Source organism: Anarhichas minor, unplaced genomic scaffold (assembly GCF_050575085.1).
Source record: "Anarhichas minor isolate MPS153535 unplaced genomic scaffold, ASM5057508v1 ptg000010l, whole genome shotgun sequence".
NCBI lineage: Eukaryota > Metazoa > Chordata > Actinopteri > Perciformes > Anarhichadidae > Anarhichas > Anarhichas minor.
The window spans coordinates 2779220-2888630 of NW_027466456.1; the positions used below are offsets into that span (position 1 = coordinate 2779220).

Consider the following 109411-nt stretch of genomic DNA (forward strand, 5'->3'; position numbering starts at 1 on the left):
CATAAAATATAAAAGTAGTTATGATGACAGGCCTGAACTGGACTTTGTGTTTAATCTCAGACTTTTTAACATATCTGGGACTTTCATACTTCACATGCGAGCCATTAACTCTACCTGAGAGTTACCAGATTCACATAAGTTAAGGTGCACATTGTTATGATGTCACAACTGCACCACGCTGTTACATAAACACTCTTTACTCCGTCATCTGTTTCAGCAAATCTCTTCATTCCGGTCCTCAAAAAGTAAAAAAACATAACCGCGTTTTATACAAACCACTAAACAAACACACCAAACCACAGATTTATAACTCGCTGCGCTAACATGGCGACGTGCCGCTCGTGTTTATCATTTCTCACACATTTTCTTTTTTCAAAGAACAAACTAAATCAGAGCGCGGGCCGGTCGTGGACTATATATCAGAGCGCAGGAGACGCCTGCTGAACGGGTAAAGCCAGCTGCTCTAGTCAGAGACTACTCTTGTCATCAAGCAATAACAACAGTTTGGAATTTGTTTCAAACACTGGAGTAGAATATGAAGTCACACAACCAGTACAGGGCAGTGACACGTCTGAGGCATAGAAGACATCTACAACTCATTGAAACAAACACCTAAAAGGGGCCGAAATGTCGAAATATGATCCCCACAAGAATCTCAAACTGTCTGGTGGAGGGAACCACCAGCAGAGGTGAACAGTGTGTGACCTGTGAACAGTGGGACGTTTGTTTGACCTTGTTAATCATAAACCTGAGGGCGGAAGAAAATACACAGCAAGTGACCTGATGGCTGAAATAAAAAGCTGGCTGTGGATCGTCTTCATGTACACGGAGAGTGAAACCTGCGGGTTTAATGTTTGATGTTGTAGTTTCAGTGCAGGTCGTAAAAGACAGCAAAGCAAGAGACAGAGCTACAACTGAGTGTGGACGAGGGCTGCACAATTAAATGAAGTTTTATCAAAAATCGCAATATGACCAACTGCAATTTTCTCAAAAGTCAGAATGTGTGTCAAAATACCATTTTAACTAGATATTGTGCTGCTGCAGCGATGTCCTGTCCTCCACATCAGAGTCTACAGGAGTAAGGAAACATCTTTGTTTGGTAACATCACACCATAATCATTTTAATATGTTTTTCAATTGAAATGAGAATAATGATGTAAAAATGATCATTCCCTCTAATATCGCAAATGGCAATAACAGTCAAAGATGACGCATGGCCATCAGTGAAGATAATCACAGCTAGACATGTTCTCAAAAGTGTTAACGAGAAAAACAAATATGTCAATTTAAAATCACAAATGAGTGGAAGACTAAATCAGTCAAGCAGCAGCTCGTTCATACAGTCGATGAAACCAGAATTTGCAGATTTAATAACTGAATCAAATTTTGGAGTAAACATGTCAGCAGAACAATAAAGAAAACTTATGAGGTCATCTTTGACTAAACCCTGTTGCTATTACTGTGCATTCAATACTCATATTGCTAATATGCAAATAGCGGTCATGCTATCAGTCCTCGGACTGATAGCATGACCTTTTGAGCATGAGCATGAGCTTTTGAACAAAAGGACAGCGATGTCTGTCTGCATCCGTCACTAAGATCAATGAATCACACCGTCACAAACTAAGTCCTCACACTGTAAATAACGGATTTTTATCAAATTGAGCCAAAACCGTCAGAAAGATCTTGACAGATGAAGGTTTACTGTCTGCTGATGTGAGCCTGGTTAAAGTCCCCCCCCCCCCCTGCACCTTTAGGTGCTCACAGCTGTAAGGAACATTGAGCTGGGAGTTTGTAGTAATAATCTATCTGTAATCTTTCTGAACAGCAGCGGTTTACGGTCAGACCGTTAATGCTCTGTGCTCTTCCTTCTCCACTTACCACCTGGTCTTTGAACCGTACTTCCATTTCCCACTGGGATCTCTCCGCTGAACAAAACACCTGTGACCTTCCGGTGCTCAGTGAACAGCCGGCTCTTTATATTCCTTATAGAAACGCCGAAAACAAAACAATCACAGATCTCCGCCCTCCCTCCCTCTCCAAGCTATCCAACACCAGGATGGTGGCTGCTGTCCAGAGGAAACCTGACCTCCTGCTGCTGAAGTTATTTGTAATACGACCGACCGTGGTGTTTCTCTCTCAGCAGACGAAAGAGGAAAGAAACGTCGAGGAGAAACCTCACCTGGAGCGCTCCTCCCCCACCCAACCTTTGCCCACTCTCACAGCGCCAGTGCCCTGTGGTGAGCATGAAGGTGGAGCTGCACCGCCTCCTTAAGAAAGCCCCAACGCAGAAAGATCACAACGGAGTCTGGAGTGATGATTATTAGCCAATTACTGGCATTTAAAACATGATGTTGGAAATTCAAAAAGGTGCAGACAAAGAAATACAAACTCAATCCGTCATCGAACCACTGAACCTCTAAGGGAAAAGACAAAAAGACTTCTTTATTCTTCTGCCGCTGCTTATTCAAACCATCACCTGAACTTAGACCGAGTTTTGCTTTGCAATGCAAAGTTCATCATGTCTGATGCAAAACCTTATAAAATACCTTTCCTTGTATTTCAACATATTGTTCGAGCTGCAAACTATTTATATTTAACTAATTTTAAATTCATTATATTTGTTTTCTTTTAATCGACTGCGATATTATTTTTTTGTTAATTAAAAGAGTGTATCAGCAGAAGCAAACTTAAAATGTAACTTTAGTTCTTTTTCTGCCTTTTGTGTTCAGTTCAATTTGTTCAATAAAATAATGTTTGAAATAATTTCCTTTCATTTTATTAAAATTCAACAAGCGTTTTGTCTTATTTTAGCAGTTTATTGAATCCAGCATAAAGGCACAACTGTACACTTTAACATCTGTATATTTATCGCAAATAGTATCTTTATCGCGATATTAAACTACATTATCCTCATTTCGATCATCCCTACAGTACATAAATGCATATTTGATCTTTTTTAAGTTGAATCTTCTGGTTAATATTAAAACATTTATATCTAAATTAAATACCGATGGATACATCATCTTCAGATTCTTTGATAACTCATAACAATCTGAGCATTTCTGAAGATGTAAACAACAAAGATTTGGTAGTTTGACTTATAAATACTTTTTATATTTAAGCTATTTGTCTCATCAACTAATTGTTTCTTGAGTACATGAATGGAAACTTTGGAATCTATCTTGGGTTTGACCAAAGCTTTGTTTGTAATGATGCACCTGCTAAAGGATCTGTAGTGGAGATGCAGTTTGAAACACGTTGGCTTTGATATCACTGTTACTGTTACTACAAACATAATGCATAATGCATACTTATCAAGTAAAATGCTCATGAATTAAGATGCACAAACATGGATTATAACAATACTAATCCTGCATAATTAATGGCCAATAGATATATTCCTTAAATGTTTCAGCCCTGAACAACAAAGAGATAAAGAGTACAGCTTGTTGCCGTCGTCCACTTACAGGCACCACCAGCAGTGGTGGCGGAGGCTCCGGGGGCAGAGAGCCAAAGTGCTTCAGCAATTTCATTCTCTGCGTCAGATTCATGACGTTGTAGAGTTTCTTCTTCTTCTGCTGCTAAACAAAGCTCAGTCACTGAAGTCTGAACATGAAGTCTGTGTCTCTCCCTCACACACGTCTGAAAGTCCACAAAAACACCAATAATCCACAGAAAGAGGCCAAAGTCACTTAAACGTGTTCAACCTCACATCTAGAAAACAAAAAAAGACATTCCTCTGCTTCCAGCACACAAGTCAAGCATCCAGTGACGTGACTCCTCAGTTACTCCCCTTTGTGACGGCTTCATAAAGTCAAACAGGTCCACTTGCTCCCACTGTGGGAGGTATGTGCGTGTGTTGGTGGACTTGCAGTCTTTCCCACACGGCACCAGCAGCAGGTCGCTGTTGGCTGAGTTTCAGTCTGCTTGGTGCCATGGTTACTGGGGGGAATGAGAGCAGCGGGCCGTTAATAATTGACGCGGTGTTTGCTGCACTCTGGCTCTGCTTGCCCCGAGTAAAGGTTCCAGGGTTCCTACACAGAGGGAACGCTGTGTTTTTAGGATCAGGAAGTGACACCGTGACAACACGCAGCTCTGATGGCATCTCTCCTTCATGGTTCAACTTCTGCAGCACGCCCTGAAGCATGGGTGTGCTGCAATCTTTATTCTCTCCCAGTCTGACTCTGACTATCAGGGCCCTGCCTAGTGAAGAGTCAGTGACTCGTACCAGACTTGTTTACCAGGAGGAGCAGTCACGTATACCTGAAGGAATTCAGAGGTAATGATATCAAATCCTGAAGTAGAGAATGTGTATCATCATGTGAAGTATATAAGACTTCAGCGACAGTTTGGAAACAGGTGGTAGAACAAGAACTTGGGCTCAGTCGGGTGGAACAGCTGGCCTCTGGTCAGTCAGAATGTCAGTGTTGAAATATTAATCGCTCCGAAGAAAACAGAGAACGGCAAGCAACCTCTGCCGTTCCTAAAGCAACCTCTGCCGTTCCTAAAGCAACCACTGCCGTTCCTAAAGCAACCACTGCCGTTCCTAAAGCAACCACTGCCGTTCCTAAAGCAACCTCTGCCGTTCCTAAAGCAACCTCCGCCGTTCCTAAAGCAACCTCTGCCGTTCCTAAAGCAACCACCGCCGTTCCTAAAGCAACCTCTGCCGTTCCTAAAGCAACCTCTGCCGTTCCTAAAGCAACCACTACCGTTCCTAAAGCAACCTCTACTGTTCCTAAAGCAACCACTACTGTTCCTAAAGCAACCTCTACTGTTCCTAAAGCAACCTCTACTGTTCCTAAAGCAACCTCTACTGTTCCTAAAGCAACCACTGCCGTTCCTAAAGCAACCACCGCCGTTCCTAAAGCAACCACCGCCGTTCCTAAAGCAACCTCTGCCATTCCTAAAGCAACCACTACTGTTCCTAAAGCAACCTCTACTGTTCCTAAAGCAACCACCGCCGTTCCTAAAGCAACCTCTGCCATTCCTAAAGCAACCACCGCCGTTCCTAAAGCAACCTCTGCCGTTCCTAAAGCAACCTCTGCCGTTCCTAAAGCAACCACTACTGTTCCTAAAGCAACCTCTACTGTTCCTAAAGCAACCTCTACTGTTCCTAAAGCAACCACTACTGTTCCTAAAGCAACCTCTACTGTTCCTAAAGCAACCTCTACTGTTCCTAAAGCAACCACTGCCGTTCCTAAAGCAACCACCGCCGTTCCTAAAGCAACCTCTGCCATTCCTAAAGCAACCACTACTGTTCCTAAAGCAACCTCTACTGTTCCTAAAGCAACCTCTGCCGTTCCTAAAGCAACCACCGCCGTTCCTAAAGCAACCTCTGCCATTCCTAAAGCAACCACTTCTGTTCCTAAAGCAACCACTACTGTTCCTAAAGCAAACACTCAGCGAAAGGTGTGCCCCCTCCGGCAGGTAATCACTCACTCCTGAGTCAAGTTTCTCCAGCAGCAGTAGTAGTAGTTCTGTGTCACCTTCATTCCAAGGTAATGACACGCCTTTTATTATTTAAAGTTTATGTAAAAAGAGTCAACGTTTCGGTCTCTCGAGACATATCAGAAGAAGCATAAAGTGAGGGCTTAATGCAGATTTAACAGCTGTGTTGGATGTGTGTCAAGATCAACTAGAGCTGCATCGATTAATCGATAAGTCTTTAACTTTTATATTAATCAGCAACTAATCGGTTTGAGTCATTTCTTAATGAAAGAAAGTCTAAATTATCCGATTCCAGCTTCTTAAATATGTATGTTTTGTGGTTTATTTACTCTGTGACAGTAAACTGAATATCTTTGAGTTGGGGACGAAACGAGAGAGTTGAGGGCGTCATCTTGGGCTTTAATGGGTATTTTTCACCATTGTCAGACCCAACAACCTGTCGATAAATCCAGAATAAATCAGCAGATTAATCGACAAAAGGAATAATCGTCAGCAGCAGCCCCTCAACTATCAGAACAAACAACAATCCCATTTTCTCCTTGTTAATGGCAGTTGGCCAACCTGTTGTTACCAACATGCAAACTTCCAACTCTGACCTCCAGAGTACCTTGTTCCACATATAAATGAAAACAGGAAGTCTACTTCCACGCTGCCACATAACTGGAATTCTTCAATTCCAGTTATGTTTGAACCTCCCTTTGGTGTCAATGAGAACGACTACTTTACAGCAATATTACATTTTTTACATGGCAACAATTTCTCAATTTATAATATAAAAGGCCGACACCACAATAGAACATTTTATCCACAACACCAGCAAAAACACACAACTCTCTTCAGGGAGAGAACAATTTAACTAGAGACAAAACCAGGGTCAGAAGTCTTGAAACACCGCTTAATTAAACTTTCCACAACAAGCAAGAAATCAGTCCAAATGCGTTTGATCATCAACCTTAATCACACAGAGCATCAGTAAACACACTGATTGGGGTCAAGGGAGAGGAAGATGAAACTATTTGGGAATGTGGAAAAGTCGAAACTACTGTGAAACTCTCAGGCAGGTAGAAACTTGCATGTGTGGCAGAACCAGAAAGGTGAGGATGAGGAAAGTGGGGCTTACAGCTGACAGTCACACACACACACACACACACACACGCACAAACACACACCACATCACAGATACACACGCACACACACACCAACCCGCCATCACAGATAAACACACACACGCACAAACATCACAGATAAACACACACACGCACAAACATCACAGACACACACAAACACAAACATCACAGACACACACACACAAACACAAACATCACAGACACACACCAACCGACCATCACAGATACACACACACACACCAATGTTACAGCATGAAACAGAATGAAAACCTCAGACCAAAGTGTGTTATTTAACAAACCACAGCTGACATTTAGGCCTGTACTTGTCCTCGTGCTGAAGGAATAATGAATGAAGCTATCAGGCCTTTAGCACTGTAAATATCATTTTAAAAACTATATTATTTATTCAGCTTTACCTTTAACTGTCATTCTTCCTTTGTTATATTTATATATTTTACGTATTCTGTTTCTATTAGCATATCTTTTGTTATATATTTGATGACTCGGTTTTCTATCATGCAGCATTTATTATTATTATCTTATTTATTCTCTCGCTTCTTCACGTTATTGTAAATAACGTTGAGCTACACCCCCTGTATGAAAGGTGCTTTATAAATAAAGTTGTGTTACCATTTAAGTTAGTTCAGTAAAATGTTTGACTTCCACTTCCTCACAAGGGAACATTTAACAGCAGTGACGCTAACTTACCTGTAAAGCTGTAAACTTCCGCTTTGTAGATTAAATTGTTTGTCCGTCCAAGTTCTATAAAATTAAAAACCTAAACTCTCGAAGTCTTCTTTAACGTTTCACTCGCTCGCGTTGACTGGTTTCAGGTGTTTGGAGACTTCCTCCTAAATCTCCCTGAAGACAGGTGAGGACTGGAGGAGTGGCGTCCACGCCGCTCAACGTGCAGGTGAGTTTCGAGACGTCATCACGCAAAGTATAGCGTCAAAGACCGGAAGTTGGTCCTCCGCTTAAATAAATTCTCCACCCGGTTTTGGTTGAGATAAGAGACGCTATTGTTCTCTTTTTCTCTCTCTCACTTCTTCATTTAGGAAAACATGGTAGTTTTACACAATGTGCTCACAAAACTGTCCATAGCAGGCGAGCATTAAAAGTGTATTATTATTACTGCTAATATTATTATGTGTGTATATTGTGTATATTGAACACACACCTAGTTTTAGTGCCTTCTTTAGGTTGTTTTTTATCGTGGTGCCATACTGATGCAGTTCTTGATAAAAATGTCAAAAATATGGTTTGGAGTCTGTCTCTTCTTGTAAATGTGTAATTTTCCCCAAAACAAATTGACTGGAATAAAATAATTACCTTCAAAACAAATAAACATACTTTTATCCTGAAATGAAATAGTTTGCCCGCTTTTCCTTCTTAAATAATGTTGAACATCCACCCAAAATGTTTTGGTATTCATTCAGGGATTAAAACACATTTTGGATGATTGTCAAAGTCTTAATTTTGGTTTGTTTTGCTTTGAAAACAAAACAATGGACAGCTACAACTTTACAAAAGATTTTGTAACACTGCTACACTTTATTTGATCTGTTTGCACAGATTTCTAGACGATGGGCACAGAGAGTAACTACATTTACTCAAGTAATTCTTTGGGTACTTGTAGTAAACTTAAGTATTTTAATTTGTGCTACTTTACACGTCTAGTCCGATACAATTCAGAGGGTTTGAGTTCAGAGTGTATTTGATAATTCCTCCATGACTATGTGGCATTAATACAATGATGTCCAGGTGTAATGTGAAGCTGCAGAACATCACTAGCAGAAACTAGTTATGTCCATATTTAGTGTGAACGTAAACATTCTCCCTTCACTTTTTAATGTCATCTCTTTATTTACTATGTAACTTGTTTAAATACATGAGACGTAATGTTAAACATGCTGCCGTAACCTCCAGCAGTGAGATCAAAGGCCGTTCCCTAAACGGGGGCCGCTCAACAAAACACTCGGTTTCAGCAATCTTCAAGTTTTTATTTGTTTACAAAGTTAAGATTGCAATTTCATATAGTCCTTCCTTTAATGAGTAGAAAACCTTTTTAAAGAATTAGTCGAAAGGCACAAATTTTACAATATATACATTTGGATCTAAATTATAAATATATAGAAAACAAAAGCACAACCCAGAATAAAAGTGCTGAACACAGTTTCTTTTTTTTTTCTTTTTTTTTACAGAAAAAATAGGCTTTGTTTAAAAATACATACAATCAGTAGCATGTTTTTTGTTTCATTTTTTTTTGTTAGCAATAAATTATTTTTGAGAGTGATAACATGTAATATGGTGAAGAAACAAGGAAGATGGTTACAGTATACACAGAGCTATCCATCAAAGATCAGAAGAACAACAAGCTTGCAATGCTCAATCATAACCCACAAGAGAACAGTAACTTGATTATGCCATTCTTAGTGCAAAATGATAATAAAACGATGAACTACACTGATACTACGGATCTTTAAAAATAAGCTTTTTCTTCCTAAAAATGCGGTCCATATCCCTCAAATGCATAAAGCTTTATGTGTGTGACTTAAACACAAAATCGAAGGCAAATCTTTTGCAAACTGATGTCTCGGAATGTGCCTGATGAGGAATAATAAAAGCGACATAATTGAGGGTACCAGGAACACATGACGTATAATAAGAAGCTGCAAATAAACAAAGAAAGAAGAAGAATCTGTGATCCTGCGATCTAAACACGTGTTACACTGAGGCTCGGACAGATCAATTGCACAGATCAGTATAACCCAGCGTGCCCATCGACTCGGAAAAAACAAAAATCTGCCGGCTTTAACGTGAATTAAATGTCCAACACAGACGGAAATAAAACAGAGAAATAATGTTTCTTGAAAAAAGAAACAGCCGTTGATCTTTGCCCTAAGAAGGCATAAACATTTAGAATCACTGACATGTTCACGAAGGACAAACAACAAACCCATCACATTAAAGTCTAGAACATAAATACAGCAAGAGTCACAGCACAGAGTTACGAAGAGAAGAGCACATGTACTGGTTAGTTTCACCACCGTCACGAGGGGACACGATAGAGATGTCTGCTAACGCCCCGCCGCCACACCTCTCGTAGGGTTCTTCCTGAGATTGACAAAAGGTCTGATATCTTCGAGCCAGTAACTTTAGGGGAGTCTGTGGAATACTTTGGTATCTCTCTGCGAACTGGAGGCCCGACAAAAGGTCTGCGAGCTGGAGAAACAATTCTACTTGAGGAAAGCAAAACTGAAATGAGCAGAAATTAAAAACAACCCAGACACTGTACAGCAGTACAGAACAGTGCAATCTTATTTGGTGGCAGATTATAATAGAATTTGTTTTATAGTAATCTTGAAAACTAGAAACTTCCCTGACCAAACATTTTTTCCGTTAACTATTCTAATAAGCAGGATAACATATCTAAAATCTAAATATCCCTTAAATATAAATAACAATAACTTTTATAATAACGATGACTAAAACATCAAGAGCGCATTGCGCTCGTCCCGTGAAAACGTACTTTACAAAAAGGTCGTATGCATTTCAGAATAAAGAAACAGGAGCATGAAGCACAACGGAGGAGATTCAGACCATGCAGACGGAACCACAAAGCGTTGCCTGTTGAGCGTAAACAGTACTTCGGCATTTCTATTTCACAACAAATGTAGAAGATGGTTTTATTGCTTTTTGATCACTTGAACTTATCCCGGCGTTTTCATGTCATGAACCAACTACAGTGCACGGTTGTCACACAAAGATGGCCAGATCTCACAGGTTTGTTTTCTTTGAATATCATGCACAGCGAGCGTCTCGAGTCTGCACACGTTTCAAATCGGTTTGTGTTTTTTAAGTCTTGGCGCCGGAAAATGGAAAAACATTTCATGAGAACTTTTTTGTTTTTGTGTCTCAGACGACGTGTTTTGTTTTCTGCCCTCAAGGCAATAAAACCTTGAAACTCTTTGTCATCCGCCGTATTTAAAAAGACTGAAAAAAACTAATTTTCATACGCTTGGTGGACGACAACAACAACAACAACAAAAAGCACTCGAGACTTTCCTGAGATATTCAAAAAATCCGATCAAACCAGGAGTCACATCACTAAATGTTATTGTCGGATAAAAATTTTTGGACACATTTTGTTTTTTATCCATGCTGCTCAGTAATCCGTACTGACCCACGTAGCATATTGTCGCATCAACAGGGACAGAAGGACACAGACAATCATACGAGCACATACAGGCGTAATGGAGGCTTCTTCCTGAAGCTCACCACCAGCATAGTGTAACACAAACGACGACCGAGGGGGCTAAACGTTAAATACAAATATACCATGTTTAAATTAAAATGAAAACCAAGAGTACAAATCTATACATTAGGCTACATGGACTTTTTAAAGACTGCATTTATAGATTTCTCCAAAGGCACTGTTTGCAACAGCAGACTGCTCTTCCTCTCCCTTTTTCCTCACACTAGTGTTCATACAAGCAGGGAGAGAAACAAGAGGGAGCATGAAGAAGAACAACAAAAGAAGAAGAAGAAGAGAAGTGAGGCATTTCATGGCTTATCAGCTAAAAGATTTCATATCTGTTTTGTTTTTTTGTGTTTTTTTTCCTCCTCATCTTCCAGTTCAATGCTATCTTTTGTTTCACTCAAACCCAAGCCTTGCATACAGCCTTGTTCTAGTCAAGACAAACGGCCATGAAGCAGAAGTAACAGTAAAGCAAAGTCTAAAAGATGCGGGGGTTTAAAAGACTGGTGAAAGGCATTTAGAGCTTCCAGCAACTTCACCAATCATACCTCGTAAAATCAGCAGCGGGAGGTTCGTTAAAGATTTCCACACCTCGATGAACGAGCTTTTGTTTTGACAGCTCGTGCGTTCGGTAAAATACAGTTATCACGTGTTTATGTTTGTTTGTTTGTTGTTTGTTTTACAGCTGCCTTTCACTATGGAGCACACGCTTTGGTGCAGAAATCTGATATTGATGGAGCCCGCTGTCGCCTAAACAGCCTCAAGCAGGTGAACGCTACAGGTGGGTAAAGAGAAGGGTGAGCCGAGCGCAGGACAGGCAGTGACGTGACTATAGGCCCTGAGGGGGGGGCGGGAGGGAGTAGGTCCGAGGTTGCGATCATAAGACAGCAGCAAACAAGACAAAATCTGCTTTAAAAAGACAACAAAAAAAACAAAAAAAATTACCTAAAAAGGAAAAACAAAGTCCAGACGAGCTGCTGCTGCTCTTACTGCTCTTCTGGTGGCCGGTACTTAATGACGGACGTGCGGTCCGGTCCCTGCAGCATGCTGTTCAGGGCCTCGCGGACGTCGAGGTCGCCGGGCAAAGATAGCGAGTCCGACTGGGAGAGGAGATAGTTGGAGGAGAAGCGAGGGGAAGAGTTGGAGAACAGGGAGGAGGACGAGGACGGGCTGGAGAAGAGAGACGAGGAGGACGATGTCGGGATGAGGCCGGACGCGGGCAGGAGGCCGGCGGGGACGTGTGGAACCAGGTTGTTCGAGGTGGAGGACGTGGAGGACGAGCAGGAGGAGGTAGAGGACGAAGGGCTGGCTTTCTGTGTGGGCATCTGGGGGGACAGGGGCAAGTCAAATAAATCTAACAAGTCTTGGTGGTGGTTATTGGCCAGCAGGCTGTGGTTCTGCTGCGGTGTTGCCTGCAGATGCTGCTGCTGCAACAAAAGAGGCTGCTGTAACAGTGCGGCGTGCTGGGCGCTGGGTGCAGTCTCAGAGATCAGAGACTCCAGGTTAAAGTTTTCCACGAACGCTGCCGAGTGTCCCGCCAGACCGCCCAGAGTCAGTCCGACCTCCGTGCTGTCCGGGGACGGGGACGGCGAGCTCACGGTCAGGTCCAAGATCTCATCCAGGGGGTTCTTGGAAGACACGCCGGGAGAATGCGTGGTCGGATGGAGTGGAAGTGACGGGCTCTTCAGCTGGTGAAAGGGGGACACGAAGGACTGGGGGTAAAACTGGGAGAAGTTGGAGCGGATGCTGGCCGTGTTAGGGATGGAGCCCTGGTTGATGGTGGGGGAATTGTTGGGCCAGCTGTTATGGGTCCGTGGCTGCGTTTGACTGAGGCTTCTCAGGGGTAAGTTCTGCTGTAAAGCGGACTGGCTGTGGGCCTGCAGTCTCTGCAGCTGAGAGATGCTCCCAGTTTGTGTCCTCTGCAGAGCGCTTTGGTTCAGTTTCTGTTTGTGGATCTGGCTCTGGGCGAGCGACTGCGCCAGCGCCAGCGACTGGTTGAGCATCGGCTTCTGGTTGAACAGATTGGCCAGGAGGTGTTTGTTCTCCTGCTCCATCTTGCGGGCGTGCTCGTCAGCCAGCCGCTGGTCCGCGGCCTGCTGCTCCCTCTCCTTCCGTCTCCTCTTCACCTCCTCGTCCATTTGCAGCAGCTCCTCGCGCACACGGGCCACGCAGTTCTCCGGGATCTTGATACCTGGAACAGACGAGGAGTCACGTTATCGGTGAGGTAAATAATCAAAGACTTTACTAAGTTAATTGTTAAAACACTTTTTAATGGAGAAGTTCTGAGTTCCTTTGTAAAACATGAACAAATACATACAGAGAATGAATGCCATAGAACTCTCTTTCATTATCTAGTTTGACAGATTTTCCAGTGTGAAATATTGCAAAACAGTTGACAATTTGCTAGATCTGGCTAACGTTACACTCTCCGCTAGCACAGCTAGCACAGCTAGCACAACTAGCCCCGGCCCGATCGGTACTGAGAATGTGCAACTCTCAACAGAGGTGAGAAAGAGGCGAGATGGCTCACTCGTTAGCTGCTTCCATCATCTGGTCATTCACATTTAAAAACTTCTCTTCTATGATTGTTTAGAGTATATTCCGCCCAGTGTTACGCGTCAGAGCTTCTGACCACCAGTAAAACACGTGCACGGTGTGAGTGAAGTGCATCGGACTCGTATGAGGGACGTGTACTGACCGACTTGTTTGTTGTGGTGTTTGGTTTTCAGGCGGACAATCTGCAGGATGCTGGAGCTGGTGAGGTCAGACACCACGTCGGATACGCGCTTCCACACTCGCAGCAGAGCGCCACACAACATGTGGTACTGACGGAGGCGCATGCCCTGCAGACACTCCTGACCTTCCTCTATCTTCTTACACTTCCCATTCCTAGAAAAAAGGACAGGGAAAGAAAAAGGCAAATTATTTATGCAGCAAATTAAAAAAGGCCCACAAGTTTCTTGCGTATCCTTCTTTCAGGAAGCTCGAATGGCAGGTTGAAGGACCGACTGTCGGCCGGTTAACAACATCACAGACGGCTCCATCCCAGCATTTCAAACACAGCCTGCTGGTCATCGGACGACGAGGGCACATGTGAGCCTTGCAGGTTTATTTCTTCACGACTACTTCTCAGGTGATCTGCAAATCCCTGAGAACGGCATCCGACCTTTAATCCGCCCCGGCTGGATGCTAATACGTAGCAGCCTGATTGGATGCATTGAGCCATTAATCCAGCGGGACGTCGTGGATTCCTACTTACCAGTTGGCATGGCTGCACTTCTTGAAGGAGAAGGTGAACTGGTTCTCCCAGCTGTCCTGGGCTTCCTCTGGAGTCACCTGGGAAAGGAAAACGCACCAGAAATCAGCAAAGAACTCCACAGTTTGAGGTGACACCATGACACAGCTTTCAATATCGCATATCTGCCAACACAGAAACGTTAGTGACAAAGGCGGGTCTTTCACTTTCCACCAAAAGTGAGATCATAGTTTTATCTTGTTTATTATTATTGTTACGGTGACTATTATCCCCACTTCCTGGTTTTTTTTTCTATTCTTTTTTAAAATAATAGTATTTAGTATTCTCATTTTTCTTTTTATTAATAAATATTTGTATGTTTCTATCTTCTAAATATTCATACACACTACAATTACAAGTAGCATTGATATTTTCGATACAGAGACAATGTTTTGTTGTTGTTTCTAGTTGTCGGGTGGGTGGGGGTCTCTCTTTGAGGCCCCCGGGGAAATTAATTTCACGACCAAAATGGGAAATACTTCTTCTATACTTCTGTATTCCCAATAAAAAGATTAATAATAAATTAATTGTGTGTGTTATGTGGGCTTATAGTTATCATCGCCCTGTTGTTCTTGTAGGGAAGTGAAACAGGTACAACTTAAATAGAGGAACTTCATCCCCCTCACTGTCGTGTACTTCTTATTCTTATGTTGATCATGTTTTTGTCAATGAGTTTAGTGAACTATACTGACGCATTGTTCAGCTGAACGTTGCCTGGTTCAGTTCTCCTCCATGGCCACAAGGGGGCATCCGACTCCGCATATAAACTCCAAATAGCAATGGAAGAAAAAGTCTGACCTACTACATATATTTAAATCATGTTCTTGTTATTTAGTTCTACATACAACTGGACTGGACTGAATGTAAAAAACAGATACAGTTTACAGATAATCATTTTGTCTGTAGTGACATAGTGAGAACATAGTTTTTTTTAAAGCAGGCAAAATAGTTTTGGTTATGTTTTTCTCGAAGGATATTGTTATTTAGTTTCAGTTTTACTTTATGATAACAACCCTGGTATATAGAAACCGATATGCAGATACAGCTATAGGCCTTACTGATTCATCGACAGACAGATCGAGTCTCTCACCTTCCGGTAACGGAGCTGCAGGTTCTCCAGGCTCTCCGGGTGCGTCTGCTTGCCGATGTTGGGCTTGTAGACGATGAGGTTCTTGCCTCGTCCCTGCTCTGCTAGCAGCACACACGGGTGGTTTCCTCGCAGCTGTGGAGAGTGAATTATGTACACCGTCTTGTTAAGGAGGGACTAATAACATCTTTTCAGTGGACACAACACAATGCTATTCAGTGGGTTTAGTTTGCTGAATATAACGTGGACTCACCTTCAGGGACAGGTAGAATCCCTCATCAGGACTGCTGAGCTTTAGTGACCTGTTGTAGGCCTCGTCCCACGGCATGCCTCGGTCCACACTGATCTACAGGGGCAGAAAGGATCAGAGACTTAAAGCATGTGCTGTGAAAGAGGGAACCAAGCAGCTATATGCAACCAGACACACACCGCTGTCCTGAGAGCGAGACAGCAAAGAAACCCAAAAGTACTTCTAACAGAAGCTGCGTTTGCACCAAGAAGTTCTTGGTAATTTTAGTCCTAGGACTACTTATAGAGGAACTAAAAGGTTCCTTCAGCCCATTATCTCTGTTTCCATAGCAGTGTAAGGACCTGCAAGATAAGGCAAGTTAGTCTGCTGACGTATGACAAAGCAACATGACACGGGATGAGGGCTGCATGGTGGCACTCTGCAGCCTGCAGGTCAGTGTGCCCGACCGTTCCGACTAAAAGAACGCTTTGAAATAACAAACCTTTGTTTGGTTTTGTCTCACTGCGACGACAACAATCAGAAAAATATTTTTTCTCTCATTCACAACGCTGTCTCTCTCTCTCAGCTCACTTGTGCGATCTGTCTCTTTGTTTTTCTCTCCATCTTTCTTTAAAATGAGTCAGGAAGCCTAACTTTACTTTTAATATTATGAAACAAAGAGAAATGCTCTCCCTAAGTCCGAACATGATACTGGAGTATTACCTTTGTTTTATGAATGAAGCGCTACAGGAGTTGAAACAGCGGCATTGTGTGTGTTTGACCAATTAGTGACCGTCATCCCTGCAAAACCCTCCGCGAAAGTTCCTGTATTTTCCCCCGACTAGGGCCTTTCTGGAGGGGAAAACGTGACCGGGAAATGTCCCTGGAATTTAATTTAGAGCCTGGTCCCTGTGGCTGAGTTCCTCAAAAAGTTCCTAGTCCCTTGGGAAAAAGTTTCTGTCGTCAAAAACGGGCTATACAGTGTATTTAAAAACACACACACCTACAGCCTACGACTCATTGTCTAACACAGTCGTGCATGAACCCAACGCTCTCCCTCTATACTTGCTGAACTGGTCCAAGCTCTGCCGAATGCCAAATGCAGGTTAGCCTGCAGCCGACAGCTAAAAGCAGAAGATAGCGGTAATTATCCTGTCCCCACCTGCCACCAGTGTCTGCGTGGGCCCCTCGGCCCTGGGCTAAGCCTGTACGATAACAGTCTTACTGCTGGCAAAGTGACATCAATCACCGTGAAGTGCAGAAGTAGCTACTCGAGTTACCTCTGGGACTGCAGGTCATGTGGAACAAATCTTACCGTTGTATTGGGTCTCTTTGTATGCAGAAACTGTGCACCGCGCAAACCGTGTCACGGAAATTTATAGTCATTGGTATTTGCTCCTTAATCTCTGAAGATTGCTTCGCTGTCATTAAACGTGAACTTTCTCATTGCTCTGGTCTACTGGGAGCCTACAAGCCCGACTGGATTTAACTCGGAGAGAGAACAAGATTTGCATTTTTGTTTTTAGGATTCATGGATATTCATAGGATCACTTCTGGTCGGTGACGTGTAATGCCTGGAGATCGGCCTGGGCCTGTAAATGTGACCAGACTGTGTTGCCCTTCTAATGGCATACAGGCCCACGCAGGCAACGCGAGGTTTTTTGCGAGGTGCCTACCTTATAGAGAACAACCTGTCCATCCTGAGGATTTCCAACTGTCAGGAAGGTTTCCTGCTTCTCCTCGTAGATCTCATCGTTCCCCGGGGCAAGATCTGTCAGAGACGCAAGAAGACAAGGGAGCCAAAACAATTACTTATTTAAAGATTAGTAACAATCACTTAAGGGCCAATCGTATTCTCATTTAAGGTATGTTGATAGACAATTTAAACATGACTTATGTAACTGATCAATAAGTTAAGTTTGGTATACTTTTAATCTTGTATTTTTACTTTTGGGGTTATGTTGCGTTTATATTTTGGATGTAAAACCTAAAAACCATGCCGTGTTTTGAGTAACTCTTAAAGCTTCATACCTAGGATCCCCATGTCATATTTGCCCTCCTTCTTATCCTTCTCGATTAGGTAGTCAAAGTTGTCCGTGAAGTACTGGAACAGATAGTTCTGCTTGTGGACCTCCAGGCCCAGGATGCGATTTAAGAACTTGGTAATGCTGCAGTCTGGGATAAAAAGACAACAACACAGAACAGTTCATTCAGCCACAAGAACAAAGAACACAGCTGAGATACATTTAGAAGTTGGGGGCTGGGTTGATAGTTTCGTTGTGTGAGGTACTTCTTCACAGCCAGTGTATTTATCTACAGTAGATGGCGGTTAGAACGCCCCCAGTTTGGAGAAACACACAGGAGTAAAGTTACAGGAGCAAAGAAATGTTCTGCTGTGGACGAGGGCAGCAGCAACAAGGATTTTTAGATCACTTTTAGGTGTACGCTATATTTAGGATATCCTCATCACTTTACCTTGCCGTTAGACCGACTTTCTGACAGGGAACTGAATCCAGTATATCCATCCACGCTCTCGCCAAAGCTACAAGACTCCATTGACAAAAATGTTACCGAACAGAACACAGAAGTTGTTGTTCTACCGCTGCCTCGATCGGTTAATTTGTTTGTGTTATTGTGTGACTTTGGTGTATACGAACTAACCCGTTAAAACACCAAAGTCACAAGAAAACAAAAACAAACTAACCGATCGTAGCAATAATAGACCAGCAACTCCTGTGATTCTTGAGTTAAAATGACTGTTTTCTGAGTCTTGTGGCTTTGAAGAGAGCATAGATAACGCCTTCAGTTTCCTGTCTGAAGGGCTGTCTGACGGCGAAGTAAAGAGGTGAAGACAATCCAAATATGGCGTACACATGAACTGATATTTATGTTTTTAGGTGTCTGAAATGTGTCTTGCTGCTGCCCCCGTCTACAGCAGTACATGGCTTCGCTCCTGTGCTGATCCTCATGGTTGTTTATCCAAACTGGTGCCGTGTCGATCGCCATCTACTGCGGGTAAATACACCGGTTATGGATGAGCACATCATACAACCCCACCTCAAAACAGCCAAACTATCCCTCTGGCACACAATATGCCTGCGTGCCTCTTGGGTACTCTACCTTTCTCAGTATTGATCCCAAAGCGTGACTCCTTGCAAAAGATGCCCACATCTATCATTCCATGTTTCATGTCTGAAATAAAGAGAAACAAGAGTTGTTTTTACGGATCGATCACAGTGAACTGGTGCCGGTGAAGACGTTCTCCGTGAACAGATGCTGACAGTCAACCAGAGATCTTAAACGTACCTCTAAAGAACAGGGCTTCGCCCACAGGGTAGCCTTTGGGAGGGGGCACCTTGTTTTCTATGTGGCCAAGGATTGCTTTGGTGATCTTATCTAGAGCCTTGGTACCATACTGCAAGAAAAGGGACACGCACTTGTTAAAGATAAACTCTCTCAGAAGGCTCATTCAGCAACAGCAACACTTGAAAGGTCAGAATTTGTATTTTGAAAGGTTGTTCAATTTGCCTACCTTGTTCTCAAAATTGTACTTGCTCAGGTCTCTGGATTCTGTGGCTCTTCTGTCTCCGTGGGTTAACGCACCCTGCAAAGTGGATTAGCAGCAGTGTTATTATGCGTATTAGCGGTATTAGGGTTTACAGCCTTCAGAGCGTCATCACACTAATTCAGATGGACAAAGTGACGCAGGATAAATCTGTGTACGCTTGTTGATCATCAATATCCCTACGGGCCTTCACTGCTCAGCCTCGACACGAGAGGGTGAGCACGAAGTAAGTATATCTGCGTATTAAACAGTCATTATAGGATTACTACAACCGCACAGTAGATAATAGTGCGGACTTCCGGCCCTCTCATTCATAGATCCTGCTCCTTTAAATATAAGATTTCACATGATTGTGGAGTTTTGGTTATTGCGTCAACGTTTTAATAATTTGGCTGAGAAACGTGGTTTTCACTGGGCAGGAAGGGGTTGCAAAATGTTTATCTAAGAAGTAACTAAAGCTGTCAGACAAATGTAATGGAGTAAAAAGTAAAATATATCTCTCTGAGATGACAAAGTATGAAGTTACATAAAATGGAAATACTCAATCAAAGTACCTTGAAATTGTACTTTAATACAGGACTTGAGTAAATGTACTTTGTTACATTCCACCACTGGTTGTTTAAAAACCCCAGCCTGAGAAGCTGGGATTCAACCCGTGATGTTAGTCTCTCGTGAACAGGTCAAACTCTTTCAGATGTCGGTACATTCACTCAACAAACACACCAGATAGTGCGAGTACACAGCCGGCTCTCTGCCCGAGGCATCAAGAGGAAGCAGATGAGGTTGAGGTGTGAAACAACTGCCTACTGACATCATTTTGTGTCTTGGTGGGGTGTGTCCACAGCGTTTCCACAACATAGCAGCCTATTTTAAACATAAACTACTATTTCCTGCCAATGTTATCTGATTTTGGGGAGCTCTGATAGATAGAACATTGATCAACTGTTTGTAAGGCTCTCCAGGACATTACAGCTACACTCCTTCTGTTCATTTCACAAAGAGGCAACTCAACAAAACAGCCTACAGTAGCTATCTCCAGGTAGAGGAATAGGGCGGAATGTGGAACAACCGGAGTGATGTTAACTGTGAACACTCTAACATGCAAATGAGCCTCAATGACGGAGAATGCAAATAAGGCAAATATGCTTCGACTAAGCTAGAGGAGCAAGTAACAAAACCTGCCTATTTACTCATACTTACTACCGGATGTTACACTCTGCCTTCACCACAGCACCGACATCAGGGTTTCTAGTTCAAGTTGCCGTTCTTATGGTTGTTTCTTGCTTTGGACAGTAGCTTAGCTGCTAGCGGTAGCCATGATGCTAACTGCGTTGTTGGTAGTTTCTAGGCTCTGAAGGAAACAGAAGTGATCCGGTACTTTTTGTGACAACGGCACCGATAATAACACCACCTGGAAACGCCAGGAGGGGTTAAAAGTTTGAGTAGTCTGTTGCCACTTTAAATTGTGAAGCCGGGTTTCTGTAATATCCCAGCTCGTGTTCGACTGTTTTCCATTCAATTTCAAATGAACTGAGAGGAGAGGTGAAGGGAAATTTAAAGACTTGTTGGCAGCTTCTGTCTCTGTCCACACAGAAGAATGCCTTGAGACACCAAAACAAAGGGATGTCTTAGCCAAATATGAGTTCACGGCTGATCTGGAGTCAGATGGTTGCAAAGGTATTCAGCAGTGTGTGTGTATCGGTTTCAGTCAGACAAGATGGGACCTATTCTTGATGCAGATTTACTGAACACGGCTGGCAAACACATGAATGACTTCCTGGAACCACCGCCCCCAATGCTCCGTCCGTACCGTCGCCCCAAAATAACTGTCACGCTGTGTCACTATGGAAATAAAAGACCGCTTCTACTGAAACGCATTGATAACTGTGGAAAACAAACCCTTGAGTTATAAATTATCCAAACAAAAGCTCCTTTTGCTTTTTCCGCTTAATCAGTTTTCCTTTTATTGTGCTGGAGACGGGAAAGACCCTCTTGAGGTTTGTGGGAAAAAAAAAGTTGATATAGCTTTAAGCGAACCGAGAATAAAAGAGACTCAGCCTCTAGGGTAGGGAAAACCAAAGACAACAGGAAGCGCAGAGGGTGAGGGCCGGGCGAAGAGGCGAAATGGCAAAAAGGGGGCGGAGTGTCTGGCAACCCAGAGCACAAAAATCAATAAACACAAAACACAGATCCTCTCCGCGTACAGAGGGACGCTTCATCTCACGCAAGGACAACAAGATGAAAAGGACTAGTGTCCCATGAGACAGGTTTATCTCGGTTAAAAGGGAAAAAATCTAGCAATTGTGGGACAAAAGAGGAAGAGCAATGCAACACACACACACACACACACACACACACACACACACACACACACACACACACACACACACACACACACACACACACACACACACACACACACACACACACACACACACACACTTCTATTAGTTGTGATATTTACCAGGCTCTCCAGTCTTTTAGCCACTATGGAGGCAAAACGTCTCTCCCCAGCCAACTCTGAGATGAGGAAGATGTACTCTGGGGCCGTCACCTGATTGGACCGATGGGTGCGACCTGGAGAAGACAAGGAAAAGACAGAATTTATCCATCTTGTGTCTACCATACACGAGGAGAGATTGAAATCACTTTTAACAGAATGACACCCTCCCACATCTAAAAGACAAGGTGTCATAAGTCACAGTTATGAGGTGTAATTTACTTACGATAATAAAATGTAAATCAACTTTAATTGTCACACATGTACAGAGCACAGCACACATCCTCCTATTGGGAGCAGTGGGCAGCTACTATACAGAACCCGAGGAGCAGTTTAGGGGAGGCGCTCTAGCACCTATCTAACTACCACACAGCCCGTACTTGGCTCGTGTCGGGACTTGACCCTCCGGTTCCCAAGCAAAGTCCCCACAGACTGAGCTATTGTCGGCCCATATACGATTATTTTTTTATGTTCAATAAAAGTGTATTTTCCTGAATCTTGAGACACCTCATATGTGAGCGAGACAGACATTTATCCTGTTCATTACTGTGCACATTTGGGCTGTATGTACTTAGGCATTAACAGCCCTTGTAGTGCAGGCAGACATATAAAAATCCCCCGGCAGGGCATGATTTGCGAGCGCAGAATTTTTAATTTTTTTTTGCACGCATGCAAAAACACCACCACAACCGCTACCACTCCATCCTTGGGGAAAACACTGTCGTGAGATCAGATTTCCTGACTCACCGAATTGCTGAATGGCCCTGTCCGCACTCCAAGGCAGCTCCAGGGTCATGTGGACCCTGCGTCTCTGGTTCTTCACTCGCTTGTCCGCCTGCAGGGAAATCCCAGAGCTGGCCGCCTCCGAGATGATGGCCACAAACTGCAAGGAAAGAGGTTTGGATTATTATCTTATTGGTCCGTTTATAAAGCAGATGCAGATTGTTTCCAGCCAAGTCGTGGTTCTTTATGTGCGAGTAGACGTGTCGAATCTGACCTTCTCTGCACTCATGAAGCGGTCTTTCTCCTTGATGTTTATGTGGTCGATGGTGAGACCCTGCTCGGCCCGGGACTCGTAGCGAACGCTGCCATCAGGACGCCGCACCACACGACCCTTACGACCAGTCATCTGCACAAGAAATATTGATCACACTGTCACCTTTTTGCTTATAAAATAACATGAATGTATATTTGTTTTTGTGCTGATGTGTAGACATTGATTCAAGTGAATCCATCCTGCACTATTTAAGCTGTAGAGTTTCTGGTTCAGTGTCTTGAGCTCGTACCTCTGAGACTTTATCTGGTCCTCCAAACTTATCAATGAGCTCGTCCAAGGTATTGAGAGGTAGTTCTTTTCCCAGCACGGCTATCTTGTTGAGGAGGCCCTGCTTCATGTCCTCTATCCTGGCTGTGAACAGGAAGCAGAGGGGACATTAACTTTGTAACCCTGATAGGCAAGAGTACGACGGCGTATTAAGGCCATCGTCAGTAAAAAAAAAAAATATTACAGAGCAGGGGGGACGGTGGTTGTATTCTAAAGTCTAAAATGTATGCGAAAGAACTCAGAAATAGTGCAAATTCATGGTAACGCCAGCTGCAGACTTAATTGCGTTGCGCCTATAGTGTTGTTCTTAAGGTAAAGATGGCCTCTGCTCTAAGCGAGGTGAAGGTCCCGAAAGAGATATATACGCTTGATTCTGTGTAACATTATAATGTCATCTTCATTTTTACCTACAGTGATGAATACGCTAATACGTACAAGAGTGACAAAAACAAAAACACAACAGGGCATGGAAGGTAGTTTCACTGTCTGGATCTCTCTGATTGAGACCTGACACACCCACTGAAGCTAAAATATCTTCCTACCGACAACAAACCAAAGAAAAAGACATCTCCCCACCTGTCTGGCAGCTAGTGTGGTTGACAAAGATGACATCGTCATTGTCTAGCAGGGAGTCTGGTGAGGAGTTGGAGTCCGTGTCCATGCCGTCCGAGTCACTACTGCTGTCGTCGCTGATGTTGATCACACCGCCGCTGTCCACGGTGTGCTTTGGTACTTTGGGCTGGCGACCTCGAGGCTTCCCTGATCGGACGCCACGACACGATATCAGATTAATAAACAAGAAGCGCAGCTCAACAAACACTTTTTCTAACGTGATTCAATGAACGGCCAAGAAATATAGAAGCAGACTGCAATAAAATGAGTGCAAACAACAAGATGCACACAAATATATAAGTACATTCAAACAACACTCGGTTAACTGTTGAATTAAGACTGCGGGTCAAAAGCCTGACATGTCAGTTGAGCACTGGCTACATACAATACAAGTAAAAAACGCACTATGGGAACGGTTCCAGTTCTCTTTAGGGTAGACACGCTGACTGGTGTTCACTTACGTTTTCTCTTATTCCCCGGTGCTTTCTCTCGCCTCTGTTTCTCTGAGGGGAAATGCTTCGATACGAGAGACTGGAACACTCCCCTAAAGGAAAGAGGAAGAGAGAGGGAAACTGTTATTCTGACAGTAAAGCGATCAGGACAACACACGGCAGTTGAGACATTTAGACAGTCGATACATTCCTGCTTTGATTTGATCAGCTGTGGACGCGCAGATGAATGTGTGTGTGTGTGAGATTTAATATACTCAAACAGCAGGTGTGTCTGCTGTTTGAGGTTTAGAGTCAAGAAAGTTCAGAGCACTCAGCACCTGTACCCTCGCTTTCCTGTTATACTTGCATTATAATTAAATAGCTGCTAATGACTAAAGAGATTGGTTTAATTGAGGATAAATGGTGAGGACTGGAAGTGCATGACCTGAATACCTATTATTGAAAAGAACGTGTTGTGTGTGTGTGTTCTCCTCAGTTTGATGAAGCAACTAAATGAAATGGAAGAAACCCACAGACTGCTGTGGCTTCCAGCGAACAGGCGGTAACGCTTCAAGACACGGCTAACGGTAGGTGTTCAGACTGAGCTGGAACCCAGGGAAGACATTTAGTGAATATTCTTTCAAATGAACCAGAGGCAAGCCACCTTAGGCACCTGTAGTTAAAAAAATAAGCACACTAGCAATAAGTGTGTTCAAGAGTTCTTTGAAAATGTTGAAGTGCCCTCTCATCCACATGCCAGATTACCTCTTTCACAGCCGACTGCAGCTGCTCGGCCTGTTATTTACGGTAGTTTGATTGATTTTTTTTCCCTCCCACCACCTGCCCTACTCTGCTTCTCTTTGGCTCGTAATCGTTGCCCTCTGAGCAGAAGTTTTTAAGTTTATAGCTGATGAATAAGAACGGGGAAAGAGGGTTAATGATTTCAGCTTAGATGTGGATGGCAGCCTTCTCGGAAAGTGCTCTCTATGTATAATTATAACGTCCTTTTTTAAATGTTGATATATATGGAATGAAATACAAGTTTTGATGTGGTGTCATAAAAAAACTTAATGTTAACTTTAATGTTGATTCAGCACACGGATTAACAATAATATTAAAAATGGCACTTCCTATCAAAAAGGTTGACAAACCCTGAAATAAACCTATTAACATAGAAACACACAAAACAGCAGAGAAAATATTCATTTCCACTCACTCTGCTGCGGAGACGAATCTGTCGAGTTGCCCGTCGTTCTCATCCAGGACTTCTCTGGTCCGGGACTCTCCGGTAGACTGCAGCCCGATGACGATGCACTGTGGTGGAGGGGAAACAAATACACATCAACAACCTAACAGGTCTACTGTGTTACCTGAAGTCCATTCTATCGTGGACTCATTCATGGAATCCCGATGGCACATATTATACTAAAATGCATTGACTCAACCTATGCACAGGGAAGTGCAAAATAAAGTCTTAATGACGCTTGTATATCCAACAAACAGCATGCAAAACTCTGTAGAAAAAGCTAAATATTGAGCAATAATTTGCTCCTTCCTTGCAGTTCTCTCCTCTTATGCAACATCTATAGAATTTCAGTTCCTGCTTGGATCTTCCTCTGGGTCATTTATAGTCCTCTAGATTATACAAGCTATATGACTCAGCTTTCGAGACTGTGTTGTGCTGACCTTTCCGGCCTGCAGCTCTTTTTGGGCCAGCTCCACCAGGCAGCGGATCTTGGCAGCGATGCAGAGGTATTTGAAGAAGCGCTGGTGAGACGACCAGAACTGGCCCCACAGAGACTTCCTGCTGACCAGGCCCAGCTCATCAGCCGCACGCATGAACACCTGCAACGCCTCCGCCCACTGGACACAGATTCCAGATGTGATTAGTCACTTTCAAATACACAGTGTGTGTGGGTTTCTTTCAATCTCTAACACAACACCATAAGCATGATGCTCACCAGTCTTGCAGCTTTGTTATAGACCAGTTTGAAGTCACTGTCCAGTCCGATCTCCTCGACGCGGAAAGACACCCCTGAGAAGCTCAGCTGCCGGGCGATGTACATGCCGCTCACTTTCATGTCCATCGCAACAATCTCCATGGCACCGACGCCTCTGTTTACAAACAGCATATAAATTATTCAGCACAACTCAATCGCGGATCAAGCAGCAATAACCGCAAACTGATTGTACGTTTATTTTCCGGTGAGCACACAGCGATTCGACGATATGTGCCCGCCCGCATGATTGGAAAGGCTCCTGAAAACACGTTTGAGGTCGATTCTGCAACGTGTGACCGTACGAACCTCTTCTCGATGGCGTGCAGGAAGTCTTCAAAGGCCCTGAAGGGCGTGCCCTCACCCCAGATTCCCAGGCGGCTCATGTAGATCATGTTCTTTGGCTCAGAGGCACCTGGGGCAGAGATGACAAATAAAAACATATATTCTAAAATCCTCGCTTGTGTTGCATGACGCATATTGAGTGGGTTTGTATTGGTGCGTCGGCCTACCTGTGGCACTGGCATACACCACTCTGGCCCTCGGCAGCTTGTTTTGCAGGTCAAGCACCGCCTTGCCCATCTTTGTAGATGTGGCATTCTTGGCTTTGTGGCATTCGTCAAAAATAATCTGTAGTGGGGGAAAGGTCAAGGGCAAACAACGCAGACATGGAGTAACAATTCGTGTTAGAAAACTGTTGGACGTGAGGTCGTCAAAGTGAAAAGGATACAACTCCGTCAAAGTCTGACTTGCACCAGTCTAGGATCTGTTTGATTCTCGTCCGGTGCTGCCCTCCTGCCTGGCTCTCTCCAATCAGCGCAGAGTAAGTTGCAAACAGGACTCCTTCTGAGGTAGCTGTGTCTCCATACTTAATCTACAAAAACAAGACAAACATTCAAAATTTGTTAGATACGAACATTCACAGAGCCACACTGTCGCCAAACAGCTCGTTTCCTTTTCTGCTCGGATGAACATGTGACTCACAGTTACCGAGAACAAAACTCTTTCACTCAGCTGGTCACGCTAACTCCACCTGGACTCACCTTGTTTAAGGCGTGCACAGGGATATTCGATGCATCTATGTCTTTGAGATCTCTCTCTGCATCGAATTTCAGGTCATTGGATATGCTGAACCTGAGGGCAGGAGCAGGGTGAGGGTTAGTCAGTAATTCAGTCGACTCCTGCACTAACTAGCCTCTACATGCCCAATATATCTCCCGGCACAATACTGGATACAAAACACAAACGCATAAATCAATTACTGAAACCCAATGAACTGCGGTTGTTATGAGGCTGTACCGAAAATCTTTGATCGAGGTTTTGAAATTAAGCTTTAAATGTCTGCCGTCATATTTTATCACGTCAACACCCTAAAAATCCTTGATTTGAATGAAGTGATTCATAGGATTAAATGAGTTAGTCCTTTTCTTATGAAGGCACCTTTCTTGATGGCTATTAACTCGTCAGTGCATCCCTCCTTTTTGTGTGCGGTAAGCGGTAGAGCAAACAGTTTTTTGACAGCAGTGAAAACGCCTTTTTTGAAAGGTTGAACGCCCAAAAATATGGACTAAAGCAGACTATTCCTTTAGATAATAACATGTTGTGGGTTTTGGAAATAACTACTTCTATCTTTTTGACTTTATTGTGATCTGGAGTTATTGGAAATGTTTGGATCACACGGGTCGGACACAATCCTACGCAGCCACCTCTGCAATCTAATTCTATAAACAGTATAATACTATTCACTACCGAGGCTGTTTGTAACCGGTACAGACAACTTCATCTTCACTTCAGCCATCTCCTCTCTGTTCTGTGTGTGTGTGAAGAGGCCCGCAGAGGACATTAATGACCGTTAATGATCGCGGTAGAATAAATATAGAAAATACAGAGTCTAAACATAATGAATAGACATAAAAAAAATAAAGCTACACGGCCTTTGAATGTCGATTTAAATCAGAATCCGAAATGTCAACATTATGAACAAAGCTTCGAACTGTTCGGTACAGCCCTGGGTTGTTACTTTAGGTTTCAGGAGTTGTACATCTCTCTTACCATAGTGATTTCTTCCTTCCATCAAGGTAGTTCTCCAGTATGATTCCTGCCACGGTGCGTCCCTTTCCGACCCCTGCGCCATCTCCGATCAGGAAGCCTGCCCTCTGGTTGTTCTGAAGGATCACCTCGTGTTGCTGAGGGTCCACAAAGAGCAAATGCATGAACAGAGATGCCTGTATAATCAAACCATTAATCATTCATTGCTACAAAAAGAATAAGTGCTTTGTGTACTGCGTGTGTGTGTGTGTGTGTGTGTACCTGGCAGGCGTAGATGATGGCCTCTAGCTGCAGAGCGGACAGCAGGCCACGGTTGATCGTTGGCTCAGGGATAGACAGGGTGTAAGTGATGTCAGGAGGCGGGACACTGGATAGCGTGTTGGTCTCCACCACTATGTCAGGATGAGAAATTCCTATAGTGGCTGTATAAGAGAGGGGGGGGGGGGGGGGAACAGAAGAGCAGTTTAAAAAAAGGGAACATTTTACATAATAGCAAACCTATACGAGTGTCGTGGCGTAATAAGAGAAAAAACTGGATGTTGACATTCAGTCTAGCGGCCTACATTTGGAAGGTCTGTACTCAGCATATGTGTCTACATGTCCCAGTTCCTCTGTCTCCTCTTCCTCAGCATCCTCTTCCTCCTCTGGGGGTGTCTGGGTTCTCTGAGGCTGGGAACACCAAAGAGACTTAATTCAGTATTAATTAATTAAAAATGAATGTCTCAGCTTAGGTGAGGATGAGTTAGGAAAGAGACAGTAGCTGAAAGTCAGAGGCAGGTGTGCAGTTAGTAAAAAGGTTAGCGCGGCAAATCTAGAGCTCCGTATCAGGGAAAGATAACCAGTGAAACAACAAATGCAATTAAAAGGTGGGTTAAAAACCAGCTGCAGCAGAATCAATGAGAGCTTTGAAACATGTTCGTGACTGGAGACAAAAGAGTGCTTTACATATTCAGGCAACGCCACAATGTTATCTGAGAAACTGGAAATGCAAAAAGGACCCGTTTTGACAGACAGGTTGATAATACACTGTCTTTTATTATTTTTACGGAGACGATGCAGTATAAGGAATAACCCATTCTCTCTGCAAAAATGTGCAGAACGTCCAACACGTGTAATATATAGCAATGCTTTCATCATCTGTGGTTATACAGACACGCCAAAGGAGGCGTGAGCATTACAATGTCACCAAAACACATGCTACTACCTTCATGCACTGCACTCCCAGTCTCAGATTAGTGGCATGTCGTGTTGCTATGTAAAACAATCTAAGCCTCATCCTGTTTAGCAAACACACAGGATGATCACAGCTGCAGATTAGACACATAAAGCATGAACTGAACATGTGTGCGTTACTGAGAACTGCCACGATGCGCGTCTAGTTAGAGAGAGCTGGGTTTCGCTTTAACATCAGATCGGAGAGGTTGGTGTAGCTACCTGGAATCCTCCTAAAGGTGTGGTGCTGATAATAGCAGATATATCATCCAAACTGGCCAAGCCATGAAACCTGCTGGTGCCATTCAGCTGTCAACGAAACATAAAATGAAGAAATACAAACACAGATGAAAACATTGCCAAATGTATGAGAGAAGAGAAACAAAAAAATAACATGAGAAATCATATATATATATATATATACATACATATATATATATATACATACATACATACATATATATATATACATACATATATATATATGTATGTATATATATACATATACATATATATATACATATATATATATATATATATATATGTATATATATATACATATATATATATATATATACATATACATATATATATATATATATATATATATGTATATATATATATGTATATATATATACATATATATATATATATACATATATATATATGTATATATATATATATATATATATATATATATATATGTATATATATATATATATATATATATATGTATATGTATATATATATATATATATATATACATATATATATATACATATATATATATACATATATATATATATATATATATATATATATACATATATATATACGTATATATATATGTATATATATATACATGTATATATATATACATGTATATATATATACATATATATATATATATATATATATATGTATATATATATATATATATATATATATATATATGTATGAATGTGCATGAGAGCGTGTGGGCACTTGGTGGATGTCTGATGGCTCAGCACTCAACAAAATGCAATTTGTTGTCTGGCGGTGAAAAGCAAACGACGACAACAACAAAAGGCAGATAAAGCCATGTGTATCTGGGAAACATAATGGATGAAATGAGGGCAGAATGAAAAGGAAAACATAAAAGGCTTTCAGACGGCAGAAGTAAATGAATGTTCTCTGATTCATATCAAAAAGATATCCTGAGACCCATCTAATTCAAAGAGGACTCAACAGCAGCGTGAGCAGAGAGAGAGGATTAACACTCCAGATTAAAAAAGTTGCTCCGCTCAGATCACAGACTTGGGGCCACGATATGCTGCAGTTCAGTGAGTTTCTGCGAAGGGACAGTCCGTTAAAAACAACGGTGGTTGTTATTTACGGTCTCATGCGGCTTTCTGTAGCAGAGATACTATGTTGTGTCCCAAAATACGCTTGTATAATACTGGTTGAGTGTTTACATTGTGAGAATAAGTGTCGTGTGCAATTCACAGAGTTGCGTTCCACAAGCTGATTTCTGTAACTTCGTCAGGTCTCCAATGATATTTGTTGGTGCTTTCGTGTTGTTACAGATTCCCCAAAAGTAGAAGCTCAAAAGGATGGTGGACTTGGCTTCATTATGCGATAAGCATATAATTATCTTAAACCGGTGTATGAGGGGTTAAGATGGTATGGTTACTACAGAGCTAGTTATTGTGTCAAAGACAATTAACTGTGGAGAATTCGAAATTAAATAGAGAAACACCTGCATGAAAGCCAAATAAAGACGTATTAATAGTAATAGTTGTAGTGTCAGAGAATCGTTCAAATGTCTAATAGTTAAACAGATTACTCGAGGAAGCAGAGCATTAACAATGGTCGAATTATTCAGTAACTGATCATGGAAATAAAATTAAAGTGATACAAATTGGCTTAAATCCATTACACTACAAACGGCTGACTGAAAAGGGAAAAAAAAACGCTTATTCAACCACGGTCCTGCCCTGCGTACAATCAAATTAAATATTAATAAAAGAAAACTGTTATTTTCATGTGTATGGATTGCACGGACGCCTGGGTTGAAACAGAGTTGTAGCGTGGATGCTGTTGGCCGTCAGAAGAATGAACACAAACCCATGAAAGTCCCATTTAAACAAGTGTGGTGGTTCTAGTAATGACGTATGTGTGTGTTTGTGTGGTTGAGTGCTTCCTTCTGACCTCGAGCTGGCTCTGTGCTGGTGCGGTGGTGGTGGTACTAGTGTTGACGTCCCAGAGGGTGGGCACCGTGCTCAGGTTGTCCGGGCTGATGAAGGGCTGAGCATCAGCATACTCCGACAGCGAGTCAGCCGGAGAGGAGAACAGAGAGTTTGTGGAGAGGTCATCAATGCAGGACAGGTCCTAAAGGCAGACAAAGTAGAGGAGGTGTTAAGTTCAACCTCTGAAACGAGGCCACATATTGGTCGGCGAAAGTGAGATGTAGGTTCCCAAATCAAAACCGAAGTATGCAACAACCGCCAGACGCGGGCTTCCCAAATATTTCCTTTACCATCAAGCTTTATGGGGAAGTAAAGGAGGACCATAAATCCTCATGACAGACACAACACACAGGATAGCCGCATACGTAGGAAAAGATAAAAAGGCGTATGGATGGGAGTGAACCACAGACAATAAAGGTGGCCCATTCATTCTGGATCCCAGCCAACGCTGCACTCCTTTGGGAGTAACACGAGTAGCCTAAACAAAATCTAATCACACGCAGATGTGTGAGAGTGAGCACGTAAAAAATAGAGAGCGAGGGGCCGGCATAATGGGAGTGCTTGTGTCTGTGTGTGTGTGTGTGTATCATTTCAGCTATGGCCGCCTTCCAGTCGCCCCTCTATTCATATCCCTCCTGAGCCAATAGCATGCCATGTTCTTTAACTAGCCCCTCACGAGCAACCCCTCGGGCCCCCTCGGGACTTATAAACATGGGTGCGGGGAGATAGGGGCTCACTGATTTGTGGACATGGCAGACAAGCTGAACAGAGGAGAAACTGTTTTGGAAACATTTTTTATTGTTTGCCAGCGTGTAGTCCTGAATGTGTGCGCACGTATATTTACACTCTGTGGACCATGTGTGTAGGTTCCCACACCCCCGTGATCCAACTGCACCCTCCAGAGGACCATGAAGCAGCCTTGAAAACTACCAGACTATCACACGACAGTTTAACTCACTTTTAATGGAAAGTTCCACGTTTTAGGACACATGTTTATCACTTAGATGAGAAGATTGAGGCCACGCTTGTGTCTGAGCAGTATATGTGGATCTAACGCTTACGGTAAAGCAGCAAATCATTGTTTTTGCACTTAGTGTTTTGTTAGGATTAAGCAAACTACATAAAACCTATTTATTGGGGAGTTTTATAACCTCGCTGCGTCCTCGTTTTCAATCTATGTGCTAAGCTAAGTTAGCTGGCTGCTTACGGTACCTTCTTATTTAGTGTATGGACATGAATTGTGTCAATCTTTTCATCCAACTCCAGGCAGGAGAGTGAAATAAACCTATTCCCCAAAATGTTGGGACTTCTCCTTCAAGGCCTGTTTGTCTGTGCTGTAAACAAATAAAACCCAAGCAAAGCAAAAGCTAATGTACTTAGTTTACACTGGAAGTCTCTTGCATGTAAATATAATGACATACAAGACGGAGAGCTCTCCGTGTTGACGTGACTGAATCGTGTGGTGAACAGACAAACACAGGCTCACCCCTTACAGATACAACTCTATATGTTTGCCCTCTGACGGTAACTCGCTGTGGGTGCTTTGAGTATTGGAAAGAGCTTTTTTTCAAAACGTTACAGCACTCCCTCACTCTGTATCTTTCTTCTTTCCTTCTCCCCCATGTGCGCTTCCTGAGGGCAAGACCAGGCATGAGGTCTGAAAGCAGCTGAGTGGAACAACAGCCTTTTCTATGGTGACAGAGGTTTAGATGTGGAGAGGCTCACTAACACCCCCTGACACATAACCTGTCACTTTCCTCAGCGTTTCCTTTCTCCACCTTATTTGTTTATCCTATCAGCAGTGTGTCTCGCTATCCCGTTCTTCTTACTGTCCCACCCCTCGCTCTCCACTGGCTCTACGGGCTGAGCAAAGATAAGTAAACAACAAGGCCTGGAAAAAGGACACTGTGTCACCGGAGCCGTCATTCCACAGAAGCATAACTGTGGAAACACACAGATGAGCACAGATAGACACATGGATTCCACCATGGAAAACAGTAGTTTTTCCCCCACAAAAATAGTGAAAAGAATATCGATTTAACTTAGTTTTGATATAAAACTACAGATTAACTTGGGTTACAATAAAGTCATGAGCTGACATAATAGCTTTGTGTGTACTAACGATGACTTCAATGTGCTGCCTCACACTTAAATTAATTCAAACTCCAGCTGAAACTATCCCGAAATCTGTTCTGCAGATCTGTGAGATGTATTTACACTTGCAGGTCATTGCGCTGTGTGTCACGTTTACGACGTGATCTCTAGGGTGTCCACGTCGTGCAACCGGCCATAACGTGACGCGACGCCGTCATTAAGACGACCCAAAACCCCAGTCGTCCTGACACAGAGGGATCACAGACAAACTGCAGCAGGTCGGTTTGGCGCTAACCGAGACGCGGCCGACCTCGGTGCCATGCTAATCGAGTTGTTAAGCAGAGCGTAACAGAGGCAGCAGTGTTTGTCCCCCCGGCAGGCACCGTACCGAGGGCTAGTTCATCGACTGCTGCGAAGACCGGGCCCTGCCGAGCGGAGATAAGGCTCGATTTCCAACTGCTCTGATGGTAATCTGGCTCCCTCCACAGCCACACAACCGTAAAACCACTAATCCTGCCTCTCCCTCTCTCTCATTTTCTGTGCTGCGGATAAAAAAAAACAAATAAATGAATGTGTGTTTCTTTTTAAATTGTTTTCAGGGAATTACATCCGCTTGAAATCTTGATTGCAAATTCTGAGAATACGTAGAAAGAACGTGTGTGTGTATATGTGTGAAAGCCCATGTGCACATCATTTATCCACGCTCCCGTTCGCCTTTCACGTGTTTCTTCCTTCCACTTCCATTTCTCCTCTGCTATGAATGCTAAAGCCAGCAGAGCATCCCTCCCCTTAAAACCGACCCAGTAAAGCTGACACCACGGACAAATGCCGGGCACTCCAGAGACCACTAGCCAATAACGTGGCGCAACCTTAACAGACTTACTGTGAAAATCTCCGTAAAGGAGCTTAACACACATATGCATGTGCATGTGCATCACGTTGGGTGCCCACAGAAGCGGTAAATTGTACTCGAGTGTCTGGATAATGACAGTTGTCTGCCTGGCGATGATTAATGGAGGCACACAGCAGTGAAGAACTGCAGTAAAAAAAAAAGCCCGTGTGTAGTGCAGCGCTGCAGAGCGACTTGATGGTTGTGGTTGAAGGTTGGTGGTTATCGGCTCTAAGAATCAGAACTGGAAAAAAATACACAAACCGCCCACAAACAGCTCGGCTTCATCGTCTGTTATGGTTGATGTATTTACAGTGTGATGAGCCATCTGAAAAAAAGTGTCACTAAATACTCCCCCTCCTTAAAAAAAAAACTAAATCCCACAGAATCCATTATCTAAGTACATTCAGGCTAAAACAAATATTAGCCACGGTTGCTTCGTAGCAGCCGTTCCTGATTCAACGACCACAGTGACACTGGTTATGACACCTAAGATAAGCTCAGGCGCTGCCATACAAGGAAGTCACCAGCCTGATAAAAAGAATAGATTTCCATGGCCGGTGTACTTCTCTTTGTCTGTCAATGTTGCTCCCTTACCATTAAGGGACAGATGGTTTCTAATCACAAATCCTATTAATGACGACAGACCACTTGGGTTGAAATATATGTGGCGTTTATCAGATGGGAAGCGTTCTTAAGCACATGTCCTTTTACGAATACGCTGTGGCCGTTCCTGTTTCTAACTAGAGCTGTCGTGCTTCTTTTTCCACCACATTTGGTTAAATCCTCTGTGTTGTAGTTCTTGTCTCCCAGAGGAATAAATGAACAGCCACGTGCCTCCTGTGACACACATGGTGTTGCCAGCTGCTGCTTCTCAACACAAGTTTCTTTGGCATGTTGGAAACAGTTGACATATCAACATGCTGTCGCTGGACTTGTCTCCTTACCGACTTTACACCTTTAAACACCCCACAATTAGCTTTGACGCAGAAAGAAATGACTTCTTCTGCCCTTAGTTTACATCAGTGCTACATAGTAGAGGCTAATATTCTCCCCTGCTATCAGAAGGAACTGTATACAGTCCTAGACCACTTCCTGTTAGACTGGATAAGCTGCCTCAGCACAAGGCCAGGCCGAGGCCCCAGACAAGCCGAGCAGGCCGGGCCCTGGGCTTTCCCCTCCCACTCACTGCCAGCTTTTCCAAGGCCAGAAAACAAGTCCTCCCACCTACCCCGCACACCCACGTGCATACACAAACACACACCTCGAATGAACCCGTCGTCTCACCCATACGTTGCTGTCATCTCTGGCTTATTTTTTACCCCGACCTTTTTATACTCCGCTGCCCTCGTTTCCCATCCCATCTCCATCAGCCTCTCACGGTTTGTTTATCCTCGTTTTGTTTTCCCACAGAATTATGCGACAGGAAAAGACACTTACTTTTCACTGGTATTAATCTGCATGTAGCTCAACGTCTTTTTCGGGAGATATCATCAATGTCGCATAGTTAAATGAGGGCAGAAATAACATTATGTTACAAACACCGTTGTGTGCCATATGGTGAAGGAAATGTAGACTTAAATCAAGGCCTATTATCGTACACTGTAGTGTTTGCTGACTGGGGCAAACTAAAAATGTTCACAAAAAGTTGTAAACGGCTATTGCCCCTTACAGGGTTCACCATTAGAGCAACTTTTTTTATGATGGTATCATTCTATAAAGTGCTGCAGTTTTTTTTTTTTTAGGCCAACCTGGAAGTTAGCATCGCACTGGTTCCCTCGACTAAAAGGATTTTGGATTATTGCAGAAGATCAGTAATATTCTGGCAAACACACTTTTATGATACTTCCACGTTTTATTCAGCAAGATAATCTCTTTTGAAGCGCAAACGCGAAGAAGTAAAAAGCTGACGTTAGGCTATAAACAAAACTACAGCGCAGTCGCATGACTTCACGCGACCAGTTATCTAAAGGCGGACTAGTGATCTAGTGACATTCAGAAGTCTCATTTCTTGATGGCGCACAAAAGCTTCGAAACTCACAAGAGGGATATTTACCGACGTATTTTATGTTGTAGTACAAAACATTAAAATCTCTTAAGCTTGTGTTAAACCACAGACGTTATTTCAGACATTTCAAGCATCAAAAAACAACAAACGCATTGACTTTGAAACGAAGGAATGCTAACTCATTTCCTGGTTTATGGACGAATCCCTGCAGTACTGTATTCTGTAAGGATGTAATTCCTGCCGGAGCCTGAAAATGTGGCCGTGACAATAAGATGTGAGTCCAATCACAATCAAGAACCTGAGGGCTATAAACGCTGATAAAATGTCACGGCTCTTGTTTGTAATGTAGAAATGTGCAACAATGACCAGTGTAACCTAGCTTAACCACGTCAATGAGACAAGCAGTGGCACTGAAAGCTATACGTCTTATCTGTCGGTGTGTGTGCGTGTGTGTGTGTGCGTGTGTGTAGATGAGGTGGTGGGATGGAGGGCTATTAAACCAGCCACCACCCCACACTTATCATCAGCCAACTAAAACAACCCCCATCCCAGGTTCTCCCCTCTGGGATCAGCTGTTGACCTTGTCCATGCAGTCAACAAAACCTGATTGATGGCCAGAGTGTGTGTGCGTGTGTGTGTGTGTGTGTGTGCGTGTGTGTCTTTTCATGCGGTGGGTCTGGAACTGAAAAGCCACCACCGGTGTGTCTCCCTTTCTGTCTGGATTATGTTATGCCAAGATGTCTGCGTGTCCCACATCCCTGACATATCTGTTGGGGCTTTAATAGCACAGCTCCAAGCATTTCGTTTTCTTCAAGCAGACACCGCATTTTTGGCAAACCAGCTCTGCAAAAACTCAAAGTCTTACCAAATATATTTGTCTATTTACGAGTCAAAACAGTTGATACAAGACACCTAACAAGTAACCTTTCAGTTCTAGACATTGCAAATATATTGCTATGTGAAAAAATACCACTTTTGAGCAATACAGGCGCGTTACGACACATAACACTTCCTTATACTCCTAAAATACAGCTCGAAATGAGTTTTCCCAGCCAGTTTCAAGATGTGTTTTGATCTTGAAAGGTCTAAATATTACATCTTATTTCAAGAAATCGTACCAAGCCAATTTTCACTTGTTCAATTGGCCGACTTTTGTTTAAGACAAACAAAAGTCCCCCCCCCCCCCCCCCCGTGTATTGAGAAGACGGTAGCAGTCAGACCTTTTTTGAATTCAGTATTGAATTGATTTGCTGTGGTGCGTAATAGTTGAGCACACCCGAGTCTTTTGTGGATAGTAGAAGCTTGTCTTTGTATCCAAAAACGACGCTCGAAGACATGCAGACATAAATCAGCTTATCCTGTCACAGGGCTTTGATCGAGGAGCCAATTTGTCAAAAAGCCATCGTTTCTTTATGAGAACACATGGAAAAGCTTCACAACTTGTTTTGAACCCTTTAGTCACACAGGCTCAGGCCAAAAAATACATTCAAACGAAAAGTCTCAGGTCTCAAGTCCAAACTGATGCTTTCTAGTGTAGATTAAAATCATTTAGATGTTTTCTTTTCTTAAGACCCAGGTTGACTCTCCTCGACAGCTGGGCTGAAATTAAATTAGCGAATGTTATTTTGAGGAGCTAGAGTAATAATAAGAGAGGTGATCCATTTTCATTGCATTTACATTGTGATAGCCGTGGTGTCAAAAGACCATTATTGTTAAGTCTAGCCTAACCCCGACCATCTAAACGAGGCCAATCAGAGTGGCACAGCCAGTCCAGCGACCTCCGGACAGGAAGGCCTTCATGTGGTGCCGAGTCTCAGTAAAAGCCAGCCAGGGACTGCTTGCTGCTTACAAGCCACCTGGAATTTTCCAGTGTTTCCATATGTTCTAAAATATAAAGGTTGCCATGTTAAGTGTCCCAGCTGGCAGCCCAACGACGGGGCTGGTTCAAAGAACTGCTCCGCTGTGTGTGTGTGTGTGTGTGTGTGTGTGTGTGTGTGTGTGTGTGTGTGTGTGTGTATGTGTGTAGGAGGGCCTGAAACTAATACTGAGCCAACTCCTAGAAAGTAACGAGGCTCTACGATCCACGTGGTACCGCCAGCAAAATAAATCTATCTGGCAAATTTAGATTTCTTTCTCCGGCAAAGAGGGACAAGCAGAGTTCAACGAGTGAAAAGCTGAGAAAATAATAAAAGAACAGAGGAAAGAGCCAGAAAAAGAGAGATTTCATCTGCTTTGTTTTTGGATTGGTCCCAAGAGGAAGTCGCCCACAGAAGGGTGCAATAAGGATGGGCTGGCATTCACAGAAGGTGTGTCTGAGTAGTTTAAACCTGTATCTTAAACTGACAAAAAAGAACTGACATGAATGCAAAGAAATGTGGTGGGCTTCCGGAAAAGGATTTGCGATTGTGAAATTAAAATAACACTACCAACAAAGAACTCGGAAAATGACTCACACGGTCTCAAACTACGTGTGTGTTTATGTGTGATAAACTTATTGCATGTGTGAGCCTGGGTCGTCAGTGCTGAGAAAAGTGGATGTGAGGGGAGTGTTGACGCGAGATGACGTCTCAGTTAAGCCGAAATTGCGACATACCGCAGCACTCGCACACAGGGGCAGACGCTGTCACATGCAAAAAAAAAATAAACTCCTGCAAACTTCTCTTTAACCTCTGCTCAGCTCCAATAATAGACCCTTCTCGCGTTGATATCCGTGTGTTAATTCGTAGACGCATATTACCGTTTTACTATGTCCTATTTATTCTCACTCTATGTGGGAGACCAATTGTAGATGACGAGAGGGGTTTGTAGTTGAAGTGTGTATTCACAGGTTCTCATTACCTTAAATAACCCCGCTCTCTGTTGTCACCCACCGCTTTCACACACCTGTGGTCAGTGGACTACGATCACGCTGCGACTCAGGAAGGTGGGCTCGTTGCCCGTAAGTTGCTGATAACTGAGGAGGGTATTTACTCTTTTACAACCTTGAGCTGGGACACCAGACACTTTGACTACACTTCTTTATCATCAGCATGACAGCTGCGTGCCGGCTGATTATCCTGTGAACGATCCCAAGTTAAAAGAACCCTAAAACCCTGTTACAATCAATATTTAGTGTGATCAACATGCAAATCAATATGCCAGGACATCTCTACAGCACTACAATACTATATTTATATGGTACTATATATATATATATATATGGTACACGTTTCACTTTTAACAACTGGCATGCCTCCTGCAATAGGAGGCTGTCACATCCCACCAAGAGAACAAAAAGAGATGAACAAATAAACAAAACTCCAGCTCATAACAATATTTAATTATTCTACAGTAAATGCACTACAGACCCACTGAACCTTGATTTATTTATTTCACAGTTTTGCCCTTTTTTAACAGTATAGACACAGGAACAACGACACAGAAGGACAAAGGTCTTTAGCCAAAATCAAACTGAGGACCTTTCAATCACACCGTATATGTCGTAACCATTCAGTTGCAGCGTAATAGATCTTTTTGGACACAATTTAAAATACCCATCTGATTATTTCTTGAAGTTCTAAACTCAAGACGTTAAGACAACAATGTGGACTCGAGGACTGCTGAGTGGAATATTCCCGTTTTGCCATCACTACAGGCGACCACTGATGCATGAAAACTGAAATTAATTAACGGTGAAACTAGATGAAACCTGTACTGTGACATCTTCCTGCTGATGCAGCGGCTGTCCTGTTGTCTGAATAAAGTCAGACCTGACAGATTTACTGCATGAATTGGTTTTAACAGCCGGCTACAATTAGCGAGGATTTCCCCCCCCGTTATGTCGTCTCTTCACCTCGCACCACACTGAGTTATTCCACTGCTGCAATTATAATTGGCATTGATTTGCGATATATTTACCACAACACTTATGAAATAGGTGTAATTAGTGCTGACATGGCAACATGTTGGTAAAGAGGGCATGCAAGATAAGCAAGGTGGCGGCTTTTAATTCATTTTCAGCTTAAGAAATCTGCATTTCTGGCATCCATGCTCTATTTTCTCGCTCCCCCATTCTCACCACCACCACTCATCATCATTGACTGCATCAGCCCCCCCCCCCCCCCATGCTCTCACTCATCCTCACCATCATTTTTTATTCACTTCCCGTAAGCTGCACGTCGAGGTCATGCTTGAGGGTTAGCGTAATACCAGGAAACTGACAACATGTGCCCACCAAGAGGCTGCCGTGCTGCACCCCCAGGTCTTAAAGGACGGGTTCACAGGTTTATTTAAGTCCATCTTAAAACAATAGTCAGGAAGATTGCACTAAAAAAAAAAAAAGAGTGTAGCTTTTGGAAGAAACTGCTGAAGCCTCAGATTAGCTTCAGTAAAAGTTTGGAACACATTCTTTCAATGTTTTTCAAATTGGGAAGAAAATTGTGAACCTATCCTTAAAGGCTTAAGAACAGATTTTGTTACATGAGTTGATAAGTACACACTGATGACGATGTTGACGTAGGATACTAACTACATGTTATGGACAAAAACATCAGCTTGTCGGTGAGAAACAGAAGCAAATGGTCCAATGTTACAGGATCAATGGTAGCCTGAGTTAATGTCAGACAGGACTACAAAGAAACTGACTTTCTTAGTAGAAAAAAAACTACTTGAACCACCCAGAAAATGCTGAAAATGGGTTCAGCAAGCCTCGCACTAATAAAGACATGAAACAGATTTTGAGCTTCAATTCCACGAACACCAACAATAAAGAAAAAGCAATGCAGTTCTATTTACAGTGCAGTCCAACAATGGCCGTATTTAACAGCCATCCAGTAAACAGACAAGAGTGCTGTTTAGCCTGACAACATATCAGGTTCTCGCACTTACTGGAAGAAGGCGAGGACTGAGGCAGATAATCATTTGTCATAGTTCCTGGCTGGAGTCTCAGAGGGTGACTGACTCTGGCCTGCCAGCTAAGAAAGTCACAGCCTGACATGCTGATGGAACAACTTTCAATAGTGAGCCTGGGTTACTTTCTTTGGTGTTTTTCTCTTTCAATACACAGCAAACGTGTGAGTGTTGTATGCAAATAATCAACAAGGAGACTAGAATTGTGTCGTCTGTATCAGGAATTAAGCCTAGTCCTACTTTAAAATCAAATTAAATGGATGTTGAAAAATGTTCTTTAGTTTAGGATGTGGCTCAGGAAACCAGCCTTTGTAAACAAAAATGAAAAACTAATTCAAAATCTTGACTTTTATATAGTTGAGCTCTGTAACTTGCCACTAACTTTTCATTAAAAAGTAATGTGTTATTTTAATTCCAAAGTGGGCCAAGCTCTAGACACAAGTTCCATTAGTGTTCTGATATTACGGAAGTATTTTCACAATTCATTCAAGGAAGTTAAAAATTAAAAACACAGCCATAAGTGGATAATGAAGTGCTTACTCGTCATATCTAGACGTCCCTCGATAAGGACAATACAACTCTTCACACAAGCAGCTTTCAGTTCAGCACAATTCCTTATTCAACAGATTCATTACCGACTGTGACACCTAAAACAAAAAAACAAAAAGTCCTAAAACAACAGACTTGATTTTGTGTAATACATAAAAGAAGCAAACAGTACCTTGGGAAGCGGTCGTCCCAGCTGTGAATACAATTTAGTCCAGAGCTGCATGAGAGACATGGGTCCAGACGCTGCAGTCTGTGGGGGGGGTGGGGGGGTTAAAAGAAGCATAAACTCCTGCTTCACCTTGGATCCCTGAATGCGACAGCCTCGTCCATGTGTTGGTCAAAGTGTTGGTAATTCACCTCACAGCTGGTGCACTTCCACCCAAGAGTGGACTCTCACGAGTCACAGTTCCTCTCTGGTTCAAACACACACACACACATCTGCCTCCACCTCAGGTACGCTCGAGGCAATGATCTCACAGACGGAGACACGGGCACGTCTAAAACATAGTTCCTGCTTCAGCAGGACGGTCAGGTATTTGCATAGAGGGCTCAGTAATAGTGATTGTGGACTAGTTCCTTATAGCGCAAAAAAAAAGAAAAAGAAAGGTGGTTGGAGAGTGAGTGAGAGAGAGCAGAGGAGGGGAGGGGAGAGGTGGAGAGAGGAGGGAGGGAGGAGGGAGGAGCTTTCAGGAAATGATGCTTTTGTTGGTAAGTGACTAGAGTTACTGGCAGTCGGGCCCATTTTACTGTACATGGTGTAACTCAACCGCATTTGTAGTGTAAACAGTGCTGTGCTGTGGACCCGGCCGCTCCTCACACCCCGCCGCTTACCGCTATGTTTAATGGGCCTGGACCACTGTTTAATGATTATTATATTTAGAGACAGACTGCCTGTCTTACTTCAGACTCGCTTTTTGTCGTCCTATTTGTCTGCACAGGCTCAATTTGAAATTTCTGCTCTTCTAGTCATAGTTACTGATTCATATGATGATCCATAGCTCATAAGGAGGAAGCAATGGGATGTTAATAATGAACCTGTTAACAGTGAACCAACAAGCATTTACACTGATTAAACAGTTCAACAGTTACAATTAAATTAAATGTTGTTTGTTTAATTTAGAAGAGTAGTTTGTCACTTAAAGGAGAATAACCACCTTTATTTTAATCAGCAGGTGGCTTGCATGCAAGATACGGGAACTTAGCTTGAGTCTTGATGAGTCGTATTATTTATTTACAGACAAATAAACTGTTCACACACACTGCTACGTTTAAAGCTATAACGTTACTGTTCTGAAACCCAGACCAAGTGGCCGATACCAGGCAGACACTCAGCTGACGTTTGTGTCCACAACAATGCAGTTGACATTGTAGCTGCTAACTCTCCCGTACAGGTGAACTGGGGACTCAGATGTGTGTGTTTTGCGCATACGCTGCAACAAATGATGGATTCAGCCTGTTTGTGCATCGGTTATCGTTGCAGCTCTTAAGGAACCTCAACCACAGCATCGCTGCATGGGAGGCGCTAATCCTGTCGGTTATTGATCGGTCAACAAGGGTGGGCTATCTGTCAGAGAAAGAATTAGCATCTCTAGTGTTGTCTAATTAGCTAATTGGGTCACAGACTCAAGTCGACAGTTAAACCTGTCGAAACACACAATTCAGCTTTCTTGCGTTCATCAAGATTGAAAGAGATTTGATTTCCCATGCACCCATACAAAAAAAAATCATTCTTAACAGCTTAAGTAAGAAGAAGACAGATGAAGTGGTCATGAATGCATTAACAGGTCAAGTGCAAGCTGCAAGTGTGCATGTTCAGTCTTCCAGGCGTCACACACTACTTCTATATCTGTGCACAATTACACACAAATACTTCATCATAGATGGTCAGCCCCAGTTCCAGTAACTGGGGCTGCGATTGTTGAAAAAAAATAAAATAAATAAATATATATATATATATATATATATATATATTCTGGGAATCTGTTTGGAAATGGGCTAGTTCAACAAATCAAAGATACTGATCAAAGACAGTGTCGTAACATTTGTTTTTTCTGACAGAAAAGCAATATTAACTGTTTAAGAATATATGATTCAAAAACAGAACTACTGTGATTTATCTCCTGAACAAAAGGGAATAGAGGGGTCCATTTGCACACCCAGCTTCCAGGAATACATGATATCAAGTCAGCACGGTGAAGGTACTGTAATGTCCATCTCTGCCGGACCGAAGGGGAGTCAGACTCTCAGAGACCGAGTGGCGCCTGTCCATGGTGTCATCATGGTATGAGTGGGAATCCTCTGTGTCTGTGTGTGTGTGTGTGTGTGTGTGTGTGTGTGTGTGTGTGTGTGTGCGCACGCGCCACAGAGGGTCAACAGGGAGGAATGAATCATTGATGAGCTTCTTTTAAATACTCAAACACACCTCATTGCATCCAAGCCCATAGAAGGCTGGATCCGTGCCTGTTTTCACAGACAACACACAAACACTCAGACATGTCGTCTCATCGTTTACATGCGCATATGTACTCTACTCTACTACAGTCGTAATGTGGCCGCTTGAGACCACATATGAGCAGAATTTGTCATTGTTTAGATCTTGTAATCGTTCCGATTTCATTTCCTATTCGGTTCATGATTCCAGTCATCACTGACTCCTGGTTCCAGATGTGCAAACATCAGCTGATCCTGGGCTGTTATGGTTACAACTGCGCACGTTTAAAAAGCTACATATGGTACCTTTGCCATGCTGCTGGAAATAATGCATCACTAATATATTTTTGTAAGTGCAAGCATATTGTAGACACTGTTGTTGACACAATGCGTAACTGCCAATGTAAACAAAAGGTGCAGTAGGTCTAAACTGATAGATATTATAAAAACTGCAGTTATTTGGTTAAAAAATACTTTACAGAGCTAATCTAAAACTAAAGTGGATCAGGTGGAGCACACACTCCCAGAAGAAAAGTGTGCACCTATTAACAAGCCTTCAAATGAACCTTTAACTTCCTCCTTTAAACTAGGCCACTGACAAGACGATACAAGTGTTCGAGATCCTTAAGAGGAAGTAACTGAGAAATACAGACTAATTCATTCACTGGCTTGCTGCAAGAAACAAGTCAAAGAAAACAAAATGACTGTCTAAATAATAATATAAAATCCAGAGGCAGTGTAGCTTCAGAGTGAAACAAATTGATAAATATTTCCTTGTACTTTAGCATTGCACATTTAATATCTTGAGAAGCAACTGGATTCTGAGGAGAAGTTTGATGGGTTTGATCTATGCCTGCCTGTGCAAAATAAGGATGTAATTATGGATCAGCTGTAGAGTCTGTGGAGCTGCAAAGTTTTAAAAGTCAACGCATGATTGGACCGTAAGCCTGGAATAATTGGACCATCTGCATCAGGTCTCTGTGGTTTGAGACTAACTGGGGTTTTTTCAGTGTGATTCAGGTTCTTCTTATGCCCACATGGGTGCTCTGGGATTCTCCCACTTTAAGCGGTACGTTAGCATTGCTATCACCTTTGACAAAGGCCCTGACCATTAACCTCCAGCCTGTCTATGGGCGCTGGCTAATGGCTACTTTCAGTTAGCATAGGTTAAAGGCTGAACACACGTTCAGGGTTTTGGGTAAAGAGCTGTAAAAGCAGACTTAATGTAAATCAACTCTTCCTAGAAGTGCACTGTGCACATTAGCATGTGTGTGTCTGTGTGTGTGTGTGTGTAATACTGAAAGGAACCTTATAGAGAAAGAACGTGAGTATGCAGCAAACGTGCCTGAGAGCGTGTACATGTGTACGTATGGTATACAGAGTATACAGTATGTGTGTTAATATGTGTGCTTGCAAAGTGCTGTTCAGTCTCTGAGGTTAGACAGAGTGGTTAGTGAATGAGTTTGGGTTTTCTGTCTTCCAGTAAGTCTTGTTTTCATTGTGACGCTCTGCATAGGAGGTTCACGTAATTCAGATCCACAAATGACCAAACCTGTGCACGTGTCACTGTGGAACCGTGTACAGTTAGCCTTCAAACCACACTTCTTTTAAAGCCCGGCGCTAAGGGCCTGCCATTATGTTTTGTACAGACTTCAGGTTAAAGTAGATCAGAAAATATGGCGAGGCCTCCATTTGGTTTTGTCAAAGTTTCCACTGTTTATCTTTATTCCACTGTGTTTTGATAGTGCTTTATTTTAGGGGGTCATTAGATTCTCAGTAACTCCCAAGAAAGGATTTGATGCGTAGCTGTTATTTCTGGGGAAGTTTCCTGGAGAGGACTGTACTGATATATCAGATGATCAATTACTTTATACGTTTCTTCATAAACACAAACATGTGGCTTAATCTAAAGATAAATATCCCGTCCACATGCTCCAACAATGTGCTTCCTTACAACATGAGCTCTGGTCAATACATACACAAAATGCTAACACTGCGAACCAGAAGAGATCTCACTAATGACTCTACAGCTGTAACTGAAGCAAGGAAGCAGGCTGACATAAACATAGCAGTCACCTGACAAACTAAACAATCACAGGGTGACTTCCACCCAGTCACGGATGGCTGAACGTCCTCTGTGACACCGCGGTTCAAGAGGGGCGGAGAAAACAAGAGGTCCTGCTTTATGAAGGCGGATGGGTGTCGGAAAGAATTAGGCATGGGTCAGCATGGTGGTGGTGGGAAAGAAAGTGCAAGGATGAAAAAAAAAAGGGTCTGTGTGTGAGGTTAGGATTAGTCATGATGACCTCGTGACTTACATTTTCTGCCTCACATGGTAGGAAGGAGTGTCCACAACCAGAGAGAACAGCTGAGAAAGCACAACACAAGCACACAAGCACACAACCTCTCTCTCTCTCTTTCTCTCTCTCTCTCTCTCTCTCTCTCTCTGACACCATAACATTCCACATCTCCACTGTCGGGAAACCAAACTTGCGACATCGAGGCTCATTTCAACTACACAACATAAAAATGACAACTGTGAAGTCCTGCGTTTCTAAATATGTAAACCCAACAAGTATAGCATTATCATGAACACTAGTAATTACTTGTAAGGGAAGGAAGCTACAGCCAGACAGGCTAAAACAAGCAAATGGAAAACTAGGGAAACCCCACGTGAATCACAAAATCCATCCAGGTTGACACATCACTTTCTTGTATATAAAGTACTCTTTGTTCCTGAAAACAAGCACCACAAAATAAACACATTTGAAATATTTGCTGCATTAGTGAACCAGACAAACACTAAACTCGTGTTGGTGCGTTTACTTGCGTGCGCTCCGGCATCTGTTTTAGAGACAACGGTGACGCAAATTGGTTTTGACTGTGGGGTGAAAAGTTTGCCTAACCCGACAACATCACAAACAAATGTGGATTCGGCTGAAGAGAAGCAGATGAAACGGAACGAAAAACAAAAAAGGAAATTGGTAAAGCCGAGGGAAGCAAAGTGAGCCGAGATCTTTGAGCTGGACAGAAAAATATACTGCAAAGTAACGTACACACGACATTTATACATGTCACATTGTCATTATCAGGCTGACGTGTAACTTAAATTAGGAGGTGACTAAAGATGGTTTTAACTGAAGTGCCCCTTTAAAAATGACTAAACACTACTCTCCAGAACTCGCAGGTTTTCCTGTGCCAGTCGCATTATAACGTGCACCTGTAAGGTTCTTATTGAATGTTGGCAAAACATTGCTTAGCATTAAATTGAATAAAGTGTAGAATATAACCTTAAGCTGTTATCAAACCCTCAGGCTGTGAGACTCCAGAGAGACAAAAAAACTCAACTGAGCTCCAGCACTCAGCAGTTTAGGAAGAAAAACACATCCCTCAGTGCCAAATTGGCTCATTTATAGTATTTTGTGGTTCATGTTAGGAATGGCATTCCCTCATGTTTCACAATGAATTAAATGTAAAATGATTCAGATTCAATGTATTGCATTGCAGTCTTGCGAATGCTGCAATACATTTTTTATTTAATAATATAGCAACGCAACCTTTTTTCTTCATCATTTGTCATCATGGTTTCATTATCCAGCAATGTGCATCATTGACATACTGTACATGAAGAGACAAACAGCAGTTTAAACTGGTCCTATAAAACCATTTTATATATTATTCAGTGAAAAGCCTAAAGAACGCATAATCAAGGTAAGAAATGCCTTTTCCAGCCCTCATTATTTACCCCTTTGGGGGGGGGGGGGGGGGGGGGCAGCTTGGTAACCCATGACTGCCTTTCTTTAAAACTCATCATCTTCATAGCATATTTTTTTTGTAATATGCTTCCATAACGACTCATCAGCTCAACTCGCTGGCCTGTGTCATTGCGATTGTCTCCTATTCATACGACTCTAACTATTAGGAATTGGCTGGACGGACACACGAGCGCACAGAAAATGCAAATGATGGACAGTAATCACCTGGAATGATGAGCTAAATATATGAGCGAGTTGAAGCTTCACTTCGCTAACAATGCTGCATCCTGAAATGAACGTCCTGGTCTTATAGTTGTGTCTCTACAGGTTGGGAATAATCCAAAAGACACTAAACTGATCCACTTAAATAAAAAATACCTTTACCACATCTCACTGTGTGGACTCCAAGCACGACGGAACATTACAAAGAGGTTCTGGGTTTACCTAACAGCGATCTCTGAAGATGAAGTGTGGAAGCGTAGAAGGACGTTAAATTACAGCTTCTTATTAATGACATGCCTGGACAGGAACGGGGCAGGTACCGCTGCACCCGTCTAGACAACACTAGCCTTTAATCAGGCTGCTCCTTGGTAAATTAAGCCGAGCTGAATACACAAGGAGCACATGATGAAAGAAGAGGGTGGGAGGCTAGTCCTTCCATCTGATGAGCAAGTAAGGCAGGGACAGATGGGAGGAAAATAAACTAGAACGCATCCAACAGTGTTTTCATGGTGTCGTGGGCACTACAATTTGTCAGTGTTACTTTAATGCAAACATGAACGAGCCACCATTAAAACCAACCTGGGGGAAGTCTCCATTCCTAGGGAGGTTGAGGCTGGAAAAGTCCACGTCAGGGAATCCCGAGTACATGTCCATGTGCACATCCGGAGTGGTGGCGGTAGTGCTGCTGTTCAAGTGGTATTGCCTAGGGAAGGAGGGAGGGAGGGAGGGAGAGAGGGAGAAGGGGGGAAGAAGAGCTTTAGTTTGTTCAACAGCTACTTCTCAGAGCAAAACTGCCACCTGTTCTCTTCACCTTCATGCAGTTTCACACGTTTACAGCTTACAGCTGCCAAGTTCAAGCAGAGCCTTCTATTTCTGTGCAATAAGCAGCGCCGGTAGAGGAATGAAAAGGAGGCACTGAAACACAGCTCATGTGATCGAGTGGTCAAGTGTTACAGTCAGAACAGAGGAGGAGGCTGTTTCTTGAGAAAAAACAGAGATTCCAGCGTAGCTGAGTAGCAGCCTCAACTGTCAAAGATACAAGAGGGATAATAACATTTATATCAAGTCAGACAGGCAGAAAGAGTTAGAGGCTTAAAGAAGGACAGAGGGCAAGAGGAAGACATCGACAGAAAGTCAAAGAATGGAGAACAAGAGCAGCTCCTACCCGCTTTGAAGACAATAACTCCAGCTTTCATCGGCACCAACCATTCTCCCTGAGCTCAGTCGTAAGATCAGAAGCACCTCAGTCCACCTTATTCCCAGATAGTATTCCCAACATGAGAGACAGTTTCTGTTTCTTGCTGAGTACAAGTTGTCATAAGGTAACTTTGGACTTTGCTGGCAGTGGTGGAATGTCACTCATAGCGAAAGTAAAACTAAGCCTTCCTAAAAGGTGGAACTTTAACCATACCCTCCCTTGTGCCTCTCATCCAATCATGCGCCGATGCCCTCCCACGTCCTCCTCGTCCAATCAGGCACCAGGGCTCGGGCTCAGAGGGACTGAGCTCGGGCAAAGCCAATCACAGGATTTAGCTCTGGGTCCTCGACCACGGGCCAGAGATCAGTGAGACTGATTCAAGTTCAAAAAAAGGATGAAAGGGCGGCCTGTAGCCGGTCTATGAAAACAGGACTCCTTGTTGTGTCTAAGTTCAAATGTCTGCTTTCTAAATGAACCCTCATCTTTTAGCCAACCATAAATATCACTGGGTTGTGATGAAAACAGCATTTTTATTTGTTTTTTCACTCTTAAAAAATAAGTAGTGATCACAAGTGTGCACAAATGTTTCTGAAATCATTGAGGATAGTTGCCAAGGCTCTGTTTTCTGCAGAAGTTAAATGTTAACAGCCATATTAACTGGTGTAATCATAATGAGTAAATATCTTTTTACAGGTAAAGACTCGGTCTAGTTCTCAGAAAGATCATAGCTCTAAATGTTACAATCATCCACGGTGGAAATCCCCTCGGTGGCCATTGAGCCAACAGTGGTATGACAGTGATATTATTACAGCAGAGGTTCTGGCAGGCCGGCTTTAGCTGCTTTCCAAAAACACAAAGCTGGTTTGTGGCTCTCAGCCCAAGTAGCTGATTGACTTACAGTTTGTGTTTATGGAGCCTTCACATGCTACGTAGCCCGTAGCTGTGCACGGATCATCTCTTGAACCATGTTAGTGGTTCACAATCTCTTATTTAAGGCTAAAAACATACCAGCCAGGCATGTAATAATGACATTTTTGTAGATACTTTACAAATATACCTTTTCTATTTGCTGATAAGACGGTCTGTTTTAATGTGGGCCAGTTCATCGGGAGTCCTGTTCTTCAAAACACACTTAACTAGCAACTATTAACCAACATCCTTTCAACACCTGAACTGCAGTAGAACTTGCAATAACATGGAAAATAAAGCCCAGAGTGAAAAAACTAAATCATTCTTCACACCTTAAATTAGCAGGGATAACACATAAATGTAGGACTTGAACAGGACAGAGGTTTACTTTAAGTCCTGTTCAGACAAAGACAGCTAAATTCCACCCAAAGAAACTACTTGTATGTGTTGATAAAGAGAGGAACTTCAAGAGCACAATGTCAGCTGCTTTAGTGGGTTAAGAAAAAGTGACACAGCATGTTCCACTGCATTCAAGTTCACTTTTGTCAAACAAAAGTTTGTCTTTTAGGGTGGATTTTCTGTTCAGATTCAAATTTTAAAGCAGTTTTAAGAGCCATGAAATTTAAAAGGAGCAGCAAACAAGTAAAGAAAAGTTCACCACTGGCCCCTCCTTGTGTTTATGTGCAGTATAAATATGTAACAGCTGTCTTGTGCCCGTATTCAAGTTAGCAGGAGAACTATTCAAAATGTTCCATTATTTCAAAAGAACAGTCGTCATTAAAAGACAACGTTTCCTGAAAACTCACTGTGTGTGGAAACATCAACGGTGCGATGCACGGTGTAGAAAACATGTTTATTAAACATTAAACCGAGCGCTCTGAGGCTCTACGGTCAACAGTGACACCCTATTAATAACGGTTAAGATTCCTTGGAAAGGCTCTTCCTTCCAGTCAACACAATCATGATGTCTAAATCCTAAGCAATCAACATTGTGCAAGAAGGGAACTTTGACTCATAGCACTGGGAAACACTGCAGGCAGTATCAACAACAGAAAGGCAACCAGTCAAACCAAATATTGGATTAAAGACCGTTACACACGACACGGAAATGCTAAATACTCGCCTGTGAAAATAAAACAGGGTATGTAGGGCTTTTATTGTGAAAGGTAAGAATGGAAGGAGAGGATGTGGTCCGTGCTGCCTTTGTCAAGGTTGAAAAGACTAATAAAGTTTGTCTTCTTGGTTCCGACTACGGAGCCTTGTGCTGTTATTTCATAAACACAGCAGCAACACAACCCATTTGGCACAATGTGATTGGTTGTTGCCTTAATTCGCAGTGCGAAAGCTCAGACAAATCTTTTTTTCCGTAGCGTAATATTCACGTTCTGTGTAAAAGTATTCATGAATACTTCATGAACAAATGTAGTTTATAGTAAGGAAATTATGTTCTCAAGTAATATAAAGTAATCCTATTTCACAGAGCCGTGTTAAACCTAAATACTGCCCAAAACATGAGCCTTCATGACTGATGACTGACGAGTTGGTCAGAGACAATCAGAAATAAACAAGACATAAAAATAGAAGCAGATTTATGTTCTGTTTCTGTTTCTTCTGCTGTAAACAAACACCCAGACTCTGCCTGGGACGGACTTAACCAGACCACCACAAACTGTTACTGTTGTTGGCTAAAAAGATTCAAAACAGTGGGTGTTGATTTTCCTCTTTAATTTGTATATTTAAAAGAATTGCAAATATTTCCGTGGTTATTTTGCTACAGTCTGGTGCTGCTTCCACAAAATGCAGCGCGTGATTGTGGCTTTGACGGTGCACATCATCAATTAGAGCCTGCAAGTACAGAAGAGGCCATCAGCGAGGGGACACTAACAGTTAGTGGATAACAGATGGTGGTCACGTTCACTCATCAATCTTGAGTAATTTTTCATAGTTTTTCCTGTGTTATCAGCTGGCTGAAGGACGTGGAAAGTGGAAAGACAGACAAAACATGAATTCGGGGGTTTGTGTTATTTTGCAAAGGTGTATATAGGTGGGTCACTTTATCACCAAATAAAGTGACACAATGGGCCTCATGCAGGAAGCGATATAACATAATTTACCGCTAAATTTTGTTCATATCCCATTGATTTCTGGGATTCACTAATGTTTTACTATTTTTTGCTCTTTTCTTAGGTCAGTAGTCGAGCGAAAACTTTCCAAAATAAGAATAAAACAACAGTAAGAAAGATAAAGGAACGCATAAATGTCACACAATGAAATTGACATTATTGTGTGTTTTAGAGTATTTATAATGAATGGCTAAAGGAACACTATTGGTCCATTGATGCTAATTAAGACGATAAAACCCTTTGATGATATTGTGTGCATTCAGCTTTTAAATGGCTTACATACTGCTCTTCTATGCTTTTTGATTTTCCTGTAACACCATTAATGACGTTCTGGAAAATGACATGTTTCATTTGTGAAAGTTTATTTAACAGTACCTCCATTTCATTACTGCTGAAGATATTCTTGCACTTCTTTTTGGTGACATCTCTTCAATACGTGAGCACGTGCCGGAGTATTTGTTTTTAGTGGGCGTTACCTATGCTGATGACAAACAATCAACCACTCCCCTCTAACTTATGATCACCTGGGTAAGAGCAGATTTAGATTGTTCAGAGCGTTTGGTGCATCTGGAGTTGACTTCTTACATTTTCTCTCTACAGAAAGATTTAAGAAAGTGTTGCTCCCCGAGGCTCGATGTCACAGAACACGGGCGGGTTGCTGACAGTGCAAGGCGCCGTTATACTTGGCACCGAGATTGCAGCGCGCCGCTTGATTGACAGCTGCACACCCTCTACTGTGTCTCTCCTCCCACTGTATCAGGCTGCTCTAATACTCTCCAATTGATCCAGAATGCTGCAGCAGGTGTACTTACAAAAACCTGAGAAAAGAGATCATATTTGTCCTGTATTAGCTTCTAACAGGCTCCCTGTAGAATCCTTCTCCTCACCTACAAAGCCCTAATTGGCCAGGCAGCGTCATATCTTAAGGAGCTTATAGTACCCTATTAACCCACAAGAGAGCTGCTCTCTAGTAAGTTACTTGTGGTTCCTAGAGTCTTAAAAAGTCTTCAGTCATCAAGCTCCTCTTCTGTGGAACCAGCTTCCAGTTTCAGTCCGGGAGGCAGACACACTCACCACATTTAAGAGTAGGCTTAAGACTTTCCTCTTTGATAACGCTTATAGTTAGGGCTGGCTCAGGTTTATAGATAGGGCTGGCTCAGGTTTACAGTTAGGGCTGGCTCAGGTTTATAGTTAGGGCTGGCTCAGGTTTATAGTTAGGGCTGGCTCAGGTTTATAGTTAGGGCTGGCTCAGGTTTATAGTTAGGGCTGGCTCAGGTTTGCCTTGGACCAGCCCCTCAATATGCTGCTACAGGCCTAGACTGCTTCCTAGGAAACACTGAGCTCCTCTCTCCTCTTCCTCTCCTTCTGTATGAATTCATGTCCAATTAATAACTTTGGTTCTTCCCGGAGTCTTTGTGCATTCTCTCCTCACAGGTTTCTGTGGATCGTGGTTTTATCTGGACCGTGGTCCTGCCTGACACCCACTGCTACTATCATTATTATTCTATTATATCCACTGCAGCTGTTATTATTAGTAGTCATACATTTTCTCCCCCGTTAAAGTATTATTTGGGGAGTTTTCCTGTACCGATGTGAGGGTCCTGGTACAGAGGACGTCGCATGTGTACAGATTGTAAAGCCCTCTGAGGCAAATTTGTGATTTTGGGCTATACAAAATAAATTTAATTGAAAATGACAGCTCATGAGCGCAGAGCAACACTCCTTAAAAAATAGAAAATAAACCAAAGCAAAGCCTGATGTCAGGTCCTCAAGCTTTTACAGCCCGCCCCTCCGTACTTTAAGACCCAAAAGTTGTTAAAATCATATGGAATTAGCAATATATCAGTGTTGGAACAAGAATATCAAGTGATCCCATGCGAGGTCTCAACCCCCTCGACGCCTCTCTCTCTCTCTCTCTATATATATATATATATATATAAATAAAACAGAAACTACCTTTCAGAAGGCTAGTGTGTTATGTTGTTTTTGTGACGTCTATGCTCAGTAGACTCCAGTGTTGTGACCTATAACAGACCTGTTTCTGTGACATTTGTAATCACGACTCATAGGAGAAGTTCGTGCTGTGCAGCGGTGAGTGAGCACGTCAGCCGGTGCATCAATCAGTGCAACCAGCGCACCGGCTCATTCATACTGTTTCCTTACCGGTGCCATGTGACCTATTCACTCCTCTGCTTGTTCTCAATGGGAGAAGTTCAAATCAAATGCATCATGACTGCGTAGTGCAAGTCAGTCGTACCGAGCAGCAGCCTGTAGATCATGAGAGGGTGAAAAAGAGCCCGGCTGAACAGCAGAGATACTGCTGAAATAACACCTTTTCAGACCATTGTTCTTTACGACAAAACAATGAAGCCACAAAATTATATTCCATCCCACCCATCTTATTCTGAACCGCACATCATGATGTTGATCGTGATATTTTGTACGATGGAAGACGATAAAGGGTCTTGTAAAACGAGCTTGATGTCAGAAAATTCAGCTTTGAGTCAACCTGAGAACCACAGAGCGTGCTCTCACGTCATCTGCTGCTCGAGCTTTCAAAGAAACACTGCAGACAGCGAGAACAACACAAAACACCACCAATCGAACGAACACTTCCTCAGTTGTGTTTCATACCACACGGGTTTGGTGATGACTAAACCGAGTCATTCTAGAAGTTTGACAATCTTGTCTTTAAAATAAGAGATCTTGTAGGAAATTTGGGTTTAGAACTGTGCTTTACGAAATTATAATAGAAGTGTTTAATGATTCATAATTAAGAAATCATAATTAGAAGTGTTTTGGAATACATAATTAGAAGATTCATAATTGTAGAAGTGTTTTAGAATTTGTAGTTAGAAGTGTATCTTAGTAGAATTTGTAGCACCTTTAGATCTATGCTTGTAAAACTTGTGAAGTTTTTGCCAAAAGTTGCAAATCCTTATCTTTATATAGAATCCAATGTTTATCATAGAAGTGTTAAGCCATAAAAGACAGTCATTGAATGTATTAAACTGTAAAGAATAGCATAGGGAAAGGGAGAGACTTCTAGACAGACATTTACAGGTTGTACCCGTGCGAGGGTCTTCGGCAGTCTGAAGCCAGGAGGAGGCTGTCGAAGTTAGCCAATAGGAACTAGGATAGACAATATGGGAGGGGATTTCAAATTGTGACCAGGAAGTGCCGGCCAGAGAATCAGTCTCTTTCCTCTGGTCTCAACGTGTGGGCAGCGGTGTCCCATCTGGGATGAGGGTAAAGATGCTTCTCTGCGCAGAGGATATATATCTATAGATACTGTAATTAATGTGCTTCACTCTGTATTTGTATTAGATTCAGTAGGATTAAATACTCTTTGATTGTAGACCAGTTTATGGTAGATTTTATTATCGCAGCGACTCTACTGTAGAACAGCAGTGGAGCGGAAATCAGCGGCCTTCTCTCTGTGGGGTAGAATTCAAGCCTCCACAATCTCAAATTTTCTTTTCCTTTCATTTCATTCGATGTTCAACATTCCTTTTGTTTGCATTGGTAAAAACAATACCATGCGCATGTTAACAGTGTTTAAGACACTGGTTGTTATCATGGAAGGGCTTTCTGACACAAGAAAAGAGACCTGTATTACAATTGTGTTACATGATTCACAGCTAAAACAGGCACAGTAAAAGAAAAGCTACATATGAAATTGCTATTACAGTGAATTGCTGTTCGTAGACATTGTAACTGCTACACACTAGAACTACACGACAGTAGTTGGAGTTGCTGACATGTTGCTTAAATGTCAATAACATAACATTTCCATCCCTATTAGACACAGCTTTTCACAAATGTGAAGCAACAGTCGGACCAGCATCCAAGCACACCCCCAAAAAAATGCATGTTGACCAATTGAGGTAGATGTCTCGGCTGCATTGATCTTGTAATTGTCATTCTTTGTCAAAACATACGCAAGCGCACAGCAATCCTGTAGCTCGACAAATAAAATCTAGATCTAGACCAGGACTGAAGCCGCTTCTGCTCTATCTGTGCAACATTCTCTCACACGCAAACACACCTCATGTGGCAGGAAAGAGACAAACATCTCTCATTTAGCGGTGATGTCATTAAAAACAGAGCAGGATGTTGAGATTAACCCTCAGAGTGAGGCCGTCACACCAGGCCGCTCGCTGCAGGAAATGAAGGAGGTCTGATGACGGAGAGCGTCCCCAGTGACGTGAGCCGATGTTGGCGTAGTGTCAGGTTAAAAGTGACGTATTGGCCCGATTGTGTGAGGACACTTCAGGTGTCAGGAGTGCAATGATGGGATCCAAAAATATCTAATCATTTATATTCATATACAATCTATTCAACATAAGATGCGTCTTCAAGGATGAAACATTTACCTTTAGGGGTAGCACAGATTTACAGTGCAGAGCATCACATTAATCGTTTAAAAAAACAACACAATTTACACAACTAATCACAGTTATAATTGTATTTAATAAACTGTTCTCAATTCAAATATATAGCGAGTGACTTTCACATCTTATATCACTGCTATGATAAAATACCTTCCATCTCAGAATACCCAACTCTGAATCTTTAGTACCTGTCCTGTTTAATATTATAAGAGTGAATGACTTGATTGAAATCGTTTTGACTCGAGCTGTGTGTCCTTTTTAAAAGGGTGTGTAGGTGTGTAGGATTTGGCAGCATCAAGCGGAGAGGTTGCAGGTTGCAACCAACTGAAACTTCTCCAGTGTGTCAAGTGTTTAGGAAAACTAAGGCGGCCGAAGCAAAAACGTGAAATCTGTAATCTGGATCCAGTGTTTGGTTTGTTCTTCTGGGCTACTGTAGAAACATGGCTGCCGGCTCGGATAGATATAAACGGCTCATTCTGAGGTAACAAAAACACAGCGATTCATATTGTCAGGTGATTATACACCAAAGAAATCATATTTTATAATATTATATTCCATTTCTGGCAGTAGATGCCTTTAAATGCTACACACTGTTCCTTTACAAAAGTCTATAAATTAAGGGGAAGTGTGTTTTTTTGGCAGGTAGATGTGGTCGTCTCACACAATAATGTGTTAGACGAATATACACACCACTTGCAAAATATTCATAAAACACACTGAACACTGATAACTAGTGAACAGTGTGAAAAGTCCCTCCAAACCCGTGTCTTTCCTCGTCATGTTTTCAGCTGATATACAGTCATTCCCAGCGCATGATAATGAAAGGTACTGTCAAGCGTGTTGGTAAGCTTGTATTCACTTACTGGTTTCCAGATTGCATAGGGCAGTGTATGCTGTATCCAGCCTGCTGAGAGTAGGATTCCCAGGAACCAGAGGAGGCGTATATCGAACTCTAAAAACAGAACAAAAGGAAAATCTGTCACGTTACGGAAAAGAAAGCATAGAAATATAACACTGGAGGTCTTTAAGGGGGTTGTTGAAGACGGCATAGATGGATATAATTGCTTAATTTCCTGTCAGAAAGGGCTGTCTGACGTCATGGTAAAGCAGTTAAAACATTGTAAATATAGCAAACACTTAAATTGATATTGCTTATTCTAGGTGGGCCTTTTTCTTAAGTGGCTAAAATACGTCCACAGCAGTACACTGCTTCTCTCTCGTGCCGGTAATCCTGCCTGCTTTTCCAAACTGGGGGCGTGGCGACTGTCACCTACTGTAGATAATACACCGAGACTTTGGATAAGTACCTCAAAACAATCCCAACTATCCCTTTAAGTGTTGGTTTTAAAACAAAAAGAGCAGGTTCTACGTGTTCATCATCTCAGTGACGAATGGAAAACTGCCTCTTTTGTTATCATCACAATTCAAGAGAATACTATCATCACAACTCAAGAGAATACTATCACCACCATTACAAGCGTTCATCTCGCCAAGCACCAAACCACATCTTCACAACACGAGGTCTTCGGAACTCCAAACCACATGTAGATGGTGACAGATAGTACTTTGACTTACTTTTGTTTCAGTGGAACTGTATATGCCTTTAAACGGTCAGTTTAGCCGTATGTTCACTACTTGTCCCTCGTGGTATCGAGTGAGTTTCAGTGTTATGAGACACTAAACCATTACAGTGGCGCTAAGTGACATCTTTTAAGTGGTGCTCAAAGACCATGAGGCCAATTTCTTTGGTAGATATCCCTTCCAATTAAAACTGAAACTGACTTTATTCACATGTCGTTTTTCATTATTGCGAGCACCAAAAAACCCCCGAAAAAATTCCATTCATCCAAATATTGAAGTGACAATAGAAACCTGAGAGGGCCGATAGCACTACAGATTAGTGCAACCGTGTGAGTGACATGAGCCTTTTATATTTGGCCTCATCTACATATGAGAACAAACAATTAATTTGATACCACAAGTAGGACCACTTCCTTTCTCACACACATCTAGAGATGACTGTTCTCACATCACATTCTCCAGTGTTCAGTTGTCTAACAGCAAATATTTGGTGTCTCGAGGTACAGCTGAAGTGTCTTTACTGAGCCGATGCGTTTAACTCTTTCAGTATCCAACACTCCAACAGTAAGAATGCATCGTTCTGTACTTGTAACATTCCCACACAAGATGCAGTACATACGTTTAAACACAGTCTTTTGGGATTGATCCCTAGCACTATTCAGAAAATACTGCACATATCCTGTAAGAGCAAGAGGTAAATTAAACTCAGTTTACTCAAAGGAGTTTATCTGAATCTGTAAAAGTGGGCAAACATTAAAAGGGGGATGATAAAATATGCATTTGAATACATGGCACATGGAAATGGCATGTGAGCTACTTGAATATGCATATGGCATTTAAATAAAATCCCTCAGCGTACCTCCATGTTAGGAGAGGCCACAGAAAATAAGCTGGTGTCCAGCTGAGGGCCTTCTGGATGCAGGTAGTCCTCCCCGTCCATGGCCAGCGCTGAGGGGAGGGTGGGCATCAGACCACGGCTTCACACATGACCACCAGCTGATTTTAGGCTAAGTACCCTCCGACCCGCCACCGACGCGCTGGCTGTGTCCGAGATAGTACTTCTTTCTAACAGGGGCAAATGCTTTCCATGACCTGAGGAAGACAGAATGTAATATGGATGGATGTAGAGAGAGAGAGAGAGAGAAAGAGAAAGAGAAAGAGAAAGAGAGAGAGAGAGAGAGAGAGAGAGAGAGAGAGAGAGAGAGAGAGAGAGAGAGAGAGAGAGAGAGACAGAGAGAGAGAGAGAGAGAGAGAGAGAGAGAGAGAGACATTAGAAGAGTTGCAGGGAATATGTTCCAGCACACATAGTGATCAATACCACATCAAAGTTTTGGATAAAAGCAAGTGGAAAAAGTCACTTTCACAGACAGTGAAAGAGCTGTACCATTGGCTGAAACTGGTATGAAGATAAAAGTGCACAGATCACAGAACACTTTCTATTTAACAAACAGTAATCATAGAGCAAACAAAAACATAAAAGAGTTCTTAGGAAGCTTAATGAGTCTGCAATAGAAATATGAATGACGTTGATTCAGAGATGTACACTCCTGAAGAGCTCATAGTGTATGAATATAAATAACATAACAAAATCAAAATAAATGCTTTTTGGTAAATCAATAACTTGTATAACAAGAAGCAGCATAGACAAATGACTGGTCTTCCTTCTCTATAATAACTCTAGTAGTGCCTTTGTCACCTCACAAACTGAATTCAGGACTTATTCATAATGCAGTTTGAAATTATATCTATTGATTGACAGCCCTCATTAGCCGGTTGACATCTGAGATCACTGAAGGTTCACCATTTATCAGAGGACCAATTAAAATCCCAGCAGGAGGTCCACAACAGAGGAAACAGGCTGGGAAGCAAAGGAAAGGCCTATTTTAAAGTATAGTATATATATAGTATATATACACACACACACACACGGAGTGTCAACATATGGTGGTATAGTACTGGCACAACTCACCCCTTGGTGCAGATGGTTATATTTTGCGTTAATATAGATGTTAAAAACCTACACTAAATGTCGATACGCTTAAAGACTGTAAATTCCAAATTCAGAGCATTAATATAGCAGCTTACAGCTATATTTTCCACAAAGATACAGCGGAGATATGAAGTCCTGAGCAGAGAACCGCGCCGCTGTGTTGTTATCCGAAGCTTCACCGTGCTCTGTTTAATGTTGCCGGTCGAGTCCCGGTGTGTGCGCCCCCACCGGGGTGACCACTAACCGCTATCCGCTCTGCACGAGGAGGTCAACATCGATAACGGCTGTCCGAGCCACGGTGTCGTCGTAGAAGCATAATCATGAAGTTTAGTCAGGCAGTAGATCGCTTATGTCACAAACAGCTATGGGTGTGTGTTACAGCTAACGCGGTTTGTGTAAAATGACTGGTTAGACTAGCTAGACCAGACAGTCTAGACTTAGGAAGAAGACTTCCTACAGTGTCAATAAGCTCCCCACTACATCTCTCTCTTTCTCATATACACACACACACACACATATATATATATATATCTATATCTATATATTGGAACCTAAAACCTACATAAAACATATATAATCAGGGTGCAAGTTGCACTGGTGTTTACAAATGTATTGGCAGGTTAAAACCTAATTTACTTGTGATTATGTCATACGGTCTTATATTGGGCTTAAGAGCGCTCTCTACCAGCCTTCAGCTTCACAGCCAATGCTGTGAGAAGCGACGTCGGGCAATCTGTGGAATCCGGCCTTCGGATTCACAGCCGATGTTGTAAGAAGTACAGACAGAAAAGTTAGGCCTTCAACTATTAAAGCACAACACAACAGACAAGAGGCAGAAAGAGACACTCTGGAAACTACACACAAAATATGTGCATTTAAGGACACCTGCCAAGGGTGAAAAGTATCATAATCTGATCTTCATTCAGTATCTCTCTCTCTTGCCAGCCAACTAGGAGAACCGCATTTGTAAATGTGAACCTTATTTAATGCAATAAAACTGTCAACTTTAAAAAAAGGAAAAGCTGGCTCCTTGTGAATTCATCTCTGAAGCGCCACCACAACAAATACTATCATTTTTTATAGTTTTAATGTTAATCTTGAGCTCACATTTACATTACAGATTTGCCTCTTTAATCTGTCTGACTAAATTAGACACACTCCTCTATAATTGTGAAACTGACCACGATGACCTACTTTCTTCTGCAATGGCTTCACACAGAGACCGAATGACTCTGGCAGCTTGTTCTTCTGCTGCCTGACACGAAGGTTTTATGACAATAGAAATATAGAAATTCCATGACGTAAAGCTTTATCACTACATGTGCTTAGACAATGGATCTGTTTCTCTGAGGTATATGACAACACCAAATGTAAACTGCTGTTTCCAAATGCATTATGCAGGCAAATATATATTTAAAAAACAGAAACATAAACACCTAGTAAAGAACTCAAACCCACTTCTGTGGTCGTTCCCACTACACTTGGTGTCTCCGGGACCCCATTTTTCCATGATGACACACACATAGACTCAGAGGATTGAAAACATTACCAGCTTTGCTGTCACAGCTAGTTAAAAAACTGAATTCTGTGTTACTTCCAGACTTAAAACCTCATAAATATCCCACAAATCTCACAATTCTGGCTGCCGAATCAATCCAATCTCTCAGCACTCCACAGTGCATGTCTGGGGAACGTCAGTGGCACTCCTTTGCCCCCAAACTAATCAAACTTGTTACCTTCCTTCCTCTCTCTCCTTTCCTTCATTCCTTCCTCCAGTTTGCCCCCAATCTGGAACACAGGCCAGGCGTGTTCACCGGGGACAAAGCTGAGGTAATAAATCCTAATAGAGTTCATGCCGGTCTAAATAAGAGAGCCTTTGTGTGTCTGAGTGTGTGTGTGTGTGAGAGAGCGACAGAGACCTGACCCAGCATATTCACCGCTGGCATAGCCAAAACACATAAAGGAAGGCCATTTCACCCTCAAAAGAACCAGTATGATAGCGTCTGGGTAAGGTTGAAGCAAATGTGGACAAGCCTCAACTCAAGGAACCAACGGGCAAACTTTCTAGGCAGGAGGTCTTAGGCAGACGGATATTATATACCTTCTGAATATGTATGGTCAGCCTTCCAGCCTGCGAGGTACAGATAGCAAGGCAGCTCGGGGCAGTCAGGGAGTGTGTGTGTCGAGAGCCTTGTGAGGCCCCGTTGGTGCTCAATGCAACACCCCAAGGAGGCTGACATCTTGCATGCATCAAGGGTTCTTAAGCATAAGGCCAGTAGATCTGGGTAAGAAGTCTTGATATATTTCAATACCCCTTTCAATATGCAGGTCATGGGTGAATGTTGGGTTCACAATTACAACCCTCATTCAAACCGAGTTTACTATAAGTACTATAAATAAGGAGCATTGAAAGGAAGGGGAAAAAAAGAGTGAGAGAAAGAGAAAGTGTGGTTGTACTGCAAATCGGCGAGCAAGAGAGAGGAAACTGAAACTTCATTTCGTTACTTTATCCGTGTTTTTCTATTGAATTCTGTGGTTCAGCAGTGATGTATATGAGACTACAGTTGTAGTGTCAAGTCTCTGAACCATTACATCAAGAGAGTACTCTGTGATAGCAGTCGGAACGCACATCAAGAGGAGCAAAGGTCATTTCAGCTAAATATCAGTGCACGGTCAAAGCTACAGTACATAATTGCCCAGTAATACGGTGGTGGTAGTAGTAGCAGTGGTAGTGGTAGTAGTGGTGGTAGTAGTGGTAGTATACATTCCTCAGTGGACAGAATCATTTATCAATGACTCTGACAGCTGAAAACACACCAGTTCTCCTGAGCTGTCACTCCATCCCCTGTAACCACATCACCCACCAGCACCATTCCAGTGACCGTCTCTTAGCAACAGAAAAATGTCTGCCTGTCACCGAACCCCCCCCGCTCCTCTGAGGATAATCAATACTGATCACTGCAAGAGTGGTCCCACATATCTCCTTCCTGTAAGGCCTCTCATTACCGGGAAAAACAGCAAATCCCCCCCCTACTACTACTCCAAAACCACCGCGATGAGGAAGAGGGAGGTGATGAGGAAGATATCAGTCGGGAGAAGAGATGGTTGGCGATATGGGAGGAGAAAAACAGAAGATAAAGAAGGAAACATGGCCGCTGCAGCACAAGGGAGACAAGGAGTTCATTCATCAAAAAGCGTCACACGCACATAAGTCATTTTTATAGCACTGCATGGTTATTTAAAAATGTGTCTCTCTTCTTGTCAACGTCTGGATTTATGGTCTGTATCAAGACAGCTAAGCAAAATGTGTACGTCTTATATGCTGAAGAGGATATGTCCATTTAGAGGAGAGAGAGAGAGAGAGAGAGAGAGAGAGAGAGAGAGAGAGAGAGAGAGAGAGACTCTTTTGCAGTGTAATCTGTTAATACTTCAAAGGCTACTGCTGGTTTTTGTACAACCCCCACCCATGTGTGTCTCCCTCCATCTCGCCCTCTCTCTGTGGGTGGTCTGGTGCAAAAGCTCTCTGCAGAGAGATTAGACCATTTCATGAGCAGTATTTGTAAAAATCTTTAAAAAACCTGTAACAAGGCCCATACATTATGCACCGAATATGCCAAAATACACGGACTGACTGGCGATGTGGCCAGATTCTAGCGTTTTCTAGGCTAAGTAGTTGCCTTTGGGGACACGTGAGTCACTGTTCCCGTCTGACAGCCAGACACAAGTTAACAAGAATCATGCATCCGTCGCTTCAAAAACACAATATGTGTGTTTACTACGTGTGTTGTGGATTACAGCACCCCAACATGTGTGTGGAAAAGACCTGCCTGGGTTGTGCTGCTGGTGGCCTTTAGTGAGCGTCCAGAGCACATGGGGATCATCCAGGGAAGTGTGACTTCCTTAAGCTGCTAAATCACGATTAACGCTCACGAGGAGAACAACCACCCTGCCTAGCGTGTGCAACATCTCACTCCCAGATGCACATGTGGAGTGTTGAAATATAATCATACTTCCACACACACACACACAAACAACAAAATAATTTGTGTAGGTGCACGTATGATCGATTAAAGGCTGTTTATCTTGTTGTGTACAATAATTAACAAAGAATTTGGGTGCGTAAAAAGCATGTATGCATGAATGTGTCCCTTTAAATACAGTGACAAGTGTAAGGCAAACCCTGAACACTTATTGTAAAGGTTAGCATTAGGAGTGAAACAATTCCTGGAGTAACTCGCTTAAAATCATTAATGCAAATTCTTTGTATTGAAGCTTTGTTTAAACCCGATAGCCTAACTTGATAAAGCACACTTTGCGTCTCACAAAAGATTATTACACAGCCAAAGATCTTTACGGGTCTCCTCTGAGGACAAGATGCTTTAGAGACAGGCTAAAGGAAAAAGTCCAGCGTTTCTATTGTAAAACCAAACTAGTCTACCACAGCGGCCTACATTGGCAGCATGGCGGTTTACACTTTGGGTATATTGTGTGGGTACATCTTGGTGTCTGTGAGCTCAGTCGAGTGTAGAGCAGTACTGACTGAATAAGTCCAGTACAGACACGGCTGTTGGTTTTGTGAATGAGCCGATGATAAGTCTGGAAAGTGGCAGTATGCAAGTAGGAGATGCAGTATGAAAATCACTAGCGATGAACTTTCAAAGCACAGCAGGAGTGAGTGCTTAGCACACAGAAGTTCCTCATGTGAAGGCCCTCTGCTGGCATCTGTCACCCTCCTGTTCTAGTCTACATCCGTCTTCGCGATTAACAAGCCGGCTGGCGACGATCATTCAATCCAATGCACAACACTCACTCATCACCAATCTGAGTCCATCAGCGTCGCCCAGTAATCCGGTTAGAAATGATCACGGCCCAGCTGCCTTACACCGGAGCAGCGAGGGGGCTGTTAGCTGGTTATGATTGCCTTGACTGGCTGGATTCATTAGCCACCGTGATGAAATATTCATAAAAAGGAACAAGTTACTTCCCAGGGAAACGCGGGGCTTCGTCATTCAAAACAGCATACATTTTTAATTAGCACCTTTTTCAACACAAAGGGCCTCTACTTGACACAACACACACAAACACAAACACAACATACTGTAACCGTAAGCACATAAATGAAAAGACGTAGACATTAGGTACCAATCTGTTCATGTTCCCGTCCACACAGCCACTATTTCCATTCAGTATTACAGACGTTGCCATAAAGGAGGCTGTGGACAGCCCGGTGACCGGGTAGGACACTGGGTAGAGAACAATGATTGAATGACTGTGTAACCGAATCTACCGTCTTATCAAAAGCCGGGAAATGGAAACAAATTGGGTTTTAAGAGGCTGTTATTGCATTTCGCCCATTCAAATATTTATCAAAGAGGCTCTCTTGACTGGGACGGCATACAGGAACACATCGAACAAACGGTCCGTCGTGATTGGGTCTGACTGAAAGTGAGCGTTCAAAGATTCAGTTTGTCACAAAAGGGATAACGATTTATCTTAATTAGATTCTCATCAACCCGCTACAAGCGGCAAATTCAGCACCATTTTAGCCACGATGATAAATATCTTTGTGTCCACAAACACCGGCTGAATGAGACATTAAAACTTAACAGTGATTTATCCTTCAAGTGGGGAGCTTAATCAAGCTCTCGTGTCTCAGAGGACGCCTTTGTCGTGGTAAATAAAGAAAGAGGAAACAATGGTGAGAGCCGTTTGAAGGCCGTAACGGAGCAAACTGCAGAGAAGTAGGAAAAAGATCCCAAACACTGGTTTGCACAGGCTTGATGACACTCATTTTAGGAGTAAATCCCGCTACTTCCACCAGCAGCAGCAGCCACCAGAAATAGATCAAAGGCCGACCTGATCAGAGAGAGAAGGATCCACTTAGCTGCCGCTTTGCCCTGTTTTCCTCTGACATCTAATTTCCTCAGAATAGAAGGATGATGACACATGCTAGCCGAGAGCGGCTCTCTAACCCTTTTTCTGCTCTTGTTCAACTAGCTAAGGGAACAGACAATAGCTTATTTTACCGAAACAATTACAACACTGAATACGGGAGGCTGGACGTAGCGATAAGTTAAACGAGTGATTCGTTTGATCAATTACCGTGCAAAGCCACTGAATCTGGATGTATTTTCTCACATCTTTAAATGCAAAGCACGTGTATTTTTCTGCAGGGATGATGTATTTTTGTAGGTCAACCCAGAAGTTAGCATCGCACTAATTCCCTTAATAAAAAAAACAAAAATGAAATGTTTCCATCCGATTTATTTTGGATTATTGCAGAAAATAAGCTCTGTGGCAAACACAAGTTTATGATACTTACACGTTTTGTTCGGCAATCATCACAAATTAACCACTTTCTTGTTTCATTTTTGAAGGGTGAACGCAATGGCCACAAGTAAAATATCGTAGAACAAAATGTTGAAATCTCCGAAGCTTATGTTTACAGCGGACCTTATTCCAGGCATCTAACCAAAAACCCATTACAAAAATGTTTTGCTTCAAGATGAGGGAACCGGAATGCTAACTAATTTCCTGGATTTGGGACTCATTTCTGCAGCAATCTGTACTGTCGTCATCACTGGCCACATATCTCCTCAGTGACATTTTCTACTTCTTCTCCATTTCCATCACTATCCTCCTTTCATTTTCCTTTCTGATGGCCTTTCATTTTCCTATTGCCATCACAATCCCTCTCTTGTAATGTTCAAGCAATGTCCCTATTTTCCTTGTGATAATTCTTCTTTCTTCCCCTTATCCAGCCTGACCTCCAGAAGGATTCTACTGCTGATTGGAGGCAGCTGGTTCCCCGACTAGAATCTCTACCCGTACCCACCCCTCTCAGTCCTGGCTAGTCACAGCCAGTCAAAACTCCAGGCAGAAAGCTATCAGATGCACACAACACAGGACAGGGAGGGTCTGCTGCACGAGAGTACAGGATACAAGACAGCTTCAAAAAACAGAAACTGTAAGTCTATTTGTCCAAATATCATGCTGCATAGCACTAGTAGTATGCTAGCCCCTACTTAAGCTCAGCCTGAAATGGGAGCTGGAGCAAACCTGCGTCTCAGAATCTACATAGCGCATATAAATGAAAAATGAAATCACGTTTAGTAGAAGCTGCCAATATGAGCGTTTTAGTTTTCTGAAGTTTGCCCTGCCCGCTGGTCAAATCCAGACAGTGCTTTGCTCTACACAGATTGTCCTCCCTTCTGACAGCGTCACAGAGCCCGTCTGTGTCTGTGCCACTTTGCTATGCTAACATCAGTTCAACCAGGTCATCTGTCTGGTATCGACTGAGGCCGCTATCGCACTCTTGATCAGTAAAACCACTGCGAGCCAGTAAAGCATGCAGAGAATAAGTCAGACAGGAACAAAAGTTCTAGAAAAATTATGAAAAAGTGATTAGGTTATTAAAAACATATTTTTATGAAGTTAAATTTCCAACTGTACAGTGCTCTACTAAGTTTAAAAATCGAATTTAAGTTACCTCTATAGGAACTATTTAAATGTATCGTTATTAAAAATGTACTGCATTGTTCTAGTCAAATAAAAAGTGTTAATTCCTAATTCTTCTTGTTGATTGGTAATTCTTGCCAGCAGTCATTCTCTTCTGGTTCTAATCCATTTAATATTCTCACAAGTCCCACCTCCATGAGTGTGAGGGATTGGTTGAAGTCATAGAACAAATTAACTGTTGCCTCACTTGAAAGAAATAATAAAAACACATAAATTCAATTGGACCATATCTGGTGGGAGCGAATCTTTAAGGACAAAGGTAAGTTCAGACAAGTAACTAAAGCTGAAAAGGACGAAGCGGGTTAAAATATTGGCACAATCTGTGTGTCAGAATATGATTACCAATACAGATTGACTAATGTTCATCTCCTAACAAACACACATAAATAAATATCCTGGGGATAAACTTATTGTGAGTCATGCAGTAAGCAAGAACAGTAAACACTTACTCACTCACTAAACCCTTCGGGCATCCTGTAACGTATTTGTAACGAGACAATAACATTTACAAATGCAAATGCACTTATTTTAAGTCTAAAGGACATGGTGGCTATAAACCGCCAGACACCGACAAAGACCAGAAATTCCAAATAATTTAAGAAAATAGTGATATATTTCCACAATAATAGCATGCTTTGTCACTGGTGTGTTGTGCAGTGACCATATCTGCTGACACCGAGCAGGCACCACGGTGGCTAGTGATAACATGGCCGACTGCTTCCACCCTCAACCTAACTGGTGTTACAGTAAACCGATTTGGAAACATTTGTGGTCAAGCAGTGGGCTACAGACTAGGCATCCTTTCAAAAAGGCTCAGTGTGTTCACCTTTTACTAGTGTTGAAACACCCACACATAGAGAGTTTGGTTCTTTTTTGTTCCAGTCTGATCATGACTGCTCAAAGCAGTAAGAGGGACATGTATCGTAGCTCTGCAGTTTGAGAATTTTATAACAGATTTTACTTCAAACTAAATGTAAGCATGTATTCAAAATAATGACCTACAGGTCATGTATGTAAAAGTTTTTTTGAGAATGTGGAAATCGCCAATGACCCTATCTAGAGCCTGAAGACCAACAGAGGTTCCCCGTGTTTTGTTTCCCGACCCTGGAGACCAAAACTACGGCGTCCCCCTGTGTTTTTACGACCGCAGTCAGGAAGCAGAAGCAGGTTGGTTTGTCCGCTCTGGGTCACCGTAGAAACATGGCAGCCGGCCCCATGGAGAAGAGAAAAGTATGTCGATATAAACGGCTCATTTTAAGATAACGAAAACACAACGGTCCTTATTTTCAGGTGATTATACACTAAAGAAAACATACTTATTAATGTTGTATTCCATTACTGCCAACAGATCCTCCTAGATGTTACACACGGTTCCTTTAAACAAGGATATCATGGGTCGTCAAGTCTACTTTAAGACTCCCATGCAAACCTTAGTTAAAAACAACTACTTTGGTGTTTAATGTGGCATATATGACCACTATACAACCCTTCAAACATGTCACAGTCCAGTTGTGTGTCAGCCTTGAAATTATGTTTTTTTTTTTTTACTTCCCTGTTCATCACATGGAGCTGGTTATAAATCCAAGCTGATAACTGAAACAGTGACACACAAGGTATTCAGTCATCCATCAACGTGGACACAAATATTTCTCTCATATTTCTTTCCTGGATGAGTCCCATTTTGAAAACACTGTTTGCTTTTCTAAGAGGGATGTTGACACACCTTTCGCACAGAAAACCATAAGGCGAAGCGGTGAGGAATGCCAGTGTGTTGCATGCTCTCCTGCATTTCTGTCATCTCATACAGAGCTCTGATGTGGCTTGGGAGAGATCCACATAGCCTCCAGGTCTGGATACTAGTTGGGATATGGGATACTCAAATAGCCCATTGTAAAAGACCCGTTTAACAGTAGGGCCACATATTCCCAACCACCGTCCCTTGTTCTTTCACTCTGTTCTGACCAAACATCCATGTTATGTTTAATACATGAACTATTATCTAATGAAGGCCAGATTCCGGGAAAGCAGGAACTGAATCAAACGCATTACCTAGCCCCCGATTCCCCCTCCTCCACTCCACATTTTTCACTCTCACTCTAATCAGACCACGGGCCATAAATTAGATTTATCACTGGCACCAATTGGAGAGGGGAGGAAAAAGGGCGAGCAAAACACGAAGGCAGGGAGAATGGAGGCCAATTGACAAAGAGCAGGGGGCATGAGCCAAGGTTGAGCCAAGGATCACAGATGTTTGAGCTCGCACCACCGGCGAGTGTTTCCAAAACTAACATCGCAAACAAACAAAGAGTATGCCATTTCCTGGTGATAATTATCAGAATGCATTCAAACGAAACATGAAGGAACATTTTCTGAAAATTAACATGTCATCATATTCAAAATGATCGAACCAACTTGCTGATCCTGCTTTGTGAAACACCCCCGCCATGTTCTCTGTGTATTGTCCTTACGGTTCCTGTAGGCTCTAAACACTGTTATTAACAGATCCAGTGAGTTGTGACCCTCAGAGTCCCTGCGGGGCAGGCAGCCATCAATTGTCTGACCCAGTGGTCAGAAAAGGAAAATTAGGAAAGGACGAGCTGTGCAGCACAAACAAACACTGTTCAGGCCAGGCATTTGCACATACTGTACCCATTAAATATTACACGGCATGCTGGTTGCTAAAAGTAGCCAGTATTACATGTGTGAAACATGTCAACTGTTTGATGAATTACAATTATTTTGGTGACACCAAACGCCCTAACAAAACAAAAACAGCACCATTTGATGAAGCCATTTTCTTGCAAGTAGAGTTGTCTCTGAGGACACGTTTTAGGAGTTTTGGTTGTGGACAGGTGAAACAAAAAAGGAGCAGCCAGTTGCGGTTTTTAGCTTGTATTTCTCCTTCTTTTTTTTTTATCCAGTATCTACACAGCCTGCCTGTTGCAATTAAAACCTATACTATGAAAGAGAGACAGACCTGACTGCAAGAGGGATTGGACTGCAAGCGACACCAAGGTTGTTGACTGTGTCACTGGGGTTAAGGGGCACTCGAGTAAAAGACAGGAACCTTGCATGTCATTTACTTTAGAGTTACCAAGTAGTATCCTTTGACGGGGGGGATCACGACACAATTAGAAAAATAGCCTGCCAGCCACCATAGCAACCCACTATGTCAAGGCTTGCATGAGGCCAGTCTAGCCTTGGCTGCAGGCAACAGGCACACTGGAAACTAAAGAGGGGAAAATTGCAGGAAAGAAAAAGAACCAGAGGGGACGGCTTTGTGAGGACTATTCTCATTTTCCTTGGTCACTCCCCCAGATTCCCCCTCAAATATTCCAATGTGTATGGTTTCTGTCACACATTGAGACAATGTTTTCAGGTCATATATATATATATATATATAAACTTAAAACAAAGAAGCTGTACATTTTAAGAAGACATTAGTGGTATGTTTACCCTTAACCCTTAAGTGTGTTTTAGTCACATCATGGTAATAATCAAGGGCACACTTCATTACACACAGTGAAGTCACTTCTTTATAGGCTTGAATACTTAAGCTGATGGATACACAGCTACAAAAACGTATAATTTAAGTAAAAATATCTGGGAATGTTACATTCAATGTTTGCATTTAGCTACCATTCACGTTACACCGCTGGCTGTGTAGCTGACCAAAGTAGATTACTAACGTTGGGAACAGCGTATCTGACCTATAACTAACGTCACTACGCTGATTTTAACGTTCCCTATCTCATAAATGAATGTTACGTTATGATAACACATGCCAGGCTCAAACTGGGGCTATATCTCCGAAAAGCTTTGTGAGAACTACATTAATTTCCAACTAACTCAATGTGAGCTGCTACTACAGCGTTGTTACTAAAACATAAACGTTCATTGCCTTTACTGCAATTCAACTATAGCGTTACCTAATCTTTCCAGGTGTGTATATAAGATAAGATAATATTTTATTAGTTTTTTTTAATTTACAGGATTACAACAGCATAGTGGATAGTGCAAACAAGAGACATAGTAAAAAAACAAGAACAAAACAATTATAAATAAGTAATAAAACAGTAAAGAATATTAAATAAATAAAAAGATCCACAATAACTAAAATATTATATATACAGACAGAATAATTGTAGTATTGCACAGTATTTATATTGCAGATATAATATATATATATAATATGCATGTTTACGCATCAAAGTGTGCATACATTTACGTGGACTTTGGGCAACGTTTTCACACAACTATCATCGTAGTGAGCCGAATTGTGGTTTCTTCTAATGAGGTACATTAGTCTCCGCACAGCACAAAGAAAGGCTCTACGTTACAGTGTTACTGCTGTTAGCCGTTAGCTTACTGTTAGCTTGTCGATCGACAAGCCAAACGGTACATTTAACAAGCTAACGTCGGCTACAGATCATTTCTGAAATGCCCACTTCTAATATATCGGCCAATAAACAAAGAACGTAAAAAATATATAGCAACACACGACACTAGTTTGATAATACTAGGCATACTTTTGGATAGCCAATTGTGCTATAGCTAGGTTAGCATAGCTCATAGCCCTTTTTCTGACTATGGGTATGCTCGTTTTGTACGTTGTTATTGGATTAACGTTGTTACCTAACTAACGCTAGTTAGTCTGCTGAAGAAAATCTTAAAATGACTTTCTGACACTGTCAATAAAACAGTTTGTGTATCAAGTACACACACCAGCGTGTTAGTGAATCTTAAAGTAATGTTTTGATGAGCCACATTAACGCTACTTGCTGGTTAACTAATATCGAAGCTAGCTTATTACTAGCTAGCTACGTAGTAACCAGCTAGCTTGGTTAGCCGCTGGCCTTTCTTCACGGTAATGCAGACATATTCATAACAACGCGTCTCTTGTTCATTTACAACAACTACCCCAACTTCCCTCGGTCTCAACTCATTCCTCGTTGCCTATGATAACGGTAAAACTAAAGACAACCGCTGAAGAACCGGCGTGTCCCGGCGTTAAAAGCGTGCGCGCCTAGGAGAGGCTGCTCAGAACGCATCTTATCGTAAAGGCAGCTGCCGATGTGTCGCTTTTTTGCCCCTTTTCACACAATATATCCTCGAATTACACTTACCGTTAATGTGTTTTCTTATTCTCAATCCAAAACCACAAGCACGCGTGCTGACTTTGAACGAAGGCTTCGCGTCAAAGTAACAGAAATAAGTGGATTTTATCCAACTTATTCTCCTTAGTTGTTTTCTCCACTTCCTGATTGAGTCGGTGCCATTTTGAATAGCGAGAAGAAATATTTCCGCCGCTGTCGTCACGCGCAGTTGCCGCTTGATGATCGCGAGCAGAAAACAGAGCCAGGCCATAAATAGTTCATCACAGGGATGTTTGGCACACCTAATCCGATGTGTCAATTCAGAATAAATACATTAAAACGAGGAAAGATGAGACCAGAAATTAATCAGTTACAGCTCTGTTATTAACCTTAACGTCAAGGCAGTCAATAATTATATATTTGCCTAGTAAAATACACGTTACATGTTTGTTTATCTGTAAGACTAAACTGTTCTATTCTGCAAATAACATTTAAATGTGGGCATGTTTAGGTTGGTTCACTCCATTATATAGTTGTACAATAGTACTATACATCCTTGTGTGAGAGCTATAACACTTAAATGCTTTTGAAGTCGATTGAGCCATTAAAGTCTATGATATCTGGAAATTAGGTCAGGCCTTTGCAAAAGCATTTGTTGAAGGGAAGACGTCTATAAATAAATGTTCCTCTATCAGATGTTAACTACTATTTAAATGTGTGTATAGGCTTCAACTCTTAAAATTGGCTATTTAATTTGAGAGTCCATTTATTTCACAGACCTTTCCTCCGATCGCTGCAGTAAAAACCAACAAATCCTGGTAAAACTCATATTTTGACACAAGAACCAAGTCGTTTAAGACAAATAAACTCCTTAATTTTAATAGTACATCATTTCTTTCACTAGTCATAACTGGAATTGCAATCTTTAGCCATTGTTTTCTCTCTCACTTTAAGAGGCTATGGACCTAAATTTAGCCCATGCACAATACCACTGCTGCTGCTATGGCTATTACAATCACTCACACCACTAATGATAGTAATAATCAAAGCTAATGACTTACTAAGAAAGACAAAAAGCATTACACAACTGCATAAAATAGCAACGTAATATCAATGCACAACAGAATAAAGAGAGCATGAATGGCAATTTATAAAACGGGAGAATGAAGTAGATCATCAAAACCTTTTGCACTAAAATAAACATGGATTGACTTGTGTTAAATGCTTAACATCAGTTGCTTTTGTGCAACTGAAAACAAATATGTTTTGTCACTGTTTCTTACATGGTATTTTCATTTTAGCAAATCACCTGGACTACATCCTGGCAGACAATTATTGTACATAAGCGTATTTTCCTGTTAGATGTTAAACAGAGTACATGTTCATCTTCCTCCTGCAGGTCGCTGTCTCATTTAGGCATCCAAGTTATTGAACGACAGAGCTGGAAGAGCTCCAGTTGTTTCCAGCAAACACACACACACACTGCCACTGCTTTCCGGGTATAACAGTCCCCCCTTTTCCCAACAAAGGAGGGTGGTGGGAAGCAAAGGAGGGTGTGTGTGTGTGTGTGTGTGTGTGTGTGTGTGTGTGTGTGTGTATTTGTTTGTGTTCAATTTTAAGGTACTGCTCCTGAAAGATACTGGAAGGGCTGTGCTTTGTCTTCCCTGTCTGATATTGTTGTATTGTCTTATGTCAGCCAGGTGGTGGGTAATGATACAGGATGTAAAAGCAGCATCCTGGCACATTTTAGTTCCACCTTTATAATGCATGTTCGCTCATTAATCAAGTCGGACTAAAATTGGTTCAACACAATGACAGCAGAAACCTGTGACAATGTTCAGAGACAATTTCTGATACTTTTTAAATATCTTGAATTAAAAGCATAGATGATGTGGTATCTCAAAACTAGCTGTAATTCAATAGCTAAGGAGTCTGCTATTTTACTGTGAATTTGGTGCACCCTACTGGAAACATACTGCAAACACTTGGTTTAAAGGGAACTGGATTTTAAAATTGTGACTGTTTGAGTGAATTAATTGAGGAATTTAACAGTAATTCCAGGGGTTTAGAAAAAAGCACACAAAGCAGAGACATTACACACACAGACACAATGCAGATTTTCCTCCAGAGAAACCACTGCAGGGATATTTCCCACTTCCTGTTTGTGTCTAGTTCCCACTCAGTCATTGTTTTGCCTATTTGGCAGCTGTTCGTTGTGACTCTTACGCAAGTTAGTTACTGTAAATAGTCGAAGAGGACGTCAAAGGCATTTCTTTTATTGGAATTATCTTTGCAGAAGAAGCAGAAAAAGCGGTTGTGTGACGCACCCAAACTGGTGATTCATTTCCATCATGGGAATCTATTTTAGCTTGGTGTTCACGTTTTGATGGATTCAATAAGAAATGGAGAGGGAAACATTTCTTGCATTGCAGCAGCTCCATCAACAAAGACCAAAAAATTAAGACAAGACCCAAGGCAACGATTTATTCAAAACACTTCAACACTCATGTGATCTGGGATTAGGCTCCATATTTAGCTTTAGGATTGACACAAGAAGTGTTTCGGTTTAACCTCATTATCGTGGAACCCTGTTTTTCCATTCGTGAGTTTATTATATGGACTCATGAGTCTGAAATAAAAGTTGAATTATAGAGAGCACACAATGCACACATTTCATAAAACACAGCATTAAGTGCTCAATAGAACAGGAATCACTTAATAGTGTGTTGCTGCATAAATAGGAATGTCGGCCTATTCACTAATACGACTTATGTAAATCTCTGACAAAATTAAATTGCGTAACTTTCTTCCCCCCCCCCCCCAAAAAAGCTTCTTTGTCTCCACTTCATTATTTTCCCAGTAAAGGCCATGTCTGCCTCAGGCCAGCTGTAATTTGATTAATCCACCGAAAGGATAGCCAGACGGTAAGAGCCTGCTCTACTTCTTTTCCATTCAATTCAAAATTGCAGATCTCATACGGGATTTAATTTCATGACATTCAGTTAATTTAATTGTTTAAAAGATTTATTTTATTTGTTCCAATAAATATATTGATGTATTGGCAGCATTTGAATATTGATTTGATCAAACATGAGTGTTACTATTGCTGGAGCAGATTGTATTGACTTAAAACCGTATTGTATTTTTCTCAGTGCTGTGGATATTTGAGGGAGGGAGGCTGAGCAGCTTTCAAAGAGATGGAGACCTTCGTCTTTTTGTTTTCATTGTCTGCCCTCGGCATTCTTTATGCCATGAACACCATTCCTGAGCTTCAAGAGTAAGTCAGAACATTTACTGGTTTCTTATTGCTCAGTTTATTAGTCTATTGTTAGTTATTTAGTTTAGTTCTTTATTTGTGCTCATAAAGATATAAAACAAAAGAGAAGAAATATACAGTAACATGAGAAAATACACAGGTGGGATGTAAAAAAACAAACACGAGGGCTTTAAAAGGAACCTATATGCTTGCCACCAATTTACAAACAGACATAAGTATTTTTAAAATAACTAAAAGAAAGAAAAGAAAGCAATTTCCAAACAAGGAAATTGCTTTGCAAAAAAAACAAGGATTCATTTACATAACACTGTACTCAGTTCGTTCCTCACCTTTCAGTTTTTGGGAAAAACCTGTAAATAATTCCTATACAATTCTAGAAACAACTTTTATACAACCATAACACTTACACTTATCAACTTAGAAATGCATTACTATGTAATCAAAACTGTTATAAAAGAATTACAAGAATACCAATGTATAGGTCAGGTGATCCTTCCTGTATCATGGGATGATACTATACTTTACCACCACTAGAGCACACTGTAAGCTTAAAACTCAAGGTTTGACCGTGACTGTACCTCATAAATCCCCAACCATGTTGAGCACCACTAATTCCACGATTTCCTGAGTGTATTTGCCAATTGCGTCTTAAGTTGTGTAAACTCCTAAAATGATTAAACCGTGACATTTCTTCGAGGGGCACGGAAATGAATAGGGAGCAAAAAGGAGGGAATGTGAACAGAATTTGTGGAGATAATCTGATATTAGAGATAATTCCCTTTCTTAACTGTAAGGGATCCTTTGCTTATTCAATTGTTATCTGTTTTGCCTGTTTATTGGGATACTACCTGATAGTATCGTCTATGTTGATGGCTGTGTATGGGCTGAATAAACAGAGCCCGGGGTAAAACACACATTCCACTCCCCCTTCACACTTTTTACTGCAAGATATTTCTCATATCCGACAGACTTTTACACACCTCCTGTGTGAATATCTCAGCTGGCTCTTTTGTAGAGTGTGTGGACATTGACAATCAATACAGACTGCACAGAGGAGTTTGATAAATTGCTCTTGACATACAATATGCCTCGTGCTCTTCCACTCTGCAAACAAACAGTATTGTGTGCATAAATCTTCCTGTACGGTTGAACTCGAGAGGTAGCGAGGGAGCTTCCCTTTGCTCTCACAGCATTTGTTTTCCTTCTGTGAACACACATTGTGAGTTTTCCGAGGATGTTATGTTGTTTACCAGGAGATACCTTGAGCACATTAATCTTTTCCAGTGCAAGGCAGCGGTACCTTTGACCAGTAAACATGGAGGGCAGTGCTGAACTAACATGGCCTTACCTTCCTGCTTCCCACACCTCTGTCTATGATTGATTAAACCTTTGTAAAGCTGTGCTTTTAAGCCACTGGTGGGCCACCACAGCAGCATGGGAGATATTGCAGAGTTTAACACGGGAAAGTATACTAGAGGTATACATTATGGATACACATACTCTTGAAGCATTCTGTAATTGTGTCTTTGAAAAACTTGGAAAACTCGATTAGCCTATCAAGATAATTAAAAAGTGTTTTAAATATTCTCAATTATAAAGAAGCAATCCAATGCATATATTACCATGACAGGAAAACATATTTTTGCAAGAGTTTGATCAACAACACAGAATCAGATTTGTCTTGCTTAATGTCTAGACTTTCAAACTAAAAGGCTCCTCTTTGTATTTAAAGCAACCTGAGATGACAGGAGTTTCCAGCCCTTCCAGTGGAGAAAACATGATGAAGTATCCTCTAGGAGGCCCTTCTAGTAGAGCAAATGTACCCTCTGTGTCATTCTAGTGGAGAAAATGGGATGAAGTGCCCTCTTTAGGGTACTTTCTGCGTGCTGGTGCCCCACAGCGTGCAGCAGGTTCCTTTTTTATATTTTCCGCCCCTCAGACAGGCTGAGTCCCCCACGGCTGGGTGCAGGGCATCTATCACACAGATTTCCCCTCACACTCCTGCATTATTTCGACTTACTCTAGGTTGTGTAATTATCATTCTCTCTGACTTCCCATTCATCATAATTTACTAATTTAGCGCTGCGGAGAGGTCTGGCACAACTTCCATGGGAGAAACTAATTAGTAAAGAGAATGAAGCAGAAAATCAGAGGGAGATTGGTGTCTAAAAGTGCAGAGTGTTATTTTCCTTCTGGGTAACAGTTGAATTCTTCTTCTTTCACAGGCCTTATGTGATCTTGGGGATCGGCGCTGCTGTGTTGGTGGTCGTGTTTCTGTTCTACTTCCTCATTACTCGTGGCAACCCACCTAAAGACGCCTTATTCTTTGGTATTGAACACGTACATTTCCCAACTCACAAGCAATATATTTCCAAACAAGTTTTACAAAGGTTGAATTGTGTGCGATTACATCTGATATGTGGAAAGCTGCTTAGACTGATCAGGCTCAGAGCAAATCTTAGCCACACTATTGTGAGGCATGACTGACCCCAAACCCCTTGCAAGCTGAGGACCTTCACGGCACTTGTACACACACACAACCTTTCAGCTGTTGTTTTGAGACTTGAGTCCTTGATTGACGTAGAAGCAAAGCTTTTGGAGAATGCTGTTGTTCACTGAATGTATGAATGACTTATGTATTCAGTTTGATCGTGTGACATTGGCAGCTTGTGCACCTTTCACACACTTTTAGTTAAGCTTTTCTACATTAGTTTGTGTCATATTGTTTCTCATGTGTCTAGCCTTCGGTCAAATATGTTCTAAGATTCCAGCCAAGGTTCCCCCCCCCCCGCAAACACACCCCTGCAGCTGATGCCAGGGGCTATGCTAGGTGGTGATATATATCGCTAGTTGGTGCCCGGAGCAATACTAGTGTTGTGCAGGTGAACCACAACAATGAGCACAAAAGCTGTGGCAGGCTCTTCTCAGTGATAGAGAGCCATAATCCCTCTGCTATCTCACCTGTTAGATGTCAAAGATAAACTTGATTGTCCTGAGGATTACAGAGACACTGGTGGTACACAGGAGAGACAAAATGTGTGTGTGGGGGGGGGGGGGGGGGTGCATCTGTGTGCAAAGAGTGTGTGAAGGACAGATAGGAGGGATGTGATACTGCGGTTTAAGCCGTGGTATCTGCAGAGAGATGCTCGTGTCACAACACACAATCATTCCCTTTCTGAAAAAAGGTCTGTGGGTAAAGCAAAAAATGTTAGCTCTCAAAATGTCTTGTAGAAAGCCCACAGGGAGTAGAATTGTTAACGAGTATTAGTAAGACCCATGTGCCGCTCCACACTTTAAATTCTGTTTCGTGGACATGCCCTTTCAGCTCTGCTGGGCTCTCATCCTAAAGAAGATGGCTGTTCACCATGGACTCGATATAAATATGCCTCCAGCCTACTTCACTGCTCAAGACTTAATTTTCTCCCCACGCTGTCCCATAAATCACTGACCAGCCAGTTAAAGGGAAATATCTTGAACTAAAACGCTGGAAAAAGACTGGGAATAAATGACAGAAGTTTAGGAGACGTGAGGCTCTTAGTGCTAATACATTACATGTGTACAGTGCAATCTGTTTTTCATAGGCAGACAAAGCAAATTGAGTAATTAACTGAAACTTTCAAAATCACAAAGGCTTCTGAATGACGTTTGTGTTAAAGCTGAAAAAGCTGCTTAACATTTCATGGTTTAATGAGTTCTGCACGTTTTATCTTTGGGTCTGGAGCTTATATTGTACCATGACAGTTACCCCTGCCCACCTTCCCTTATGTATACACACACACACACACACACACACACACACACACACACACACACACACGCACACACACCTGTTAAGAACATTTATTTAAAAATTAAGCATTTTTTTTCATGTTTTTATACCCTGTGTGTTTCTTGCCTTTTTCAGTTTTTGCTGTATTTTCCTTTACTTGTGTCATTGACCTGACGAGTGCCTTGGAATATGACGGCATTATCTCCGGCTTTATGGAATTCTACCAAAAGACAGTAGGTTTCCTATTCTCTCTTCTAAAATGCTGATGTTAAAAATGCAACGATACCTGGTTTCAAAACGACTGCTCCAGTTCAACCCACTGTCTGTCATGAGCACATGTCATGTCTGTGTTTTAGGGGGAGCCTTATCTGGGAACATCCTATGCCCTCATGATGTGTTACTGGGATGGAATAGCACACTTTATCATGTACCTGATGATGATCAGCAGGATAACAGACAGGTGGGTGATGCATTAACTGACTTGACAGTCAGTTAATGTTGCATCAAGTTCATACATCTTGCTCTCCATCACAGAAAGCCTGCCTTAAATGACTGCACAGAGATCTACTGTACACCCTTATAAATGAAGCTGCTAACTAGAATCATATGGCTTCAGACTTATTTTCATGTTTTTATTGTTAAAGAAGTAGAGAGTAAGATTTATGAGTTGTATTTATCACATAAAACTCACCCGATGGCCTGAATAAAACTGTTTTCAGAAGAAAACAGGGGGTTCTCTAGAGTGAGTTAGTCATAAAGTGCATTCTGTGAGTTCAGGAGTTCAGAGTGAGAGCTGCCTTGGGGCAGGTGCTATTATTGAAATGAATCCTCTTTTAAACAATGCCAACTTTTTTACCATGGGAACAACTCGTGCTGGGCATTTTTGTTTCACACAAAACGTGTGTGATATATGGGAAAGATGTTTTGACATTCTTAGACATGGTTCCAAAAGGGTTCTTTGTAAGAAGGGTTCCATTAAGAACCCTTTTTATTCATCAGGGACCCTAAATGAGTCCAGAATGGTACTTCTTGGAATATAAAAGGGTTCCCGGTAGTACCTTCTCGGGAAGCCCTAGAAGGAACTCTTGGAATATAAAATTGTTTTGGTAGAACCCTTAACCCCTATGTGGTCATTAGCAACCTTAGAAAATGGAAAAGTTCTGGATAAATCCTCTAGAGGAGGTTCTGGGTGGAACCATTTCCCCATAGAAGTGTTCTCATAGGGGGGGTTGTGATTGGAAGATTTCACATATAGTTACAGCTATAACCCTTTATGTTGGGTTTTAAGTAGAACTCTCTCAAAGGGTCCCAGGTGGAACTTTTATAAAAGGATCTACCAGGAATCAAAAAGGATTCTCCTATTTGGAAAAGTTGAAGAACCCTATATGGTTCTGGTTAGCACCTTTACTTATAAGAGTTGACTGACCTTCCTAACTTAGTGTACCTTCTGTGTTACCTGCTATCTCCACAATAGTATAATCACCCTTGTTTTTTTGGTTTCCCTCCCAGGAAAGCCTACCGTACTCTGGGCTTGTTCTGGGCTGGCTCTTTGTGCGCCAACATGAGTGTGTTCATTGCCGGTATAGTAGCAGGTGAGCCTCATCTCCTGTTCTCCTCTACCAGTCCCGCGATGACAAGCGTTAATCAAGCGAACATCTGCACTGCCGTGTACCATCAGTGTCACAGTTCGGTCTGCCAACGGAATACACAATCGCTCCATGCCTCGTCTGCCATCGTGACACGCAGAACAAAGCAGGAAACAGACTTAGAGCATCTGTTGTTGGCATTTCAAACTGCATACACGAGTGTCACAAGTTCAAACTCGTCTACAGGCATTGCCTTGTTCTCTGTTGTGTTATCATAGACGTAGGGCACTGTTTGCCTTTGTCTGAAGTGCATTGTACAGGTTTTATTTGAAAGCTTAATTACATATTTACACTGTCATGTTTATATACAGTTTGGCTTTATATGGGTGAGTAAAAAAATGATAAAAGTCTCTTTTTTCACCCCTTCTTTGTGGCAGGTAAATATGGGTCACAGATCCGTCCAGTCTTCTGGCTCAACTTTCTCTTCCTCTTGATGCCTGTATGGGCAGCCATCACACTGTTCACTCGGCCCAAGGACAGACCACTAATCGGGGGATACAATGTAAGTCTAACGCATGAATGGTTAGACCTTGGTGGAGAGGTTTAGAGCGGTAGTGTTTGCTGAATGTATTTAATCAGGGTAACTCAGCGCAGTCCAGTTGAATGTGATCCAGACTATGAAAGATGACAAAGGGCAGCCATAAAGTCATGTATATCTATGAGCTGCTGTAATTTCCAGTGGTGTAGTCAGTGTGATGGATTTTGTGATGTACACACCTGAATCTGGAGGATCAGAGCAAGTGAGGATTTGTCAATGTTGTGTTTACAGATGTTTCCTATTCCCCCAAGTGTTCAAAAACATCAGTTATTGCAGGTTTCTGAAAACCTGTAGAAACACACATTCATTCCACAGAACAGACCTTCAAACACAGGTCTCCGATAAAGTGAGCTTGAGACTATGAAACAATGACCATGACTAACCAGCTCTATATTGTACATTTTGTTGGCTTCTCCTGTCAGGCCCAGAACGCTCAGAGCATGAAGCTGATCTGGCGTCCTTTGGATCTGATCCTGGTGCTGCTCCTGTTAGCTGCCATGGCCTTCACTACCCTCAGAGGCTTGGTGAGTGTACATCAGTCCAAAATCCAATGGAAAAATCCAATTGTTTTTTTTGTCCCCGAGGCATTCAGTGTGAGGCTAACTTCCATGTTGGCGTACAAAAATCAGAAGCACCCCAGCAGACTGTTCTGCTCTGTTTAAACATTCCAACACCTCTAAAGCACACCAGTAAACATGTTTTAACTTGAAACTAAAGTGTCAAAAAGTTCAATTTAAATTGGCGTGTTTTAAAGATGGTGGCGGGCGGATTTTGCTGTCTTTGGACAGAGGCAGAATAGCTGTGCCTCTGTCTTTAAGCTGCTGGCTTTACATTTACTGTACAGACATGTGAGTTTGATCTTTTCCTCTAACTAGGATGCTTCCCAAAATGACAAACTCTTCTTTTGAACGTAGAGCTCAGTTTGTAATTCAAATTGCCAAATATAATACCAAAAAGTGTTCTATCTTAGTCAGATAGTCACAGGGAGACGTTCAAATCTTTGATAATGTGCAGTTGCGCTTTGTGTTGTTCTATATATTATATTGTGAGGTGTTCCTGTTATTTTGTCCACCCTCTGTAGGTGGCTCTGGACTCTCCTCTGGGAGCCTGTTCCATCTACCTGAGACACTATGAACCCTACCTGAAGGATCCTGTGGGCTACCCCAGAGTGATGGTGAGTGGCTGACGTCTCCACACAGCAGCAGCACCTGAACGCTCCCCTCCAGCCTGCTTTACATAACCAGCCACATAATGGACCTCTGCTTTCATGGATATCACTTCGAGTGTGCTGGAGGCTTGCCCCTTATCTCCTCCACTCTTTTAGCTCGCGGATGATTACGGAGCCGCTTTTCATCATTACAGCAACAATGAGCGAGGGTTGAGAGGCCGGCGCATCTTTGTCTCTTTCTCTTTCATTTGCTTGAGATGGATAACAGATTATTACCGTGACTGGCGGTGGGTTTGCTTTCCTTTTATTTCCCTCTCCTGACCCTGCTCGGCCGTGGGTCTTGTTGTGTTTTGTTCGGCGTACACAGCTTTGTCAATAGGTTATCCAAAGACCTTGTCGTGGCTGCAGTCCGGTCACAATTGCAAGTCATTGATCAGACGGACGAACCGCATGCTGAGAACTTGATAAGCTAATCCCTCTCCTAAAGCCCCCCATCAGCATCTCACTGGGTGGGAGGAGGGTGTGTGCAGAATGTGAAAGTATGTCTCGGGTATAGCGGCCTTTGCTAATCTGTGTTTGTGTGAGTGACCAGCACTGGCTCGTGGGTGCTTGTGTGTACGTGTGTGGGTGGAGAAACGTAATAAAGTTTGGCTTGGTACACTGGGTTGCACTGTTTCTGCGCTGACCGACCTCTTTGTTCATTGATGATGATGAACGGTATGTGACAGATTACCGTGGCAGCACTAAAAAGACATTTGAACAAAAGACTGAAGGGCATATATGATTGGCTTTCAGGCCTTGGGCTGAACTCATTAGAATTCATCTAGACCTCAGACCGAGAATGAAAAGAAACTGTTCAGTGGAATAATTTGAGTTTTTTTTTTTTTTTCTTTTTAAGTGGGTAACTGGCTTTCATGCACCAAATATTTTAAGTTGAAGGTCAGCACAGTTTCTGTAATGACCATCGTGTGGAAATAGTAATTTGTGCTGAGGGTGCAAATTTGTGTTTGAGAGAATTGAGAGAATTGTGTTTTAAGAACAATTTACAACAACTGAGACTTTATTTGAGTATTTCCATATTAAGAGAGCTCATTTTCCTTCTTTACATTTCACATTACATTTATCTGATGACTGCAGTAACGAGTCACGCTGCAGAATAAAACGAGATTAGATTAAGGTGATAAAATGATGCGGTGTTAGTTGGACGTACTTGAACCCAAGAAGATATACAACATCAAAGTAAAATTTCTCATAAAGCCTTTAATAATTTAACACTGTAGGGTACAAAGCTAAGTGCATTTACTTTTGATATTTACCTCCATTTTACTACAATACCTGTTAACTTTTACTTTACCTTTGCTGCAATTTTCTGTTATTTTTCCACACTGGTAGAGCAACTTTTATTCTGAGGATGTGAGTGTTTGTAATTCTGCATATAAAGCAGTATTCTGTATTCAGTAAGAGCAGATGGAGTGCAGTGTAGGCCAGAGGAGGAGGAGGAGGATGTACTGTATTCATTGTCTGCTGGATTGTTGGTCAGGACCCAACAACAGCATAGACTGGCAATGATGTGTGAGACACTTTTCACTGGACCCAGAATCCCTGTTCGCTGGAATATACATTATAATATACACTCCAACAATTGTGTATAACAATGGAATTTATATATGTGCCAATGAAACAGATAAAAGTCATTTATAATAAGTTAACACGCTTTTGTTTTTACAGATGCTGCACTTCTTCTTCTATGGACTACCTCTGTTGGGTGCATTCGTTTACGGTCTCCTCAAGCCCGGATGTGCGTGGATGTCAGACTGGACCGTGTTCTTCGCTGGAGCCGTGATCCAGGTAACACCACGGGGACAAACAGTCGATTCATGTGAAACTGACTCTGAATATATAGCTTAGAATGCAGGCGTTGCATACGGGAGTGGGTTGCTTCGACAGTTTGTTGCATTGCATTAAGCCAGAGGCATAATTACTGCCTCTGATTGATTAAAGTCAAATTAAAGTGAAGTTTACAAACAGAGGTCTGAAACGTGTCGCTGCAATTAAAATGAAACTCCTTGTAGTGAGCTCTCATCCGGCTAATAATCACCGGGACCGCGTTTATCCTTTGAAGCATACTTTCTGTAATAAACAAGCTGCAGGTGCTTTCTCTTCACACGAACCCGACAGAAAGATCGGAGCCATGAACCATGAGGAAGCCCTTGATTAAAGCCCTGTTTTTCCTGTTCATAAGAGGCTGCGGATAATGTGTTTTCTGAACAGCCAGCTTCTTAAGTCTGTGCATCTCCCGACGTTGGCTTTTCTTCTCTTTTACGATCCTTTTCTGAATGTTTTAACGGTGGACTAATGACTGTGGAAGAGAGACTCAAGGTAACTCATTCCCTCCAAGGTATTCCTCTGGAGTGTTTGAAACACTGGAGTTTCAAATGACCTGCCATCAGTGTAATATATAGAACAAAATAGTGGAAGTATCAGTGCTGATAGGGACAATAAGTAGCAATAGTATATGACAACACAGTCTAACTTCTGTCTTGCTGTCTGTGTCTCCTTCCAGTGCCAGTGGGCCCACATCGGGGGGTCCCTCCACCCTCGTACCACGGCTCCATTTCGTATCCCAACCGATGTTTTCTGGTCTGTGCTGGCAGCGAACTTGCTCTACGCAGTCATTCCAGTCCTGGTGGCCATGCGGGTTCACAGTAACCAGTATTTCTTCCTGAAGATCGCCCCCTTTCCCGGGCAGACGGGTTTGCCAAACAGCGAGGAGAAAGATACCAAGTACAAAGACAAATAGTCAATAGAAATCTTCTTTGACATTTGGAGTTACTTACTGATCATTCATGAATAGCTGTTTTATTTCAAATGTCAAAATACAAGATTATTTTGCTCAACATCTTTGGATTAAATGGTTATTTAAATGTTCACTTGCAATATTTTTCTTATGTCGTGCAAAAACACTACAACAGCTGATTGGTCCATGAAGTTGGTTTGTGTAGTCAGGTTGAAAAGGCAAAACTCACCTCACTGCCTATTTGTTGCCTGATGAGAGAGTGTTCTTTGCAGTTTGCTCAGCCTTTGTGTTGGTAGGCGACCAACGAATGAGTGCTGACGTTGGCTTAACACCAACCATGAACTGTACACCACCTAATAGTTAATAGTACAGTTTAAATGAATGAAAACAACTTACCCAAAGTCTCAGAGTACGGCACTAATGAGCTATTTTATGTCCAGATCAAGGTAACTTTGCTCAGTAAAGTCATATAGCTCCTTGTATCCAGCAAAAGACCCCTCACAATGAGAACAAACACACATGATGTTGAGCACTTTTCTGCTCTGAGTTCAGTGAAAACGTGAGGCGCATTGAGCTGAAAAAAGTGAGGCGCTAAGCAAAGCAAAAGCAGCACACAAAACGCTTCATTCTCATTCAAAACAATTACAAAAAGCCGCCTCAGGCTTTTATGACAAACTCTGTCTGATCACGGCCTCAGTCTTGTTTCAGGGAGAAAAAAGGAGACACGAAGGTATAAACATTAAATTTTATACCGTTATTGAAACCCTTCTATCACCTTGTGACTCAAGGACTCAAGCAAATTGCATGTTGATGGTTGAAACAGAATGCTGCTGAGGTTTAATATTCTTTGTGGTGGGAGCTTTTAAAAAGAAATACAGAAATATCATCAAGACAATTAGAAAACAGTCAAAATATCGATGATGTACACAGAACAACTAAAAGTGCACAGAGAAGACTAATAATAAAAGTAATATATTATATTATATTATATTATATTATCACACTGCTCTCTGTGCAAATCAGAGGCTTTGGTTTTCTCACTCTTTGCAGGTCAAAGTGTTGTTTCATATTGAATATTTAAGACATCTTACATGACATTGGAACCATTTCAATTTATGATTTATTATTTATACTCACTTAATCTCAGAGACACTCAGCACACATGCTTTCCCCCCAAGTGTTCCCCGTTTACACGTGTTCCTACACCTCTGTTCCATTCTGTTCCACAAAAACACAAAATAACATGGCGTGGAGTTTGCTGGGCAGCAGGGACATGAAGGTAACAGAGTAAACACCCACAAACATTTTGCATGACTGAACCAGAGGAGCTTTAAAAATGTGAACAAAACGTCTCTATTTTTCAGAGTGTGCGGTTGAGGCAGAAAGGAGACCGAAGCAGAAGAAAAGGTAGGTGTGTAACTTGAAGTCAAATATATATGTATAATATGTAGTTGTTCAACATTCAACATGTCTATTTAAAATTGATATGAATATAAATATGTAGCTTTTCCACATTCAAATGAATCAAAACAACTAGACCTATGTTATATATTTTGTTAAGTTGTGTACCTGTATTATCCAAAATATTTCTGACAATTTTCAAGCCAAAATACCTAGTTTAATAAAGGTAACGGTGGGTTTCCCTTTGCACGTGTGTCAGTTTTGTGGTTGTTTGTCAGAAGCTGTCATAGATTTACTTTTTATCCAGTTTTAAGCCACATTTTTACAGTAAATGTTTTTAGATTTTAGTCGTTTTTAAACTACATATTTAAACCGGATGAAGGATTTTAGTCATCAGACGTTTGGATCTTAAGTTATTAGAGAAACAAGCTGATTATTCAGTGTTTTTACTCACCGGGTCTGTTTGTTTTGTAAAGGAGGAGACCTCTGCGGATAATTGAGCTCCAAGTCAAAACCTCCTGCATGATGAACACTGAAGAAAAACCTAAACCAGGAGAAGCTGACAGCAATGACGGCAATGGTGGGGAAGACAACAACTCCCATGATCCCATGCTACTACACAGCATCACCAAACTCTGTCATTTTGTCATTGTTTTGAATGACAGACAGAAAGTTACATATTGTGCATTTATGGTGTTTGTGTGTGGTTGACTTATTATAAAGTTACATTCGTATTGTACTGAGTTCATGTACCTTTCAAGCCCAACCATGCTGTTTTTCCTACACTTAACTAAGTGGTTTTATTGTTTCCGCGGTTGTGGCACATCATTTTTATCACATTTCGTGCCGCATCCACATATTGAGCTTGTGGTATTTTCACGTATTTCTGTGAGATCAGCTTGTCTAAAATGCACTGCAATTGAACCTCTTAATTGGTGCAGACATCACTAAAACGTATATATAGTTGATGTCGTAGATATCCTGCAGTATGCTACATAACTGTAATATTTGGTCCCCATTAGCCCACACATGTGTGAAATAGACATTGTGGGGGTTAGAGTACGGAGGAGGGGGACTTGATGAATCCACAATATGCTTGCTATTTTTGCTGGAGCCACCACAGACCATTGCTCATAGCTGAGTGGAAAGGACGTGCCAACATGCGCTGCAGAAGGTAATGCATACTTCAACAGCAGCTCTTGTCACTCACTTACTCCGGTGAACACGCATCGCTGCTGTCTGCTGCCTTTATCTCAGTTTTTTAAAAGACAGACTTTCTTGGTTTAAGTAGGAAAAAACAAGACGTGCCATTCTGCCATTCTGCATTCTCTCTGATGCTGTATGCCCAAATTGCGTTTCATCCTTTCTCCACTTTGCATTCCTTGATCCTGTTTGCTTCTATTCCGCTGAGTGATGCTGCTGTGTGGGTGGTGCAGTAAATAGTCCGACGCCGCTTTCATCATTGTCTTTCACAAAGACATCAAGTGATTGACTTAGGTTTCTGGTTTGCACAAACAAACACACTGAAATGACCAACAGGCAGTGTGTGAGAGGTTCCTTTCACATTCGATCAGAAGAAAGACGATTGTCAGTACAGTGAGGACTATTCTCAGTATGAAAAGGCAAAAGGCTGACAAAGTAAAAGAGCAGATTATCAGCACACAATGTGATGCAGTTGACGAATACTGAATCTATCTGCCAAACCTTTTTCAGTAGCGTAATGCTTTGGATGCAGTTCAGTCATTTAAATGAACACAGAGTGTTTTCCTGACAGAGATGAAGGGGGTCATTTACGTAGTTAGATAAAGCATTTTAAAACAGCATTGTAGCCCTTGTCTCCATCCCTGACCATCAATAACAGTGGCCCTCTCATAAGTAATCATCCCTCGTACTTCGCTGAGCAATAGGCCAACCGACAGCCAGAGAGAGCCAGACTCATTTAATTCACTCTCCCTCAGCAGCTTTTTCATGCTGAAGTGTGGCATTGCTCTATACTCACACATGCTAGCGGTGCATTCTGTGTGTGTGTGTGACAGAGGCTTTAAATCAAACGAGGCCTCTCCAAACAGCTCAGTAATCCCATGATGGGAGTCACAGGGGATCTCTGCTGCAGATGTCTGGTCGGGCGATGCGGACGGGCCCCAGAGAGCTGTGGCTCTGGAAAACACAGCTAAACAATTCACACTGCGGCGATGACAGAGGTGCCGCTCTACATAACTTAATTTAAAATATTAATGCATGAAGTCATGAGGGTCCACATTAATAAATAAGTAGTATCTAGCTATCTATCGATCTATCCGTCTATCCGTCTGACTGTCCGTCAGTCCATCCATCTATCTAGTTGTATAGCTATTAGATAATGTACTGATTTCATACGTATTTCACATAAAAAAAACAAAAATATAGTGAAAAAAAGAATTGCGTTTTGATGAAAACCTCCCTAGACAAACAGGGAATTTTAGTTTTCTTCAACGTTAAAGGGTTGTATTTAGGTGTTTTGGTGATCCATGTGAAGTACGATGCAATTACACCCTTTTGTCAGTGGGTTAAATGGCCCCTTCCCCACTTCCCTCCCCTCCTACTTTCAGCACCCTTGCTCGGACCATGTCTTTTAATTCGACCTCCATTTTTACCTCAACTACACACCTGTAAAGTTTCATGACAGCATCTCTCACCATTGCGCTGCTTTACCTGACAAAGTAGTCAAAACCGTGTCATAAAATCAACTGAAGTGACAAGGGTCCTGCATTATGACTTCATCTTGAGGTCTGGTAGAAAAACTGTTTTTCCGTAATATCTTCATATATCCCTATTTGTATTTGTTGTCTTACAATCTAGTGTCGGCATTAGGCAACACAACAGCATGCACCAGTAGGCAGTAAACATGTGTTTATCACTGAACCTCTTGAAGCTGCATTCATTGATTTTTGGGCCGACATAACCAGCTCTGCATCTCCTGGGAAAAACGGAAAACACTAAATAATTGATCCCTACCTTTAGCGAACCTTCTTCTGGATTTTGTTTTTAAAACTGGGCTTTAAAATCCTGCCCACTGAACCACTGCTGATTGGAATTTCTTGCCAGTTTTTGAGCATCTCATTAAAGATAATTACCTCCCTCCGAGGTAACAGGTAATCTTAGAAAAACCTTCAGCAACAATATTAGAAGGAAGTTGCCTGGAGGGTATGTCTCCACTTGTAATAGATTTGTAGGAAGATAATCTTTCTCTGCTGAGCTCTGAGGGGCCTGAAGTGGACTTCTCTGCAGAGGCCTTGTCTAAATCAAGTAGATGCTGGGCAGAGACTAGTTCAGCTCATTTAAGAGTAACCAATGCATCATTTAAGATTAACTAACATGCTAAACCAACTGTTAGTGTCTTTGGAAGCATCCAGTTGTTGTCTAAAGCCTGAAAGCAAGCTGTCAATGTCGACCTGGAATTTCTCACTCTGACAAAGCATCGCATAATTGTCGTGAGTTTTTTCCCTCTTTTTGTCCTTCGGTGCTGCTGCATCTCCTGCTGGTAGGTCTGCGATGCATCGGGGAGAGCCCAGGCAGATGTCTCAAACTCTGGGAAACGCTCTCACGGCGATGCCGCACAGGGCTGCAGCAACGCGAGCAGCTGCACAGCAGATGACAGGTCCACTTCCTTGCTCTACAAGACGCTGCTCAAGATGAATCTCAGCGGCACAGTGTGCAATGATGAAGCCATCGACGCGGTTTCGTTTTTCTTTTTAAAGTTTAACACAAAGTGCAGCTGCCTGATGCCGAGTGTCCTGTCTCCTCTTATTGTCGGCTGGCTGCCATCATCTCAAGGGCCCCTCTTATTTCGCTGTTGTTCTCGGGGAAGGCTCTTGTGGTGTCTGCAGCACCTGCCCATATGGTGCTTGAGAGAGACTTCAGTGTCAGACGCGTCAGGGATGCTGCACTTTATTCCACTGGTGAGTGCATGAAGAGCAAAAGCATGCAGGGCTACAGAACACTCATAAACAGACTTGCGGAAATTCCATGAATGGGCTGCACAAGGACAAATGTCAAACGTCATTGACAATTTCCTGACATATTAAAAGCTTTATACTATAACCGTCCCCAACAACTGGAGAGGCCTGATCTTAGATCTGCGATCATTTCTAGCACTTACCATAGCTGGAGCCTGGAGTCTATATTGGCAAACCCAATGAAGTCAATTAAGCCACTGAATATCCTCAGCATTTTGATCAAATTTGGTTTCTCCTTTCTGATAATATTGTTGTGGTATTGTTGTAAACCAACTGCTTTTTGTAGCCAGGATAATAGACGGAACAATTGCGGGTCATTAAAGTCAAAATCTTAATTCAATGAATCCCAATTGTGATTACTAACTTATGTCTGGTAAAATCTGTGGTATTTAAACTTAAAGTGAGTGTGAGGAACTTTTAACTGGGTATGAAACAGTCTCAATGTAATACTGATGCCTCTATATGATACAGAAGTGAACGAGACCACCAGAGAGAAGACTGGCTATTTCTTTTAGTTATTCTCAAAGCTTATCATCGGTGTCACTGGGTCGGATTCTGCGCAAAATCATGCAGGTTTTTCCTCAGCTCAGACTCCAGCGGGGCCTCCTGCAGCGACCAACCCGCCGTGGAGAGACCCGGATTCAGCTTTTTTGTCGCCTTCGACCTGCAGTCCCCGCTGGGATCCGACACCACGCTGCTGGAGACCCAGGCCGTGTTTGCAGGGTCACTGGAGGGAAGGGAGGCCCGGGAGAACCAGAACCCGGACTGAGCGGGGCAGACTGTCGGACCCTGCTGCTGTAAAATGAGAGGTTTTCTAAAGGGACTCTGGTGTTTGGAAACACTACCACTATTGTCCACAGAGGCCGCCAAAATCAACACAAGATGAAAGTTCCTTGTAGTAGCTTTAATAAGAGTAACAATACTAGAATATTTAAAGACTTACATTGCAATCTATATATTATATTATTACCAAGTCATAATTCAGAACAATGGAAGCTGTGATAAAAATGTATAATATTTCCTTCTGAATTTTAGTAGAAGCAAGTTGAGTTAAGCATGTAATATTTCAATTGTGCCTTTATATACAGTTACAAGAGTAATATAGGCTACTAGCATTCCACTTCCGATTTTGTTTATTTATATAAATTACCATTATTATAAAGTAATACAATGAGAACATTTGTGCTGAAGTCTATTCTTTATCACTCTTCCTCAGCCATTAAGCTGTTAGGATGAATTTGATTCATCTATTTGACATAAACTAATCTTAATCTGCAGCCATATTCTCAACACGAACACTTCCATTATTTCAATTGATCTTTAATAGCAAGAAACGTTTCCGCCTGAAAGTTAATGAGGTTTTCCTGCATTAACTGCTACAAACTGTGTGACACTCAAACCAATAAGTGACACTCTGATGGGCTCCAATAAAGACATCCACAAACAGTAAATCAGTGCGACATCACTGCTGCTATCCACACTGCCTGCACAGGCAAAAGTCTGCTGCGTCATCGGAGGACTGCGGGACCCACAAACACCGGTGGTTCCCCTGCAGTGCTGGAGATCAGCGATGGGATGGGGAACAGACAGAGAGAGACAGGGAGGGAGAGAGGTGAGCGCTGCTGCAGAACAACATTGAGCACAGAACGACGCACAGCGGCACATCTGCTCCATCCCGGCATTAATCCTGTTGCGGTAGCCATGGTAAGTTCACTTCTGTGCTCCATTAGTACGGCTCTGCTCTGCGGTTCTCGGTGCTGCGTGGGAACTGCAGGGGTGTTAATTGGACTAACCTTGAGGAAAAAAAAAAAAAAGATGCAGCAGGGATGTTTGTATAGTGTGCAACGTGCATGTAAAGTGGCTGCTTTAGTTACTCTGCTTCACTGGGGCCTGTTCAGACGTTATGTGCTGCGGTGGATTATTCTCAGGTGACACTGACAGTGCAAAGCTCCAGCGATGCTCACAGCTGCAGCATACTGTACATATTGGCTCCTGTAATTTGTTGTTATGATGATACAATGTAGCCCAATCTATATGTGTCTGAGCATGTGTTTGAAAGTTTGTATTTTGCACAAGGGTTTGCGATCCGTCATGGGTCAAAACACACACGTCTGCAAACCGTTGTGCTCCGAGCAACCACTGCACCCTCATCCATAACCCGGAGAGAGCTTGTAGCAGTAATGAGTGCTTGACCAGAGTAAGCAGCAGTGGCTTCTAGCTTTTCAGCAAGGTGATCCCTCATTGGTCACGGCCAGGGGAGGTAGTTCACACACTCTGATGAGAGTTTCAGAATGTGCTGTAGTCTCTTATACAGTGACTGTGAGATTCACCGGCAGGCCGTTTAAAACTGCTGTGTGTAGCAGACTGCGACATGAAAGCGTAACTCAAACCAGAAGCAGTCGGCTAAACTTATTCGTCTTTATATTGTTTTGAGAAAGCTGAACAAATCAAATATCTGCTACTTTTTGTTTTGATCACTGACCAGCTAAACTAGGAGTTCTCTGCTGGGGTTTCAGCATGAATGAGAGGCAGGGGACAGCTGTAGATTTTACCCAAGTCTTCACATCGCTGGTGCCACTGTCATTAAGTTAAGCCCCTTGTTTCTGACACTGAAGATGTCAAGCTACTGTCCTTGGTACTCTTCACCTTGGTCTCGATTGTGCCCCTGGAACGCCACTGTCTGATTTCTTCGTTTTCATTTAACCTTTGATAACCACAGTTCCTCTGTTGTGTCCCTTCCTGCAGTTCTTAAACCAGCTGAGGCCTCTGGCCTTTGGGAAAATGTCCTTTGTGGTTTTCATCCTGACCTCTGCCGTCTCAGTGGCTTCCCTGCCTGCTGACATGGACAAGGGAAGGAGGAAGGTGGTGCACGTGCTCGGTAAGGAAAAGCATTATTTCTTTCCAGTTTCTCGCAGCTCACAGCAGCAAAGTCAGGAGCTCTGGATTCTGTTCTGATCTGCATCGCTGTGAAATATGAATACTGCAGAGGTTACCTTTGGAGTTACAGAGACTATGTTTCTGAAACTAGGACAGCCCTGACACCTTTTTGTCTCATAACATCATTATGGCTAATATGTTAGCAAGCAGCTACCTATTCACACATTCAGCACATGCAAAATGATCATCCGATAAGAGTTGTGACCACCTGATGAATGTAAGTCTTATATTCACTCTCCTTCTGATGAAAAAATATCCGGGTCTTTAGAAGTTGGACTTTCTCGTCAAGCTAGTCCCTTTGTTTGTCTGCTGTGTGTCTGGTGCTGGACATGTAGCATAGAGCGGTTTGATCAGATCACTAATAAACGACTGGCTGATGCTTCTGAGCTGCTATCTTACCATGACAGTGTAACGCATGTAGAGGGGCTCACTCTCCCATCTTCAGATCCCAACGCGTTTCAACACAAGCACTGGAGTCGCTCATAACATGGGGTTGTTTGTCTGAACATCAGTCGGTCGCAGAAATAATGATTCTAAAAGTTTTGATTCAACAGCACTCTGCTTTCATGGCCGCTGGTGATAAACAACTTTGCAGAGAGCCGCAGTGACATGACTAATTGCTGGCTGGCATGGATAATTGTTGGTGCCTTTATCTGGTCACAACATAGCAGAAAACCTCTTGCAGCCACTCATTAAATGTTTACACCACACTTGTTGTGTGTGTGTGTGTGTGTGTGTGTAGTTTCTGGCTGCACTGGCACACACAAACAGCATCTGAGCGAATGTCTGCAATAAATGCAAATCGGTCTTGTTATTGCCCATCAGGAGAAGAGGCCTATGGTTACCATTAGTCTTGGGTCATTTTGGTGAATTACTCTCGAGAGAGAGGTTGAGGTTAAAATTTTGAGTGGGGTAATCTGATGATAGATCTGGTGCAGAGAAGCGACCAACATCCTTTTTTTCTTCTATTGATATGCTGGACAGCACAAATACACAGCACGCGATTTATTCTATTTCGCGGGGCACCTCACTGCGTGTGGTATCCACCACTAAGAGAATCAAGCATTTTATTTTACGATTTGAACAAAAGTTACAAGTGTTGGCTGTGTCAAGGGTGATTGCAAACAGCACTACAAGGACTTGACTGCACATTATTTTATGGCAATGGAGAATTACTCATATTGGCTCGTATCCACCACTTTCACACATTTCTGGCCAAGATAGTAGCGCTGCTCGATGTCGAGCATAAAAGTTATAAAAGCCATTCAAAACCCATTCGCAAACTAGAATGCAGATCTCTGCCAGATGTGACTGCAACAACCACTGCTGTAAAGTTTGATTGAATGAATTACAAACCACAATTGCCACCTGTCTAGACCGCAAACGTGTCAGACTCGCTTTTCACTCGCAAGTCTCAAGCAACAGTTTTGCTAATCCATGGATTTTCTTGACAAACAAGCTTTATTTTGATGCTTTTTTTAATGCACTCCGGCACCTTATTTACATGCAAAGTAGCCTTCATGTCTGTAATGATTGAAACGTTTAAATGTGTACACCAAAAACTGTAGCTTACTTCCCAGATTAATTATGAATTGCGGTGTAATGAATATACACGCTCTGCCATTTCTCCTCTTCTGTAACTTGTGTTTTGGACAAATCTCACATACAAACATAAAAGTAGCGAGCTTCACTTCAGCTTACATTTATTGTGACAAAATATCAATATCTTACAAAATCATTTTCAGGGCAACACTCAGCATGTGTCACGGGAGTTCACGGATAGGACCCAAACGCAAGACCACAGGAGACAGAGTACAGCAAAACAGGTTTTATTGTGTAGGTGTGTGAAGGTGTGGAGCCCGAGGTCCGACACCAGAGAGTAGGCAGATCGACGGTGTGAGTCCCGTGGCTCGACACCGGAGGGCTGGTAGCTCGACGGTGTGATGTCCCGTGGCTCGACACCGGAGGGCTGGTAGCTTGACGGCGTGATGTCCCGTGGCTCGATACCAGAGAGTAGGCAGATCGACGGTGTGAGTCCCGTGGCTCGACACTGGAGAGCTGGCAGCGTGACGGCGTGTGTAGTCCGCTAACACAACGGAGGGCAGAGCGGCGGTGAGTAGTCCGTTAACACAGAGGGCACGGGGGATTCCCGGACCGACGGACACCGGAGGCAGGCGCTCGAGGGAGTAGCTGCAACAGGGTTGAAGCGGGTGAAAGACGGTTAAAGACGGTACGACCTGACAACCCCAGACTGCAGGACCAGAGTTTATATATTGTCAGGGGACATCGTTAGTGGGACCTGAGTCTGGTGTGTCAGGCTGCAGGAGGGAATTGGCTGGAGTGGCTGCAGCTGTGTGGCAATGGGAGGTGTCTGGTCTGACAGGGATCCTGACAGCATGTTTGTTAAGCCTCGACAAACTGAGCCGGTGACACCGACGCCTGTCACCAGAGCAGCTCACTCTTGCCTGCATGCGCGCGGGGAGAGAAGAGAGACGCTGACTGTGTTTATGCTAAGTAGCAAGTTGTTAAAACGATCTGAAAAGCTGCGAAGTCCAGCGAGAAAGTCTCCAAGTCGGCAACACTGTGTGTGCGTGTGTGTGTGTGTCCCACAATAAAACGTGATTTATAAACATAAACTTTACACATAAAAGTTGCTAGATAGTTGAATATTAAAGAAACATTTGGATAAAGCACATGGCAATAATAACTATTTTAATAGTAATAAATTACAACCCCAAAAATATATATGATAATAACAATAAAAAGAATAAGAGGAGTGCCAAATTCCGCCCACAACGTCGAGGCTGTGTAACGCTTCATGTTGACTGTTTACCACAAGAGGCCATTGAGCGTACAGGCATAAATGAGCACAAAAAAGATCAGGCTGATGGGTCCAGTAGTATGTGAGATTTGCCGTGGACAGACAGACAGACACAGAGATGCACACACATACACACACACACACAAATACATAATCTCCTGGTGTAAACATAATCTCCTGGTGTAAATAATAAAAATAAAGTATGAGCAAGCAGACCAGCAAAATTACAGTAAATGTTAAATAGTTATCATTCCCTAAATACAGTATTGTTTTTTTTCTTCCCCACAGAGGATGACACCGGAGCGGTGATTGTGCAGACAGCTCCGGGTAAAGTGGTGACACATCGCGGCGGCTCCATCACTCTGCCCTGCAGATTCCACCACGAGCCGGAGAACACCGACCCTGACCGCATTCGGATTAAATGGACCAAAGTGACCGATGCGCTGCAGTTCGAGGACGTCTTTGTGGCACTTGGAAGGTAAAACCGTCATTTGTCAGTCAATCCGTTTGTATCTGTAGGTTTTAATTACATGTGTCTGCCTCATACTATAGATGCTTAGCATACAGTCACAACGTAGTAATTCATTTTCAAATACATCACATTCACAAAGTCCACTTTAATAAAGTTTCTCATGTCAATTATTTTGCTCAAACGGCGAAAATCATAGAAATAAAATATTCCATTTCTATGATAAAAATAAATATTTTGCATTTCTAATCTCTCTCCAGGCAGCAGCGTGTGTTTGGAGCTTATAAAGGCCGTGTGTTTTTGGAGCAGGCGGGACCAGGTGACGCCTCGGTAATCATCCAGAATGTCACGCTGGAGGACTACGGACGCTTTGAGTGTGAAGTCACTAATGACATGGAAGACGATACGGGATTTGTCAACCTCGACCTAGAAGGTCAGGAATTAAAGAGGCAACTGGAAGAGATTTTGTTAAAAGGCTGACCTTTCTAAAGCTCTACTGGCTCTTGTATAAAGTGTTGGCCAGTGAGATAGACCAGTTCCTATGAGATTAAAGTGAAATTCATACACTTAAAAGTATGTTTCTGTCACCGTTAGGAGTGGTGTTCCCCTACTACCCTCGTGAGGGGCGCTATAAGCTCAACTACCACCAGGGGGAGGATGCCTGCAAACAGCAGGATGCCATTCTGGCCTCTCACTCTCAACTGCACAAGGTGAGTATACGCCATAGTCTGTATATAAGAAGTTGACGTAGTCACCACGACGTCACCCATTGGCATGTGGATTGCCGTTTTGAAGCCTCGAATTTGGCATTTTTGCCGATGCCGTCTTTGTTTTTTGCAACCAGATGTAACACGAGTGGGTGTAGCTACAACCGAGCGCTGAATAATTTTTTTGTAGAATTGTTCCAATACTGATACCAGTGCTGGAAATGCCTCTGATCCAAGCTAAGCTAGCTGCTAGCAGCTGGTGGGCAACACAGTCCTGCTTAGCTAAATAACATAGCAAACAGCTAATGTGCGGAGGTTGCATTTGATTTATATTAGGATGTGTTTAAGCAATGCGTTGGTACTCGGTATAAAACGCAAGTTCAGGTTTTGGAATCGGTACCGGGAAGGAAAAAATGGTATCGGAAAAGCCAACGAAAATGTTAATTAACTTTCATGAAAGGGTTAAAGTTCTAAGAAGACAACACGGACAACTCCCGGACCGGACAACTCCGTCGTAGCGACCTGTCAATCACAAGGTAGCCCCGCCCTAAAGCATCCCCTGCTTTATGGTCTGTTTGACTCTAAATGGACCATAATTTACTAAATGAACATCATGCTGTATTGAAGAAGACTTAAAACTACAGAGTGAGACCATAAACTCATGTTTACAATGTTTACTGAGGGAATAAATCAAGAGAGAAGTAGAGTCATTTTCTCATAGATTTCTATACAACCAGAGGAGTCGCCCCCTGATGGCCAATAGAGAGAATGCAAGTTTAAAGCACTCAAACATTGGCTTCAATTTTCAGAACCAGAGGTTGCCGGCTGTGGTACAAATGTCCGTCATGTCATGAGAGACGGTGGTGGAAGGATCAGATCACCGCCAAGGATTTATTACATATATTTGCTTTTGATCATGCCTTCCATCGCACATTAATTTATAGCCCATTTTTTTTGTTTTAATAATGCACTTACTGATTATAACCCTCAGTCATAAACTGCTTTAGAGCAGCAGTAAGTCTGATATAAGAATATGCATATCACAGTCCAGACATTTAACTGCAGGCCCATTATTAAAAAAAAAAAAACATATGCATTAAAGTCCAGAGTAATGGAGTAATGTCAGAGGCGATAAACCTCTTAATAATGTATTTAATCCTTCAGTATGACCCACTGACGTACATTATCTCCCTCCACAGGCCTGGCTGGAGGGACTAGACTGGTGTAATGCTGGATGGCTGGAGGACGGCTCGGTCCAGTACCCTATCTCTCATCCCAGAGACGAGTGCGGCCGCAAGGACAACCCCGCTGGCGTTCGGAACTATGGCTACCGGCACAAGGAGGAGGAGCGCTATGATGCCTTCTGCTTCACTTCCAAGCTCAACGGTGAGAAACAGAGAGAGCCGGCACGCGGGTTGGCGGCCATAGTCGCGTGCACAGGCACGTCCGTATCTGAAGATCAGAAACACTTTGTAGTCCATCTACATGATCGTACGACTAAATACAAACATCCAAATGAGTACGCAGCATCAGTGGCTAATGAGAACAAGACAGTGGCGGAGCTGGATTGTTGTGGTACTGTATCGAAACAGGATACATCACGAGTGTTGGACCGTGGGGAAATTATAGGCCCACGTCTCTGATCTCTCTGGCCTCAGGCCATTGGATTTAGATCAGGCCTTGTTGATTCGGCCCTGCCCGGGCCATAGTGTCCTCTGGGTGCCAGGCGTCGGCTTTCATCTCCCAGCTCTTTGATTCACATCCCATCCCCACAGAGAGTCTGCTAGTGTCTCCGTCACACACCTCCAGGTTCAGAAGCTCAGACAAACTCGGGGAAGTCGGCGGCTGGATTTGTTTTTACATCACTGACTCTGTAGTCGAACATGTATGAGGGGACAAAGGAGTAATACAAGATTGGTAACACTTTCTTTAGCTTTTGCACCGCGAGTAAAGGCATCAACCAATCATATTGTATGGAATTGGATGATTTTTGTAAATAAGAAGTAGGCGTGGTCCTTTGGTTTGTGGACTGCTGTTCTGAAGCCTCTAGGTCGCCAGTTTGGCCGTCGCCATCTTGATCTTTTCCCACCAGTGAACGGAATTGCCCGTATTTGCAATACTCTACGAGGATTGACATACACGCCATATAAGGCAACCTGTCAATCACAAATGAGCCCCGCCCTAAATCATACCCTGCTTTATGGTCTCTTTGACTCTAAATGGACCATAATTTATTAAAGGAGAGATTGAGACCATAAACTCATGTTTACAATGTTTACTGAGGTAATAAATCAAGTGAGAAGTAGAGTCATTTTTCTCATAGGCTTCTATACAATATATGTTTATGAAACAACAACATGGAAGCATTTTCATGTAGTTTGTTCGTCACGCTCCCGGTGTGTGAAGGTCTTAACTCTTGGCAAGAAAGCAAATATTTCCCAAAACCTCTCTAACAACTCCTTTTAAACATTGACCCGCTAGTGAAACATACAGTATACCGTTGGTTAAGAAATTCAGTTTGGGAAATACATGAAATGGATTCTGCCAGAGCCTCTTTGAAGCTTGAAAGAGAATCGAAACCTTCTCATGCATTATAAAAAGTGAAAGGATTTCTTTTTTATTAACTAGATAAAAGACGAGGCTCTTCAGGGAATCATAAACAATTTTGGGACAGTCTAAACTGGAGCAAAGAAGCGGTGCCAGTGCTTTTCCTTGGCGAGTATGACAGAAACCTTAAACGATTGCTCATGGCTTCCCCTGTGTGTTAATTATTGTGGACAGTCTGTTGTGGGCAGGAGGTTTCAGCAGTGGTCGTGACCGATACTGTTGCTCAGTCCAGCTGGAAGGTATTTACTGAGCGTCCCCCGGGGAAATATGAGACAATATTCTGCCTCTCTAATAGCCAGCAGTCACATAAGCAAGCATAACAATAGCTGAGCCAAGTGCAAAGCTGAGGTTGCGGACGTGATTTTCATGATAGCGGTTGTTGCTGTTTGGAGAAACAGCCAACCTCTATTTTCTTGGGTAGCTTCTTCATCCTTTGCTTCTTCCTTTGACAAAGCTTAACTCGTGATTCAGTTCAGTTGAAGCAAGTCATCCAATCAGAACACCAATTTCCTTCATACTGCCAGGCGAAAAAAGTCTCCCCGGAGGTGAGATGAAAGCAAAAATGGAAGCGTTTTAAGAGTAATTTTGAGTTAGAGCGTATTGGCTTTCGATTTTCAGAAGCTGCCCAGACGGTTGTTGGAACGGTTTTGATATTCTGAACACAGTCGGACAGAGAAGCCGGGAAACCTGTGAATATCTTCCCTCAGGCCTCGGCGTGTCTCTGGGGGCTTCACTCTCTCGTTCACTCCTCTCTCCTTCTTTCCTTTTGCCCTCGTGAACAATGCACTCGCCCTGTTTTCCTGCACCTTTTCAGTTGTTGTTACCACAAACATCCTCCACCCTCTCCCTCTATATCCCCTCAGGCAAAGTGTACTTCCTCAAACGCTTCAAGAAGGTGAACTATGCGGAGGCGCTGAAGGCCTGCGTTCGAGACGGCTCAGCGGTGGCCAAAGTGGGTCAGCTGTACGCCGCGTGGAAGTTCCAGCTCCTGGACCGCTGTGAGGCCGGCTGGTTGGAGGACGGCAGCATCCGGTACCCCATAGTCAACCCCCGCTCTCGCTGTGGGGGATCCCAGCCAGGCGTCCGACACCTGGGCTTCCCTGATAAAAAATTCCGCCTCTATGGCGTCTTCTGTTTCCGCAAGAACAAGGACGAAACAGCAGGCGGCACTGAAACGACAAAAAGCCCCGCAGAGAGTTTGACAAGGATGAAGAGCGGCAACAGCATCCCCATCAATGCCACCACGGTGATTTAAAGTGGAGAGACTGGGGGTGAGATTTAGGATTTGACAGCAACAACTGTCGCCACAGCAGCCGACTCCATTCATCGCTTTCAAAGTTAAACGCTCGCAGACATGATGCGCTCATTTGCAGATTTGTTAGAGACAGGAAGCGAGGCTGTGGTAAAAATGAAGGGTGGCATCTTTATTACCTCCAGCCAGTCAATCATCTTAAGGAGTGAGTGTGTTAGCGCATCTGTCGCTGGGAAAACCAGGAGGTTAAACAGCAGCTGTATCATCAGCCAGGCTCACATCAGATCAGAGAGTCTGCCATGAATATCCTTGTTTGTGTGTGTGTGTGTGTGTGTGTGTGTGTGTGTGTGTGTGTGTGTGTGTGGATCATATGTTGGCCGCCACGCTGTGGCTCTTGAGCTCCAGTCTGAGCCAGAAACCCAGCGCTATCTCCGGGTGAGACAGGATCATCTGCTCAACAAAAATAAAAAGTAATGTAATTGCCTGTTTCCGAGTGCCGAGCTTGGTTAGCAATCCTCTGGCACAATGCGAGTCATTTTCCTCATTAACTAAGACCTGGCAAATCTCACCATCAGAGCTGAACAAGTAGTTAATATTGCACTAGCTCTAAAATACTTGCACTTTGAACACACAGAGCTTTATTCTACGATAGCCTCTTAGCTTAGACTAAAGCATGTGTTGCTTGAGAGTAGATGCTGAGGCTGAATAAGCAGAGATGCAAAGCTACAATAATTGCTATTTACCTCACATACTGCACTTCTTCTAAGCTACCTGGGCAACAAGATGCACTATAAATGGTACACGCAGCATCCTTTATCACAGAGTATGTCTGCCACTACAGAATGGATGAATGTTCTTGAAAGCTAAATAAAAGTCTTAAAAATGGTTGTGTTTGGGTGCAGTTTTTTTTTCCCTGAATGAAAAGATCTACTGATGGTGGAGAAATAAAAAGAAACTTGATGAAATGAGCAGAGAAATACAGCAGATGCACTTCCATAATGGTCTGATGAGTTAAATAGAAATGGACTTCATTCATACGGTGCTTTTATCCAGAGAACTTTTCACACACACACTAATGGCAGCGAGGAACCATGCAATGCGCAGGCCTGACCACGGCGAGCGATCGAGGGCTCAGTGTCTCGCTGCTGCAGGACAGATCCGGGAATCGACTCGCTGACCCCCGAGTTTAAATGGACAACCCGGCTCTACCTGAACCACAGCCGCCCCGTCTGGCCTCTTTCAGTGTCTCTAAAAAGTGCATGGAGAGGATACGCGTTGAAACAAGATGCCACGCTACTGGCTCTCTGGTTCTCAAGTTGACAGTTGACGGCGGTTAACGACTGCATTGAAAATAGGACTATTGAATATAATATGTGGTTATGTCACTTGTTATAGAATGATTATTGTGGGATATAAATATTTCTAAATCTCACGTGCCCCCTAGTGGCCTTATTTGAGAAACACTGTAAGTGGTGCTTTGAGCTACATGCTAACATCAGCGTGCTAACATGCCCAAAATGACAACGCTAACGTTCGGACGTTCAGCAGATGTCATGTTTACCATTGTTTATGCCCCCGCAGTTTAGCCTGTTAGCATGCTAACTTTTGCTAACTGGGAATGTCACCAGTTTTGAAGATATTTGGTCACAAAAATAATGAACAAATGAATTCATTTCCGGCCTGATGTTGGTGCTTTCATGGCAATGGTTTTTGAGAGATTCCAGGCGCATAGCGCTAAAACAATAATCAAAAATATATACAAAGCAGCTCACTTAAGAACACAAACCAAACTATTTATGTTTTGATAAAGCAATCATTTTTATGTTGTTTTCCCATCACTCTCGCGACTTTATGCTGCACAGGACGCGAGTCTGCAAACAGCGCAGATGAAAGTAGCTGGTTCCCTCGCTGTCGCCCGCAGCTCTTCATCTATCAGCTCACTGTGGCGGCGCCTTCTTGTTCCATTACTGACAGAATTATTTCAATCAGGAGAGACAGGTAAGATGAAGAAAGATAATTGTTTATTATTAGCGGATGATGAAGTCTTGACAGAGTCTTTGGCGCTTCGACTCTACGGGGGGAAACCTATGGGTGACGTCACGGAGAGAATCGATGGTCGTCACAGACTCCCAGTTGGTAAAATATGAATATTTCAATACTTTCATCAGACACCATTGTGTTACCTCATTTGGCGATAGGCAAGGCAAGGCTTATTTGTAAAGCACATTTCAACAACAAGGCAATTCAACGTGTAAAACCATTAAAAGTTTTAAAACATAAGACAAAAGAAAAGGAGATTTAAAAACAGGAACATTGATTGAAACATTAAAAACAGTCATTTAAACACTAAAAAGCTAAAAATAAGAAATAAAATACAGTAGTAGTAAAATGCAGAAATGCAGGAAATTGATTAATATCCTTGAATCTGGTTCAATTAAAGGCAGCAGCAAACAGACAAGTCTTCATATAGAGACTAACAGAGATTTATCGAAATGAAAATCATCACGATTGCCACTTTAAGATACCTAACGAGTCTCACGACACTTTTAAACTTTGTGTTACCTGAAAGATTCAGTAGCTATAAATCAACTGTGTGAGGAAGAAACCACAGTTCATGCTGGAGAACGTGCGCCACTGAGAGGAGACCGCTGAGCGCTGAACTCTGGAGCTCTGAGTGGGAACATGTTGGAGCGGCGCCAACCCGGCAGAACAAAAACCATGTCATCGTCATAGCAACTGGCAGCATGTGATGAAAGTCGGGTTCATCGTGAGTCGAACATCACGAGATATTAGCTGTGAGTGATGAACTTAACCTCTAAAACTAAAAATAACAACAACCACAGTCACAGACGTGAGTCAGTACATGTATTAACGGCTCTTTTTCTTTCTTCTTTAAAATTTGTCGACAGATAAAAAGATTCTCTGAGACGACCTCGATGTTTTTAATGATTACACGTGCACTCTCACTCGCCCCCGTCGGTCTGTGCTGCTGTGGGAGTTTAGAGTCACAGACACTAAATTAATAAGCAAAGTCCCGCTTCGTTCATAATTCATGGAGGTTTATGTATTCCGCATTTGAAGTAATTTAGATGTTTTTTGATGCGCTCAGGATTGTGATGGTAACTCATTTAAAAATCACTTTGCATGCGAACTCCGTCTTACGTAAGAGCGAGGTCATCACAAATAACCGCCTCTCCTTCACGTTTGGACTGCTAGCACGCTTCTGATGACCAGATTTGTATGCAGCAGGCTTTTGTTCACAAGAGGAACAGTATAGCTGCATGTCGGATCCACGGAGTGCTCAAAAGAAACCCACACATCCCACAGATGGTGAGCTCAACAGGCCAGACAGTAGAAAATCCTCCTGAGGCAGAACATTAGAGAGGCACTGGCCTTGATTAAAGCTCCCTCACGCTCCCTTTATTCAATGATAAGAGAAACGCTCGACGTAAAGACGGGGAGAGAAGAGACAGACAGGTAGGAGGGCGGTGTGCAAAGACGCACCCTTTAAACTAGTCTGCTTTCATTTCAACGGGCCTCCTCGTCGCCTTTTCTTCTGAGCATGAAATGGAATTAGGTGACCCTACAACAACAGAGGGCCGCCACACATTAAACACACAGAGATGGGACGGCGCTGGCTTTCTCTGGCTTCTAATTTATCAAACTCGTGACAGAGGTCAGGGGTCAGGGCCTCCGAACAGGCCCGAGGCAAACGCAGAGAGGCGTCACAGAGAAGTGACACGAGAAAAAGAATGAAGCAGGATTCATAGCCGTCAAATATATTGATAGGAAGGAATTTAAAGGCTTCACACACACACACATGCTGCTGGTGCACCGCACAGGTGTTAACACTTAAGCCTGATTAGACCTCTGCACAGACTGACTGACTGGCATCACCCTGATTCTCCTGGTGTGTGTGTTTTTTATTTCACCTATCTGGGAGGGTCAAATTACACCTTTGTCGTTCTTTGAGCTCTTTCACAGCAGATGTTTTAACTTGTCAGAGCAGGAGAATTACAGGTGGAACTAGTAGCATTAATGACGACTGCTCTCTGTTTGAGCGTGCAGGAAAACCAGCACCCTGAATGCAGCCATCGTTAATGTGATTAGTCACACGCAGTCAGACAGGAAGTGAAAACACCCGTTTGGTTGTGCACGGCTTTCAATATCATAAAAACATTTAGTAGTTAAAACCTTTTAAAAACACTAGCCCTATTTTTAGGCTTCTGCTCGAAAATTGCATACCCATACTAAAGAGAGTGTAGATCTCTAACTACAAGGTCTATTTTAATCATTTTGATGGTATAATACAGGTAAAACTCGTGATACACTTGTTCAGCTGTGTAAATATTGTGTATATGTTACTGGTTAATAGTGAATGAAGATGGAACACAGCTCAAATTGAAAAGTTTCAGGTTCGCCTGAAAAAAAAGCACTTGTATTGAAGATATTTATTTGAAATAATGCAGATACCAGCCTAAAAATACGCCACAGTCATAGCACATGTTTACAGTCTCCACAAACAGATTTGACTTCGATTGAGTGAAGCAGGCCAGCATAATAGAGGTCTGAGTACGGACAGTCAAGCCAAATTCTCATTTTTGGAACCAGCTGTTGCGCTGCTCTATTCTAATTTGATATACTATATAACTATATATTAACTATATATTCACTTGTTTTATCACTAAGAGTGTTCAATACATCATAATAAAGCAGCAGTTTGGCATCATTTTGAGCCATTTTGCGCTCTCATATCTCTCCTCCATGGAATTTTCTCCTCTCTGTCTGTGTCTCTGTAAGCCTTTGTAAGGCCTGTGATTGGCGGATTTCATCATGTGACACCTTGTTCAATGCGGAAGAGACTCACAAAAGCAGTAGGTGGGTTATTTAGTAGATTGACAGACTTTTAGCCACTAAAAATCTCGATCTGTGCGGCACAACCCCCACGCGTAAAATCATTGGCCCAGCAGGCAAATGCTGACCATTTCGTCATAGAAGCTCCCAGGACCTCCATATTCTTACAGACAGAGAGTGCAGGGCACGGACTATACCGCAGACACGGATTACAATGGATGTCCTGCGTTTTTTGTCACGAAAATCAACAAAAGGTACGCTGCGTTTACATTTTTTTTGCTGTGGAGCGGCTTGTTGTTCGTTGGCTTTATGTATGTAACTTTTGAATGGTTTGACGGAGAGGAATTTAGAAGATGTGATTCGACTGGCGGTCGAATCCTCGTGCTTTTTCATGTATCCATCCGCCATGATAGCTGCCAGCTTTGTGATGGGAGATGCAAACGGAGTGCATAGGTCGCCGATTTGTGGCGAAAAATACGTGATATTGTGGTAAATCTTCTAGTTGCTTATATTAGTTGGTATAATTGTGTTTGGAGTGTGTAAAAAGTGACTTACATGATAGTGTTACCCAGCTGTTGCTGTTTAATCTGGTATATAACATATGTATACATGCACAATATTCGCTATCGATATGTACATTTTTTCGATGATTTTTGCTACGCCACTTGAGCACAAAGCCCCCAAATTCGGGGGCGTCGTGTATAAGAGGTGAGCAGTTGAGATTATGTACAATTAAATTATTAAATTATGTACAATTTTGCGTCATCACTCAGTGTCACACACGTTAATTTTCACATCTAAAATGCGACACATTGCTTTCTACTTTTATTTAACCTTTATATTAGTATGCATATTCCCATTGTGATTACATTTATTTGTTTAAAGGAAGGCCGAGACGGCAGCATTGTGTGATAACACTTCTTTTTTGTCGTTAAATCTTCACACACTCAGCCACAGACTTTGGTGGCTCCATGTAACCGCTAACCTTACAAGAGGTTTAATCAGACACTCGGTGAAAACACCTGTGAGTGTGCTGAGCCAATGTTGTGAAAATTGGTTATTAATAAAATGTATTTTTCTTTGCAGGGCACCCGTTCTAGATTTCCCAAGTCCAACTACGCAACATGCCAAAGGTGTAGGTTGTCTCATGTTGGGTTTACTGAGCAAAAGAAGGTCAACAGCGTCTGACTTGACTTGTAGAAATCAAAGTGTGTTGTCCTAAACTTCATCAGCCTCGAGTCAATAATGACAAACTGAAGGAATAAAGAGCAAACATTGGTTTCCTCAACCCAAACAGATTTGTGCCGCTGCGGTTGGTTTTTTGAACTGAACAAAAGTAACTGGAGAAGATGACGACACACAAAACTTATCTCTGTCTGACTTCACATTAATCAAAGTGCTTCAGCCCAGGTCTGTATCAAACAGGAGTGACGGGTTAGAAACCACTTTATATGCATCTATACAAACCGTGCACAAAGCACCTAATAGGTTAATTGTATCGTTCAGCAATCAGACAATCATCTGTTTCACCTGTGTCTCCACCTGTCCTCCATATCAGCACCATCTTGTGGTCTACTTCTTAGCCACACTGTGACATTTTCTTCTGGTGCATTTCATTGCAAATCAAAATACAAGCTGATAAAGAACAGAAGTGTAGTACGGCAAAATGAAATACACAATTAACCACGCTTAAATCACACACAAAGACATGAGTTCAGATGGTTTGTTCCAGGAAATGTTTTAAGGAATCCTTTCTTCGTAAGGCTCTTATTCTGAAATCTGAATTCCAAGTTGTTGTCTTGTTTTTCCAACAGACATTCAGCCACAGGCACATTTCAGTATGCAAGTAACCTCACTAGCACCACGAGTAATATTACATCGTATAAAGAATGATATGTAAAAACACATTATGAACACATTGCAAATAATTTATTGATTCATAGCACATTCAAAGTTTCAATAAATAATCATCATTAAGATGTGCAACTTCCTCCATTGCTCTCCACTAATGTCTGAGCACATGATTCACTAGTTGACTGTGCTCATTGCAGCCAAACATGGAGGCAATCCGACACTCTGCGATTATCCCCCAGCAGGAATTAAGTTTTACTTTGCATCAGACCTCGACAGTGTTATGATGGAACACACAAACAGACCATATCCAT

The 109411-nt window shown here is 42.4% G+C and overlaps 3 protein-coding genes and 1 long non-coding RNA gene across 13 annotated transcripts; 3 read left to right on the top strand and 1 right to left on the bottom strand.

The window, feature by feature from the left end:
- Positions 1–8557: 8557 nt before the first annotated feature.
- On the bottom strand, positions 8558–73218 carry sbno2b (strawberry notch homolog 2b). 6 transcript variants are annotated; one of them, XM_076087539.1, is made up of 32 exons: positions 73039–73218; positions 59264–59496; positions 57687–57775; positions 48779–48902; positions 31328–31507; positions 29360–29446; positions 28489–28594; positions 28187–28347; positions 27929–28062; positions 26920–27010; positions 26607–26750; positions 26389–26506; positions 26186–26291; positions 25841–25994; positions 25566–25742; positions 25096–25193; positions 23910–23992; positions 23413–23595; positions 22799–22920; positions 22510–22641; positions 22260–22395; positions 21477–21589; positions 18980–19051; positions 18754–18862; positions 18568–18639; positions 17479–17622; positions 17124–17218; positions 15472–15564; positions 15222–15353; positions 14096–14172; positions 13535–13725; positions 8558–13027 (listed from the first exon to the last, which is right to left on the bottom strand). In XM_076087539.1, the coding sequence occupies exons 2-32, from the start codon at positions 59369–59371 to the stop codon at positions 11823–11825; spliced, it is 4836 nt and encodes a 1611-aa protein (XP_075943654.1). In that variant the 5' UTR covers positions 59372–59496; positions 73039–73218; the 3' UTR covers positions 8558–11822. The 6 variants fall into 6 exon arrangements, with proteins under 6 accessions (XP_075943654.1, XP_075943655.1, XP_075943656.1 ...); XM_076087540.1 differs by lacking the exon at positions 29360–29446; XM_076087541.1 differs by lacking the exons at positions 57687–57775; positions 59264–59496; positions 73039–73218 and adding an exon at positions 49365–49576.
- Positions 15601–26330, top strand: LOC142946377 (uncharacterized). The gene is made up of 3 exons (XR_012953070.1): positions 15601–22409; positions 24376–24466; positions 25581–26330. It is a non-coding gene; the product is annotated as an uncharacterized LOC142946377 (long non-coding RNA).
- tm6sf2b (transmembrane 6 superfamily member 2b) lies at positions 71741–91943 on the top strand. 5 transcript variants are annotated; one of them, XM_076087551.1, is made up of 13 exons: positions 71741–75932; positions 76161–76285; positions 78511–78614; positions 80190–80287; positions 80411–80514; positions 81564–81646; positions 82078–82202; positions 82661–82762; positions 83320–83412; positions 85135–85254; positions 85970–86190; positions 87568–87610; positions 88081–91943. In XM_076087551.1, the coding sequence occupies exons 2-12, from the start codon at positions 76206–76208 to the stop codon at positions 87578–87580; spliced, it is 1143 nt and encodes a 380-aa protein (XP_075943666.1). In that variant the 5' UTR covers positions 71741–75932; positions 76161–76205; the 3' UTR covers positions 87581–87610; positions 88081–91943. The 5 variants fall into 5 exon arrangements, with proteins under 5 accessions (XP_075943666.1, XP_075943662.1, XP_075943661.1 ...); XM_076087548.1 differs by lacking the exons at positions 87568–87610; positions 88081–91943 and having other exon boundaries at positions 71756–71854; positions 73786–73826; positions 74408–75932; positions 85970–86334; XM_076087547.1 differs by lacking the exons at positions 87568–87610; positions 88081–91943 and having other exon boundaries at positions 71742–73826; positions 74408–75932; positions 85970–86334.
- A 1015-nt stretch (positions 91944–92958) lies between these two features.
- On the top strand, positions 92959–103365 carry hapln4 (hyaluronan and proteoglycan link protein 4). Its single transcript, XM_076088552.1, has 7 exons — positions 92959–93303; positions 94345–94477; positions 97646–97835; positions 98087–98259; positions 98421–98536; positions 99733–99919; positions 102004–103365. Exons 1-7 carry the CDS (start codon positions 93175–93177, stop codon positions 102393–102395), a joined length of 1320 nt encoding a protein of 439 aa, XP_075944667.1. The 5' UTR covers positions 92959–93174; the 3' UTR covers positions 102396–103365.
- Positions 103366–109411: the final 6046 nt, after the last annotated feature.

Excerpts from the sequence above, each read along its gene's own strand:
- sbno2b (XM_076087539.1), bottom strand. The coding sequence starts at position 59,371 with ATGCCCACCCTCCCCTCAGCGCTGGCCATGGACGGGGAGGACTACCTG. Across the intron at positions 28,348-28,488 it reads TGAGTACAGACCTTCCAAAT|CCACTATAGGAATTTCTCAT; the intron begins GTAGGCCGCTAG and ends TCTCTTATACAG. Across the intron at positions 23,596-23,909 it reads ACCGGGGAATAAGAGAAAAC|GGAAGCCTCGAGGTCGCCAG; the intron begins GTAAGTGAACAC and ends GCGTCCGATCAG.
- tm6sf2b (XM_076087546.1), top strand. The coding sequence starts at position 76,206 with ATGGAGACCTTCGTCTTTTTGTTTTCATTGTCTGCCCTCGGCATTCTT. Across the intron at positions 80,288-80,410 it reads TGGAATTCTACCAAAAGACA|GGGGAGCCTTATCTGGGAAC; the intron begins GTAGGTTTCCTA and ends TCTGTGTTTTAG. Across the intron at positions 83,413-85,134 it reads TGGGCTACCCCAGAGTGATG|ATGCTGCACTTCTTCTTCTA; the intron begins GTGAGTGGCTGA and ends TTGTTTTTACAG.
- hapln4 (XM_076088552.1), top strand. The coding sequence starts at position 93,175 with ATGGGGAACAGACAGAGAGAGACAGGGAGGGAGAGAGGTGAGCGCTGC. Across the intron at positions 93,304-94,344 it reads ATCCTGTTGCGGTAGCCATG|TTCTTAAACCAGCTGAGGCC; the intron begins GTAAGTTCACTT and ends CCCTTCCTGCAG. Across the intron at positions 97,836-98,086 it reads GTCTTTGTGGCACTTGGAAG|GCAGCAGCGTGTGTTTGGAG; the intron begins GTAAAACCGTCA and ends ATCTCTCTCCAG.